The sequence below is a fragment of the Phalangium opilio genome, unplaced genomic scaffold (assembly GCF_054372755.1).
Source record: "Phalangium opilio isolate 3A_F unplaced genomic scaffold, DU_Popi_V2 ptg000209l_1, whole genome shotgun sequence".
Lineage (NCBI taxonomy): Eukaryota > Metazoa > Arthropoda > Arachnida > Opiliones > Phalangiidae > Phalangium > Phalangium opilio.
In genome coordinates, this window is record NW_028324217.1 from 13,990,010 (window position 1) to 14,134,188 (window position 144,179).

The 144,179-nt window shown below is 37.6% G+C and overlaps 4 protein-coding genes, 2 long non-coding RNA genes and 1 other non-coding gene across 12 annotated transcripts; 4 read left to right on the forward strand and 3 right to left on the reverse strand.

The window, feature by feature from the left end:
• Positions 1-2,384: 2,384 nt before the first annotated feature.
• LOC149620757 (uncharacterized) lies at positions 2,385-3,965 on the reverse strand. The gene is made up of 3 exons (XR_016375199.1): positions 3,820-3,965; positions 2,941-3,082; positions 2,385-2,856 (listed from the first exon to the last, which is right to left on the reverse strand). It is a non-coding gene; the product is annotated as an uncharacterized LOC149620757 (long non-coding RNA).
• Positions 3,966-4,059: 94 nt separating this feature from the next.
• Positions 4,060-57,856, forward strand: LOC149620758 (uncharacterized). Of its 4 annotated transcripts, none has more exons than XR_016375197.1 (3): positions 4,060-4,588; positions 7,299-7,427; positions 7,498-11,034. XR_016375197.1 is itself a non-coding variant. In XM_089854183.1 (3 exons), exons 2-3 carry the CDS (start codon positions 49,799-49,801, stop codon positions 56,991-56,993), a joined length of 660 nt encoding a protein of 219 aa, XP_089710309.1. In that variant the 5' UTR covers positions 4,462-4,588; positions 49,421-49,798; the 3' UTR covers positions 56,994-57,856. The 4 variants fall into 4 exon arrangements, 3 of the variants coding, with proteins under 3 accessions (XP_089710310.1, XP_089710311.1, XP_089710309.1); XM_089854183.1 differs by lacking the exons at positions 7,299-7,427; positions 7,498-11,034 and adding exons at positions 49,421-50,341; positions 56,877-57,856 and having other exon boundaries at positions 4,462-4,588; XM_089854184.1 differs by having other exon boundaries at positions 7,299-11,034.
• TRNAV-UAC (transfer RNA valine (anticodon UAC)) lies at positions 43,178-43,250 on the reverse strand. The gene has a single exon. It is a non-coding gene; the product is annotated as a tRNA-Val (tRNA).
• A 148-nt stretch (positions 57,857-58,004) lies between the features above and the next one.
• LOC149620760 (uncharacterized) lies at positions 58,005-60,601 on the forward strand. Of its 2 annotated transcripts, XM_089854187.1 has the most exons (3): positions 58,005-59,318; positions 59,380-59,486; positions 59,547-60,601. In XM_089854187.1, exons 1-3 carry the CDS (start codon positions 59,276-59,278, stop codon positions 59,925-59,927), a joined length of 531 nt encoding a protein of 176 aa, XP_089710313.1. In that variant the 5' UTR covers positions 58,005-59,275; the 3' UTR covers positions 59,928-60,601. The 2 variants fall into 2 exon arrangements, with proteins under 2 accessions (XP_089710313.1, XP_089710312.1); XM_089854186.1 differs by having other exon boundaries at positions 59,380-60,601.
• Positions 60,602-69,536: 8,935 nt separating this feature from the next.
• LOC149620761 (protein Wnt-5b-like) lies at positions 69,537-86,650 on the forward strand. The gene is made up of 4 exons (XM_089854595.1): positions 69,537-69,726; positions 79,616-79,908; positions 85,034-85,412; positions 86,550-86,650. Exons 1-4 carry the CDS (start codon positions 69,537-69,539, stop codon positions 86,648-86,650), a joined length of 963 nt encoding a protein of 320 aa, XP_089710721.1.
• A 19,952-nt stretch (positions 86,651-106,602) lies between these two features.
• LOC149620762 (uncharacterized) lies at positions 106,603-115,903 on the forward strand. 2 transcript variants are annotated; one of them, XR_016375376.1, is made up of 7 exons: positions 106,603-106,843; positions 109,038-109,209; positions 109,467-109,537; positions 109,620-109,727; positions 114,484-114,531; positions 114,607-114,642; positions 115,703-115,903. It is a non-coding gene; the product is annotated as an uncharacterized LOC149620762 (long non-coding RNA). The 2 variants fall into 2 exon arrangements; XR_016375377.1 differs by lacking the exon at positions 109,038-109,209.
• Positions 115,904-127,596: 11,693 nt separating this feature from the next.
• LOC149620763 (uncharacterized) lies at positions 127,597-128,543 on the reverse strand. The gene is made up of 3 exons (XM_089854596.1): positions 128,091-128,543; positions 127,799-128,023; positions 127,597-127,737 (listed from the first exon to the last, which is right to left on the reverse strand). The coding sequence occupies exons 1-3, from the start codon at positions 128,415-128,417 to the stop codon at positions 127,597-127,599; spliced, it is 693 nt and encodes a 230-aa protein (XP_089710722.1). The 5' UTR covers positions 128,418-128,543.
• Positions 128,544-144,179: the final 15,636 nt, after the last annotated feature.

Genomic DNA, 144,179 nt, shown 5'->3' on the forward strand with positions numbered 1-144,179 from the left:
CCATACTGGTTACGGCAACATTACCATCAAATTCGATGGAAGATAAATGTTTGGTGTGGCATTCTGGGGAACAAAATCATCGGACTTTTCTTCTTCAAGGACAACATTACTGGTGACAGGTATTTGCACTTCCTGCGCCACGAGTTTAGTGATGCGATAGACGCATTACCATTAGCAGTGATGCGGGACCTATGGTTCCAGCAGGATGGTGTGCCACCACATTGGGCGGTCAATGTTCGCCAATGGCTAACTGAGCACTTTCCAAAACGTTGGATCGGTAGAGGTGGACCAATTCCGTGGCCAGCAAGATCCCCTGACGTAACCCCACTTGATTTCTTCTTATGGGGCTATGTTAAGGGGAAGGTGTTTGCAACAGAACCTTTAAATGTAGACGACTTGAAGGCCAGAATTCGAAGCGCAATTGAACGAATCACTCCTCAAATGCTAGAAAACGTAATACAAGGCATGGACAATCGTCTTGAAGAGTGCCTACACCACGACGGTAGGCATATCGAACATTTACGCTGATGGGTTTACCAAACAGCCCTTTAATTTGTAGTATGATGCCTTAGTTCCTAAGCTTAATCGTAGGTATCATTAAACGATATTCACTATGATACTTGTTGCACGTTCTCATTTGCATACAATGACACATATCACATCCTGTATACGAGCTCGAAAAAAATACTGCAGTGAAGTAGTCCGTCAGGGGTTTTGGGGGTTTTCCACAAAGGTAGGTGTTGCTCTGATCTCTTCCACACTGTATATGTGGTTTACTACCGTTCCTGGCTAAAGAATAACAATGCTATTGTCTGGCGATTAGCACAACCATTCGGATCAATGAGATTAGTACATTGATTCAATTCCTCTATTAATACTTGAGTGCATTTACTCAACTTAGGTCTAGAGACGCATAATTCGGTTTTGGATTTTTAAGTGGCGCATTTTACACTACATTAAAAAAGTGGAAAGCTCTCATATAAGCAGTTCCCGTATGAGTGGATCCCATAATAGCGGTTCTCAAAACCACGTTTCCCCAAATAGCGGTTTTCCAAAAACGCAGTTTACCCGTTACGTCAGTTTCCTATACAGCGGTTCTCGTAAAAGTGGCGTACCGTTACAGCAGTTACCAAAAGAGCAGTAAAATCGAGAAGTGAAAAACCATAGTCGTTTGTGATGGTGGGTCTTTGGTTATTTGAACTTAATTACGTCAGGTTTAACTTGGTTACTTGTATCAAAGAAGTCTTCGATGAGGTTAGTTTAAGTTTGGATATATGAACCCCAGTAGTATAGGTTCAGTTTAGGTATTGTTATGTCAAGCCGAATAGTATTAAGTCGGGTAAGGTTAGGTTAGGTTAGGTAGGGTAAACTGTATAGGGTTAAGAACTGTTCAAAACTCCTATTTCCCAAAATAGCAGTCACTATTTATAAAACAGCAGTTTTGAACAACCCTGCTTTTTTATGGAATCGCGGTTGCTGCTTCGGAAACTGCTCATACAAGGTACCACCAAAAAGTGTTGATAGGTGATACTCATAAAATAGTGAATATTTTGGTTACTTAAAGGGGGTCTACACCCAATGATGGCGAAAATTAATATTTTTGTTGTTGCTCTATTGTTTGCTGCCAAGCTTAAACGTATAAATACCATCATTTAATTAAGTTACTTGAGAAAGTGGGGGAGAACGGATGAAGGTTTTACTTCCCTCTACTCGATCCCAGCAGCTTTTCGAAAGCAATTATCTTCACAGGTCTCCTAATTTTCCTCAGGCACTATGAAATTCAAATTTTCTTAAGGAATTTCAGATTTGGTACAAAATGTAACGGACCAGTATACCAGTGCAGGTCCCGTAGTCGGTAGAGGAAAACACAGCCGTGCTAGACTTCTGGAATTTTCATTAATATGCTGGTTATACGCGCAAATCCATTTTAATAATGAAAATATTTTTTTGGGTGCAATAAAAATCTTTACATTGTCAGACAAAGAAAACTGTTTATTAGCTGTATAAAAGAATCGATTTTGCTTTGTTTGACCCTCAACAATGTTGGTGTAAGCAAAGTGGGCAAAAGATCTTACGAGTTGTTATTTGAATAGGCACACCGCGTCCAACAACGGTGAAGAGATAATCACGACCAACCAAAAATTCCCTATGTCACGCAAAAGCACGCAGAATACAGACCGATCTGCTTTAATTCCAAATTGAAAAGATCTTAATAGTTGACACTGGGTCCTTTTTGTTCCCTAATGACGTGATTATTGACGTAAACCAAGGTTTCTAATTAATATTTTTAAGGCTTTAATTATTGTGGTAAATCGTAAATAATGATAGGCTTAAAAAGGCCTAAATAATATTTGATAAATCATATTTTTTAATTATTTATTCGTTCAATATTACTGATTTTCCCAAAAATTGTAAAGTGATACGCTGTAAAATGCCAACGAATGTGAAGTTATAAATATAATATTTTTAGTTCTGCATGACGACACCGGTAGGCAGTTAAAAATTAGACTATAACTCGGCCATAATGCTATTATTTTACCAATATTATTTGGCAATACGTTGATTCAGACTGGGTAGAGGAATTTACTCAAAGCTTCATTATCATTCATTTAATAACTTTATAACTTATCTAAAAGGAATGATTGAATTCGGTGATGAAGTATTTTTAAGTATAGGCTTGCGCCTCAAAATGGGCATTATCAACCTCCTGAACACTTGTGTACAGTCTCTCTGAAGGACTAATCTGGAACACATTCCTCCATGTTTAGCTTGAATATCACGTTCAAAACTAGCCGTTAAATTTGTAGGCCCCTCCATAGTGCGGAACAAGTTTTATCTGTTCGTAGCGAGTCTTAACTGGTGAATGAGTTATATCATAAATTTATAAGATATGTTACATAAGTATGACATTGCCTATACTTCGTAATGCTAGAAACTTACTGAGAACGACTCGAGAATTGAGTACGCTCGGTTTTACAGTCCATCTTCCTATTTAGTCTGTACCAAGCCTTTGACAGCGCCTCACCAGGCGTCGCTTTACTAGAATCTGACCAACGTCACTCCTTGACAAGCTCTCAGTAAACTGTGAATATGGTTACAGAAGTAAAAATAAGAATCTAGTTGATAATTTACATTTGTTTAAGGATTTTTCGGTTCGTTTCTAATGAATGTTAATTACAAACAGATATTTCCGAAAAACGTTAGGTAAATGGGATCGGTATCGGCCCATCTCTACAACCTATATTATAGCATCTATTTTCTTATTTATTTTATTATTGATATCGGTTACTATATCGGTATCGGTTTAATATCGATTTATTCGAAGGATCGGGTAAAATATCGGTATCGGTACGTATCGGTAATGGTTAAAACTGGTATCGGCCCATCTCTAGATGTTTCCTGGTGATTTAACAAATCAAATGGTTCCGAGGATAACGAGGGTTGTTTTACCATGAAGATAAACACTGAAAGCTAATAGATATTTGATTTCAGCCTAAATCACAATATTTTCAAAATTTTAATTTCCATTATGGGAACCGATGAAGTTCTTTGTAAAAAGAGTGTAACTTTAATCTTCATAAATATGAAGATAATAAAATAATGAGCAATATGCAAAAATTGAAGATTAGTTGAAAAAATACATATGTTGTCTATATATTTATAATCTTAATTTTATTTAATTTAGTCAATAAAGATGTAACAACGTCCCCAGAGCAAATTGTCCTGTTTGCCGAATTACGTTTGAAGCTTCAGTAGAGGATCCAAGAAATGACCATATAATAAAATTGTACTTAAAAAGAGAATTTTTGATGAAATTACCTCGTCTTACTGTAAAAATGTCTATCCTATTTGGAGATCCATATTCTTTGACTTCACGTTTAAGAGATATTTTACTAAAGAGATAACATAACTATGAAACGTCTCTCCACGTTCATAGCCGCGGGGTGTCGCCCGAACGTTTTTGGCCAATAGAAGTTTTCCAAAAGCGGGATCTCCACTTTGGTCCTTTTCTATCGAGAGAGATACCTTTCTCCCCGTTTCCCCCGCCGACACAACTTCCACCATGGAGTTGAGTGGAGCACACGGACTCAGACGCGCGTTTGGGACGGTATTCGAAACATCAGAGATAAGTATATATTATATACACGAAGCTCAAAAAATTCTATGATCTCTTTTTAAAAACGTGTTAAACAATGAAATAAGTTCATTCTTAAACTTGATAATTACGGCAGTTGTAACTGTTAGTAAAACTATTGTAATGTTTGAGATACTATGATAACGCGAAAAAACCATACGTGCAACGGCCGGTAACGACTAAGTGGTTCCTTTTTTGTAACAACGATATACTCTCGTGAAAAACGGAGCAAGGTATTTTTTCCTAGTTGAACCTCAAGCAGAGTACTTGGTTCGTTTATAAGGAGCAAAACAATATGCAGCGCGCCGCGGGCGGCGCGATTGCCACCGTGAATTTTAAACGGCGATGGACTGTGATGATATCATCGGACTTGTTTAATATTCTATTAACGCGCTACGTTCTCCTGCTACTTACGCTCAGTGTCTCTGGTACATTGTCTTTTGGGACATGGATGTAAGTATTCAGAGTAAATTCAAATTATATAATTATAGACCGAAACTCGTAATTACTTGTCGGAAGATGAAATCTTAACAGAATTAGATTTTTTTGCCTGCAAATATAGCGTCTTCTGAGTTTAAAACAAAACGATTGAAATATTAACTACGCCCATCATCCTAGAAAATGCTTTACATCAATATTTAAATTTTTGGAAATTTAGTAAAATATCACGAGCTTGTATTTCAAAGCGATTCGCTTTGCACCGCTTCCATTATAAGCAATGGAAATGTTTTTTCCATCACGGGTTAATAAGGTTTTTATTTTGACATTTATTTAAAATCTAGGATAAATTGCTTCAGGAGAGTTAAATGACGTTGATTGCTTGCAATTAATGTAATAGATTAGCTTTCAATTTCTTTAATTAGCCTTGGCGCTGTGCTTTTATCTTATAGGACTAACTATTATTAGTTAGGCAATGGTCATAAGGAAGAGATAGTGTTATAGTGCCAACCATGGGAGTCCAGCTTAAAATGTATATTCCTAATAGGTAAAATAGGATTTATTTTTCCAGAATTATAGGATTTTATAGGAAAATATAGGACTAAAAATGCTCATATATAATATAATGTTATTTTGGCTTAAATTATGCAAGAAAGTCTCAAAAAAAATAATTGTAAAAACAAATTGGATTTTACTTTGAAAAGAGAAACTGGATTAAAATATTATATAACAAGTTGGATTTTGCTTTGAAAAGCGGAACTTGGCTAAAATATAACACATGAAAAATCAATTTCGGTGTCTAGTCAAATGTGATCTCGATATAAGAGTTAAATTTTGATAAGTTTGATTCTAAATTATAGTAAAACTTTGTATGAGTGAGAAATTTAGGATATTACAGGACAGGTTCAAAAATATATGATTTTATAGGACCGCTGGTCTCCCAGATATATTTACGTTATGGATGGGTGAATGTTCTGTAGTTATGTATTAGTAAATCATATATTCACTTCCAATGCACGGGATTAAGACCATCTTCACTAATCCCTTGATTTTATCCCTTACATAAAAATTAAACATGGTATTACTACAAAAATATTTCAATTGCTCTTTGTTGGTGAATTATGTAAAGGTTTCAAAAAGTATTTGTAATTGCCCCGTTTAGCACCATCCGTCTCGGGTGCTTTATTGCGAGGAAACAATAGGCTAGACAGCAGAGCAAAAATTATTTTAATAGGCAAGTTCAAAATCAAAAATTTCCATATAAATTTGCTTTTTGCGTGTAATTTTTAAGATACTGCCTCACCTTAAAATAATTAATTAATTATTTTAAGTCCGCGTCGGTCCATCAGAATTGAAAATAATATGAACTATGGGAGTTTTAAGCTGGTTTAATCTACACTGTTGCACATGCCATGTATTAAATCCTACAACGGCTATTCCAAATATGATCATAGTTAAATGACTGTTCGTTAAGCGTAAAACATTGTGTCCCACTTAGCCCATGTCCCAGTTGCCCTACCCCTTTTCCATATTTTAAGTTTAATAAGGTTGTAAGCTTGTAAAGTAAATATGTTTGCTGTATCTATAAGTTTTTCACCCACTTTTTTAAAAGACATTTAGAAATAATTTCTCAATATCAAAACATTATCAGTTAAGAGTAAAACATTTAAAGTCTACTAAAATTGTAAATATGCTTGCTTTTATCTATACGTTAATCTCGTAACGTTTGATATATTTTATAAATTCAGAACAAATTTATCTTTTACCATATATGAAATTGATAAGGATAATGTAATGATGATATTTAAAACGAAACATTAATGTATCACTCTGATAGCAACATAGATACCTACAGCATAGTTTCATTATAATTTGACCTCCCGATTATAATTTAAATTTTTAATTGCAGTTGTGGCCGGACTTAAATGAACTTTAAAAAAGCAATTGCACACTAGAAATAATTGAAGACATCCTTAAAACTCGACCATAATCGTGTTCAATTAAAAGTCGATATTACAAGAAATATACCAAAATTCATTAGTTCAATGAAAACAGCATTCCAAGGAATTTGACCCTTGATTTTTTTTGCGTTTTAATACACTTTTTTTAAGTGCGTTTACCTACCACGAGACAGTTTTGATAATTTTATAGATCGATTGATATAAAGAATATTTTAAATTTTGAAATTTGGTTGAAATTACTTTTAGAAATTAATTGGTGTTTAACGATAATATCGATTTTAGTAATCAATCTCTGGGATATATTGGAATTACATTACACGTTATGTGATATGCATACAGCTTCCAGTGATAACCATCTGTTTTTATTAAACTTTGTGTAGCATAACTCGGGGGCATAATATATAATTTTCAACATGCACGTGGTTGCTTGAGAATTTTGTGACCGGTTTAACTTATGAAAAAAATTTCTTCATGTATTTTTGTAAATATTTAATTCGGTATTTTTTAAACTTGGTTAAGATTACTACTGAATGACTAAAAATTATAATACACATCGACTCTCAACATATCACAGGCAATATAAATGCTCATCCAATAACAATTTATCCCCGTGAAATAAAAATTTTAAATATTATCCTGCATAGTTGCAAACTTTATATTCGAGGATGGTAACCATAAGACCATAAGCGAGATTGGAAGTCAACAAATATGAATATATCATTATGAATTGTAACTTAAAATACTTAAATCTTGTCTTGTTCTAGAAAATCTGAAATATAGAAGATTTGGATCCTATTTGCATTTTATCAAATTAATTGGATCGATATTCTTCTCAATAGCAGAGCTGATACTCTCTGTTTTCGTTGAAATACTAACCAAGTATTTTGAAAATGGTAACTAAGATTGAATACCTTTACCAACGAATTTCAAGTAAATTTCGCATTAAATTATTTTCTTCACGAGGTTTTCGACCAAGAACAGTGATTTGTAAAAATAACTTATTTCCCACCTGAAAATTTAAGACTTGCGCGACTAGCACTTTAAAAGGTAGCATGCGACTGAGCCTTTAAAAAGAGCCCCGTTAGTATTGCTGCTTCTCTTCTCATTTCGTAAAGAGCTCTTAAGTTATTTACCTCAGGACGATCCAACGACCAACGAAAGATGGTTGAGCCGCAACTTCAAAGCCTCTAGTGTGCGCGTAAAAATGTTACTAGTGACGGTCCAGTAGAAACTGAGTGACGGTAACGTGCGGGAGGTCTATGTCGAGCCGACGGGCAACTTCAACGAGAAACCGTGCTATAGTACTTTCAATTTAACTCACCAGAAAACCAAATCCAAACGTTTATTGGAAGTTAATTAAGTGTACTAATGTTAAACTGTCATGTTAGTAATATATTTAATTCAAATCAATGTTAATTATTGCACTAAACAAAACGGCCAAATTTTGATTAACATTAAACTTAAAGCAATGTTTAAAAACTACAAAATAGTGTCGAAGATTGGGTTGTAAATAATGCTGTGACTTCAATGGGATAATGACTTTAGTTACCAAACTTGTGACTTATTATAAGCATATTGTAATAGTTCTTTCTGTCAATTTACACTCGATAACCAGTGGCGTCGCTAGGCCTTTTTTTGGGGGGGGGGCTATAGCCCCCTCAAATTCCAAACTTAGCCCCCCCCCCCCAAAATAATCCGTAAACCCTACCAAAAATTGCTGTTAGCAACCTAAAATTCTGTAGCAATATATAAAAAATTTTCAATATCAAACAGTAAAATTTTGAAGAAAAAAAACAGATGGAAACAAGTAAAATGTTTCATATTCTTTCCCAATAGTGTGGACTAAAAGCTAACCAAAACTAAAAATAAACCTAAGACGAGTGAAAATCCTTCATAATCGGTTCCGTAGTCCTTATCAATAAAAGCTTGTACATCTTTAAAATACGAATAATTTCACGTTGACACAAATTTACGGATAGTTTTAAAGGTCTACACATTTTCCAAAGAACCCATTATGCAATTTTTAGCCACATCGTAGTATTCGATAGGATCTTAGTTTGACCCGAGCCGTAGTAGTACTGGCCGGGGTTTTCGCTTTCGTTATCGTCAGATTTTAGCTTAAATGGAACCAATAGTCGTAGCTGAGCTCAGTTAGAGATTTTATTTTAATTGAACCCGGCTGGCTGGCACAGCAGTAAGACACGCTACCACGGTGGGGTCGGACACTTCTGATTTTTTGCTTAGGGTCTTTGAATTTTTTTCTTTTTATTTATGTGCTAATTAAATAGATAACGATGTGGCTACTATTAAGTCCCAGCCCTTGGGCCATCTTGTTTATATTAAGTTCTTATAATAACTTTAAAATAGTTTGCCCAGATATAGCCCCCCCCCCCCAAATTTCAAACCCTAGCGACGCTACTGTCGATAACTACAGAGAAAAATTTTAACAGGGATTATAATTTCAGTGATATAACCAGTAGTTTTCAAGAACCAAATTTCTAAAATAGCAACTTTTAATTAGTAATCAAGTAACTCTATGAAATTGAATATCATTGACTTTGATTAAATGAACTTGATTCAACTACATCAGATTCCACACACATGCACTAGCTACTATTTGAAGCAAATTTTTTGAATGCTCTATTTTGAGGTCAAACCGAATTCAAAAATTTATTTAAATTCACAATTCCAAGTTGAATTTTTGCGTAAAATACCGAATTTCTGAATTTATCTCAATAAAGGGTTGCAGAAAGTTGGTCATAACGACTGGCATAGTGCTGAAAAAAAAACACCAAATAGTTAAAAATAATAATCACCAGAATAATTACGGTCAATGATTTGCATGGTAGGAAGTTGAAAAAGGTTTAGATACTATAGAAACTGTGGAAAAACCGTTTACAGCTTCAAATGATTTGTATTGAAAAGAGTAAGGTCCAATTCAAAACTTCTCCGTGAACCTAATTCGGTCTGAGTGGTCAGAAGCATCCCAGTGATTAGTACATCATTAAAACATGCGGGTGTATAATTGTTGACGAGGGAAGTGAATCGAGATTAGCTCGAAAATTTACTTATGGTACTTAAAACACAGTTTCATAGGTTAAATAATTAGACCCTGTCATATAATAAAAATCCATTTTATTGGCCCCTTAACTTTTTACTTCGTGTCACTCGTTCTAAAATCTCTTTTACTTAAACTTAAGTAAAATTTCAAAATCAGCTTAAGGGTAGTTTAATGTTCTTCCTGTCTTGGCCAGCGAAAAGCAAAATGTGTTGTAGGTTACATTCTATGTAAGGAACCGAATAATTAGTCTTGTACAATAACACAAAATGAAGGAGTAGGTATACCGCCGAAAAGGCTTGTAAGGTCTAAAAATACTCGCCTTTCGAAATCATTATTTTTGAAAATAGCTCGAAATTAATATGGTATCAATAGAGTAACTAATATACTAAACTTTACTCTCTTCACATTCAAGGTCACAGATTGCATTGGTTCAAATATTCATAGATATATTAATCACGTTTACTGGTGTGTACATTTGTAAAGATTTATATTCATCAGTGTTATACTCTATTCTTTAATCCAATGGATTAAAATTCAATATGTATACTAATGAAATTCCTGAATGATTGATCATCAACGCCCAACCCAACCCTCCAAGCCCAAGAGATAAAGCCAATAGGAGTAGAAGATAAATCATCAATTAGTAACTCTGAGTTTTATGGTTCTAGATCTGGTGAGTCACGTGGTCGTTTAGTAGCCTGCTTAGGCAAAAAAATTCAATTACATTTTCACAAGCTTAAATTGGTTTGCGTTTCAATACAGAAATCAAACCAAATTTAAAACCTTTTCTTGTTACTTAAACGGTTTATACTCGGACTTAAAAGTTATTCATTTTTGGTGAGCCTAATTTGCTGCTAGTGAATAGTAATTTAGAAAAAAAAGCCTGACGTAATGTTGCCAAAGACAAATTTGCCTGTTAACATGAGATTTTAAAATATGCATTTTTATAGATTATTTTTGAAAAGTATGATTCTATATTTTCGCTACGATAATTTCGATGTATTTGCTGGAAAACTAAATATCCCTTTTTGAGCCAACTTTATAATTAAATCTGTTTCCCTGTTCGATATTATTTTCACGAAAACCGTCAAGCCCCTAGGAAATTAATTTAAGCCTCATTTCAAAGGTGCACCCGCGTATTCAGTATAATGAGCAGCACGAAAATGGTATCATTATATCCAAATGAACGAGCCTCAAATTAAACCTCGGGATGAATAGGATATGTTCATCTCAATAGGGAAAGATTTGTGAATTGACAGTTTTGTCCCTGTTGGCTTACTGGGACAAACTTTGCTAAATTGAAACAGCTGTTCATTTGTCAAAGAGTGCCTCTTAATTTTTAAAGTATCCCGAAATAGAACTCTATAAATATATTTGCTTTCCGACTTCTTCATTTTGTGACAATACAGTTTGTAATAAAATTTAATTATATATGTAAATTATTCTATTCTTTGCAATAGATAGGCTTTAACTCATTGTGATGGTGGATTTTGAGTCTGAACGTTTGTTACGCATCTTACCTTTTACAATTCTGCGACACGTTTATATCCATGACACTGATATTATTATAATATAAAAGGACAGGGTTGCCATATTGGGCTGGAAAGCCGCCAATTGGGCTTCTTTTCAAAAATATTGGCTGGAAATAAAAGGGTTGGCTATTGGCTGGAAATTGGGCTTGTCGGGGTTTTTCTTTGGCTTTCTTTACTTAAAATACCGCCAATAGGCAAAGATCATTAGAATGCCCAAAAAACTGACAAATGGTACTGTCAAACCTTTTGAGCGGCTTATAATTCCTCAATTCATGATTAAATGAAATAGTTTCATTTTGTTTTGGGTTTTAAGAATGGTGTCAGTATAAAATATGCATTGAATTTTTTAATAGAAAAAATAATTTAAAATTTTCATGATAAATTTTTGGCTGGTTTTTGGGCTGGATAGCCTAGATCGTAGGCAGTTTTTGGGCTTCTTTTCGAAATACCGATTGGCGGTTTTTTGGGCTTGTTTCCAATTTGATTTTGGCGCGTTCAAGGTTTTCAATCTGGCATCCCTGTAAAAGGATACCGTTATTCGTTCATTCGTTCACTCGAACGTAAGGAGTGGTTAGGGTCCAAAATTAATTATTTCACTTCTGAAGTTCATTACTATTGTGAAATGTAAACATACTTTGTTTTAGTCAGTTTGTTTAGGACAATTTAAATTCGAAATAACGGATAAATGTTTTCTAGCTAAATGTGACTTTTCGTGGATTATACATTTAGAAAAATATGCTAAACAGTAAGATAATACAAGATAAGTTCATAATATATGTTCCACAAGTTTGTCACTGGTTACTGAGAGCTTGTCATGAAGTGACGTAGGTGAAACGTCAGAGATTAACGTAAAGCCACGCCTGGTGAAGTGCTATTTAAGGCTTAGTACAGACTAAATAGGAAGATGGACTGCAAAACCGAGTGTAGTCAATTCTCGCGGCGTTCTAGAACTTGCTTAGTAAGTCCCTGGCATTACGAGGTATTGGAAGTGTCGTACTTCTGGAACATATCTTTAAAACTACTCAAAAAAATCATTCGATAAATTGTCCTTGCTTTTTTGGCCTTAAAACGATACTTGATGTTATCGCCGAGTTTTCCGTTACACATGGCGAAGAAAACTGCACCTAGAATTTCAGAAAAAAAGACTGACTGTTCAGTCTTAAGAAATAAATAGTGGTAACCACCACCAATAAGAAAACCGAGAAGGAGGACACTGTATATATCTGTTTCTCTTTCTTTCTCTCTATTGGCTCTAAATCGTTGAGCAAATTACATTTTAGACTAATAATGAAGGTAAGAGAATGGTAGGAAGTGGATAGTTCATGATTTTTGAGTAAGTTATTTCAGCCAATACGTTGTAGGCATTGGGATAGGTAAGACATAGGAGCTTTCGTAAAGTTGCTGTACCTAAGAGACTATTGCTTTAACGCTGTTGGGTCATTTATATATGTATATAGGATGCATCGACGAGAGGCATTCTTAAGTTTTGGGCTATCTCGGCTGGCGAGACACGAGTTTATAAATAACGTTCTAAATAGTTTCTTAAGTTGTCGTTGACGTATTGCGACGTTCCTTGATGGCTTATCTTTTTAACATGTTTGTTTCTTTTCGCATGGGCGACCACCGGGTATATTATAAGATAGCGTCGGGCGAGTGTTGACAAGATCATAAGTCTAAATTTAGAATTCGCTAGAAATACGTAACTCGCGTATGTTTGCAGACATGGCAGATGCGGCTAAGGAACGAAGAAGGGTTTTTCCACGGTCGAGGCGCTCGTCCAACTTCTGTATGAAATTTGAAATGTTTCAATTTTTAAACACATTCCCTGTACAAAGATTACGAATTGCGCATAATAATTTAAAAACTTTCAATATTGTAGAACTTGACACACCTACTACAATGAGTGACTGTCCCTCAAAATTCTGGCTCAGATTCGAACATGTGTGAGAATTTTAGAATTCGACTTGGGATTCGAATAATATCGGCTGAAATACGTCAATAAAATAAAAACATTTTTTTTTTAATTTAAATACGTAAAAATGCTTGATAATTGTAAAATTTAAAAATTAAATTTTAATGAATAAAGGTCGTAGTACCACAACATTTGAAGTTTGATTCGAATCGCTTCTCACACGATACGATGTTTACAATCAATTCACTTGAAAGCGAATAGCAAGTAAAATATATTTCGACTCTGATCCTTACTTCATTAAGTATTTACATTATCATGAATTTCTACTGGAATTTCATTCTTAAATGGAGCTTACTCATTATTCGTTAACGTGGCAAGGAAGATATAATTAAAAAAATGCACGCCTTCCTGAAAGACTGCCTCTAATCAAGCGTAGCCGAAAGTTTAAAATCTGTTGTCTTTGAGCTCCTTGGTTTCCCCGGAATTAGGAATTGAACAGAGGTTAGATTGGGGTGAAAGAATTATAGGTTTGAAAATAGCATTTAAATATTTATGATCGTAATCGGGTATATTAATTATACATACATGCAAATAATAAATAAATCTCGTTTTATTTGCTCTTACTTTCTCTTGCTAAAGACGTAAAGGACAAATAGTCGATAATCCTGACGTTAATAAAATTAGTAGAATTTCAAACTTTTGTCGTCCATAGCGCTTTCTTAATTATAAATCGAATACTATATTTTATTCATGATGAGAAAAAAATCCAATTAAGAATATTTTCTAAATTTTAACTTAGCTTTCCTACTCAGCAGAAAGCTATTTGCCTGTGTGAGGGCCTAAACTTCCTTAAATCTAAGACGATTAAACGCAGATGCACTAGAATGGAGATACAGCGCTGCCTCAGCGCCTCGCTAGCGCCACACCGCGACGAACATTGAAACGTTCAACCAATTTATATTTGTGTTTGCCGCGAACAAGTTTTTGGTATATAAATGCCAAAAACTTAACTCGAAAACCTACTAACTTTTGAAAATAAGTTCTATCATCATTAAGAAATACTGCAAATTGGACAGAAAATTCCTGTTATAGAAAACCACGAATCGGACGATAATTATGGTTGAAACTTTCTCTTGCAAGTTCCATATCATCAAAACATTTCGTAGAACTTGATGAAGCTATTTAACTTTGCACATCATTCAGACCTCAAGCCTATTTTCAGAGATGTTGAATTGCCTTTCCTATGATTCATATTAAGAAAAACTGTTGTTATAGACAAATTCGTTCAGTACAAACAGAGAAACCATCACGCACCGCCAAGAAGCAACGCCAGACGGAGACCAAGTTCACCATACGCAGGAGACTAAAAAACTCGCACTGCCTCTAGCGTTTCTTCTTGGTAAGAGAGAGGATACCCCAATGTCGGCCTCTCCCCTGTATATTGCTTTCTCTGTTTGTAATAAATTAATTTGTTTATTTGAATACTGTTAATAATGAAAACATGTTAACACTGACTTACTTCTTTTCATTATATTATTCACCTAATTGATTAAATTTGGGTAAGTATTTTCGTATCCCACAGCAAAACAAAAATTTCGAAAAAATATATAGATTGAAATACTTCCCAAAATAGGTCTCAAACATCAGCTTTTTTTAGTTACTTGAAAATACTACTCAAAAAAATGTTTTCTTACTTGATCGATATACGTTTTAGGGTCAAAAGTCGAAAATCGATTTTTATATAAATATCTAATATAACGTAAGGAAAAGTTGTAAACCTTCCATTCTTTATGATAAAATATATTGGACTAATATAACGTTAGAGACAGTGAATTTTATCTATAATTATGTTTAGTAGTAGTTTGATAGTTTTCGAAACTGAATATTTAAAGTAATTTCCGAACGTTGCATAACTAATATTATAGACCGAAAATTTTTCAATCCAGTTTTGAAGTTATGAAGATAAAATGTTTCGAAGTGTGTGCTTTTCTAAATTATTCCTGAAGTCCCTCAGAAAACTTGCTTTTGAGAGAAACATCGACTTGTTCATGTTTTCATTGATGTTTGCTATCCACTTCATTGTTGCAATCTCAAATAGCTTCAAAAACTTATATTTGTTGACTAACTTGAAGTCCTCTTGGTCTACAAGAGTACGTACGTTATGGCCTTCGTATATTCCGCCAGATCAAACATTTATGCCCGAGGTATGTTCCAGATTTGCTTTTTTAACTCTGTTCATACAAATCAGTGATACATTTAATTGGAATGATGAAAGCGGAGCCTCCGAAATGATCTAGGCCCGTGTGTGTTGATCCAGTTTCATAGAGGAAATATTTTCACCCTATTTGTGTACTAGATGGCGCTTTTATTACCGTTGCGACCGGCGTCTTCCACAAATTATGGGTGATATTTTAGGGGCCAATTATTAAAAAATTGTGAAAGGGAAAGGTTTCACCCTTAAATTAACGTAATTGTTTTAGGGGCTATTTACTTTTTATTGAATCATTTGGTTCGATTGTATGGACAACAAAATTAATTATGAGATTTTAACATTGTTGTTTTTTTAGTAAAACGAAACTTCTTCAAGTTGCTAATCCACAGTTTTATTATACCATAAGAGGGACCTTTTAACCCCTTCATAACCTTTAATTCTTTTAACCTTAACTTTTTTATCCTTTACTTCTTTGTCATAATCTATATCTATATAAATCAAAGTCCTGACTGACTGACTGACTGACTGACTGACTGACAGACAATCAACGCCCAGCCCAAACCGCTTGCCCTAGAGGGCCGAAAAATTGCAGGAACGTTACTCATAAGTAGTAGGCGCGTACTAAGAAAGATTTTTCCAATCCGCCGCCATCTTAAAAAATGGCGACCAGAAATGTCGAATCTGAACTTTTTTTTATTTTACGGCACTAAAAGCGCCACCAAGCGCGTAAACACGGCGAACTAAATTAGTCAAAAAATATTCTCGCTTCGCGATAGGCACGGGCCAAGATAATTTCGGAGGCTCTGATGAAAGTGAAGTGTAGGGCTAAAACGAAAAACTTGGCTCGTTGAGCAAAAATTCTTTGGATCGCATATCATGTTTAATCGAATTGCCTTGAACTTTATCGCGATTTTGGTAGTTTGCTAACTAGAAACTACAGTATACTAAATTCTTTTCAATGATACTTCAAACATAAATTACTTTTACCGTATACGTATTATTTAATTGTAATAATTAAAATGTGATAAATTGAAACCAAATTCTAGAAGATGGCTACCTAACCTCCTTAATAATACACTGAAAAGTGACTTCTTATTGACCCAGGATTTTGGTAGATAAGGGCTAATATTTTGTGAAATGAAGCAATTTAATAGAGCTATTCTTCTGGAAAATATGATACATTTGGCTTTTAAAAAAGGTAACTTGGTAATAGGGTACGTATTTAGGTAACAACTCAATAGGTTCAAACCTTCGATGAAAGTTACAACTTAATATTGAGGCCAATCCATTAAAATATTTAACAGTTTAGGGCTTAACTTAATAGGATTCATTTTTGTGAAATGTTGCAAAAAGTGGAAACAGGTTAGATTGCAGAAAAGAGGAAATTAAACCAGGTAAGTTTTTTGGAGACTTTGGAAAATTAAACCTAAACCGTACACTAGAAGTAGAAAAAAACCGAACAAGCATTATTTTTGAAGAGACTCCAAGTGGTACATTTTGGGAATATTTGGAAGCTTAACAGAGTAAATTTTTCAAAAGATGGAAAGTTTGGAAATAAAAACTACACTAGAGATGCAAGAAACAAACAAACATTTTTTTTAATAAGGAAACCATAAAAAAAATTGTTATCTCCAAACCGAATAATAAACTCACCAAACCTACCCTAATTCGAAATAACCGAGTGTAACCTAACCTGACTAAACCCATCCTAACTTCAGCTGGCCTACCATGACCTTGATTGAGAAGTTATAGAAACTAGTAAATCTATGTAAATTTAGAAAATTGTAGTTATTAGTTAGCATGAGATTGTTAATTCAAGGATTAGATAATTCATACCGTGGTATAGCTTAAGGCCTTCAGTTCAAAAACCAGGGTTCAAACCTCGGAACAGATAATTGTGTCTTATAAAACTTAGGTAATCTGGTATATCGATTGAATTAACATTAAGACAAGTTATATTAGGTTTGTAAACGACAAATATATACATACTAGCTGTTACCCGCGGCGTCGCTCACATGTAATAAGAAGTTCCATCAAAATTATACAGTGTGGAAGAGATCAGAGCAACACCTACCTTTGTGGAAAACCCCCAAAACCCCTGACGGACTACTTCACTGCAGTATTTTTTCGAGCTCGTATACAGGGTGTGACATGTGTCATTGTATGCAAATGAGAACGTGCAACAAGTATCATAGTGAATATCGTTTAATGATACCCACGATTAAGCTTAGGAACTAAGGCATCACACTACAAATTAAAGGGCTGTTTGGTAAACCCATCAGCGTAAATGTTCGATGTGCCTACCGTCGTGGTGTAGGCACTCTTCAAGACGATTGTCCATGCCTTGTATTACGTTTTCTAGCATTTGAGGAGTGATTCGTTCAATTGCGCTTCGAATTCTGGCCTTCAAGTCGTCTACATTTAAAGGTTCTGTTGCAAACACCTTCCCCTTAACATATCCCCATAAGAAGAAATCAAGTGGGGTTACGTCAGGGGATCTTGCTGGCCACGGAATTGGTCCACCTCTACCGATCCAACGTTTTGGAAAGTGCTCAGTTAGCCATTGGCGAACATTGACCGCCCAATGTGGTGGCACACCATCCTGCTGCAACCACAGGTCCCGCATCACTGCTAATGGTAATGCGTCTATCGCATCACTAAACTCGTGACGCAGGAAGTGCAAATACCTGTCACCAGTAATGTTGTCCTCGAAGAGGAAAGGTCCGATGATTCTGTTCCCCAGAATGCCACACCAAACATTTATCTTCCATCGAATTTGATGGTAATGTTGCCGTAACCAGTATGGATTTCGTTGGGTCCAGTAATGTAAGTTATGTCGGTTTACCGTATACCATCCCTGTGAAATGTAGCCTCATCAGAAAAAGAACCTTTCTTAAGATCAATGGATCGGCTTCAATTAGCTCGCGCATGGTAAGACAGAAGTCTTGACGTCTTAGGTAGTTATCGTCCGTTAAGGCTTGATGGAGGTGGATATGATAGGGCCGGTACTGATGCCGATGTAAAATGGCAAGAACGGTTGAATGGCTTAGACCAACCTCTTCTCCGACCGCTCTACTACTAGTATGATGATTGGCTTCAAAACGTGCTAGAATGTCGACTTCCCTATCATGATTACCAATTATACGGTCTCTTCTACGTTGACGGTCTTGTACGACGAAACTCCCGAAATCTCGTAGGTTGTCTCTGATGTTCGTGAAGGTTCTTCGAACCGGCCTTCGTCAGTTTGGGAAGCGTTCGGCATAAAGCAATGCCGCTTGTTGAACGTTACCGCGACATTCACCCAAAATAAACGTCATGCCCAATTTTTCTCGGTTGGAGTAGGCTGCCATTTGTCTACGACACAGGAGTTACAACGTTTATACGAACTAAGCTGCTAGTAACGACGCGTACGTTTGATTGAATAATGTGCCGAATTCTCAGTGCCGCGGAAAATTCTGACCTTCGTAACCTCGTATGGATTCCTTATCTTAGTAGGCAAAAAGCCACGAGTTTAGTGATGCGATAGACGCATTACCATTAGCAGTGATGCGGGACCTGTGGTTCCAGCAGGATGGTGCGCCACCACATTGGGCGGTCAATGTTCGCCAATGGCTAACTGAGCACTTTCCAAACCGTTGGATCGGTAGAGGTGGACCAATTCCGTGGCCAGCAAGATCTCCTGACCTAACCCCACTTGATTTCTTCTTATGGGGATATGTTAAGGGGAAGGTGTTTGCAACAGAACCTTTAAATGTAGAAGACTTGAAGGCCAGAATTCGAAGCGCAATTGAAGGAATCACTCCTCAAATGCTAGAAAACGTAATACATGGACAATCGTCTTGAAGAGTGCCTACACCACGACGGTAGGCACATCGAACAATTACGCTGATGGGTTTACCAAACAGCCCTTTAATTTGTAGTGTGATGCCTTAGTTCCTAAGCTTAATCGTAGGTATCATTAAACGATATTCACTATGATACTTGTTGCACGTTCTCATTTGCATACAATGACACATGTCACACCCTGTATACGAGCTCGAAAATGTACTGCAGTGAAGTAGTCCGTCAGGGGTTTTGGGGGTTTTCCACAAAGGTAGGTGTTGCTCTTATCTCTTCCACACTGTATAACGGCCGTTAAAGAAATTTTCCCAACTATAGGGAGATTTGTGATACTAACTTATGATCGGTGTAGTTCTGACGAAAAAGTCAACCAAGCAAGAAAAACCTTATTCACACAAAAAAATCGTGACATTGAAAATATACCACCTTCGGCAGACGCGTTGCAACAACACATGCTTCGAGTGGCTTTTCAGGGTGGGCACACTTGGGGCAGACATTGGAAAAACAGCCGGATCTACCGGACCCGTCTAATTTTGGGTGGACCAAACTGGTTCAACCAGATAATACCATAGAATGGCAACCAACATGGTTGACAATTCCACCAGCCGCAGAAGCTTGTCGCGAAATGATAAAATGTGGGTGCCTAAAAGGTTGTCATGGCAAGTGCAAATGCGTCAAAGCAAATTTACCTTGCACCGCACTTTGTAAATGTGGCGGATGTGAAAAAGAATTTAAAAAAAATAAATAAATGAAAAAGAAAAATATTGAAAGAGGGCTACTTAAAATGCATTTAAATTTGTCTCTTTTAAGTTTTAAAAATCAAAATTTTGTACATTCTCGATATTTTAAATAATTCCATTGCTTTAAGAAAATATTATATATCTATCCGTTAAGGCTGCATAAATTGCGTATGTTTTCGCTTTAGAGACGGCCCCTATGGAAATGCCTCTAGCCAGTCCCGGCGAAGCGCCTTTCGCTCTGCATCGAAGTTTGGGGAATTTCATAAATTTCAGAATTCAAATATATATGTCATTATGGGGACTTTTGAAAGCTTGTCACAAATGTCACGGATGAGTAAGAGGTGGGCTCTAATCTCGAATTAATTAGGAATACCCTTATTTATCATTGTGCAAAGTTTCATGCTTTCTTCACAAAGTGCATGATTTCATATAAATTTGTCGTTTATCCACTAGACTATATGCACAACCTCAGAAGGAGTATTTCAAGTGAAGGACTAAATCTTTCTCCATGTGTTCTTGAATTATTTTGACGGCAATTGTTGTAAAAATTCGAGAAAAGGATTTTGAAAAAAAAAGTCTTCGAACTAAATTATTATTATTATTATTATTATTATAAAAAATAGTCTTCGAACTAAATTATTATTATTATTATTATTATTATTATTATTATTATTATTATAAAAAATAGTCTTCGAACTAAATTATTATTATTTGTATTTAATGTTACTGCGTATAAATATGTACCATAATCCTTCCAAACTACTCACCACAGATACAAACAGTTCATATTTCAGTTTACAAAAGCGATTAAAGGGATAAAAAGTACATCTGTCGTAAGATTACCAGAGTACTAAACATAAAGCGTTTACTCGAATAAAACGTAAAAAAATTTAATATTAGCGCTATATACGATAGAGAATTTGAATGATTTCCAAAGGAGGCGAATTGGGCATTATAGGAAGCTGGGATATAAAGGCTCCTAAGAACCAGATTGCGAAACGCGATGAATGCTATTATTGCTGTAAGGTAAGATGGATGTTTTTATATCGAGGTCAGCGGCTACGGAACCACGGCGGGTAGGCCCCTCTACTCCCCCATGTTGAGAACGGGTCTGGAAAGGACCCCTGAATGCCATCGCGGTAGTTCTATTTCAGGTTTACCCAAAATGTTTATAGAAGAAAGTATTCCATTCGTATTTTTCGTTGTTAGCAAAAGAAAGTGAGTTAATGAAATAATAGTGACTTTGATATTTTTTTATTTTGAATATAATTTACCAAAATAAATCAATATATGTATACATCGTCAAATTTCTCCTTGTTTGAAGCGTATGCGTTCCTATAACACTCATACGATAGCAATGAAACTAGGGTGAGTTGTTGTTCGAACACCCGTAAAAGATGTACAAGTTCTTTGGCGAGTTGATTAAGTTGGGTCTACGAGCCCCTAGCCATTAAGATTTGTAAATATCGTTCTATTCCAGATGCATAATATTTTAGCTTTATGTTTGATCTCTGAAAAATCATGGTTTTAGTAAATTTGAAAATTTAGAAATTAGTTTCTGAAAAGTTTCTGAAAAACAACACCATGCATATATTTCATAGGGGTGGGTTCAAAGAGTATTTATTCTTTTGCATCAACATAGACTAGAAAATTTTCCCGGTTTCTACTCCCTTAAATTTTCTGGTAACGCCGGGTATCAATTTTTAGCCATATCGTAGTATACGATAGGCTCTTAGTTTGACCCGAGCCGTCCGTAGTAGTAGTAGTAGTAGTAGTGGCCGGGGTTGTCGCTTCGTTATCGTCAGATTTTAGCTTAAAAGGAACTTTATATTACCACAACCCACCCATGGGGGTTACTGGGCTCGGTTAGAGATTTAATTTTAATTAAAATCTTTTCAGGTCAGACCCGGGAATCGAACCCGGGTCGCTGGCGTAGTAGACAAACATTCTACCACTGAGCTATAGAGAATTGATAGAAACCCCGAGTTTTTTATTATTTATTTTTATCTCTAAAATGTCGGGGTGATGTGGGGTGGAGTACCTCTTAATCTGTGGGATCGGATACTTTTGAATTTTTATCTGTGGGGTCGGATACTTATGAATTTGTATGTTTGGGGTTTTTATATTTATTTTCTTTTTATGTATGTGCTAATTAAATAGATAACGATTTTCCCCGTTATGTTCGTTTTGGCGGTTAATTCAAAGGTGGGTTTAGATAGAGCTAACATAGTGTTAAATGAGCGTTATGCGTTTGATCATTTTAGCATTGCTAAAGGTAATTCGAGAGGATAATCACTAAAATGCGTAATCACTATAACTAAACTTTCTCTTTCAAAAGTTTCTGGGCATAAGTCCTTGTTAGAAATTTATAAGATGCGATAAGTGTGCATCTGCATAAGTCTATGTTGTAAACTCATCGAGGGGATTATCACTAAAAACTATCTGTTCTTCGATTCGCCGGAATATTAGAATTACAGCATAAGTAAATTTATACGGTCATAATTTAATCACTGTTTAGAGTAGGGAATCGAGGGCTATTCACTCTGATTTTATGCACGGTAAATCCTTTAAGCATTGTATCAGATAGCGCTATTCACTCAATAGGGTAAGGTATAGAGGGGTTATTCACTCATTAGGGTAGGGTATAGAGGGGCTATTCACTCGTACGATATGGCTACTATTACGAGCCCTTGGGCCGTCTTGTTATAAATGGTATATATTTGAACTTACACACACAACTATGCTTTTTTGTGTAAATTCCAAATCAGCCATGTTTCACACAAAGGTTTTGGTGATTTGGATGGTGAAAAAGGCTATAATAAAATGGCGATTTGCAAGTCTATAAGAACAGTACTTGTTTTAACAAAAAATAAACGTGATCATAGTTGTTTGTTGTATTTTAATCGTAAAGTCAAATTTTTTCTTGTAAGTAATCGAAATTTCCTACATCAAAACTTTTGACCAGTGGAAAAATAAGTCCTTTCATGAGAAATGAATGATTAAAGAAATTGCATCTAGCTGGTAGGGTGCCACATCTTGGCGAGGCGGTGAAAAAACCCTTAATATATCTAAACCATCTTATTTCAACGATGAGGTAAAAGCTTTTTCTGCGCTTGGCTTCATACATTGAAAGGTCAACAACAGGTAATTACTGTCACTCTGTCAATGGTTTTGCGTACGGAGATCACGAACAGAATTTTCTGTCGAGCTACTCGAGAGTACACGAGTATACAAGTCGACGAATATATCCATAATAGGTGTAGGGAATCCCTTTAGAAATGTTTGGGATTTGAGACACACTTAGTGTTTGGCTTCTAATATTTTTTCTCAATATTGAAAATGTAAATTATTGATAAATGCCTGCCGGCTATGCAATAGGTTGTGCTCAAAACTATATTAAAGGAAATTACGCATTTAATTATATTGAGACGAAGTTCTACACTATAAGAAATTACCTTAACCAAGCTGAAAGAACATTGTAAAATTTACAGCCATACGAATGTAACAACTTTTGCCGTAAATATAACCGTTGCCTACGTTAAACAAGGCGCATGCGCGGTAGTTTCAAAGGGGATGACTCTTAAGAAACGCGAATTCTTATTTTCTCCCTATTTTTCCGCGAGATTTCATTGATAGCTGGACCGAAACGCAACTTAAATTGCCAAACGAAAATAGAAATCGATGCCGCGCACAGGCCTTAATTAACGTAGGCAACGATAAAACAGTCAATTTAGAGTTTTCCTCGATCAGGTTAACTTGCCGTTATAATTAACGGCCAAACCACAGTAGTCATCATGACTGTTAAAACAAGACGACCCAAGGGCTGGGCTCGTAATAGTAGCCACATCGTTCCGTACTAAACAGGCGTACAGAAAATTTAAGTGAATAGCCCCACGATGCGCTACCATAACAGTGCTAAAATGATTACCCGTAATCCTTACTACGATAATTATAATAACTTGAGTGAGTAGGCCCACAATGTGCAGCCTTTAGCTGCACTAAATCGATTAGTCGTAACGCATCCTAACCCTTAATAGAAGCCCAGAAAATCAGAGTGATTGACCTCTCGATGCGCTATCATTTACAGTGCTAAAATGCTACCCCAATGAGTTCCTAACCCTTAATAGAAGTCCAGAAAATCAGAGTGATTAGTTTTTCGATGCGCTATCATTTACAGTGCTCCGCTATCATTTACAGTGCTTAAATACTACCCCAATGAGTGATTAGCCTCTCGATGCGCTTGAACGCGTAACATACTTGCTTTGGCTTTTAAAATTCCCTAAACAGTTCAAAAATTATTACCAGTAATCGTTACTTCAAGAAATTCGTTACACAGTGGTAGAATGATTGATTGTCTACCATTGGGTCGAATCCCATTGGATCGAATGTCTCGTTCGACCGAATCCCATTAGACCGAATACCGCAATTTGGGCGGTTTTCCAATCATGAATTTTCCTTTCAATCCTATTTTTCTATTGATTTTCCTATTAAACTTCTTGTTATTGCAGAAAATACTAAACCAAACGTAACCTAATATAACAGTAATGTTTTGGAAAAGGCATATTTTTGGAGAAGTCAATGAAGCTAAATTTCAATATTTTGGAAAAGGCGTAACATTGTTAAATGATTTATAAATTATTACTAACCTAATTTAACCAAACCTAACCTAACATAAAAGTAATGTTTTGGAAAAGGCATATTATTTGAGAAGTCAATGAAGCTAAACATAAATATTTTGGAAAAGGCGTAACATTGTTAAATGTATTATAAAATATTACTAACCTAACCTAACCTAACCAAACCAAACCAAACCAAACCTAACCTAACATAACAGTAGTGTTTTGGAAAAGGCATATTATTTGAGAAGTCAATGAAGCTAAATTTCAATATTTTGGAAAAGGCGTAACATTGTTAAATGATTTATAAAATATTACTAACCTAACCTAACCAAACCTAACCTAACCTAACCTAACCTAACCAAACCTAACCAAACCTAACCCAACCTAACCTAACCTAACCAAACCTAACCTAACCTAACCAAACCTAACCAAACCTAACCTAACCTAACCTAACCTAACCTAACCTAACCTAACCAAACCAAACCTAACCTAACCTAACCTAACCTAACCTAACCTAACCTAACCAAACCTAACCTAACCTAAACTAACCTGACCTAACCTAACCTAACCAAACCTAACCAAACCTAACCAAACCTAACCAAACCTAACCAAACCTAACCTAACCAAACCCAACCAAACCCAACCAAACCTAACCTAAACTAACCTTACCTAACCTAACCTAACCTAACCTAACCTGACCAAACCTAACCTAACCTAACCTAACCTAACCTAACCTAAAAATAAAATTGATTTTCTTATTAAACTTCTTGATACTGCAGCAAATAATATGTGTTCACCAATAACATTCTTCAATAAATTTCAGTAAATAACTTCCATTTTTGGAAATTGTCTAACCCTAACCTAACCATACCTAACGTAATCTAACCTTACCATTAAGAGATCTCCCTCCCAAGTACTGACGGCGCTCGATGCTGCTTAACTTCTTCGATCATCCAAATCACTTTATCCATTGCGCTACTGGAGCCCGGCAACTCAAGGAAAACGCTATGATTTTATATGTGTAAACCCATCCCATTCAGTCGAAAGCTCTTCCATTTAAATATTCCCATTCAGTAGAAAACCGCTCTTTGGGCTATAAATTGTTTTAAATTTGGCTATAATTTTAGAAATTTGAATTCGATCCAACGGGATTCTATCCAATAGGATATTACCGAATGATTGGCCGTATTCATCACTTCAATAAATTTACTTGCGTTTTAATTGTAGTATCCCGGGGCCACAAGGTAGTACATATTTTCCTTAGCAATTACAATTTTTCTCGATTACTGGAGAAATAGACGTAACTTCCAACAATAAACACCGCCTTAAGAGTCTTAAGGCGGTGTTTATTATTGGTCTTAAGTTAAGGCCATTCTAATAAATACACTTGCTTTTGCTTTTAAAATTCCCCTCTATTACTTTGAATATTGAAATAGGGGAGAGGAATTGAAAGCGTGAAATCCTTTTTGTCGACGGGCGACAGAAATTTTAAAGGGAGTAGGAAAACTCCCATTTAAATTAAGGCAATAACATAATCCTCTCGCTCTCGCTTTAAATATACCGAGCAAACGTAAAACATAATTCACAATGCTTAACCTTACTCGTACAATTAGATGCTATGCTTAAACATACCATTATAATCCCCTTCCATTTTAAAGGAAAACATAACCTCACCTCAATTCTCTCCCATTCACTCTCCCTTCAATGACCAATGAAAAACTATATACTGCCAAACCGGTTCTCTTTCACGACGCCACTAATGACACCGCCAACAACAGGGCAGGTGAAACTAAGACCCACATCGTAGATGTTCATCATACGATGTGGCTAACAACAGTCAAAATGCAATAATTTCTGTTTCTTAGGTAACCGGCGCGTTGTTAAATTTAAGTCCGGAGACTTAACGAAATCCGCGGAGTGGCCCGGCAGGACTCTGTCCTAAATACCACTGAGGATGTTTTGAAGTAGTCATAAGTGCATTTAAGTCCTCCTTGCCTCCAATGGAATTTTCTCCAAGAGTATTATGCCACATGGAATTTATTTTATATTTCTAAACGGAAAGCCTATTTATTCATCATGAAGTAGAGCAGCATGGAGGGGTTAGAAAATAGCCATTGTAGAAAATCGCGGACTAAAAACGACACATCTCAGTTCTAATACAAATGAAGATGCAGTACACCATGGTTTTAGTAAAAAACATCCCCGAAAAAGTTTCCAAAAGAAGCTGAAATAAAAATAAAGGCAAGTTATAGTTTTGGACAATGGAAAGGTTAGACTGCTTCACTCCAGTTAATGAGATTTTAAAGACCCACCTACTATTAACAAATGAACCAAAATTTTAATATATATAATATTTCTAGGATAGTATATTTACAATTCTTCAACTGAAAAATAAATCCTTATATATACATATCCCCATACATTTAGGAACTATATACGTTGAGGGAATTTTGTTAATTCCATCAAAGGGAACACCATGGAATGAAGTTGGACTCCACCAGCAGTGAGTTACTTATATTCAATTTTGCTCTGTTTGGATTAGGTAGACGGAGAGCTTAGTAATCCACGCCCAGACCAATATCATTTGTTACAATCCTCTATGGATCGATATTCTATCCAATAGAATAAAAAATAGATACCGGATTCAAGCATCCATTTTGGAAGTGAGGAATTTTAATCTCACTTCCGGTTTTTACTTTCGCGAAAATTTATTTTTTCCTATTAGCTTCTTTTCGCTTTCACGCTTATCGCCTTTACTGTTTAAATCAGCATATTTAATCATAAGATCCCTTGTGACTGAGTGGTTGGTTTGCAGGTGACCCAAGATTTTCCATTTTAAATAAAGCTACTTCTTTTATCGAATTTTCAATTTAGTTGACGTGGCACATTGTAGGACAATCTGGGGTTAGCGGTGATGTCCGGATTAAGTGGTTTGATTAAGAATCATCAAGTTATGTTGTTTTATTAGGAGTTAAATTACAATTAAATGGCTATACTCGTTTAAAGTAAAATAATTAATATCGCTATAGTAATATAATTATTTTCTTTTAATAGAGTTCGATTAAATAATACAACATATTATCTAATTAATAATATTTTTTCAAATGGGTGCAAGGCAACGTGAATCACATGTCGCCAACGACCTACTTCTTCATTTCAGTAATTTGTTTAATTATTGCTACTACCACTCGTGTAAAACCATTAGTTACAGCGATACATTGTAGTTAAAAAGAAACCAATAGATCTATGGACAAAATTGCCAAAGCGTGCGTCTATAGAATCCTCACTTATCAAGCCTGGACCGCTCCTTTCGTTCTCTCTTGGAGGCGGGCTTTTTAAATAAGCGACTCTCAATAAACAAGCAATTGCAGGCGAGGCTGTATAGTATCAGGCTGGCTATCCGAAGAACCCGATTTGATTACCGGTGGTGGTGGTGGTGGTGGTGGAGATGAGAATAAATTATGAATCTAAAATCGTTGATCAAAAACCTTTTCCAGCAAAGAACATTGAAAAAAAAAAATATATCATCAACACCATCGTCATCCTCTTCTTCTACACACTACGTGAAACTAATAGCCCATCGTATTTATATACGATATGGTTAAAAACAGTGTCTACAGTTATCTGTAGGCTAAGATTTCCGAACCGAGAAAAAAAAAATTGTGCTCACATATGCATTTCAAACCCCGAAAAAATAAGTCCGCTTGTTTGGCCGATTTCGTTCAATCTCGGTCTTAAATTTTTCCTTTTCCATTATTTTTCATGTTTTGTACCTCGCAAAACATTTTAATTATATTATATATATAAATATATATTATACAACTTAGCTTCGAAATTTGGGTTTGCGTCTACGGAAAGTCGTAACGTGACGGGAATGCACGTTGATACCACCAAAACTCGATTATATTATTCAGTACTCCAAGCAAAAGATATCTTGAATGACTTCTGATCTCTGGAAACTATCAGACAGTCGGAAGTGAGTAGCGCGTCTGAGAGACATTTTGAGAGAATCAGAGATTTGTCAGCGGTATGACTACCACATGTTTACAGGTGGTGGGTTAACAAATCCATTGACAGACACCACCGCTGTGAACCTCAAACATTTATCTGATTAAAAGCAAAATTAAACTTTGATTAGTGACATCCGGAACACGAATCAACAAAAATTAAACCCCTCTTAATTAAAAAGGACTTGCGTAACTCGTTTAGATAAGACTTTATACCTGTTTCAATGTATAATGATGGTTTGTTTAATTGGATGTATCTTTTCATGCAATGCATTAAACGGTTTTAAAAAATTTCCACTGAACTAAAATCAGGGCTCCAAATGTGTCCTTTTAAATTCAAAAAGATCCTGCCAATAATTTATTTTATAAAGAGAAGTTACTTAACATAGTTGTCAACTTTTCATTAGTATAAAATTAGTCAGTGTTATGAAGAAATATCATGGAAAATGCTTCTAGAAATAAACATTTTATTACCGGCGATACGAAATAACTCTACGGTTTTTAGATTTCAAAACAGGTATAAATATAAGGTACAATATTTATCTTGGCGATTAGCGATTTTCACCACCAATTATAAAGTATTTATTTTGATAACTTTTACGACATACCTCGATCTGCCATATTTTACCATGGATCCAATCATTCCAATGTTCTACTAAAAAATGTCAGCGCAATGCAAACTGGCCTTTGTTATCGTTTAGTTGTCACATTATAATTGGAGCGAGTTTAGTCGATTCCTTGTGGTTGAAATGGCCCATTGAAGGGAAATAAGCTTGAAACAACGCTCTGTTAGCCATAGTCGATAAGCTCGGTTCAAACCTCATTTATTTACTTTTAGAAGAAAGAGGTGGGTAATTGGGAGTCATTTTCCTATTTTTCGTTTCAACTTAATATAAAACACTTTAAATGTAGAATTTATCAAATTATTTCCGTTAATCGATTTTGTTAAGCCTTGGTCAAAATTCCCATGAGGCCTTGGACCGCCGCCCCAACTTTCCAAGTAGCTTCTGACCTTTTTTTCCACTGTTTTTCGTATTTCCCTGTGGGCTTTGCATTATGCTATAATTTAGATACATCACGGTTGTGGCCTGATAGGTAAAATTAGTGCTAGTTAAACCAGGAAATTGTCTGTGTAGGTGATCTAAATTACTGAAATCATGGTAGGTGTGTTAATAGAGGAACAGACTCTCACTTAAATATACAGTGCTAACAATGATGTCGTGTTCTTTAGTGCAAATGCGCTTTCATCGTTACTGCTATTTCGATATCTCCTTAGTATCAATTAAAACATGGCAATTCTGCCCATCGTATCTAAGAGAAAGCTGAACGATAGCCAATCAGTTGAGTATCGTACGCACTAAATAAAATCTTAAACCGTTCTCCATGTTAAAAACTTAATTTAGTCCAAATCAAATTCCACCTATACGGATGCACTCTAGCGTGAAACAATGCTCAGTTATAAAGTGTTAATCAAGACTATAAGAAATTTCAATTTTAAAGACTTATTACAGTATAAAACAGAGCAGACTCCATTATCTTGACTTAATCTTGTCTAAATCAAGGTTCAATTGTAAAGAGACTCAATCTAGTCTAAATCTAAAGACTTAAATTTATACCAAAATCAATCTCAAAGAATAACAATAATAACCTAGAAGAAAACGTATTGCACAGGTCTTTTTTTATTGTAAATAAGCATTGAATTTAAGTAAGTAATTTGATTTATAGCGAAATAGACCTATAGGGGTAATTTTTAGGCACATCGAGCATGAGGCTTATAGTTCGAATTTTTTCCGGTCGGAGTTGGGATTTGAACTCGGATACGATACTGACTGAGAAGATTCGATACCAGATTATAAATTATCGTCTTTAAATTCGTGGTAGTCATATTTTGAATTGAGGTTCTAAAATTTTGTCCATTCAAAGCGACGTCATGCATTCCATTTAAAAATATTGCAATCGCATTGAAAAATTAGAAAAATATGACCAAAACATCTAGATCTAATAAAAACAAAGGTTAAAGCTTTTGAAATCAAGAAGAACCGGAAAATTGCGATATTTTAAATCCCGATTCCCTAGTATGCCAGAAGTTTCTTGATATGTATTTAATTCAACGGAAAAAAATGTAACAAGAAAAAGAAAACTAAAGCTTGGAACTCCTCCCTCACAATGTTTCTCTTTACTGACCAGGGTTTTTTAGGAAAATTGCAAATTACGCCGTAATTTACCGCGTAAATTACCGTTCATGGTAATTTACGAAAATTTCAAAATAAATTATATTGATCGTTTTAAGCTAAATAATGAAAAATATCACTTGAACACAGTTATACTTTTTATAGCATAGTATCGTACATTATTTAAACACTGAGTTTTGATGTGTTGCAGCTCAAAAAAATCTGCTATCGGGCTTGATCTATTGCCTCGCTTGCAGGCATACCTGTCCACCATCGCTTGGGCTCAGCTCAGCTCACGTTACTTATAGAAATTCACAACGAGGTCACCTGAAGCTCAAAATTGAAACGTTTCCTTAGAGCTCAGTGTGTGCTCAAGATCAGTTAGTTATTATAAATGAGCTCACCTCGAGCTCGGGTTCAGTTACATAAATTTTATGGGCTAAGATAGAGCTCCAGTTCTCTCTAATATCTTTCGCGGCTCACCTCGGGCTCAAAATCGATAGAATTTAAGGCTCACCTCGAGCTCGGGCGCATTCAGTTTAGTAAGCTCAAGCTTGGTATCATATTTCCAGAGAATATTTCTTCCAAGCAGTGTAGATGTTGAAACGAACAATTTTGCAGGTATTTTTCGCGATAAATGAAAACTACAATATATATTTACTATTAAATGACTTGCACTACTTTTGTATTTAAAAAACTTCAAAACTTCATCTACCAATGAGTTATAATTATACCAAGAAGGAATTTACTATAAGAAGAAATAAGTTGCGAGATTTTACGCGTCTACTCTTGCGCCGGTGTTAGTGGACAAGTTGCTCTGCGCTTTCCCATTGCATCCCGTGGAAATAGGTCATATAGACGCGAATGACGCATTCCGACTAGAGAAAAGAAATCTCGAGCAAGGTAACAGAAAATGGAAGGCGGAGGTTGCTCGCGGTGCTGAAGCGGATCGCGAATGGTTTTTTATTGCCATTAATAAGTAAGTTAAAGGTTTTGAACCTAACTTAATGGATTTTGAATATGTGTCTCTACGTGAAAATCGTTCGTTCTATAATTATTTCTAAATCGAATCAAGTGTACTATACTGATGATTTCGTGAGTTCCAAAAACCAAACCAAGGCTTAACGAAAAGGTAAAAGAGATAGATGGTGAAAAACATAGTAAGATTATGTCTCGCCTCCGTTTTCATCCTCCCCCACCCATGAGGGGGGAATTTCGACTATCACGCGAGCATCGGACGCTCTTTTAGGTCGTTTTATAGTAAATTCCTTCTTGGTTATACTAGTTTCTGTTGGCACTGAATGAGGCGCTGAGCCAAGCTGAGCGCGGTCTCATAACAGTGAGCACCCTTTCAAAATGAGCAGGCTCATAGTTTTGAATTGGCCGCTCTCGGGCTCAAGAGAGAATTGTGGCGGGGTGACATTTTTCGTTCGTGTATTTTAAAAGGAAGGGAATTATAACAGTAAGTTTAAGAATTGGATTTATTTGTACTATTAAGTTAAACATTGAGAATTGTGTTTTACGTTTGCTCGATATATTTAAAGCGAGAGAGAGAGGATTATAGTATTGCCTTAATTTAAATGGACAGTTTAGTACTCCCTTTAAAATTCCTGTCACCCGTCGACAATAAGGGTTTCACGCTTTTTGTCCCGCTCCGCGGCTCCCCTATTGCAAAATTCAAAGAAATCCAGGGGAATTTTTAAGAAGCAAAAGGAATTATATACCGACGTTATATTTAGAATGGTTTTAAGGCGGTGTTTATTATTGGAAGTTACGTCTATTTCTCCAAAAATCGAGAATAGTTTTAAAAGAAGGTACTATCTTGGGGCCTCAGATATTACAATTATAACGTAAGTAAAGGATTTAAGAGTTATAATTTTTTGTTGGGGCATCTTCAGTAGTTATTTTAATTTGTTTTTCTGGTATATCGTTTTACCACTGTTAAAGGATGCGCATCGTGGGGGTACTCACTCACGTTTTCCGTTCGTGTCACACTATTATAAGTATAACAGAAGTAAAAAAAATTAAGTAATAATTTTACAACAGTTAAAGGTAGCGCATCGAGGGGCTATTCACTGAAATTTTTTTCTGTACGCCGTCGCCTGTTAAGTACGGTACGATGTGGCTACTATTACAAGCCCTTGGGTCGCCTTGTTATTATCAAGTTGAGACCCAATACTCTTTGCGTTCGCATAACCAAAACCAACCTTTCCTAATACTATTGGGGTTCAAATAACCTAACGTAAACTGACCTATTAGTATTTAGATTCAAATAGCCAGGAAGCCCCTAAATAGCGGTTTCCCTAAAATGTACTTTACCCTTTAAGGCATTTCCCTATACAGCGGTTATCGTAAACGCGGCGTGCAGTTACAGTTATCTGATGATAATAATTCAAATATAACAAGTCGGGAAAACCAAAATATTACCTCTCCGTGTCGAGAAGATTATATAACCTTAAGTATCCAATGAAAACGTCGACCTTTTTGCCCTCATCCTTTCCCGCGCTTTGCGCTTCCGCATTTCATCCTTACTCTCAACATTATCTTCCTCCATTTTACATATAACAAGACGGCCCAAGGGCTCGTAATAGTAGCCATATCGTACGAGTGAATAGCCCCTCTATACCCTACCCTAATGAGTGGATAACCCCTCTATACCTTACCCTAATGAGTGAATAGCGCTATCTTTTTCAATGCTTAAATGATTTACCGTGCATAAAATCAGAGTGAATAGCCCCTCGATTCCCCACTCTAAACAGTGATTAAATTATAACCGTATAAATTTACTTATGCTGTAATTCTATTATTCCGGCGAATCGAAGAACAGATAGTTTTTAGTGATAATCCCCTCGATGAGTTTACAACATAGACTTATGCCGATGCACACTTATCGCATCTTATAAATTTCTAACAAGGGCTTATGCCCAGAAACTTTTGAAAGAGAAAGTTTAGTTATAGTGATTACGCATTTTAGTGATTATCCCCTCGAATTACCTTTAGCAATGCTAAAATGATCAAACGCATAACGCTCATTTAACACTATGTTAGCTCTATCTAAACCCACATTTGAATTAACCGCCAAAACGTTCCAGTCAAACATAACATAGATGACGATAGCTACCGAACGAGAACGAAACACATGAGGAGCGCGGTAGAAAAATCGTTATCTATTTAATTAGCACATACATAAAAAGAAAATAAATATAAAAACCCCAAACATACAAATTCATAAGTATCTGACCCCACAGATAAAAATTCAAAAGTTTCCGACCCCACAGATTAAGAGGTACCCCACCCCATATCACCCCGACATTTTAGAGATAAAAATAAATAATAAAAAACTCGGAGTTTCTATCAAGTCTCTATGGTTTAGTGGTTAGAACGTTTGTCTACTACGTCAGAGACCCGGGTTCGATTCCCGGGTCTGACCTGAAAAAATTTTAATTATAATTAAATCTCTAACCGAGCCCAGTAACCCCTATGGGTGGGTTGTGGTAATATAAAGTTCCTTTTAAGCTAAAATCTGACGATAACGAAGCGACAACCCCGGCCACTACTACGACGACGGGTCAAACTAAGAGCCTATCGTATACTACGATATGGCTAAAAATCAAATACTCACAAAAAGAAGTGGCAAAAACCTGCTGGCTCTTTACAACCACTTAATTTGACTTAATATCCAATTTCCAACAACAATAATATACCGGTAGTTTAAGAATGGCTCCCGCGGTAAAAAAACGGCAATTTTCAACTAGGTGGGCGTTATCTCATTAGATTTGAAAAATATCATTTGTCTTTTTTACCAATGCCTAACCGTTTGGATTTTTTAAAGCAATCTTGGCACCAAAAATATTTTTGAATGAGGATAAAAAAGGTCTATCCTCTCGTAATTTTTAAAGCTTTTCTCATGATTACTCTATACAACAGTAACAAGGAGTATAAACCCATTAGTGGAAGCAGTATTTTTTTCCCAAAACAATCTCGCTTATGTTTATGCAATGAATGAAATATATCACAATGCACGGGCCTTGATAGATATAGGAGGCAATGAAGGAAATATATCGCATGCACGGGCCTTGGTAGATATAGGAGGCAATGATAATCTCTCTCTTTGCACGAGAGGTTTATCTTTAATATTTAAATAAATATAATTATTTTTAATTATTTTAATCTTCAATAATTAACATTAATAATAGTTAAATCGTTTAAAATAAAGTTATACCTATTATCTTCTCAAACTTTGCTAATATTGACGTTTAAAGTGAAGGGTACCCCTCTTCCCGCTTTCTTCAAATTTTGGGGTTCCATTATAATAGTAAGGAAAAACCGCAAATGCGAAAACCTTTGGTAGCGATCCTACCTTAGGGAGCGGCTAGACGTTTCTCGTAACCCTAGCTGATCGCCGCGTATATCCTAAAACCAAACGATGATAATGGAGTAGAAGCCAATGATACAGATTGGTGTCTATGTGGAATAGACGGAAGACCAGTGGATGGTGGTGTTAGTAGGCAGTGTAAGTGCATACGGGTGTCAATGTGGGATTGACAAAGAACAGAAGATGGTGGTGATTAGAAGCCAGTATGTACAGACTGGTGTCCACGTGGAATGGACGAAGACCAGAAGATGGCGGTGTTAGAAGCCAGTAAGAACAGACTGGTGTCCATGTGGGATGGACAAAGACCAGAAGATGGTGGTGTGAGAACTCAAGTAGAGGAGCCATTTCCGTGACTGTGAAAGCAGTTAGGAAATGGCGAACACGTTTGCTCCGATACGCAAACTGCGAACGCGGTCACGTGGGTGTAACAACAGACAGACACACAGACACACAGACAGACACACAGACACGGCCGTTACAGAACCTCTCCTGGACTACGTCACACGGAGAGGTAAAAATAACCAACATGACAAAAAAATATTCGCCTATCAGTAGTTTTTACCGTAATACACCGTCTCGAGAGGCTCAAAAGTGTGGTCCTTCAAAATTGGTCAGAATATGTGAGCAAACTTATTTTATACTAATAACGCTATGACTAGTCGGCCGTCAAAAAGTCAAAAACAGCGTGTTGCCACTTGCCAGATGTTTTTCAACGTTTTCCGATCAGGCATAAGGAAAGAAAGTTTAAAGTATTTTTTCTGGATGAAGCAGACAGGTCACGACTCTTCTTGTAGTATTATAATATACTCGTATGACGTGCAGAGCTGTACGCCGGTGTGTCCGAGGCTAAGCCTCTATTTTGAAACTAATAATTACCAACTTCAATAACAATATAAAAGGTGCTAAGCTTTAACTGCGTTGTTGATAACAACAAGGACTTGTAGCAGACAACTAAATATACTAAAATTAAAACTTTGTAGTACAAGGATTTCAAGTAGAATCGAGAATAATATGAACCGAACCGAACTGGTTTCAATTACAAAATCCAGTACTACTGAGGGAAAACAACTCAGGCTATTAGCTTATCGGATCTTGAAAGGCACCACTCAAGCGGGTGCCGCCGCTCAAAAGAGGTGCTTATTGTTATTTAACTCTATTTTTTTTCGTTCAGCTGTTTACACAAGGCCATGCTTCAGGTGTTACACCCGGAGGCCTGACTCACTAATTGTGTCTGAAGCCGGGCCTCCTTGTGAAAATGGTATGAATTCTAGTAGGCTGTAAACTATGTAGAGGCATTTTGCCATAGCCTCTAGTTATGAAAGTTGTGACGATGAGCTTCTTTGCGTTCCCAACGGAGTTCGCGTGAATAGAGAGAAAAAATTCTAAAACCTTGGCCACGACTGAGAACGAGCTTTTGGAGCAGCGTGCCACGCTTCTGTAGCATTGCGCTGAACCCCTATCAGCCGAACTCAATCGCATTCGACCGAAAAAACCGCACTTTGGCGGATTTACGATTCTGTCCAATGGGACAATCCCATTGCACCTAAAAACCCGCACTTTGGCGGATTTACGATTCTGTTCAATGGGACAATCCATTGCACCGAAAAACCGCTCTTCGGCTTTTTTCCCTATGGAATTTAAATAAATAAAACCCCGGGAACGGCAAGATTTCATCTTTGCTAGCAAAAATTATTTTAACTTGAAACGGAAAATGAACACTAGATCCAAACATTTTGTAAATTATTATTTTAAAACTAAGGATTATAAGATAAAAATAGTAATAAATCAGCAAAATATGACATAACAAAACAAATTGCTAATATTGATTTATTTTTCTATGTTATATTCATCATGAAAATACTTTAAAGGGATAGAATCAATCTTTTGACTTTTAATGAAAAGCTTTCATTTTTTTAAAATCAGATAGAACCTAAAATTATGTTTTCAAAAATATATAGATATTGATAGTTTTAATAACTTAACTATTTTTAATTAATTTTTAAAAGTATTGGTTTTCGGCGCCGCTCCGATCACTGCCCCCTCTACAGGCGTTTGCAAAAACACGAGCGAAATAACTAAATTACTCCCGCGACTTTCCTCTCGCTCGGAGGTACAGTAGATTTACTCCTAAAAGTAGTTTTCATACTATTCTGCATTTTCGCCAAATTAATACAGGGATAAGGGAGTCAGATGGATTGGAAATGATGATGGGCGACCTGCGGCACCATATCTCTCCCAGTGTACCTCGCGCACGCCCCTACCCTTCCGTAGGCGATTGCTAAGTGCTGCCGCGTAGCGCCATTTTTTTTGAATGAGAACTAGCTTCTAATTTTGAGATAGAGGGAGCGTCCTTTACAATTTCGTCCGGCACGACCCTACCTAACTGCTGGGGAAGATGGGAGGACTATGGTGCCGTAGTTGGGGGTACAAAGGCAACGCTTAAGGTATGGGGGTTTCCACTCCATTACTCTCTCCTTCAAGATTAATATAACTCATTTCGATACGGGGATGCTTTGAAAGTTATAAAGGAATGTAAATAGTTTCACTGTAATTTTGGTGTTCAAAGTAATAGTTTTACAATGTTTAATTACAATTAAAAATATGTTAAAGCTTAGATTAGGGCCATTAGGCTAAAATATGGCCATACCATTATTATACATGGAAGCTAAGCCTTTGCCAAAATAGCGAAAAAATGTGGTGTTTTGGACATTACCTGTAACAATTTTGACAAATCTCTATCATCCTTACTCTACAACGTAACCGAGAGTTAAGAGAACAAGGGATAATAAACATGAAAAATCAGAATTGTGTTTACAAAGGTCCTCTCAAATATGCGCCGCTACCCCAGTGATAGTGACGGTGAAAAGCTACTATACAGTGGTCTAGAGCTCCATTCATTCTCCTATTTCCAAACAACCAATGAATCAAGAGACATTTGCAACGTCATTGTGTGAAAAACAAGTTGGGCGATATTTCGCGGTTAGTTTGAGTTTCAAAATATCTAACGTACTTTTCTTAATTTTAAACGTTTTAATTCGAATTTTTTTTGGCACACATAATTTTAGGCACATTTTTTTACCTAAAACTGCCCTCATCTTGTACTAGTCGGAAAACATTGATTCTATCCCTTTAAGGCAGCCGTTTTACTGTACTTGAATTATACACAGCCGCTCCAAAGAGGAAGAGACGTCCTCCTAACCAAACCAAATCTAACCTTACCTACCCTAACCTACCCTACCCTACCCAACCCTAACCTATCTACCACACCCTAACCTACCTACCCTAACCTAACCTACCCTAACCTAACCTACCTGCCCTACCCTATCCTAAGGCAGTAAAAATTTATTTAAAACTCTTTCATTAAAAAACGACATTAATAGAAATTAAACTACATAGCATTTTTGGGGTCGCTTAATTCGACAAATTGTAAATACCTGTTGAATATTTTTAGACTTTAATCAAATTTTATGAAAACCAATCCAAGTTAATCTGTAAAAAACTTATGTTTTATTGGAACTATTTAAAAACAGTATGAACGAAATAACTTTTTAACCTCATGAAAATTTTGTAAGACTATAGACTACGTCATTTCGTCTAACTGTACCCGCGGCTCCTTATCTATAGTTAATCGTAAAAAACTCAAAACACCTTACGATTCGAATAGTAAACCAAAATTAAATCACTTTTCAACTAGAGCTCAGACCCAAATGGTCAATTTTAAACTTAAGAAATATTTGTCGAATTGTCGCGGACGCTCCAAAAGAGAAAGATTTTAAACTGTAATTGTCATCGTTGAATTGTGCTATAAAATAGTAAAATTTATTGTTAATATTAATCCTCGTGAAATCCTTTTAAAACAAACTTAAGATCACTATTTACGGATTTTTCAGTCGGTTCGTAAGGAGTCCGTGAGATCATGGAAGAAGAAGGGTGTAATGGAATGGTGAGGTGAATAGGCAGACGGCTACGCGAAATGTAGGGTCACGTGGGAAAACTCTCCTCTCCTCTCGGCACTAGCTGTAACTCGATTACTGCTCTGCGCAATATTGGCGAGCAAGCTACCTCCTTAATACCGTACAGAGAGAGGGATACACTGTTTAGATCCGCTCTCTACCGCCTCTACTACTGCGCAGAAGCTTTCAACGTTGGTGATAAACTCGGGAAGGAGGGGATGAAAAGGGGGAAGTTACGATTTTTCAACGCGCTCTCTTTAACACCTATAGGACCATTCCATACACCCTTTTTCTTCCATGGTGAGATATAAAAACCCTAGCTCTCCCAGAACTATTCCACAATACCAAACCCGCGGTAAGGCTAAATTCATTTTAAATATTGGCGGGATTCGGTCTAATGGAATTCTGCGCAATGAGAAGATACTGCGCGGCACAGCGGTGGAAAGTGAAGTAAAATAGGTGTTGAACAAAGCCTCTTTTCGTATGGAATCGCAGTTGCTATTTCGGGAACTGCTGATACAAGGTACAGCCAAATAAAATAACCTAGCCTAACCTGACCTAAATCAAATCGGGTTTAAATAACCAAATACAACCTAACCTAATCAAATTAGGGTTCATAATTCAAATAACCCTCCGTAACCTTTATTGACCTAGTACTATTTCAGTTCAAATAACCCAACAAAGACCATCATAAACAACTACCGCTTTTTACATCTTAGCTGTATTGTTCGTTAGGAAACTGCTGTATCGAGGTTACCTTGTTTATTGTAACGGGTAAACTGCGTTTTAGACATACCTCTATTTAGGGAAACACGCTTGTGACCGCTATTATGGGGGCGTCCTGTGATAAAATAGTCCATTTGATTATATAAGACAGTGACAAAATACTGAGACTACGTTCAGTAACTGGAAATCCGAAAAAGCCGTTACCGCTACCGATGTCATTTTATCCGAGCGCTACATCAGAGTGACGTCAGACGTCACTGAACCATGGAAGAAGAAGTGTATGGAATGGTGAGGTGAATAGGCAGACGGCTACGCGAAATGTAGGGTCACATGGGAAAACTCTCCTCTCCTCTCGGCATTAGCTGTAACACGATTACAGCTCTGCGCAACATTGGCGCGCAAGCCACCTCCTTCTACCGGAATCGCACATTTTTGTGTTTCTAAAATTCTAACACGATAGGCCGAGGCTTAGCAGAAAAAAGTGATCGTAGACAACGTAGAGATGGTTAATTACAAAAAGTGTTGCTATCGGGGCTGTAGAATGTAGCGCGGCTTTAGGTGCGTGAAACGTTTGGGGACGTATAGCGATCGCGCGTACAAAATAACATAACTTTTCTTAAGTTTAATAAAATAAAAAGTTAAAGTTTAATTCAGAAATGATATTGGTTTACATTATAGAGATAGAGCTAAAGGGAGTCAACCTCTCCTTTGCTCGTTCCAACATAGAGACTATAAACCCCAAGGAGTGGCAGGTCCCCCGCTCTACAAGCGCAAATAATGATGTTGCTCCTAAATTGGTACATGAGAGCTTCCGGCCCGTTTAATTTTGCTTAGCGGAAGTCGCCTTGTACCAGGAAAAACCGGGAGTAAGGGGCAACAAGTTGAGGCATTCCTTCCACTCCTTGGGGTTTATAGTCTCTATGGTTCCAAACAAATCTCATCTTCTCGGGTCTCTTATTCTTTCCACCCCGAGAAGATTTTACAAAAACAACCCTTTGTGGGTCTTGGGTAGCGGATTTGCAGGTGTCCACAGGTATCCGCGTGGTCTTTGGGTTTTTCTATTTTCGCTCACTGCTTCGAAAATAGAAAGCGGGTTTTCTTCGAGGGGAAGGATAGTTATTATTTGGGGGTAGGACAGTTGCCTAAATCCGGTGTTTTATCTCCCCCCCGGCTAAGGGTGCCGATATACATTTTTAGGAACCCATTATAAGAATATTAGTACAATCGGATTTGGTACGCCTTAAGAGCATACGATAAACAAGTTGGGAAAACCAAAATATTACCTCTTGAGACAAGATTACCCATATATGGAAATGTTTCTTTTTAATGAACAAATGCTGAAGTTAATTTTATGAAATATTAAAGAAGTATACAAAGCATAGCGAATATACTGTAAATCAGACAACTTTTTACATCCAATAAGGATATACTTGTACACATTAAAATCATCCGATGGGAAAAAAACGGGAAATAAAGAGATAAAACTTTAGAGGGATATTACCTTTACGTGTTTGTAAATGCCCCATTTTCTACTATTCAACTGTATACCCTCTATGTTCAAAGCCAGATCACAACAGGGTTGCCGTGTAAACACTATCCTCGTTTCACCTCGACGATTTTCTTAATTTGTCAACATGACTGTTAACGTTACATAACACCAAATCTTATTTGTGGCTACACGCACTGAAAGTAATTGCGCACCATATAACGCATGAAAACACGAAGCTAGAACCCAATAACGATCAGACCTTTCACTGATCTGCGCTGCCTTCAGCAGAGCTCGCCAAAAAAGACAGCGGATTTTGGAAAACGTTAACCGGTGAGCTCTGTCGTCATAGCTTTGCTGAACGCTTTTCTCCGGTCATCGGTGTTTTAAAAATTACGCTAGTGCAATAAACCAAGGCTTAACAAAAATTGTATGATAACATATTTATATTATATAAAAACGTCTTGGTTTGGACCAAGGCCGAAAAAACAAACGATATGTGTGAGGTTTATCAATTGACTGAAGTTTCAGATATTGAAATTTTTTCTAGTTATTTTTATACACTCAATCCTTAATCAATATTTAATTCAATCAACTGATTTTACTGTTAATCGACCTAGTCCCTCTAAATTAATTTAAAAAATTACATATCTACGCTTTTTCAAGAACAATTACATTTTCCGAAAACATTCTATCGTGAAATTAATTTATCATGTTGAGGATACAGTATTGAATATTTGAAATGTTCTACTGGATGTCTAAAACAAGCAAGCGAACTTTGGCATAACTCGAATGGAAAATGTAAATATTTGATCGTGGATGCCAAACAAGGGTGTTGCGCGAATTTATACATTTAATTTCGTATATCGAAATGCTACATTTCTATTGTCGCCTCTTTGATGGTAAAGTTGCACTGGAACTTCCTTTTCCGTACTTAAGAATTTCTTGGTCATAACTCAGTCTATGGTAATATTGGCTGAGTGTGTTGCGACGGCTCAGATGACCCATACACTGAAACCACTGGTGATTATAAAATGCCATATATTGGGAAAATAGAGGAAGGGAGGGGGTGTCGGAGTTAAATGTGACCTTCTTGGCATAACTAGTAATGAATGATTTTTTTAACCATATTATTTCCGCGGGAAATGAATATAACAAGTCTGAGAAGTATTTCTGTTTATGTGATCTTTACCCTTTACCACACAGGATAAACTTTGTTGCTTTGTCTTAAGTAGACGACATTCACTCTAAACGACAGACTTAAAACAGATTTAAACTTCTTTTGGTGCAAACTTGAAAATTTGTCAAGCCAGCAACAATTAAAACTATGTCGGTCAAGATGCTCACAAGTTAGTGAGTATCGACACGAAATCCCTTCAAAATAATTAATTTTATGATAAAATGTTTTCGGAAAATGTAATTGTTCTTGAAAAAGCGTAGATATGTAATTTTTTCAATTAATTTAGAGGGACTAGGTCGATTAACAGTAAAATCAGTTGATTGAATTAAATATTGATTAAGGATTGAGTGTATAAAAATAACTAGAAAAAATTTCAACATCTGAAATTTCAGTCAATTGATAAACCTCACACATATCGTTTGTTTTTTCGGCCTTGGTCCAAACCAAGACGTTTTTATATAATATCTGTCGCTTCAGTCTTAATGTAATTAAATTTTGAGTAATTATGTTTTCTTTACCGCTTATTATTATGTCCATTACGATGGTCAAAACATGTATCTAGCAGGGCCCAAACGTTGCACCTTCCGCGTGTTAGGCGGACGAGATAACCACTACACTACACATACCTGGTAATACTGAGATTCCTAAGAGATCTAGCTTATTATTATGTCCAATCACGATGGTCAAAACATGTATCTACCAGGGCTCGAACCCGGGACCTTCCGCGTGTAAAGCGGACGTGATAACCACTACACAATGAATACTTGGTTATTCTGAGTTTTCGAAGAGATCTAGCTTATTATTGTGTCCAATAACGATAGTCAAGTCATGTATCTACCAGGGCTCGAACCTGGGGCCTTCCGAGTGTAAAGCGGACGTGATAACCACTACACCATAGATACTTGGTTATTTTGAGTTTTCGAAGAGCTCTAGCATTATTATTATGTCCAATCACGATGGTCGAAACAAGTACTTCTGTAATTAACTAAAATTAACATACTTAGACTTAATTGTTTCTGATTAGACTAGCCGATCGCACACCCTGAATACTTAATTGTTAAATTAAGAGTATTCCGAAAAGTAACTTCGCTCTAGTTTTTCAGTTAGAGGTGGTTAAATATCACGAAAAACCCCATGTTAATCTCCATAGGAAAATTGGTAAAAGCATGTGAATTTTGATTTAACCGGCCCTGTAGAATAGATAGATAAAAACAACTTTTATAATTAAAATTAGAAAGACTAACATGTCTCTTAAAATTCTCGCGTGATCAACTGGTTTCACGCCAATTAAATAGGTATAGTCCCATCAGAATCAGCAAGAGCTATTTGTAATACCTCCATGTTTTTACCGCCAAGCTGAGAACTACGCGTTTTACGTCACATTATCCAAAAACCCGACTATTTTCTTTGGTGACCGCGCTGGCTCAGCGCTGAGCACCGTGACGTCAAAATTCAAAAACAAAATCCCTTTCTGTATAACATTGCTAACAGCGCTGAGCTCTGCTGAACGCGGCCTAGATTTTCACCATGATGCTTTATTCAATTGTATAATCTAAGCTTGATTATTTAAAAGTGTATTTAGCTTTCGGCCCACTCTGAACCGTTAATGTCTCTGCATTACAGAAACGAAAACCAAACCCAAGCATTTACTTTTCGGTTCACTAGGCCTATTGCAACATAAAAGTTCATTTGACCGACATAGTAGCGTTCTTCTTGTTATCAATAACGGAAGGATTGTGCTATAAACAGATGTAGTATAGCTTAAGTAATACATAAACATCCATTTCAAATAATAATTATAAAAAATATTCCTGGGATATCAAAATGAAACAGAGCTTTAAAGCTACAAAACTACTAAAGGCGTCAAAATTACGAAAAATATTTCCATATATTAATTTTACATTATGAGAAAACCAAATATTAAGGTTTTGTAGAATTTCTTTCCACACCAACACAAGGCGAACTGCTAACGCGAAGCACTAGTGTAACAACGGACGGACACACACAGACAAACACATAGACTGCTATTTTACCCTTTCCGTATTAATTTTGTTTTGAGAGACAAGATTACTTTAAATACTAAAATAAATATAATAAATATAATTATTATAATATATTTTCTTCGTTATTTGTTCGCCTTATTGAACGTTACATCGTTTTGATAAAGAACAATTAAACATTCTTGAGAGCCTTGACTAATATTGGCGTTTGAAATGAAGCATACGCCGTTTGCTTCGCCTTACTCAAATAGGTAGTATCATAAGTTTATAAGATATGTTCCATAAGTGTGTCACTCGTTAATGAGAGCTTGTCATGAAGTGACGTAGGTGAAACGTCATAGATTCTCGTAAAGCGACGCCTAGTGAGGCACTGTCAAAGGCTTAGTACAGACTAAAGAGGAGGATGGACTGCAAAACCGAGTGTAGTCAATTCTCACGTCGTTCTTGAACTAGCTCTCATTAAGCCTCGAACATTACGAAGTATGGGTAGTGACATACTTATGGAACATATCTTATAAACTTATGGTAGTATATAAGGGTGTCGAATCGCAGCTATGGATAAGAACATCGCAATGCGTGAACCTTGGCGGAAGACCCCGTCAATGGAAGGCTAGACGTTTCTCGTAACCCTAGCCGATCGCCGCGTATGTCTTAACCTTAAGGATGATGGTGGTGTTAGAAGCCAGGTGTGCAGACTGGTTTTCATGTGGGATGGACAAAGAATAGAAGGTGGTGGTGTTTAGAAGCCAGTAAGTACAGACTGGTGTCCATGTGGGGTGGACAAATGAACAGAGTTGTTAAACAGGCAATGGAGTAATAGCCTGTAAGTCGAATACAATTTCCGGGACTGTAAATGCGGTACGGAAATTGAATACACGTTTGCTCCGATTTGCAAACTGCGAACGCGGTCACGTGGGTGTAACAAAGGAACAAACAGACAGACAGACAGACACGTCGAAATTAGAACCTCTCCGTGACATACGTCACTCGGAGAGGTAAAAAATTTACATTAACACAAAACAAATTACTAATTCATTAATAACAATCACTATAACTTAAATGAACAAAACATTGGGAACAAGTTGGGAAAACCATAATATAACCTCTCCGTGTCGAGAAGATTATATAAACTTAAGTATCCAATGAAAACGTCGACCTTTTTGCCCTCATCCTTTCCCGCGCGTTGCGCTTCCGCATTTCATCCTTACTCTCAACATTATCTTCCTCCATTTTACATACAGAAATCAAATACTCACAAAAAGAAGTGGCAAAAACTTGCTGGCTCTTCACAACCACTTAATTTGACTTAATATCCAATTTCCAACAACAATAATATACCGGTAGTTTAATTGACAACCTACTAGCATCGAAATTCTCATTAAGAATGGCTTCCGCGGATAAAAAAGGGCAATTTTCAACTAGGTGGGCGTTATCTCATTAGATTTGAAAAATATCATCATGCCTAACCGTTTGGATTTTTTTAAAGCAATCTTAGCACCAAAAAATATTTTTTGATACAAAATAAATGTTTTGTATTCTTATTAAGAATAAATCAAGAGGATAAAAAAGGTCTGTCCTCTCGTAGTTTTTTAAGCTTTTATCATGATTACTCTATACAACAGTAACAAGGAGTATCAACCCATTAGTGGAAGCAGTATTTTTTTTCCGATGTTTATCCTCTCTAGACTTCGCTAAAAACGTATTACTCCCACGTAAAATATTAATAGACAGGCAAGGATTCATACCATTAAAGGAGCGCAATATTATCCATATTTTCATTTCATATACAGAGAAAAGAAATTATTATGTTTCTGAGAGGAGCTTCCCATTTTTGTTGCTGTTTTGAAAAATATATCGCAATGCACGGGCCTTGAAAGATATAGGAGGCAATGAATGAAATATATCACAATGCTCAGGCCTTGATAGATATAGGAGGCAATGAAGGAAATATATTGCATGCACGGGCCTTGGTAGATATAGGAGGTAATGATAATCTCTCTCTTTGCACGAGAGGTTTATCTTTAATATTTAAATAAATATAATTATTTTAATCTTCAATAATTAACATTAATAATAGTTAAATCGTTTAAAATAAAGTTATACCTATTATCTTCTCAAACTTTGCTAATATTGACGTTTAAAGTGAAGTGTACCCCTCTTGCCCGCTTTCTTAAAAAACACACAGACAGACAGACACGGCCGTTACAGAACCTCTCCTGGACTACGTCACACGGAGAGGTAAAAAGTTAATTTTATACAATACTAGGGAAACTTAGCAAGATTTTGATCGTGAGTTATTGAAACCAAAGCCGGATATCGAGAGATAGGTTTAGTGTTTCGTTTTGGTTTTGTGGTCGCAATGCAATCTACATCGCTAGTGTCGCTGTCCCGTCTATGCCTAACCAAAGTTTTTGCTTTGCTGGGTTCTGAGGGGGAATCACGACACTGGTAAGGCTTAAGATTCTGAACATGGTGAGTACCTTTGGGGATGACTTTGGTACCTCGCCGTTTTATTACGACGTAATTTACATCCGATAATTTACTTTCAATTTCGAATGGGCCGTGATATCGGTGTGCCATTTTCTTAGTGATACGAGCGCTTTTGTTGGACAATGTGTGGGCTTTTACCAGCACTTGTTGACCAATGACGTATTCTACATGACGATGTGACTTGACGTTATAGGCCTTTTGTTTTTCGTGAGCCAGTTCCCTGGCAGCCAGGACATTCTCCTGGATAATCTTATTGTGCTCCGTTATTCTATTGACATAAGAGGCTGTGGAGCTATCATCTACCTGACCCACCCTAGCTAGTACCAATAACGGATTTATGTATTAAGAACGTGGGATCATAGCTTTAGCCTCTGGTACCATCCTCGCATACTTTATTGAGAAACTTCGTCTGCTTATATTTTGACTCCACCCACAAATTCTGTATATAGCGACTTCTAGAGATCGAAAATGTCATTCTTATCTCTATTTTCGTGGTTAAATATTTTTTTCCGAAATTGCGCCAGTGGTAAAAAAGCAAAGTGGACAACAATGCTATATAACTCCCGATTTAGTGGAATTAAGTTTTAAAGTTAAGTATATGAATAATTGATGTTTCTTTTTTAAGCATCTAGTTTTTCTTTCTTTGTATATTTAACCACGATAATAGAGATATACAGGATTTGTGGGTGGAGTCAAAATATAAGCAGACGACGTTTCTCAACAAAGTATGCGAGGATGGGTAGTGAATTTGCTACCTTCAACGTTCTTCTCACATAAATCCGTTTTTGCTAGTACCTTTTGTAAAGGCAATTTCATCTCGCGGCCTGTGAGAATAAAGTAGGGGCTATACCCCGTAGAGTAATTAACCGCGGAGCGCATCGCCAGTGCTAGGTTAGGGAGCTGTTCGTCCCACTTTTCGTGGTGACCTTCCACGTAAGAGGCGATCATTGGTTTGATTGTTCTGTTTTCGCGTTCCGTGGCGTTTGCTTGAGCGTAGTAGGTGGTGGTATTTCGGACTTTTTCCCCCCAATCGTAACAAACTTCGAGAAAGTAGTCCGAATTGAGATTAGAGCCATTGTCTACAATGAGTGCGCGAGGCACGCTGTAACGTGGAAAAACCTCTTCCGTGAGGCGTTTTGCTATCGCGGCGGAAGTTGAAGCTCGGAGGGGAAAGCGTTCGACATATTTTGAAAAATTATCTACCACAACGAGGAGGTAGGTATTTTTTCGAGGACTTAAGGGAAAGGGTCCCATCAAATCGGCTGAGATTACTTCCCATGGTTCAGTAGGCTTAATGGTATTGAGTAGGCGCGCTGGTTTTTGATTGTCGCTTTTTAGTTTCTGACAGACATCACATGAACTAATGTAACGCGCACAGTCGGTACCCATCGTGTCCCAATAAGCCGTACTTTTTAAACGCCAGAGTGTCCTTTGGACACAAAAATGACTCGCCGTCGGGTGGTCGTGCAGCTCGCGTAATACGCTGGTTCTCAAGGAGACCGGAATTACTGGGCGCCACGCGATGGGGTTTATAAGATTGGCTTCATGCCTGCAATGGCGAGTTTCTACCAGGCGATAGAGAACGTCTGTAGTAACACAATAGTGTTGACCTTTGCGCTTGATTTTACGCGCGACTTTTGAATTTGGCGGGAGTTTGCCAGTCGAAACGTAATCCTTAAGGGTCTTTACAGTAGGGTCCTGATTTTGGGCTTTAGCTAGGATACCAATTTCCCTAATGGAATCTAATTCATTGTCCTTAGTGACTGTTGCACTGATTGCGTCGATGTTAGGGGTAGCTGGGTCGCGTCCTAACGTAGGGGTACAAATTTCCTCGAATCGCGTGGACTCGGTTAATTCATTATCGTCAGAATCAATCGGACTTCGGGACAGAGCGTCGGCTACGACGTTGTCTTTGCCCTTCCGATGTTCTATCTTGAAATTGAACTCCTGGAGCTCTACGGCCCAGCGTGTCAATTTGGCTGCACGTTCTTCATTTTTGAAAGCCATTGTAAGGCGCTATTGTCCGTTATGAGGGTGAAGGGAACGCAATCTAGGTAGTGACGATATTTGTTTACGCTCAAAATTACCGCTAACAATTCCCGCTCGGTGGCGTGGTAACGGGTTTCCGCGTCTTTGAGCTTTTGCTTGCAAAGGAGATAACCCTTTCTTTATTGTTATTGTCCACCTGGTACAGAATCGCGCCTAACCCTACGACGCTCGCGTCAGTTCTTAGAAAGAACGGGAGTTCATAGTTAGGGTAACTAAGAATAGGGGTTGCAATGAGTTTGGATTTTAGAGAGTGAAAACTGGTTTCACACTCGGGGGTCCATTTCAATTTCGTCGAGGTCACTGCCGTGGTCAAATTAGTCAGGGGTAAAGCTAAATCGGAGAAATTTTCTATGAATTCGCGATACCAACCTACCATACCGAGAAATGATCCCACTTCTTTTATGTTGGTATGCCTTGGGTAATTTTGAATCGCTATTAATTTGGATTCGTCCGTTTCTATACCCTTTGCGCTGACTTTGAAGCCATGGTACAACACCTGTAATTGCATGAATTTGCATTTTTCACGTTTGCAGGTTAACCCTGTTTCTCGCAGTCGTTCTAAAACTTTTCCGACGTGTTCTACGTGGGACTGAACTGTCTGAGACCTAATTAACAAATCGTCGAAGTATAACTCCGTGGTTATTGTTAAGGTAGCCTCAAAAATAAGCTCCATGCACTTTTGAAATGTGGAGGGTGCGTTAATCAGGCCGAAAGGAAGCACAGCTCTCCCAATAGAAAAAATCGGAACAACAACCTCACTCCAATTAACACCGGGACAAACAAATTTAGAGTGGCCGAAATCAAAAAGACGGCCACAGTTTGGTGCCGAAACCCGGGAACTGTTAATCGCGTAGTGTAACTTTCGGATTCGACTTTAGTTAGAACGAAATACGTGAATCAAGTAGAAGAAGATGCCTTCCGAAGACGACCAGTTCGAGGATACCATGAATGGACTAGACAATAATGAAGAAAACTTAGCCGCCGCGAAAGGAACTAGAAAAGGTGTTAGAACGGCCACAACCAAATTAATCAGTCATGTGATTGACATACTAGCCACAGGAACCGCCACTGCTGAGGACTTAGAAGATCAACTAGAGCTACTGCAAATGCGAGAGGATTCATTGAAGGAATTAGACAAGGATGTAAGACGATACTCCACTGACGCAGACGATCTTGAAGCAGACATAGACCGAGTAATGAAGTATAGAGACGAAATCACGCTCATGAAGAAGAAGCTAGATAGAAAAATCAAGCAACTTAGACCATTGACGGAGAGGACACCATCGCGTTCTTCGACTTCATGTTGCAGTACGAACAATTCAAACTCTCGCGGAAACAGTGCAGTGACTAAATTACCAAAACTTGAAATGCCAACATTTAGTGGTGAATTCACAGAGTTTCAACCATTCTGGAGTAGATTTAAGGTCGCCGTTCATGACACGGATATATCAAAGGTAGAAAAACTGAATTATCTACTTTCCTATTTAAAAGGTGACGCCAAGGCGTCAGTAGCTAGCTAAAACGCGACAGATGAGGCATACGACGAGGTGGTAAAAGATTTGACAGACCGCTTCGGTAGAAAGGATTTGATAATACATTCACACATTATGAAAATTTTAGAAGTAGAACCTGTACCAAATTCTCGCGAGTTAAAAGCTATGCGAAAGTTATTAGAAACTTGCGATATTAGTTTGCGTAGTTTAAAGTCCTTAGACATAGACGTAGCTTCCCCCGCTACTTGTATTTGCCCTGTCATTCTTAAATGCCTACCGGCAGACATACGCTTAGAATATAGTAGAACGCGCGAGAGGGACTCCAGCTGGAATGCTGAATTATTGCTAAACTTCCTACGAAAGGAGATTGAATGTAGAGAACGATCTTATCTACAAATAGAGAAAGAGTAGATAAATTCGAACCTTATGCAAAATCAAGAAATTCGAAATTCGACAACCAAAGCGCCGAATTTAAGCCTCGTAGACCTTCAACGCAAACACTAGCGACTCAAATAACACAAAGAAATACTCATTGCATCTTCTGCGACAATGAAACCCACGCATCTATAGACTGTAGAAATTTCACACTAGAAGAAAAACGAAACAAAATCACAGAAGCTAACCGGTGTTACAATTGCGTAAAAAGGGGTCACTCGGGCTCTGAATGCTTATCTAGATTTAAATCCTGCAAGCTCTGCAAGGGGAAACATAACCAAGTAGTTTGCGTGAAAAACCCAGCAAATAGAAGAGAGAAACCCAATTAACTAGTACCTACAGGGGAAACCAATGTTGAAAGAACAGTCAACTCATCGTTTGTAACCATAGAACCAAATGTACTCCTTCAAACTGCCCAAGCAATAGCGAAAAACCCAAATTTCGAATCATATCCAGAAAAACTACGTGTTCGATGCTTTCTCGATGGGGGTAGTGACGCCACATTTATCCACGAAGATATATCGCGAAGGTTGCAACTTCCAATCGTTGGAGAAACAATTTTGGAAATAAGAATCCTACTGAAGCCAGGCGAAGGAAGGTCAGACTTACGTTAGAAAACATCAAAACCGGAGGTCATAGAATAGAAGTTATAGCCATAGAAGTTCCTTTCTTGTGTCAAGCGGTTACAACAGTCAATTCAATCGAAATCGAACAATTCACGAGGATTAGAAATCAACAACTCGCAGACGACCCCCAGGACTCGAACGAGAGAAGTACAAGTATTTTAGTTTTGATCGGAAGCGATTACTATTGGGACTTCGCCAACACCGAATTTCATAGAATAACGTCATCCCTGGTAGCACAAAATACACTATTTGGGTGGTCGTTACAAGGTCCCACAGACTCGGAAAGACTGTTAGTACACGCTTGCCAAGTAACGACACTTCGCGTCGGAGTAGAAGAAAAGAAAATAGACGAAATCCTCAAATCCTTTTGGGAACTTGAATCCATTGGGATTGATTTAAAGGCTGACACAATCCAAGCTCCAAATACAATAGTAGAAGACTGCAAAGCGAGCACGAAGTTTAATGGCGAGAGATACCAAGTCAATCTGCCTTGGACCACCGACAAGTCATTGCTGCCAGACAATTTTGAAGTGGCAGTGAAGAGGTTTAAAGGACTCGTAAGGAGATTCAAACAAGATCCCATCTTCTTGGAAGATTATCAGAAAATCATAAACGATCAACTTGAGCAAGGGATTGCGGAAGAAGTTGAAAACTCGGCACCTCCGGGGTCATTTTATATACCTCATCAAGGAGTTAGAAGAGAAGCGAGTACGACCACAAAACTCAGAGTCGTCTTTGACGCGTCAGCCCACGCAAGAGGAAAACCGTCCCTAAATGACTCTTTGTCAAGCGGAATCAACTTGAACGCCGAATTGATGGCTCTCCTATTGAGGTTCCGAAACCACCAAATAGCCATCACCGCCGATTTGGAAAAGGCCTTCTTAAAGATAGAATTGTCACCCGAAGATCGAGATTCAGTCCGTTTTCTTTGGGTGAAGATCAATAACAACAATCAAATTATCGAAGATGAATTTAGAATACTACGCATGACTAGAGTAGCGTTTGGCTTAACTTGCAGTCCATATCTACTGGCACAGACGATCAAGGTTCACTTAGAAAAGTATGACGCATCGAAACCAGAAATCAGAGCGCTTTCAAGGGATCTATACGTGGATGACTTAGTCACTGGAAGGGACAATGTCAGAGAAGCATTTGACTTATCCAATAACACAAGGGTAGTTATGGATGAAGCCGGGATGTGTATGAGAAAATTTAATTCTAACTCAAGAGAACTCAGAGCACTATAGGGTGAAGACCCGGACCAGTCAACCAAACCAGTCACGATTGAATGAGAAGTCGGTTCCAACGCTACCAAGGTTCTGGGGATAGAATGGGATCCAGATAAAGACGTAGTTCAATTTCATCTCACCAAATTGAGCGAAATTCTGATCAACTTAGAGAAAACGAAGCGTCGTGTCCTGAGTGCTGTAAGCCAAATTTTCGATCCTATGGGACTTTTATCACCATACACCTTACGCGCGAAGTTTATGTTCCAAAAGCTATGGACCTTGAAGTCAGGATGGGATGAACCTTTACCTGAGGAAATCAGAATAGAAATCACCAAATGGTACGAAGAAATGCCCCAGCTTAGAAAATTCGAATTGCGTCGATGTTACTTCAGCGACTTCAACGAAGAAATCGTAGACAAGACCTTGCACTGCTTTTGCGATGCCAGTCAAGCTGCATACGCCTGCGTTATTTATTTTAGATTCACAACAATCACGGGCAAAGTTGGCGTGTCTTTAGTAACCTCTAAAGCAAGAGTTGCTCCATTAAAACAAGGACCAACGGGAAGAGATGATCAAAAATCACCTAAACTAGTACTCACGCTTCCAAGGCTGGAACTAATGGCCTGCCTCTTAGGTGCACGCTTAGTTAATCACATCAAAAATGAATTTGGGTTAGAAAACATTAAGAGACACATGTGGACGGATAGCACAATCGTGCTACATTGGATCAAGGGATCATTAGATGGGTGGAAGCAGTTCGTGTCAAACCGAGTAGCGGAGATTAAGGAACTTACGGATGAAAAAACATGGTCACATTGTCCAGGGATATGTAATCCGGCAGACATTCCCTCACGAGGTAGCTCTGTTAAAGAACTGATTGCTGGGAATTGTTGGTTTAGCGGACCCGAATGGTTAAAGATGCAAGAATCAGCTTGGCCAAAAGACCCAACAGAAACCCCAAAATTGGAAGAAGTCGAGATAGAAAGAAAGAAGAATGTTCAAGTATTAACTCTCCATTGCTCAAGACCCCTCTGTCTTCAAACCCTCATAGACTTGAAAAATTACAGTAACCTGACCAAGATAGTTCGAATTACCGCCTGGATTTTTCGATTTTGCGACCGCACGCGTACGAAAACTAGAAAAAGAGGTCCTCTTCACGCTGAGGAAATTAATCGAGCGGAGAACAAATGGATCCAGTCAGTCCAGTTTGAAGATTTCCAAGAAGAAATAACGTCGTTGAAGAAAGGTCACGAAATAAGCCCGAGGTCAACAATTGCAAGTTTACGACCGATCTTGAACGAAGACAACCTACTATGTGTTGGGGGACGATTGAGCAAATCGTGCCTTTCATTTGAAGAAAGACATCCCGTCATAATTAGCAAGAAACATAGATTAGCCGAACTACTCGTTCAAAGAAGTCACTGGGAGGTAGCCCATAGCGGCATACAAAGCACGTTCACCCAACTAAGAGGGAGGTACTGGATACCCGCTGGAAAACAACTCGCTAAGAAAATAGTGAAGGACTGCATAGTTTGCAAGAAGTACAACGCCAAGCCTGGGCAAATGGTAACAGCACCGTTACCGAAAACTAGAACAGATTCCGTCCCGCCCTTCACTGTTATCGGTCTCGACTTCGCAGGGCCTCTCATGGTCAGAACGAAAACCGGAAGCGAAAAGGCGTACATTTGCCTTATCACCTGTGCCATAACCAGGTCCATACACTTAGAACTAGTACATTCGTTAAGCACTCCGGATTTCTTGATGGCATTTCGCCGTATGGTCTCACGACGAGGCCTTCCCAGCGTCATCTACAGCGATAACGCCAAAACCTTTCGAAAGGCTGACCGCGACCTAAAAACCCTCTGGAAGAATATCGACAACCAAGAAGTTAGAGAATATTTCGGAAACAAAGGCATTTCTTGGAACTTCATAGTAGAACGCGGAGAGTGGTGGGGCGGATTCTGGGAGAGGATGGTCCGTTCAACCAAGACCATCTTACGCAAAACATTAGGACTAGCCTCTTTATCCCACCAAGAGTTGGAAACAGTGCTTACGGAGGCCGAAGCGGTCATAAATTCAAGACCGATCACCTACAGTTTCTCCGAAGCAAACGAGCCCGAACCAATCACTCCTGCTCTTTATCTTACTGGCAAAAGGATCATAAGACTACTAAGACAAAAGGTCAAATTTGACCCCAAAGAACCCCAAACTAGGGAACATATGAACAAGCGCTTAAAACATAGATTAGCAGTAATGGACAGACTTTGGGTTCGTTGGAATCATGAGTATCTCATAGAATTGAGGTCAGCTCACCACAGTAAGCTGGTTCGAAAGGAAACATCAGTAAAAGTCGGAGCATAGATATATATACGGGTCTAGATACCCTACTGAATCGGGGAAAATACGGAGATGACAGCTAGCAGTCGACGCGATTTTCCCGGGGGAAGATACCTAGTGCGCCATCTATCGCTGAACTTTGAAAGCTAAAAAATTGGATAAATAACTTTTGCCAGCGGGCGTGCTGATGCTTTGCAATAACAGCTGATATTTAAAGAGATTTAAGCGAACGTTTGTTCAAAGTAAAACTATTTCCTAATCTGAAGGGGAGGTCCTCTTATTCTGTTCGTAAGTAAATCATTTTGTAAATAAAAATCTGTTGCTTCAAACCAAAATAGTTGATTTTTTTATCAAAGGCTTAAAATCATTGTTCTAGTGAATCAAGTCTTCTTCATCTTAGTTTGTTATATTTATTTAATTAATTAGACTATAGTCTGTCAAACGAAAGAAGAGCCCTGAGAAATTTGTCCAAATTGGTGTCGCCACCATCGACCCCATAGTACTTTATCAACTTGTTTTGTTTTGTCAATAGTCGTCTGTAATATAGTCTGCCATAAACAGATAGGCTTAATCGCAATAGAACCAATAAATTTTGCTATATATATTTAAAATGTTTATGTTTCATGATTTTGTACGATCATCGAGTATTAAAGAATAAAAAACAAAATTAACGACAAGACACCAGTTTTATCTTTGTTGAACTAGCATTGCAATATATTTTAATGGCATAAGTTAAAGTATTTGTCCATAAGTAGTTCAGCATCAAAGCGTCTTCAGTCCACGTTTTCATCAGAGTCTTCGCTGTCTTCTTGCATATTATTTTTAAGAGGTTCAATTGTGGTTTCGATGATGGGATCTTTTTCCCAATACTCATGCATTATATTCTCGGCGTGCTCTATTGCCTTACGCCAATTGGTGTCACACGTTCAATGGCCCTCAATGTTGCATCTTTGACCGTCGAGAGTTTGAAACCAGAATTCTGCTTCGCAACGTCGTTCTTCACTTGTGCCTATATTAGTTCAATCGGGTTAAACTGGCAATGGTACGGTGGAATCCTCACTACCATGTGACCTCTACTTTTAGCAACCTCGTCAATTTCGTACTTCAGGGTTCTGGACTTGTGACGCTTTATTATTTCATAAAAATCACGTCGAGAATATAATGCATGAGTATTGGGAAAAAGATTCCATCATCGAAACCACAATTGAACCTCTTATAATTAATATGCAAGAAGACAGCGAAGACTCTGATGAAGACGTGGACTGAAGACGCTTTGATGCTGAACTACTTAGACTTATGGACAAGTACTTTAACTTATGTCATTAAGATATATTGCAATGCTTGTTCAACAAAGATAAAACTGGTGTCTTGTCGTTAATTTTCTTTTTTATCGTAAAACATCATGAAACATAAACATATTAAATATATATAGCAAAATTTATTGGTTCTATTGCGATTAAGCCTATCTGTTTATAGCAGACTATATTACAGACGACTATTGACAAAACTAAACAAGTTGATAAAGTACTATGGGGTCGATGGTGGCGACACCAATTTGGACAAATTTCTCAGGGCTCTTCTTTCGTTTGACAGACTATAGTTAACAAGGTTATGTAGTTTTTATTGCCCTTGAAATAAAGCCAGTTTTGAAAGTTTGTGTGTGCCTGTCCTTTCAACTGAAGATTCTTATCTTTCGCCAGTTTGAACCATAGATATATAAAAACTATTTATTTCACTTAAGAACATAATTACACGTATAAAGGAGATCAAAAATATGTAAAGCTATTTGAAAAATTAAGCCTAATTTGAATTTCCCGCGCTTTCCATATTCGAATTTTTCGTTTTTTTGTTTCTTGAAACTCTCAATAGATGGCGTTTGGATCTAATTCCCCCGCCGTAAAGCGTCGACTGCTAGTTCTCACCTCCGCATTTTTTAAAGGGCCTAACAGAGGGGAAGTGTATCTAGACCCGTATATATATCTGTGAGTCGGAGACGTTGTATTGATTCACGATGAGAAAGCACCTAAACACCTATGGAGGATGGGTGTGATAACTTGTTGGGTTCCCCGCGGGGCTTATGAACTGATTAGATTAGCGGAGTTGTGTAAATGAGAATTCGAGTTTTTTACTTAAAACATAACATTTATTATTTCCTTATCGTCATATAATTATACATCGTCATTTGGTTACATGATAGTTCTGCCCCGTAGCTAGTGAGTGACTCCCCCTTATTACCGGCAGGGCCTCGCTATTTATAGTGGTAAGTTAAGGTGGTGTTCTCTATCATTACAAACTGAATCAATTAATCAAATAATTTCATGGTTACAACATAACTGAAACCCAAATGGGCAGGGATGACAAAATTAGGTCTTGCTTAGTGCGAACCCCCAATCATAATATTATCCGTAGGCCTATACAATTGTTATATCCTCTAGAAATTACTGATTAAATATTCTAAAGCGTTAAATTAAATTTATCTTAAATAAAACTTTGGATAAACCAAATTGTATTTCGGGGGGAGTGTAAAAACCCTAACGCTTTAGCCTATAATAAAAAATTAAGACCTAAAATAATAATAAAAAATCTAAAAAAAGTGTAATAATAAAACTGAAATAAATGTCATTCGCGATTAAAAAACGAAACTGTAAAAAATGAACATTAACAGTTGTATATTGATAAGATTTAAAAATTGGCAACAAAAAAAAACAATTTAATACCTACGGAGAAGGGGGCGTTCTCTTGCTCACGAAGGAAAAATGATTTGTAAAATCAGTCATTTTTTAGAAGCCGCGCAATCAACAACTACCATTTAGAATTTTAGAATAAATAAAGACAAATTTTTGTTAAAACGACTCGTAATCATTTTTAGTTCGCGAAATACGACGATCATAGTTAGCCGAAACCACTCGAATCCGCGGTGTTTCAGTCCGCCGAAATAGCTCTCCCAATAGAAAAAAACGGAACAACAACCTCACTCCAATTAACACCGGGACAAACAAATTAAGAGTGGCCGAAATCAAAAAGACGGCCACAGTACTTAAGGTTTTTTTTTTGGGTGATTGTTCTTCGATCCGTCCGGATAATTGGCACAAAGTTCATACACAAATATAGTTCGCTTTCGAGATTCCTGGATGAGCGTCAGGTCTGTTGCAAGTTTAGATTTGTCCTTTGTTCCTGGTCGTCGGCTTGGAGTCGGTGAGGTTGCAAAGCGTGATGGGGTCCTCGTTGATTTTTGGTTTTCTCCTGGCGAAAAGCACTGTGAGTCCTGGTTTAGGGTTCTTCAGCTCCGAAGGGACTGGTTGGTGCAGGTTCTCTGGTTTTTCGTCTTACGGTTGATTTTCTCAACGTGGTCAGCTTTAGCGGTTTCCTTCTAGTCGATCGGGGTTTTGTTTTACGGGTTCATCGGCAGCTCTCGTACTTGAATCATCCGAAGGCTTGCCCGGCGCCTCCACCAATTTTGTAGCGCGGCTTTAGGTGCGTGAAACGTTTGGGGACGTATAGCGATCGCGCGTACAAAATAACATAACTTTTCTTAAGTTTAATAAAATAAAAAGTTATTGGTTTACATTATAGAGATAGAGCTAAAGGGAGTCAACCTCTCCTTTGCTCGTTGCAAACAAATCTCATCTTCTCGGGTCTCTTTTTCTTTCCACCCCGAGAAGATTTTACAAAAACAACCCTTTGTGGGTCTTGGGTAGCGGGTTTGCACGTGTCCACAGGTATCCGCGTGGTCTTTGGGTTTTTCTATTTTCGTTCACTGCTTCGAAAATAGAAAGCGGGTTTTCTTCGAGGGGAAGGATAGTTATTATTTGGGGGTAGGGCAGTTGCCTAAATCCGGTGCTACAAGAAGTAATAGCAGGTTCAGTGATGACCCCTTTATGAAGAATTTTTATTTCATTATATACGTTTCCGAAACCAAAAAGTAAATATGAAAAATGTAAAAAATGGATAATCGCGTGTGGAAGATCAGATTTAACTACGGATTCTATTAAAAGTAAACATTATGTATGTTCGATACATTTTCCGGGAGGTCTGGGGCCAACTGACGGGTTTCCTGATCCAGATGAATTTAATGATTCTGGTGCTAGTGTTTTGAATGTGAGTATTAATTTTCGCTTCAAAATAAAATGGCAGTAGTTAAATGCAATAACTCATCATAGGTTAAGTCAGTGAATTTGGTCAAGCAAAAAGATAACCCTCTGGATCTCTCTTTACTAAAACCAAATGATGTCATAGCGTCAAGACCAGCCCTAGCCACATTACCGAAAATGAAGTATAATTTGCATTCTGTCCAAAACTCAAATCAGAATGGTAGGTGTATAAAATACAAAGTAAATTTTAGAGGGACTTTTCTTATACCTTTTTCTATTAGATTTCAACGAAAATTTTCTACTAACACACATGAAGGAGTTGGTACGAAGGACCTCCAAATGTATGGATTCTTGCAAAATGGATGATCCTGGGGACAATGTCAAAGATGTAATTACCTTCATTAGTAGCAACCCTGATGAAATAAAGATAAACAATGATTTTATAAAGATCTTGACCATTTTAAACGAGCATCGTGTACGTGACAAATATGAATTCCTCATTAACACTCAAGAGCTTCGTGAAAAGATTGAATTGAAGGATGAGACTATAAGATCATTTCATTTAGTTACGGGATTCAAAGAATTGCCCATTGAGAAACAATACCTGATTGTAAACAATTGGCTAAGAAGATTTTTTGTTGTACTTCAAATCAAATGGGTTGAGCTAAAGCCAGCCTCTAGTCAGCCTGATACTAAGGTTTTAAATGAGGGAAGAAGTTCTTTGTGTGATAAACAAATAAAGAACAAAGAGGATAAAGTAGTGCACCATTTAGGAGGATATATTTTGAAAAAGATTTCCCTTCACCCAATTTTTAGAAAACTGCATTGATAAAGATGGGGATAAATCTATGGCTTTTTCTAGTTGGAGTGAACGGTTAACCAGGTGTGGGTTACTGATTTTGAAACCAAAAGCTTTTGAGCTTTTCAAAGTCATGAGTCAATTAGTAGCTCCAATTTTTGAAAAATCCATATTGATTGATAACAAAATAAGAAAGGAAAATGTTTTAAATGCCTTGAAATCAAAGCTAGTAACAGACAGGTGGGATGCTTTATGGGGAGAAAAATACTACGATAATAAGGAAAAGTGTTTTAAACTAGTCATTGATACATTATGTAATTGTAGAGGCAAGGCCATGAAAGACTTTTATAAAAGGGAACTTAGCAAGTCAAAAAGTGATATTCTCGGGTTGAGAAAAACTCTTAAAGAGAACAGCGAAAACTTAAAATAATTCCCAATGTATTCCTAAATTTACTTAAATATGATCTCAAATAAGTTAAAAGCTTGTCATTTTTAATCAAAAACTAATTCTGTGATAAAATATGATCTGAAATAAGTTCAAAGTTTGTCATTTTTAATCAAAAACTAATTCTGTGATAAAATATGATCTGAAATAAGTTCAAAGTTTGTCATTTTTAATCAGAAACTAAAAATTTATTAGGCAAGTTTAACCTTTTTTCTCTTAAGGCTACAATTTCCATTATTCGGTTTATTAATAAGAACACGCATAATTTAAAATTTTCTTTCGCTGTAGCTATAAGCCAATAGAGATGGATTTTCGTGACTGTCAACAGCCCTTCGATGCTTTCCGAAATGTCTTTCTAGAGGATCCTGATTAAATTTGTCTGTTAAGACAAACTTAGCTCCTTTGGTTAACAAAAATTTTACAGCCTCAACCATCGAGCATACTAAATAAATTTTCATTATTATTCAACAACGCAATAATGGATAACTTGTATTCTTGTAAAGGCCTTTACCTGTTGTATGAATTCCTTCAATTGTTTCCCTGCTTAGTTGCATCATATTCTTTCCCTCTTCTGGTACATCAGCTTCATTGGCTTCTTTCTCTCAATCTCGCAAGTATCCCAAAAATGAGTCCAGTAGCCACTAATAAATAAACAAATAAATAATTAAATAAATGCATATCCTTGAAATAAATTTTATGTTTTAACTTACAGTAAATCTCCAATCATTACAGCCTCTGAATGGCTCAATATCAGGATTTCTTGTGAATTTTCCTTGAGATATATTTCGTGAATTCATCATATCAAAGAATCTATTGAAAATCTTTATAAAATTCACGGTTTCTGATGCTTTTTCACCTACTAATTCATTTATTGCCTCTGCAACAGTGTTACTCAGTACTTGAGTTGCAACTCTGACAGCGTTGATTCATTTTATTTTCAACAAGACCACCACAGTTTCTCGAATAGAGGGTCCTAGTGTATATATTTATGAAACCAAGTTTTTCATTATAGTTAGTTTCCCCTGAATGAAAACTAGTACCATTACAAATAGTCAATAAATTGATATGATCCAGGAAGTTAATTAAATCGCTAAGCTTTGAGATAGTCTTGGGTATTATTTCTAATCTCAATATTGAAGAATCTTTAGAAATTGGTTTTCCATAAACATAAATCTCAAGTTCTAATTTTAAATTGATTTTGATTTCAATAGCACATACATGTGGGCTGTTCATTTTAAAAATGCTCAAGCTTGAGTCTTCATTCCGAGAAATAGTCCATTTTAGTTCTTCCACTCTGATAAATGCTAAATTTTCAATAAATTTCTTCAATAGATCTGTTGCATCGGTTATAACCGATGACAAAAGTTCTTTATGCAAAACATCAAGGTTTGCAATTGGGGAGACATACAAAGACGGTGCATAATCTCCAACTTCACATTCATCATTGCTTAAATTAGGATTATTAATGACAAAGCTGAGTTCACCAAGACTTATGCTGTGATCGTTGACACCATTCAAGCTGGGGTCATCAAAATGGTGGCTGCAGGTTTCATTAACACTGGAACTGCGGGATTCAATGACGCTTAGGCTAGTTTCGTCCGTTCTCAAAATGTGATCATTAAGGCTGCGTTCACTAACACTTAAAATGGGTTCTAAAACACTAAAGACCGTTTCAGTGGCACCCAAACTAGGTTTTTCAATGGTTGTAATGTTTCTTCGCTATTTAACCTTGAATCACTGGCATTACTTTCTATAACCAGTTCGTCAGTTTTACAGGATAAATGTGTGTCATCAAAACAGAAGTCATGATATGGTATTGGGTCAGGATTTGTATCAGTTGGACCAGCGCCACCAAGAAAATGAAAGGAACAATTTATTTACAAAATTAATGTGTTTAATTGAAATATATTAGTTTTATACTTTATATTAATTCGGACTCACCTGTTGCTGTTTATTTTTTCTAGTGTTAGGAGCTGGGGTCTAGAACATGCCGCAATCCAGCGTTTACATTTACTTAGCTGAGTCTTGGGTTTTGGAAATGGAAGATAAATAGTCCTTCCATATAAGCTTTATGTTTATATCTGTTGTCATTTTTGCAGCCTTTATAAGAACAATTCTTTCCACCCATCACAGTCAAAAGAGTTAAAACTTAAAACTAGAAAAGACGGTTAAAAGCGTCTGCATTTAAGGCTCATCCAAAGCGCGTACAGAGACAGAGATACGCTGTTTAGATCCGCCTCTACTACTGCGGCGCCCCAGTGGCGCCTTAAGTCAAGTGGAGGCCTCAAGCGGTAACCATTTTGGGGCCCCCAAACTCAAGATATTAAAATTAAATAGTAGTTGTAAGAAGGAATTTATATAAGAAGGCCTAAAATAGCGTCCGGTGCGCGCATGGTAGTCGACAATCCCCCCTTAATGGGTGGGGGGTGGAAAAGGAGCCGGGACTTAAAATTTTATCTTATATCGTTTTTTTGGGTTGCCTGAGAGCGCTCCGAGATAGCTTCAAATTTACGTGTTACGTCATCGCTCTAGCTCGGATGACCGAATGTAGTTGCTCCGATTGAAAGACAAAAGTTTTTTCAGAGAGGTTTTGTGACGTCTTCAGGCGCTCCGTCTCTAGACTCGAAGCGGTTGGGATCAATCCGGGAGTTAGCGACTGGGTCATTGTAAAACGCGCCTGTTGTAATATTAGTTCCGAAATAATCACGAATACTCTTCTTTAAGTTTAAAAATGAAAATTTTAATGTTTCGTGAGGAAGTACACTGTAAAAAATAAGCGTACTTTGGGCATTCAAAAATGATAGTGGCCGTTTAATTTTGAACAAGCCTCTATTGACGCGTTCACATTTAACCAGAGACATTCAATTTTGAACAAGGAGTGTTTTAGGCATTCAAAACCAACCATGAGCATTCATTTTTGAACAAACTACCGTCATATCGATCAAAACTTAACTCTAGCATTAATTTTTTGACAGCTTATATATTACCATCCAAAAATGAATCCTTATCCCATTCAATTTTGAATAACCGCCTTGCGCTAATGAAGTGTTCAGATTTAGTCGTTTTGGCGTTCTAATAAGATTGAAATAGTATTAGTATTAGTATTAAATCAAGAGCGTTTTAAACGTTCAGATAAGGACTTTTTGGCTTTCAAACGAGTGCATTGTGGTTGTTCAAACGAATGCGATATGGGCATTCAAACGAGTGCGATATGGGCATTCAAACGAGTGCGATATGGGCATTCAAACGAGTGCATTATGGGCGTTCAAACAAATGCGATATGGGCGTTCAAACGAGAGCGATATGGGCGTTCACACGAGAGCGTTATGGGCGTTCAAATGGAATTTTTTTGGCTTTAAAACAACACTCTAAGAAAAAAGCGTTTAATGGGTATTCAAATGTGAACGAAATTGTTCAATCGCAAAAGGTGTGCAAAACAAAATTAATTCTGCCCTAAAATTACTTGATTCCACTGCTCTAAATTTGTACTACAAATAAATCTTTCATTAAAAATACAATAACTTCTCAACAATTTACTATAACTTGTTTATTTACTGTGAATTAAATATATATTTGTCTGTATAAACATAATTATACAATAATATCAAAGGAAATGTTACGGATTATTGCGTATTTCACCTTTACCTTATGTTTACATAGGCCTTCAAATAGTTTGATAATGTAATTTATTGCAACGTTTTAATCGGAAAGAACTTGATAATGAACACTTTCCTTAAGTGCAGACTTTCTTCATATAACTGAATTATTATTTAACACAACGATTGATGTGTTTCAAATTTACCAGCCCTCAGAAGATGTACAAGCTTTAAACGCATTAGATTTCTTACTTGTCAGTATATTTAATATAGTATGCCTTACCATAACGCATTCAGCGATGAAATTTGAAATCATATTTCAAATTTCAATGCTTCATCAAACGCTTGTCCACCATATATTATTAAATGGTGAACTGCTCAATTTTGAACGTAAGCAATTGAAGATGAACGCTTGATCAAACTCTCCGATGTTGCTCAGTAATGAATGCATAAATATTCAATATTAAACGTTTAATTTTCCAATTAAATTTGAGCGGTTTTGTGCTTAAATTTACAAGATATACTTACCTCTTACGCACCGTTCAAATATGAATGCGTGAGCGTATAATTTTGAACAATAGAGTTCTGTTCAAATTTGAACGCAAAGAAATTATTCAAATTTGAATGTTAAAGCGTACCACCACAGTGTCGGGGCTACGCACGCCTAAGCATTCAAAGATGAACCTCACTTTTTTTACAGTGTACATCCTTCCACTCGCGCTCTTCTTTTTCTTCAACCTTTCTTTCTAGAAAAAAACTAGCTTCAATACAAAAAAGGGGTATGGAGAGAGTGTGACTCAGAAAATTTTCCAGTCCATAAGAGAGAACGTTTTCTCTCCCAAAACCCCGCGACCTCCGTAAAGTGGGGTTTTTTGTCCTTTCGACCACCCTACACGTTATTCAGGAGTCTTAATATCCATCTACACTCATATGGTTGCAACAGCGCCGCCGTCTCGGAGCAGCTCGTTTTAACCGCAAAGAAAAACGCTACATGTTTTCCACGAGTCTTAGACTCCATCTACACTCTTATGGTTGTAACAGCGCCGCCGTCTCGGAGCAGCTCGTTTTTAACGCAAAGAAAAACGCTACATGTTTTTCACCATCTATTTCTTTTACCTTTTCGTTAAGCCTTGGTTTGGTTTTTGGAACTCACGAAATCATTGGTGTATAGTCCACTCGATTCGATTTAGAAACAATTACAGAACGAACGATTTTCACATAGAGACACATATTCAAAATCCATCAAGATAAGTTCAAAACCTTTAACTAACTTGTACGTGACAATTTAAGGCAACCGTCGTAAAGTTACAGCAAAGAGGAGAGAAAGACGGAGAGAGAATCGGTATAGGCAGCCGTGATCCATGCGTGGTGAAAACGGGGTTAAATATACGGTACACCGCGGCACCTGAGCGCAGCTTTCTCGCGCATATTTAACGTAGGGGATGACAGAGATAAGGCGAGGCGGTCAATCCCCCATGCGCAAAGGATGTGCGTCCTAAAACTAAACGTACCGAAAAATGTTTTTACTACCCCCCTATTTTCCCATTTTTCGGCGGATTTTATAAAGCGCGATTCTATCTCTCTCTCTCTCTCCTCTTTGGTTTCGGCACCGCAGGCAGCCTCCATTTTCTGTTTTCTTTCCTCGAGGTTTGCTTTTTCTCTAGTCGGAATCATTCGCGTCCGTATAACCTATCCCCATGGGATCCAATGGGAAAGCGCAGAGCAATGACGGGCATGAAAGGGGTGGGGCTTACTTGCCCACTGACACCGGTGTAAGAGCAGAAGCGTAAAATCTCTCGACTTGGGTCTTCTTATATAAATAAATCCCTTCTTGGTAAAATACTGAAAGGGAAAATATTCGTCATTTAGTTCCTTTTAAAACTATAAGTCTCTTCCATTTTTTACTTTGAAAAAAAAAATTGTTAATGGAAGAAAATTAATTCTGCTCAATTCGGGGCCCCATGGCATCCCGGGGCCCCAAAGCGGCCGCTTAGTCCGCTTACCGTTAAACCCGCCACTGCGGCGCCCAAAGGGGATAGGTTATACGGACGCGAATGATTCCGACTAGAGAAAAAGCAAACCTCGAGGAACGAAAACAGAAAATGGAGGCTGCCTGCGGTGCCGAAACCAAAGAGGAGAGAGAGAGATAGAATAGCGCTTTATAAAATCCGCCGAAAAATGGGAAAATAGGGGGGTAGTAAAAACATTTTTCGGTACGTTTAGTTTTAGGACGCACATCCTTTGCGCATGGGGGATTGACCTCCTCGCCTTATCTCTGTCATCCCCTACGTTAAATATAAGCGAGAAAGCTGCGCTCAGGTGCCGCGGTGTACCGTATATTTAACCCCGTTTTCACCACGCATGGATCACGGCTGCCTATACCGATTCTCTCTCCGTCTTTCTCTCCTCTTTGCTGTAACTTTACGACGGTTGCCTTAAATTGTCATGTACAAGTTAGTTAAAGGTTTTAAACTTATCTTGATGGATTTTGAATATGTGTCTCTATGTGAAAATCGTTCGTTCTGTAATTGTTTCTAAATCGAATCAAGTGGACAATACACCAATGATTTCGTGAGTTCCAAAAACCAAACCAAGGCTTAACGAAAAGGTAAAAGAAATAGATGGTGGAAAACATGTAGCGTTTTTCTTTGCGGTAAAAACGAGCTGCTCCGAGACGGCGGCGCTGTTGCAACCATATGAGTGTAGATGGTTATTAAGACTCCTGAATAACGTGTAGGGTGGTCGAAAGGACAAAAAACCCCACTTCACGGAGGTCGCGGGGTTTTGGGAGAGAAAAACGTTCTCTCTTATGGACTGGAAAATTTTCTGAGTCACACTCTCTCCATACCCCTTTTTTGTATTGAAGCTAGTTTTTTTTCTAGAAAGAAAGGTTGAAGAAAAAGAAGAGCGCGAGTGGAAGGATGTACTTCCTCACGAAACATTAAAATTTTCATTTTTAAACTTAAAGAAGAGTATTCGTGATTATTTCGGAACTAATATTATAACAGGCGCGTCTTACAATGACCCAGTCGCTAACTCCCGGATTGATCCCAACCGCTTCGAGTCTAGAGACGGAGCGCCTGAAGACGTCACAAAACCTCTTTGAAAAAACTTTTGTCTTTCAATCGGAGCAACTACATTCGGTCGTCCGAGCTAGAGCGATGACGTAACACGTAAATTTGAAGCTATCTCGGAGCGCTCTCAGGCGACCCAAAAAAACGATATAAGATAAAATTTTAAGGCCCGGCTCCTTTTCCACCCCCACCCATTAAGGGGCGATTGTCGACTACCATGCGCGCACCGGACGCTATTTTAGGCCTTCTTATATAAATTCCTTCTTACAACTACTATTTAATTTTAATATCTTGAGTTTGGGGGCCCCAAAATGGTTACCGCTTGAGGCCTCCACTTGACTTAAGCCGCCACTGGCCCAAAGAACTTGGAGGCTTATATGTTCCAAGTTCTTTGGCGGCGCCTGCGCCGAAGCTTTCAACGTTGGTGATAAACTCGGGAAGGAGGGGATGAAAAGGGGGAAGTTAGGATTTTTCAACGCGCGCTCTCTTTAACACTATAGGACCCTTCCATACACTTCTTCTTCCATGACTGAACGTTTATTTCTCTCTGTATTGCGTTTGATGATAGTTTCCATGATGGCGTCTGCTACATATCGTGGATTGAGTCGAAAACGAAAACTTAACTGTTGTTTTTGTTATTAAATGAACTATCTAACGATGATGAAACGGAATTTACCTTAATTCCAGTTGATTCGAAAAGATTTAAAAAGAAAAATGTGTTATTGTTTAAAACCTTGCGCAAATTGCTTTACCCAAGTAGTTTAAAATTAGCTAAAGTAGTAGCACGCAATAAGAAAGCTTTTACCAATCCTGGGCCATTTTGAAAAATTGTGGCCAGAAATGTAAAAAACCATCTTTTTTCAATGACGTCCGGGCGTTTCAACCGATTTCACTAATATTAAGTACACTGGTTCCCAATATCTTATAGATGAAAGTGATAGATTTTGGCCTTCGATTTGATGCCACCGTTGAAAATGGCGCCATGTGTCTTTGTTGCTAGTAGTGTAATAATGATTGGGACTACGTTGCAAACCCTTTTCGATAGTAGCGGTATGGTTAACGTAATTGTTTTGGCTCTCCCCAATGAACCAAAATTCCATCCAACCAATCCCTCAACTTAAAAACTGTAGGTAGTGACGAGCGAGGGGTCCGACACTTAGATCTTTGAAGAAATCACGAAATTACGAAATCAAAGATGAAGTTCCGAAATCTTTGTTGAAATCGCGAAATCAAAGATGAAGTTCCGAAATCTTTGTTGAAATCGCGAAATCAACGAAGAAATCACGAAATCATTGGCAAAATCGAGAAATCAACGAAGAAATCACGAAATCATTGGCGAAATCCAAGAAGAAATCTTTGGCGAAATCACGAAATTCCGTACGCTTTTTTGGGAATTTCGGACCCATCGGTGACGAGTGCATGAACTAAGCAGTTGAACTTTGTTAGATATCCCTGAATGAATTCAGAATTGTTTAATATCCCGTAGACGCATTTATTTGAGATTAATCTTAAGTGATTAATAAGACGAAGAAAGTATACTTTTAAAGGGGAATATTGGCATACTACAAATAAATTTTTTAAATATATATTTTTTTTCACTTCAATACTGTCAAAAATCGTTTCTTTGTTACTGGTCAGAATGTTTGTTGTTTTTGTATTAACAGGAGTTCATAATAACCCGAAGTACGAAACTGGTTAAAAAGCCCGTAACAACAAAGTTTCGCCGTAAAGCTCAGCGGATTCATACACCGCGTAACTCCCAAAGAAATAGTTACCCCGTTTTTTTAGCGCCAACGCGCATTAACTTATACACTTCCGGTTTAGCACTATTTTTATCTTGTGCTTTTTGGGATTGGGAGTGAAAATTGCTCACCGTCTGCTTCTGTCGGAACGGTGTAAATTAAGCCTTGGCTAAGAAGTTGGCTTTTAGTTGGGATTTCTAGTTTTCTACAAAACATTTAAACGACCATCAATGATGTGTTGTTGTGATATGTGCGAGTGAGAATTCCGTGGTTAAATTAAAACGGTTTGGACAAATTTATTCCCAGTATCTTTAATATAAGAATTGCAACGTGCTTCTACGTCCACCGTATCGCCATTTTTCTTTTCGACGGAGATCCTAGCCAACGGAAGTTTTGGAACGAAAACCAAGGAGCATAGATACCACTAAGATATACTGTATGGTTGTATGTCCATAAACAGGCTAATCCTTTCTATGCGCAACGACAGAATCTTGTTGTTCGCGATTTTTACCATTAGCTCTATGGCCAGTTTCATACTTCCCCCCCCCCGAAGGGGGGTTATTATGAACTCCTGGTATTAAGTATATTTTATTGGCAGAAAAAAAATTCACGAGGTAACTAACACTATTTTCTCTTCCAGAAAATAGTTACTAGACGAATAAAGGGTTGTTCAATACTCTTGTAGGTGCTTATCAAGTTTTTTTTCATTAAATAGGAATCTCGGAGTTCAAGGAATCACCGTACTAAAGAATCCCGAATCATATCTACTGGGAGCCAGACCAATGTGTACTCAATTGCGGGGCTTATCCAGAGGTCAAATAAAGCTGTGTTATTTGTACCAGGACCATATGCCTCACGTTGGACGAGGAGCGAGGCTCGGAATACACGAATGCCAATGGCAATTCAGGCAGAGACGCTGGAATTGTTCAACAGTCGGAGATTCGTCGGTTTTCGGATCTGTTCTCTCAACTGGTATGTTAATGCATATTCATAAAACATCCATCACTTCCTCTTTATGGGTTTCTCATCATACAAGAGTATACTTATCTCTAGTATATCAATTAAATAACACTTCCTTTCGGTACACAAGAACCAATTGATTTCGATACGAACGGTGCCACTCTACAGAGTTATCATCATTTCCTTTGGAATGTTTTATTTGTAGAAGAATACCGTGATTGACACTATCAATGTCTTTGGATAGGTCAAGGAACGCGACTGATACATATTTGCCTACTTACCCTACTACTTAGTTACTGGTGATACGTTCACGTAGATTTAGTATACTTGTCAATGCGAAGTAGGAACCCAGTGCTATAATTAATTAATCAAAAATGTCTTGATTGGAATCAAGACCTAAAAAGTATCGATAAGACTGAGGTTATCACTTGTCTGAATGATCAGATATTAATTTTTCTTTTTAATTGAAACTTAAATGCATGCTTAAGAAAAAACAACGTTCCATTACCGTTTTCCGTTGAAATAAATTATTTTACTGGTAATCAATTTCAAAAATTTACTTATCTCGGCTTTTCGACCACAATTCCATTCCCCGAAAACATTTTATCATTACATTAATTACTTTTGGGAGAGTACGTGTATGGTTTTGCGTTTTAAAAGGTTCCTAAAGACGTTACATCCCCATTTGTGACCGGCACGCTTCGCAGTGGAACATTTTAATTATTCTAAAACCAATGGCGCCAAATTGAATAGGGACAGTAAGATTTTTACTCGCGGTTTTGCAAAATGATGTAATATCAAGTGTACTTTAGTCAACCGTCGTATTGTTCTTTCTCATAGTTCAGGGCATGATCAGTGTTACTGCCCAATTTCTATCTCTAGTTTCTAACAATGGTTAGAGACTATTTGATATGGCACGGCACAACATTATATACATTTGAAAATTCTAAGTAGCACAAAAGGAAAAAGAATCCATTTTTTTTATATTTTGGTTTGAAATAAATAAATTCATGATAGTAGTTATAACGAACAGAAAGTCAAGGGAATGGCACCGGTAATGAGCAGCAGAAAGAGAGGAAAGTTTGCTTCAAGTTAGCAGAGGGACATAGTAGTGAAAATAGTAATCTAAAATTTTGTTCATTCAAACCTTATTATATCATGAAAAATTCAAGTGAGCAGGCGGTACTATCTAGAAAGATTGATTTTGGCAGATAACAGCGAAAAAATTATGTTCTACACACATTGGGACTATAGGAGAGTTTCAGGGCCGCAGGTCGCACATGATGAAATTTCAACTCCAGATTACATCAATTCTCTCTGGTCGTACTAGTAGCAGGTTAAGCTATAGTTTGCTCAGGTCCAGTTAGTCTCGAAAGGGTTATATAGTGCTTGCAACTTTTAAAAGGTTGTTATCATGGCTATACAGACCGCTATTACAGTTTTTTCTTCTTTTATAGGCTATTTTGACACGTTATCTCCCAAAAGTAATTAATGTAATGATAAAATGTTTTCGGGGAATGGAATTGTGGTCGAAAAGCCGAGATAAGTAAATTTTTGAAATTGATTACCAGTAAAATAATTTATTTCAACGGAAAACGGTAATGGAACGTTGTTTTTTCTTAAGCATGCATTTAAGTTTCAATTAAAAAGAAAAATTAATATCTGATCATTCAGACAAGTGATAACCTCAGTCTTATCGATACTTTTTAGGTCTTGATTCCAATCAAGACATTTTTGATTAATATCTGTTCCTTCAGTCTTCATTTTAATTAAGAATGTTAAGAAACTGTTTTACATTTTCAAAATCTGCACTAAGCAGAAACATATATAAAGGGGACCATAACTTTAGCTCAATCAGACATTTATTTATAATGATACTTCGAAAATAAAACGTAAATCATTAAAAGTTTGTATTCTTATTGTAATTAGAATAATACATTTTTTACAATCATTTAATGAAACGCGAGGCGCCCCCCTAAAAATTCCACCTACCCACAAGCACCCGGGCAAAGCATCTACCCAAAAGTACCCACAAGTACCTACAAGCACCCACAAGTACCTACTAGTACCCACAAGTACCTACAAGCACCCACAAGTACCTACAAGCACCCACAAGTACCTACAGGCACCCACAAGTACCTACAAGCACCCACAGGTACCTACAAGCACCCACAAGTACCTACAAGCACCCACAAGTACCTACAAGCACCCACGAGTACCTACAAATACCTTCAAATACCCACAATACCTACAAGCACCCACAAAACCTACAAGCACCCACAAGCACTCAGAAGTACCTACAAGCACCCACAAGTACCCAGAAGTACCTACAAGCACCCACAAGTACCTACAAGCACCCACAAGTACCTACAAGTACTCGGGGCAAGCACCCACAAGTACCCGGGGTAAGGCCCCACAAGTACCCGGGGCAAGCCCCCACAAGTACCCGGGGTAAGCACCCACAAGTACCCGGAGCAAGCACCCACAAGTACTCGGGGCAAGCACCCACAAGTACCCGGAGCAAGCACCCTCAAGTACCCGGGGCAAGCACCCACAAGTACCCGGAGCAAGCACCCACAAGTACTCGGGGCAAGAACCCACAAGTACCTACAAGCACCCACAAGTACGTACGAGTACCTACAAGTACTTACAAACACCCACAAGTACCTACATGAACCCACAAGTACCCGGGGCAAGAACCCACAAGTACCTACAAGCACCCACAAGTACCTACGAGTACCTACAAGTACTTACAAACACCCAGAAGTATCTACGAGTACCTACAAGTACTTACAAACACCCACAAGTACCTACGAGTACCTACAAGCACTCACAAGTACCTACAAGCACTCACAAGTACCTACAAACACCCACAAGCACCTACAAACACCCACAAGCACCTACAAACACCCACAAGCACCTAAAAACAGCCACAAGCACCTACAAGCACCCACAAGTACCTACAAGCACCCACAAGTACCTACAAGCACTCACAAGTACCTACAAGTACCTACAAGCACTCACAAGTACCCACAAGTACCTACAAGAACCTACAAGCACTCACAAGTACCCACAAGTACCTTCAAGTACCTACAAGCACTCACAAGTACCCACAAGTACCTACATGAACCCACAAGTACCTACATGCACCCACAAGTACCTACAAGCACTCACAAGTACCTACAAGCACCCACAAGTACCTACAAGCACCCACAAGTACCCACAAGCACTCACAAGTACCCACAAGTACCTACAAGCACCCACAAGCACCCACAAGTACCTACAAGCACCCACAAGCACTCACAAGTACCCACAAGCACACACAAGTACCTACAAGCACTCACAAGTACCTACAAGCACTTGCAAGTACCTACAAGCACTCGCAAGTACCTACAAGCACTCACAAGTACCCACAAATACCTACATGCACCCACAAGTACCTACAAGCACCCACAAGTACCTACAAGCACCCACAAGTACCTACAAGCACCCACAAGTACCTACAAGCACCCACAAGTACCTACAAATACCTACAAATACCCACAATACCTACAAGCACCCACAAAACCTACAAGCACCCACAAGCACTCAGAAGTACCTACAAGCACCCACAAGTACCCAGAAGTACCTACAAGCACCCACAAGTACCTACAAGCACCCACAAGTAACTACAAGTACTCGGGGCAAGCACCCACAAGTACCCGGGGTAAGCCCCCACAAGTACCCGGGGCAAGCCCCCACAAGTACCCGGGGTAAGCACCCACAAGTACCCGGAGCAAGCACCCACAAGTACTCGGGGCAAGCACCCACAAGTACCCGGAGCAAGCACCCTCAAGTACCCGGGGCAAGCACCCACAAGTACCCGGAGCAAGCACCCACAAGTACTCGGGGCAAGAACCCACAAGTACCTACAAGCACCCACAAGTACGTACGAGTACCTACAAGTACTTACAAACACCCACAAGTACCTACATGAACCCACAAGTACCCGGGGCAAGAACCCACAAGTACCTACAAGCACCCACAAGTACCTACGAGTACCTACAAGTACTTACAAACACCCAGAAGTATCTACGAGTACCTACAAGTACTTACAAACACCCACAAGTACCTACGAGTACCTACAAGCACTCACAAGTACCTACAAGCACTCACAAGTACCTACAAACACCCACAAGCACCTACAAACACCCACAAGCACCTACAAACACCCACAAGTACCTACATGCACCCACAAGTACCTACAAGCACTCACAAGTACCTACAAGCACCCACAAGTACCTACAAGCACCCACAAGTACCCACAAGCACTCACAAGTACCCACAAGTACCTACAAGCACCCACAAGCACCCACAAGTACCTACAAGCACCCACAAGCACTCACAAGTACCCACAAGCACTCACAAGTACCTACAAGCACTCACAAGTACCTACAAGCACTTGCAAGTACCTACAAGCACTCGCAAGTACCTACAAGCACTCACAAGTACCCACAAATACCTACATGCACCCACAAGTACCTACAAGCACCCACAAGTACCTACAAGCACCCACAAGTACCTACAAGCACCCACAAGTACCTACAAGCACCCACAAGTACCTACAAATACCTACAAATACCCACAATACCTACAAGCACCCACAAAACCTACAAGCACCCACAAGCACTCAGAAGTACCTACAAGCACCCACAAGTACCCAGAAGTACCTACAAATACCTACAAATACCCACAATACCTACAAGCACCCACAAAACCTACAAGCACCCACAAGCACTCAGAAGTACCTACAAGCACCCACAAGTACCCAGAAGTACCTACAAGCACCCACAAGTACCTACAAGCACCCACAAGTAACTACAAGTACTCGGGGCAAGCACCCACAAGTACCCGGAGCAAGCACCCTCAAGTACCCGGGGCAAGCACCCACAAGTACCCGGAGCAAGCACCCACAAGTACTCGGGGCAAGAACCCACAAGTACCTACAAGCACCCACAAGTACGTACGAGTACCTACAAGTACTTACAAACACCCACAAGTACCTACATGAACCCACAAGTACCCGGGGCAAGAACCCACAAGTACCTACAAGCACCCACAAGTACCTACGAGTACCTACAAGTACTTACAAACACCCAGAAGTATCTACGAGTACCTACAAGTACTTACAAACACCCACAAGTACCTACGAGTACCTACAAGCACTCACAAGTACCTACAAGCACTCACAAGTACCTACAAACACCCACAAGCACCTACAAACACCCACAAGCACCTACAAACACCCACAAGCACCTACAAACACCCACAAGCACCTAAAAACAGCCACAAGCACCTACAAGCACCCACAAGTACCTACAAGCACCCACAAGTACCTACAAGCACTCACAAGTACCTACAAGTACCTACAAGCACTCACAAGTACCCACAAGTACCTACAAGAACCTACAAGCACTCACAAGTACCCACAAGTACCTTCAAGTACCTACAAGCACTCACAAGTACCCACAAGTACCTACATGAACCCACAAGTACCTACATGCACCCACAAGTACCTACAAGCACTCACAAGTACCTACAAGCACCCACAAGTACCTACAAGCTCCCACAAGTACCCACAAGCACTCACAAGTACCCACAAGTACCTACAAGCACCCACAAGCACCCACAAGTACCTACAAGCACCCACAAGCACTCACAAGTACCCACAAGCACTCACAAGTACCTACAAGCACTCACAAGTACCTACAAGCACTTGCAAGTACCTACAAGCACTCGCAAGTACCTACAAGCACTCACAAGTACCCACAAATACCTACATGCACCCACAAGTACCTACATGCACCCACAAGTACCTACATGCACCCACAAGTACCTACATGCACCCACAAGTACCTACATGCACCCACAAGTACCTACAAGCACCCACAAGTACCTACAAGCACCCACAAGTACCTACATGCACCCACAAGTACCTACATGCACCCACAAGTACCCAAATGCACCCACAAGTACCTACAAGCACCCACAAGTACCTACAAGCACCCACAAGTACCTACAAGCACCCACAAGTACCTGCAAACACCCACAAGCACCCACAAGTACCTACAAACACCCACAAGCACCCACAAGTACCTACAAGTACCCACAAGAACCCACAAGTACCTACAAGTACCCACAAGAACCCACAAGTACCTACAAGTACCCACAAGAACCCACAAGTACCTACAAGTACCCACAAGAACCCACAAGTACCTACAAGCACCCACAAGTACCCACAAGCACCTACAAGTACCCACAAGCACCTACAAGTACCCACAAGTACCCTTAAGCACCAACAAGTACCGACAAGCACCCACAAGTACCTACATGCACCCACAAGTACCCACAAGTACCTACAAGCACCCACAAGTACCTACAAGCACCCACAAGGTAATCAAGTTTAAATAGCTTTAACCTAAACAGAGAAAAGATAAAATGTCCATTAAGCTAGCTATTTGTTCCAAGAATTTGACTATAACCGCGGTAAAACGACCAAACTCGCTTCATACACTACATTACTCATGCTAAAATGTCGCAGGTTCCATAGTTTCAGGGTAAACCACGTAAGTCGGAGCATGTAATTAAAACTATGAAAAACAGTACTTAAACTTAATTTTTCTTGATGAAAAAAAATAGGCGCCAACTATGGATATGGGGCTTTCATTTAAGACCGTTTTCAAATCTATCTAACGTATAGTTATTTTTGTAAGGGTATGGACAAAATTTGTAACTTTGGAAAATTTCCCATGTTATTTCTATGGGAAATTTCCAGTTTTTCGTCAAAATCTGTGATTAATTTTATGGAAATGAAAACCACCCTTAGCAACTTTATTTTTTATAAAATAAACTAATTAATGGATCTCTTTGAAATTTTAACCACATATTAAGGGTCCGAATTGTAGTTCAGTGGATTTTTTTTGAACCAATTAGTACAATACAAAAAAAACTACATCCAAACAAAAAACCCTCCTTATACATTAAGAGCAGTATGAAGTCTTATCTAAGAGAGCTACCGCTCTCATAGAATATTTCAGACTATTCTACGCGCTGAGCATGAGAACATTTTTTTTGGAACTCTGAACAAAGATGGCTGAATAGAAATGCCTCAGTAGTTTCCCAGGTATTTCTGGTCAACAGATTATAATATTGATGCCATTTTCGCTCCCTTTCAAACAATAGGAAAAATGCCCGTTTTAAATGATTTATTTATAATCGTCTGTATGTTTTTCCGAATATTATTGCCTTCTATTAGTAGACAGCGATTTTAGGTGCTGAAAATCATTTTGTGTATTCACTTCTTGGAAGCTGAACTAATTGTGATCAATACCTTCCGTGGATAGTATTATTCCGTTGTAAATAGAATTTTTCCTATATTTTGATGCTGCAAGGTTGCCAACGTGAAAAATAGCCAAGTTATTAATAGATTATTGTAATCGACATAATTTTTAGCGTATTGCTCAACGTTGAAGAATTGCTTGCTATATTGTAAAACAAGTATTTATTGTGCTGTATGATAAATACTAAAGTAATTGTTCTCAATGGAATCCTTCCACATAAAGACTCACTTTGAGTCTTTATGTGAGACTAGCCGTTAGGGACCGTCCATAAACTACGTCACGCAAAAAATTGCATTTTCTGACCCCCCGCCCCCCCTGATCACACTTGGTCACGTTTTCCAAGACCCCTCCCCTGAAAACCACGTCACATTTCTTTAACCCCCCCCCCTCGACGGACTATTATTTGTCTTAATTTACCTATTTAATTTGATTAATTTAAAAAGAGATTCTTTCTTCTTTTTCATTCAGAAATTTTTTGCTCGACTTGAAAGTCAAAGTTCATTACCGTTTTTAGTTTTTACGAATATCGTTTGCCCCTAATTTCGCTTTAGAACTTTAATGTCTGGATGTGCTTTTTTATAACCATCCAAAATATTTCCGAAAAGCTTAGTTCAAGGGCACACTTAATAGTTTTCGACATTAATTGTCACTTGGAAACCTTAGGCTAATCGAGCTCGGGGTTCAGATTTTAAAAATGTGCAAAAAAACGAAACCATTTAAATCGGATGGAGGATCCGATTCTTCATCGCTAATGCTAGTGGCGAATATACAGTGACATTAGAGTTTAAGCTGACACTACATTTAACAGTCCTTATGCGTACGTGTAGCTAGTTCTACAGAGAACGGGTCTCTTTATTTTAAATGCGCTGTATAAATTGGCTACACGTACGAGAAGTTTCTACTATTTAGGCGATGATGGAATAAAAATTTTGTTAAATTATTGTAGAGGTCGTCTCACGGTGGACTTTGAAACGTTCTGTTTTTTCTCCTATAACAAAAGGGTCAATCGACCTCTTACTGACTTCGTTATAAAATTAATTTCAAATGTGACGTCACACATCGAAGGACCCCTCCCTCCCTCCCTCCTCGTCACGGACCGTCACAAACTTACAAACCGCCTCCCCCCATAAGAGTGTGACGTAGTTTATGGACGGTCCCTTACCCGCGGCGTCGCTCGCGTGTAATAAGAACTTCCGTCTAAAATGATATAAAGAATGTGTAGATTTTACTGATGACTAATATTTTTGTAGCACCCTAGGAGCGAAGGCACTCGGCACAGTCCGTCAGCCCGTCGGGATATTTTTCATTACTTTTCACCCGGACATTATTCCATGAAGAAGGGTTTTTAAGTTTTGGCCGCCATTTAAAAAGATGGCAACAAATCGAACCCAAAATACCATTCAGCCCGTCTATAGGTTAAAGGAAACCATTGTACTAAATATTTGTGAAATAGGTTGAAACGCGCGGACTTTATTGCATAGAGAATATTTTCTTACATTTCTGGGCGCCATTTTAAAAGATGGCGAAAAATCGAACGCCAAAGACCATTCAGCCCGTCTTAAGGTTAAACCAAACCAGTGTACTAAATATTTGTGAAATCGGTTGAAACGCGAGTACTTAATTGCATAGAGAATATTTTTTACATTTCTGGGCGCCTTTTTTTAACATGGCGGCGGATTGGAAAAATCTTTCATAGTACGCGCCTACTACTTATGAGTAATGTTCCTGCAAATTTTCAGCCTTCTAGGGCAAGCGGTTTGGGCTGGGCGTTGATTATCAGTCAGTCAGTCAGGACTTTGATTTATATAGATATAGATTCTCGCGAAAGACGCAGCTATTTTTTCACCAACCGCGCGTCTTATTCTACATTTTACATCCTCTGTGAGCTGGCTCAGTCTCTTAGACTCGGGCTTTCATATGGCCTCATAAGAACAAATCCATTTGCGTTAAACCTGGTGATCTCTACTCGCACAAGTACCCCGATAGTCAGTATTCAAGTTGGATTATTTTCCCCATGATCTAGACAAACCGTACGACGGGTTCAGACAACGCGATCGTCAATCGCGTGCTGATAGAATAGTGGGGAAAAGAGACGAATAGCAATAAACTGAGGCGGTTCTTGTACTTCATGATAAACCTCGTACAAGTAGTCCATCTGTAGCGTCTGAAATTGGTTGTAGCTATAATACGGTTTTAAAGATTTGCCATGCTCATCACTATCACCAGTTCAAGCTGCATCTGGACCAGGAACTAAATGATGATGACGATTTAAATCTAATTTATTTTTGCGTGTTTCTACGAGAATGCAATTTTGTTTGTATTAGCACTGGTATTAATGCATGAGCACTTTTCCTTCAAAAATCTTTACCTCAATTTGACACCCCCTACGAATAGTGACATAGTTACTCCAAATTCGTTATAATTGTTGACATGTTTCAAAATAAGAACGTGTTGTTTTTGTTGAGGTTAACTCTTTGTGATTTAATTATGAGCTTTTATATTTATATTTTAAAACCCTTTAGCGACAAGAGAGGCTGGATTCGCCCACGCCATCACAGCAGCTGGAGTTGTTCATTCAGTAGCACGTGCTTGTCGAGATGGTTTGCTTTCAAACTGCGGCTGCAGCAAGGCAACTCGTCCTAAAACACTGCAGCAAGACTGGATCTGGGGTGGTTGTGGAGACAATATAGAATACGGGTACAAGTTTGCCGAAAGTTTCATCGACGTAAGAGAGAGGGAAAAAAATTTTCGCAAGGCTTCCAAAGAGCAAGGACACAAGCTCATGAACCTGCATAACAACGAAGCCGGACGCAGGGTAAATGTTTCTTTTGTTACGGCTTTAAAGAACCAGATTAAGTGTGCATGTGGCAACTAATTTTATTCCATATAAGACTTCTACAGAATTAAGTGATATACTGATTTAAGAATGTGTCCCTTTGGTACTTAATTTGTTTTAATTGCATTCATGTTTTAGCAAAGGTAACATAATTGCCTCCAGGTATGATTTTTGAACAAATTAGATGGATAACTCCTTCCCTTATTCAGTATGGATTGCGCTATAAGTCTCTGTCAGTTCTAGAAGTTCAAGAGGATAATTTCTTTAATTTTGCTATGGCTGTTAATCCCCATAACTCTTTTTTCTATCCGAAGGCTTAAGCCAACTAATACAGTACAAGAATTTTAAAATTTCTCAATATTAATGTGCCATTTATAAATTTGTGATACTTTGATTACATTTCTCGAAACTAAAGAAGCAGAAATACATTTGTTATACTTTTTTATTTATATTTGTATATATTAATCAATACTTAGAAAGTTTTTTACTGACTTTCGAACACTGGGTTTTCACTGGGCGTTTTTCGTTGCGCAAAAATATCGCAAAATAACGCAAAACGTAAAATTCGCGGCAGTGGTTTTTTTTGACGCCTGTCGGTTTTCATTGGATGAAAAGCGAAAAAATAAACCCGCAAAGTATGAGAACATTGCGGCGATTGAAGTTCTTCTGTTATCTTTTATCCCAAAAGATATGGATACTTCATAACTTTTCCTATTAGTAATTTCGTATTGAATTTCGACATATAAATATCACAAAGCCACGTGGTTCTAATTTCCATAATTTCTAAATCACAAGCAAGTACCATCCAAGGCTTACCACATACGCTCAGCGAGTGTAGAATATAAAATGGCGTCACAAATCAAAACATTTACCCATGTGTTCAATGACGTCAATCCAAGAAAGCCTATGATAGGTCGGTTAGTGCGTAAGAAAAAACGCAAAGGAAGAAATAACGAAAAATAGAAATAGAGCCTTCGACGGCAAAACGCGTATTTCGCCAAAAATATGGTACACTTTTTTACATTTACGCAAAATTTTGCGAAAAACGCACGAAAAACGCCCAGTGAAAACCGAGTGTAAAGGAACATATAACAAAAACAGTTATTCTAACTGAAAAAAACATTTTAGCGTCCACACGTGGTGATAGACAGTCAGACACGTCCAGTGTAATACCTCTCCGGAGAGGTAAAATATGATAATAACAAAAGTGGATGAGGGGAAATGTATGAAAATGGCCATAGAGACAGTGCTAAAAAGCGCGGACATCAAAGTTTCGACAATAACTATTTAGTTTACTAGTGACTGATGGACTTGCAAACTCGCGATTGAAAGAAGTAAGACATTTATACTCCTTGGTTTAACCTTCGGCGTTGAAGCGATTACAAAACAAAATGGAGGCGATAGTAACGTCGTTTGATTTCTCATCACAATATGCACCAGAAACATAAAAAATTGGCGAAAACAATTGTGAAATACAATGCATTACTGTAAAGAGGACATTTATGCATTTTCCAGGAAATAAGTAACTACAATGATAAAGTTAAAAAGAGATAATTTGAAGAGAATCCAGATAAAATGTCAATCCTTTGTCAAAATAAACCAAACGAGCCTTTAATAATAAATATAGAACCAATTCTCTCTTAATCCTGGAAAAGAGTCCTCTGTAGAAATCAGGGATAACTGTTTTTCTACAACCAACCTTACTTAAAACCATATTATAATAGCGATTTCCACTGACTGCTCCAAAGAGTGCTCTCAGGGTTAGGATGACGTAACTGCCCTGAGCGAGTTTTGGAGAGAATAGTTTCGACAGTGGAACACGATCGAGAGGTCCGAGCGCGCTCTGAATAATCAAAATTGGCGCCGTGCCGAGACGAAATTGTAATAAAGTGTGTATATCTTGACGCAAATGGGCTGAAACCAATTAATAAACTTAACATTTCAATTAATTTACAAAAAATCTTTTTTGAGTAATGATCGACAACGTCTCTGATATAATTATTGGTTTTAGGATGAGGCGTAATATCTTTAAAGTAATGATAAAACCTCGTATTCTTCATCTTCAGAACTTTCAGAAGATGATTCCAGAAATAAATAAGCATAAGCGAGAGCCTGTCTTCTATGAGATACCGCTTGGTCCGCCATTTTAATTTTATTACGTCATACTCGAGCACCGTCGCTCCGTCGAATTTTTCAGAGCACGAAAGAGCAATTCTCGGGCAGTTTTTGGGGTCAGTGGAAAACGCGATTCTGGGCAAGTGTTGCACTCGAGTTCCCAGTGGCGGACGAAAACGCGCCGAGAGTGCACTTAGAGTGCTCCAGTGCAGTCAGTGGAAATCGCTATATCTTTAAATATTTTAAAACCTTTCCAGTTACCAACTCTGTCCAGACTACAAACACATTCGAGGAAGCTCTAGCATACACAATAGCAGACGACGGTAACCGCGTAACCGAACATTAACACAAGACCTACTTTTAGGGAGTGAATAAGCCTAATATAGCTACGCCGTTTCAACGGCCAACTACGGCGAAACTCTGATGCCTGGCGACTTTTGGTCATTTTCATACTTTCCCCTCATCCACTTTTGATAATAATAAAACAAACAGCAAAGATAAAGAAGTAGATTTTTATAAGTTCGAAGTTAAACAGTTCATTGGGTATACCCGATTTTACTGCCCGTGAAATAGGTGGAATTTTAGTTGGCTAATTGATTCTCTAATGACTCCCGCTGAAATTTCATTGATCATAATAATTCGTAGGTTGAATCCATGAACGAAGTCCGTGACAAAGTTTGCGATAACTCCCATTGATCCGATGTGGAGGCCGATGGTCTTCCATTCCTGAACATTGGGATCCAGAGTATTTGTTTCACTGCATCCCTAATGAACCTGATGTTATGATTTTGGTTCGGGTTCAACAGTGGACTAGCGACTAAACAGTCCAAAGTGTCCCCAACAGACTGAATCACTTTTACTTTATCCAAAACTATTTCATGTTCAAAGTCAATGATCATGTACTTCACTTCAGGTTTAAGGATGGGTATGCTCTCCCCATCTCGTCTGTGGAATGGTTTAAGCTTCCCTGTCTTATGATAATTGCTTTACATTTCGCGCAATTGATCGTAAGGCCTATTTTGTCGAACTCAATCCATGACGAGAACCTCCATCGATTCCTTCGATTTACCCACAATCCAAAAAAGGGTTTCTGCCTTTCCACAATTAGCTTAATAGCAATGTGATTTGGCTACCGTTTTGTCCGTTAATTCCTTCAGAATAAAGACAATATCAATATTTAAGAGCGTAAGAGATAGTCGAGCATCTTGAGGTACCCTCTATTCAATTTAATTTATCCTATTTCTTAGGGTCAGCTTTTATTTGGACCTCTTTTTCAGATATCATGTCGCGTTGCCTTTCCGAAATAGGAAGGGTGTTCAGCGTATTTGCAATATGTTTATGACTGATGTTGTCGAATGCTTCAGCGACGTCTTAAAAGATAATAGCACAGTTTGATTTGTTTGCCTTTACCGAAATTTGGTTCGATTCGTTTGCGTCTCGATCAACTCATGTCATGATTGTTTATCCTCTGTGAAATTCCACTTGTTTGGCTTTCTCGCCTGTGAGCGGGTGATAATTGTTCGCTCTTTAACCAAATGCTGGCGCCTTGTGTTCCGCAACTTTATCTTCTCATCAGAATGGGGTGTTTCTTGACATAACGGGGGTGATTTCGGGTCGAAAGGTCCATCGAAATGTTTTTGATAACTTTCGAAATTTCAGTCCCTGGGGCCAAAATTACAGAGGAGCACCGCAAAGAAGCCACACACACACAAAATTACTATGCCGTCCTCACCGAATGGAAAACCGTGGAACAATTTCTTTTCGTCGCCAAAATGTGCAAGCCGCCATTGTGGTAGTGGTTAAACGGTTTATAACAGAATAATATAATTCATTTGTTATTCTCTGAATGTGTTTAAATGACTAATAGTGAAGTAAAGGTGAAATTCATCACATGTAGGGGGAATGACAGAAAATTGATTGCTATGCAGTTTCAAATCAACTATATTGATATTTGTAACTTTAAGGCTTTAACAGTTGGGGACCGTAAAAGGTTTTTCAGTTCAAAGAACTGTTTTTGTTATAATTACATAAAACATTTACAATTAAAATACCTTTTTCAGGGGTACGTAAAAGGTAAACCAGATTTTGGATCATTTGTTGCTCAAGTGACGTGATGACGCTATAATCCACTAACGTGTTAAGTTACCGGTCCTGGATTAGCGAACTCTCTATAGATCTTATTAGTTTCCACTAAATTTCGACGAACAAAATTGCAACTTGCAAACTTACACTGATTATGTTACTCGCGGATTTAATTATGTTTTAAAATACATGGTCAGGAAAAGCATCGAGCGCTTTTAAATATTAATAGGTTCAGCGCAGAACATCTTTTAAAGTACATTGAATAATTAACTCGACTGATCATGTAAATTTTAAAGACCCGCTAAAACATTTGCAATTCTCATACCAGGATCTGGGAGCACTGCCGTGGTTTTTCGGTGCATTGGGATTGTCCCATTGGAGAGAATCGTAAATCCGCCAAAGTGAGGTTTTTTCGGTCGAATGCGATTGGGATTCGGCGCAATGCTACTGAAGCGAAGCCTCAGGTGTTTTAGATAATATTAATATCGTATGTTTAACGACTTTTGATATTATGTAGGGCGACTTGGGACTTTGTCAAGAGAGTGGGGGATTTTGTACTCTTACCTAGGATGGGGGGGAAAATGATCCGGGAGATTTTGTCTTGAGAGAGGGGGATTTTGTACGTTTTCAAAAATGCGGGATTATGACCAGGGTCTTTTGTCTTTGGGGGTATTTAGTACGTATACCGTATTGAATACGTGGTAATGTCTCTTGTGATGTCTTCTGAGAAATGAATGTTTTTTACGTTGATGAAAATAAGAAAAGGAAATAAAATCGCTAGTATGTTTAATGACCTTTTTCCTAATAGGCCATTGCAGTTTTGGCTATTTTAAATTTCTATATGATAATACGGGGTTTGTGGGGGTTTTTTTTTGTATTTGACTTACGATTTTCTTTTTAATTCTAGGCCATAATCAGAAAGACAAGGGTGACTTGCAAGTGTCACGGAGTTTCAGGTTCGTGTTCCTTGGTGACATGCTGGCAACAGCTAGTTTCATTTCGCGAAGTTGGCGACTACTTAAAGGACAAATACGATGGTGCGACGGAAGTGAAAATTAATAAAAGGGGCAAGCTACAGATAAGAAACCCAAAATTTAGTTTACCAACGGCTGAAGACTTAATATACATGGTCGAATCACCAGATTATTGTGCGCGTAACGAAAGCACAGGTGCCACCGGTACTCAGGGTCGGTATTGCAACAAAACCTCGCCAGCTACCGATGGTTGCAAACTCATGTGTTGTGGACGCGGCTACAACACTTTCAAAGTAACTGTAAAAGAAAGGTGTAAGTGCAAATTTCATTGGTGTTGTTACGTGGACTGTAAAACTTGCACAGCATTAATAGATATACATACCTGTAAGTAAGTACTTGATAACTACTTTCAAGTGCTTAGATTTTGATGTGGATTTTCTTCTTAATTTAAAATTATACAATAAGAATATCCAAACTCAACATCCTAAAAATTAACCTATCCAAACTTGGTTTGCCCGAAATGGAGATTATTTCATTCGTTTTTAATTTAGTCCAACATTTTAACTTTAAAAAAATACTGGGCTTCATTACTTTCTTGCTGCACTCAAAAATCTGCAGGAAGAAAGTGTTTTACATCGCAGCAAGAATAAGATCCAGCAGCCTAGCAAAATGAAATATATTAATTGCGTTCTTCACAATTGTCAAATGTATTATAAATAAAAAGATTTACAGAAATAGAGTTTATACACGTTTTAACTACTTAAATATGACACATAAATTAACATTTTCAATCCATAATTTATGATTATTGAACCAAAAGAATAGTACAATGATATCTAGCTAATTTTCATTCGAAATTAATTTAATTCTCTTGTATTTCTTGAAAAGGAAATAACTTTAGCAGCTTATTTGTTGAATAACAAGTCAAAAATAAGAATTAATCTTGTAACTGAAAAGTATTATTCTAAAAAACATCTCAATAAAAATGTTTGATGCGACTTTTGTCTTTTTTTAAAGTCTGTTAACATGTATTGCAATATTATTGGAAAGGGTTCTAAGCTATTCGAGGTCAACAGCGTCCATTGTAATAATGAAGTTTAGTCAATCTTGAAAAAATTTGTAAGTTGTAAAACTAGCGAGTAGCGCCTGGTGAGTCATTTTGGCTCACAGAAATAGTAAACACAGAAATAGTTGATCATTTAAGTGTAAAATGAACTTTAAATGCGTAATAAAAATGTTTGGTAATTTACCACGGTAATTTACCCGTAAATTACCATTGTAAAATTACGGAAAGATATAAAACGGTAATTTACGCGATATTTGGTAAATTGCCGGTAAATTTATGGACGGTAAATTACTGACTCACATCTCTAATGGTAGTTAAAAAATATGTACACGTTAACATTTTCATTCTCATCTTCTTCGCCGTGATCCGCCATTTTTAAATAGCAAAGAGGAACCTGCAAACCGGAAATTCGGTACCCCTAAAGGTTTCCTCAGTTTACCGCAAATTCCAGGAAGAGCATCTACATGTTACTTCAATACAGTAGCGATAAGCTTAAAACATATTCTTTCTAGCCTTTTCATGAGTTCTGATTCTCTTTGATTATCACTCTCTCTTGGCTTATCCTGAGATACATCATCCTTTTGGTTTAAATGGGAATCCGATGATGTTGTACCCGGTTTTGTTAAAAAAAAATAAGATTAATTTCGGTATTTTGGAAGAATTTTCCATCTCCCGGAGCACAATTTTTCTCTTTTTAGCTTCACTTTCATATTTGTGACTCATAGTTTATACTCGTCTAAAACTCACTCACCATTGCGATGATTGATGATATTTTTAAGTTTCGAAAATATAGGACTAGTACATCCATGCCTGCTCAAACAGACCGACTAGTTTAAGAGAGCAAAGCCCAAAGGTTCATAACTGAAGTTTGCCCTATCACACCCACTTACATCGCTGCACAGCCATCGAGGGACAATGCGTCACGCTATCTGATAGCGTTAGGAAAGGTGAACAAGAAAAGCCGTTTAGTGAGGTTTATTGAAAATTCAAAATGAGTGTATAAATAATTGAATTTGATAATCAGACTGTATTTGATGTATGTTTTATATTATGTATATTTTTCGTACGTAAATTTTTTTAAGAATCAGGAGTAACGCGCTGCCGCAAATACTCATATTTTAAAGAATTGTATTCAGTAATATCCATAGTAAAAATATCGTTAACTGCCCTGCTAGGGGGATGTGAGTAATCAGGACAATAAAAACAGAATCCTTGACCGAAGGGATTGGTTTCCACGAGAATAAAACTATGAAAACTCGTAAGCATGTCGATATCGGAGAAAATTAGGGTATTACATTGCACCCACTTTCAGTGTTTGAAAAAAAAACGGATAAATAGAGGCTAGATTATTTAGCAAAATTACTGTTATGCATGTAAATAATAAATTGATGGCGGCCAGTATTTTAAATTTGTGGCTGCCACAGTCTCTGAACCTGTGCTCCATTAAATATTCAGTTCACTGTTCGTACATACGAAGGTTTAATTTTAGAGGGTAGATGGCAATGAAAGGCCAAAAAACATAATTCCACGTTTTTCATAGGTTAGTTTAAAATTGGTGTGGCCTTTGGAGACAATCGTCTCGACTGGGAAATGTATTATTTTGGTTTTCTTATCCTGTACTTTCTACGTAGAATATGGAGTGAAACTAATTTTTTTCATTTACATATCCCCATTTAAGAAACCATTTCTTGAAATAATTAAAACAAAATACAATTATTATTTTCCAAATAATTTTTTAATTCCTCAGGGTCTACTGCATGTGATTTTTTTTCATCTAGCACAAGATCACAACAATAATTCAGTATATAAGTGTAATAATGGAAATAACACACGAAGCAAGATAGTTCCGTCTCCATTTATTTTTCCCCTTACTCAACCTAGCGAAATTATTCCTTCTTTCTATTTTAAGCTTCTATTAGACTCCATAAATTACAATTTACTTTCACCATATTCATTTGCAAAATTTGCATTTAGATATTAACCGGGACTTAGAGCGCGACGAGATGTGAGTCCGAGAGGCGGGAGTGGAAAAGATGGATTCTTCCGCAATTCATTGGCTTGATTTAGGTCATTTTGCTCGAGAAACACGGAGTCTTTCATCCCTATTTTTGAATTTAAATAATTGAAGGAAGCCGATGTCCCGCAAGGAATAGCCTCGTTTGGGTGTACACAAGTCAAGGTTAGCTGACTAAAGATGGTTTGGTTGCCGCAAACAAAACTGTACTGTCGAATATATGAGCCAGCACCGTTACAAACGTGAAATATTTGGCAATTATTATCCACATCAGCGAAGTATCCATTTTCCTGGCATCTGAAGTTGGTGCTATATCCGGCTACTAGTAGTTCTGATCCAGCAGGAAGAAGATAAGCTTGCCGTTTCGTCTATAGGAAAATGAATGAACATGATAGATTAACCCACATTTACATTACTAGAGTGTATTTAGTTTTCTTCGTTTTGTGTATTAATGTTGCACCCCATTCTATCAGAAAAGTGTTACATTTCTCATGGAAAAAACTAAACGAGATGCCACAGATTTTAACCCATTGAGAGTTTGACAAAGTTTATGAACGGTCCCTTTTACTAATTATTAGTAAAAGAAAACCGGCGTTGCCAGGTTTTTTAATATGGCGGTGTATTAAGGAAGTGGAAAGCGGGAAGGGTTTCCCTTTCCATGTTGATACTAAACACTAAATTGTCTTAATATCTGAATGTTTTTTTTTATATAAAATTTAAATTTTTACTCCACGTGGTTATGTAATCCAGTTATTAGCTAGTTTATTACTTAACTAGTTATTTACAGTGATTCACTAAATAATGAAAGGCAGTACAAGCGATTCCATGGATATTACAATCGTAAAGGGGACTGGTAAAAGTGACAGCTTTCATAGTTGAAAAATCGAGGACGGTTTTGAAATTCAGTATAAAGCTCGGGCTCTAAATGAAATTGTGAAACGTATCTTATAAGAGTTTGTAAAAGTGTAGAATCATTTTTAAACTCGCACTGAGAAAGAAGAATAGGCAGATATCTACCGGATTTATGGATAGGGGTATCTAACCACATTTTGATTAACTCAACAAAACTACATTTTGATTAACTAAACAATATCACATGAAAAACATTCGCGGGCTTGCACAAAAAACTCGGCAAAGTTTCATCGCAATCCGATTATAACACAGGAAGTCAGGAACGCATGCGGGTTAAACACACATATATTAAGATATTTCCATGGATATCAATTATGTCATAGTATTTCGAGCAAATATTAATGCTTACCCTTTTAAGAGGTACAGTGGAAACAAGAGCAATTAAAAGAAGCCCTAAAAACAAAAAATATATCATATTTGAAATACAACAGTTACTGTTCTTCAAAGAAACCCGTTGAATTCCGGACATCGAATAACACGTAATTAAGTACTTTTTCATAGCAAGAAGTTATGAATGCTGGCTAGGTTACAGAGAAGAATTTACTCATAAAGAGCGCGATTATTAATTACACATGTGTAAGGAAAAAAAGATCGTTCTATCGATAAAGTATAAGAACCACTTAAACGCTATAGATACCAGCGTGAAACCAAAATGGAACTGATACGTAAAGTAAGCGTGTATTATTTAGGAACTTAAAACTACCCTCGAAATAATATACTTTACGGACATAAATATGAGCGTAGAGAAAAATTTTTTTTAGCTTGTCGTAATTTTGTTAGTTTTTAATATTTAGCATCTGTAAATAGCATAAAATAGGAAACCCTATTTCAAAATAAATATTTTTACCTATTGAAAAATGAGCAACTTTCATGATTTAACGTGAGACGTCGAGACTGCAAGAATTAAAAAAATATCTCAAAGAATAGTTTCAAAGCTGCATGTAAATTAAAGAATAGTTTCATAGCTGCATGTAAATTAAAAGTTACTTAAAATAATACGAGATTTTGGTGTTGTTATCAAACTATGATATATTTCCTAATAATTTACTTAAAAACACAACTTCGATATAAACAGAACTAAAAACGTTTACAACAATTACAAGTAACTTACCAAATTCTTCTGTTTCTCAAGTATATTTCTAAACGTATAATTTTCTTTGGGATTCGCACGAGACTATTTAAACACGCAGTAGAAAGTTCGTTTTATACATCACCATAGAAAAGGCTCGGGATGGTTCAAATTGGGGTCACGAATTTACTTTTTATTTCATTACATCACGCAAGGATAGTAACCGCTGAGCAGGAAGCTACATTTGTAAAAAACGAGAATGATGAGCAGACTGGTTTTGAATTTTTCTCTTCAAAGTTATATTGACCAGGTTTTTCTTTAGTGTCTGTATAGAAGAATCTCTTTTATGCAAAATTAAGTTAAAGCGCCACTAGAACTTTCATTAGGTAGTTTTACATTGTTAAGAATCACGACAGTTCGGGGCTATATATTCAAGTTGTATTTAGGAGTGTTTACTCCTTAAATACAAGTAAATTTCATTCTTATTTTTTTTTAAATTTTACTTTATATAAAAATCACAATTAAGGCCGTACCCTTTCGTTCCAAATATGAATATTTTCACATTTTTTCGCAACATATTTTATATATATTGACACTCGATAAATTTTTAAACTGATCAATGCATATATTTTTAATTTAGACATTATAATAAATTATAACTTGTGAACATATTCAACGTTGCTCAATTAGGGAAATCATGGTAATAATGAGTTGTTCTTGTACAATTACATGAATAGTAAAATCCTTAAATATAAATAAATTGGCTATTTAAAAAAACCAAAACAATAGAAGTAAGTTTCGAGTGATTCCTATATTCCCCCTAAACTTATTCCCTCCGTGCTTTTCCCCCGCTCAAAGATAATTTGTTTAAAGAGTCCGTTTCTTTGTTTACACAAATTTAAGTTCATCTACAAGCTCAATGTTTTGCACCAATTAAATGACGGACATCTATGAAATTTATCATAAAATAGATTATCCTAAGGGCTTTCCTTTAATTGTGAAAATCAAAATTCTAGAGGGCCGGTAGGCCCTTCTAGATAAGAACCCACACCCTCCCGTAATGTTAAAGAAATAATTCACAGATTTTAGGCTTAGCGTCCCATAGAAAAAGCATGGGGGTTTTTGGTGGTCCACTCCATCGAATAACTCAAACTACTGCGAAGTTAAGGTTCGGAACACTTTTGAATTATCAAACAATTATGGAATGTTGAACTTTTGAAGTTTGATTAAGAACAATTAAGTCTAAGTATTTTATTTTAATTAATTTATAAATCATGGTAAAACCGTTACATATATTGCACTGTTGCATAACATTTTGATCAGCCTCCAACGGGTTTGTGGCGCATAGGATAACGCGTCTGCCTACGGAGCAGAATATTGAAGGTTCGAGTCCTGGCAAGCTCGGTGTTTATTTTAAAGATCTTTTATACATCATAAAAGAAATAATCCTAAAAATACAAATGTTTGGATAATTTTTTTTTGTTGCAAAGCATATCGGGCATGTGGCGTAATGGATAACGCGTTTGCATTCGAGGCAAAACATTTCAGGTTCGAGTCTTGGAAAGCTCGTCTGTTTTTGATGAAGATTCTTAGCATATAGAAGGGAAAATTCTTAAATAACAAACTTTCAATGAAATGTGCGCGTGCTGGCGCATGGTTTAGAAATAACTTTTTTTAACCTATACAATAAGGTCAACTAAACTTTACACTGAGAGATGTGCCTTTGCTAGTGTTCTAAAGTTGTGCCGTGAAAAGAATGCACTCCCTTGGTTGTGAAACCTTGGGTCTAACACTGAAAATTATTTTCACGTCGTAATGTTAAGCTCTGTAGAGATTAACTTTAAGTGTTAGGATTGAGTATAAATAGAAAATCCCTGACGCGATTTTCTAAATTATGGGTCATTTGAAAATTTTATTGGACAAAGTTCAGTGTGCTGTTTTTATTTCCAACCCAGGTCAGGATAGGTGAAACTATCTTAGGGCCGTAAATAAGCACAGGACACTGGACATTGTCCAATAAATATTTAAAATGTTCCATAATTTTTATTTAAAACTAAAGGGGTCACCGGACGGTTGACCAGTAAATTTTTCCAAAGTTTTGATGGCTTGACCATTGACAAAGGACGCGTGAAAAACATTCGTCGCTCTATAGGATGTGCAACTCCCCATACTAAAAAATAGGCATGTAGATATTAGCGCCACCTGGCTACCAGCGCTGGAAAGCATCGCGTGAATATAAAATGTACTGGACACAAGAAAAAACCCGCGCTACGGTCCATAGCGGCAAATCTATAGACCTTGGCTTCGGTCGAGTTTTTCCTTTGTGTCGTCTGCTAGAAGCAAAACGGTGGGTTTTCTTTTCTTATGTCCAGTAATTTTTATTTTTCATGCAAGGCTTTCCAGCGCTGGTAGCCAGACGGCGCTAGTATCTACTTGTCTGAAAATTGAAATTTACCACTCCCCTACTAAATTATTTAAACTTTCCCATAAAATAATGAGAGGCACTTGGTTAGTTTTTTGTTTTTCAAATGGAAAGTTTATTTACAAAAAAGGGGCACAAATGATGAAATTCGTAGTTACAATGAATCAGGTACGAGTTAGGATATTACAAAATAATCAGGTACTACTACTAGTTAGGATATTACAAAATTAATCAGGTACGAGCATAAGTAACATAATAAACATAAGTATGACTCTTCCTATTGTAATAATGCAAATTTCAAAATGAAACCTATAATCAACACTGACACTCTCACTTACATCAGGCCAGGACTTGCAACCCCGTCGAGTACTTCATGCTGGTCTTTGGCGAATGACATAGTTCTACAATATTAGCCAATCACAATAAACCTTCTCCTTGAACGTATTTGTGTCGGAAATAGCTCGTCTGCTATTTCTTGTACAAACTCGCGGGGTCGCGGTGTTTGTATGTTTCACTTTGAAAGTCGGATATTTCAGCACCAAAAATGATAAGCCTTTTGAAGTCTAAATATTCGGTAACTAAACCTACCCAGTGCAATTTTCAACTTCGTAATGTGGTCGCGCTAAACTCGGTAAAACTAAAAAGTCAATACAAATCAACTATATAACCAAGGCTTAGGACCGTCGACTCAAATTTCAATGGCGTCTCTTTAAAACTCTGAACCGGATTTTCAATATGAGGCGGAAGTCGCTTCATTTTCCACCGCTAGGGGTCTCTGTGCTGGGCGCGAACTTATGATGACGTAAAAGGTCCGAAAATAGGTTTTTAGTTAGTTTTGGCTAATTGTCATACTTATGGTTATTATGTTACTTATGGTACGAGTTAGGATATTACAAAATTAAGTATGTACGAGTTAGGATATTACAAAATTAAGTATGTACGAGTTAGGATATTACAAAATTAAGTATGTACGAGTTAGGATAGTATAAATTAATTAGGTACAAGTTAGGATATTCTTAGTAACAAAAAAATAAATGAATGAGGAAACGCATTAAAGATATGGATAACTATATACATAAAAAGTAGCACAAGAATATATCAATGTTCAGAAACTCAAAACAAAAAAAAGGAAACAAAGCCAAATTAAGGAAACCATACGGGTTCCCTACGAATCCCCCAACGGTTAAACAACCTGTCGAGGAGGACGGGGTTTGTGGCTCGCGAACGCTCTACCCGAAAACGAGCAGCAACGCGATTAACGACTACTTTAGCGGTGGATGACACATGGGTTGTGAAACCATCGGCCATCAGAGACAGGGAGGCAACTGATTTGTAAAGGTCAGCGAGGACGACTAAAACTATGGTAAATGTAAAATTGCATAGATTGCGTTGCGCGTTTGGGGGGCTAACTAGGCTCCAGGATTCAGCGTGAGAGTGTTTGTGGCCAACCCATCGTTCGAGACTTTGGGTGATGCAATCAAAAACAGCCTCAACAAATGGGCACTCATAATAGCAGTGGGCGAAGGTCCCGACCGCGGGGCAAAACGGGCAGGCTGACGAGGGGAGGCTTTCGACTATATGGAATAGACGGGCAGGGGCCGGTAAAGAGGCATGGAGGGCGCGCCAACGGACGCAAAGCTCAGCGCGAGTGTTCAAGGGGGAAAGTTTTGAGACTGACCACCACCAAGTAGATGGGACCAAGTCTGTTGACGGCGGAGCAAAGGGCGGTGTTGGTGGGAAACGGCTATGAATAACGGAATCGTAAATGGTTTTAGTGGGGGGTGACGCGGACAGTCGATAACGGCGTGAAAAGCCAGCGATTACCTGTTCGGTGACGATACATAGACCGCCACCGAAGCTAAAGGAAAAAGCGGGATTAAGGCCACGCTCTGTAAAACAACCGGGGAACGAATGAATCAGGGCATTAACCGTCATGCGGTGCTGGGAGACAATTAAACGGGAAACGGGGCGGCCACGGAAGAGGGACCCTTGGGGGAGCCAACGACCGCGACCGTCAAGGAGGTGACCAATTGAGGTAACGCCGACGGAGTGAAGTCCGTCAACGGTAGCATGGGTAAGAGCCAGTCCCGTGACTGTTTTTAAAAATGGGGAATTAGCAATCGGAAGGCCTAGAATCGCTTCTTTAGAGGAGAAACCGGCCTCAATTTTCATGGGGATGTGGAACCACGCGTTCAACGCTTCAGAATAAAAGGGGATGGCGGAATTTACGCTGGAAGTGTCGAGAAGGGCCTGAGTAACCGTAGGAAACCGGGGGATGTGGTGTTTAAATAGAGAGAGGACGTGATGTGGCGGGGGTTGTGTCAAAAATCGCGATATTGTGTGTATCCGGAAAGAGGCAATTTTCGCGGATAAATTAACTAAGCCTAAACCGCCAAGAAGGCGTGGGGGTACAGTGACGGGGCGGAGACCCAATGTATACCCGCCCATAAAAAATTGAGCTGATTCTGCCAATCCTTGACAAACGTGGACGGAGGGGTAAGCACTTTGAGCCTATGCCAAAGTACGGATGCCGCGAGTTGATTAATTAGAAGAATTCGACCGGGGAGCGAGCAAAGGTGACGTAGGCGTAGCCAACGCCCAAAAACCTTTGTCATGCGAGATGAGAGTTCCGGCCAGTTCTGGTGTTCATATTGGGGAGAGTTCCCCAGGTAAACCCCAAGGAACTTACCACCTGGAGGGAATGGGGGGACGGATTGCTGGAGGTGAGGTGGCCCAGCTTCCACACCAGAGGACGAACGATTTATCGTAATTTACCGACGCTCCCGTCATTCGACAGTAAGCCTGGAGGCTGTCGTCAAGGATGGCGAACTCAGATTGACAACGGATGAGGGCCGTTAAGTCATCGGCGAAAACGGCCGTGATCGCGTTGTGATGGGGTAGGTGTATGGCACGGGGAACCGATCGGCGCAAGGTATGTAGCAGAGGTTCGAGGGCTAACGAACATCTTACTGGAACATCAAATTAATTACGTTTCACAAGCATATAATTATTTTTATAATAGATTATTACAAATTAAGGCTGAAGGAAGTGATATTATATAAAAAATACTTGGTTTGCCCAAGCCTTAAAAACAAAAGGATAAGAGTTTTTCCAGTTGACTGAAGCACGGATATTATTTTTTCTATACAGTGTGGAAGAGATCAGAGCAACACCTACCTTTGTGGAAAACCCCCAAAACCCCTGACGGACTACTTCACTGCAGTATTTTTTCGAGCTCGTATACAGGGTGTGACATGTGTCATTGTATGCAAATGAGAACGTGCAACAAGTATCATAGTGAATATCGTTTAATGATACCTACGATTAAGCTTAGGAACTAAGGCATCACACTACAAATTAAAGGGCTGTTTGGTAAACCCATCAGCGTAAATGTTCGATGTGCCTACCGTCGTGGTGTAGGCACTCTTCAAGACGATTGTCCATGCCTTGTATTACGTTTTCTAGCATTTGAGGAGTGATTCGTTCAATTGCGCTTCGAATTCTGGCCTTCAAGTCGTCTACATTTAAAGGTTCTGTTGCAAACACCTTCCCCTTAACATATCCCCATAAGAAGAAATCAAGTGGGGTTACGTCAGGGGATCTTGCTGGCCACGAAATTGGTCCACCTCTACCGATCCAACGTTTTGGAAAGTGCTCAGTTAGCCATTGGCGAACATTGACCGCCCAATGTGGTGGCACACCATCCTGCTGCAACCACAGGTCCCGCATCACTGCTAATGGTAATGCGTCTATCGCATCACTAAACTCGTGACGCAGGAAGTGCAAATACCTGTCACCAGTAATGTTGTCCTCGAAGAGGAAAGGTCCGATGATTCTGTTCCCCAGAATGCCACACCAAACATTTATCTTCCATCGAATTTGATGGTAATGTTGCCGTAACCAGTATGGATTTCGTTGGGTCCAGTAATGTAAGTTATGTCGGTTTACCGTATACCATCCCTGTGAAATGTAGCCTCATCAGAAAAAGAACCTTTCTTAAGATCAATGGATCGGCTTCAATTAGCTCGCGCATGGTAAGACAGAAGTCTTGACGTCTTAGGTAGTTATCGTCCGTTAAGGCTTGATGGAGGTGGATATGATAGGGCCGGTACTGATGCCGATGTAAAATGGCAAGAACGGTTGAATGGCTTAGACCAACCTCTTCTCCGACCGCTCTACTACTAGTATGAGGATTGGCTTCAAAACGTGCTAGAATGTCGACTTCCCTATCATGATTACCAATTATACGGTCTCTTCTACGTTGACGGTCTTGTACGACGAAACTCCCGAAATCTCGTAGGTTGTCTCTGATGTTCGTGAAGGTTCTTCGAACCGGCCTTCGTCAGTTTGGGAAGCGTTCGGCATAAAGCAATGCCGCTTGTTGAACGTTACCGCGACATTCACCCAAAATAAACGTCATGCCCAATTTTTCTCGGTTGGAGTAGGCTGCCATTTGTCTACGACACAGGAGTTACAACGTTTATACGAACTAAGCTGCTAGTAACGACGCGTACGTTTGATTGAATAATGTGCCGAATTCTCAGTGCCGCGGAAAATTCTGACCTTCGTAACCTCGTATGGATTCCTTATCTTAGTAGGCAAAAAGCCACGAGTTTAGTGATGCGATAGACGCATTACCATTAGCAGTGATGCGGGACCTGTGGTTCCAGCAGGATGGTGCGCCACCACATTGGGCGGTCAATGTTCGCCAATGGCTAACTAAGCACTTTCCAAACCGTTGGATCGGTAGAGGTGGACCAATTCCGTGGCCAGCAAGATCTCCTGACCTAACCCCACTTGATTTCTTTTTATGGGGATATGTTAAGGGGAAGGTGTTTGCAACAGCACCTTTAAATGTAGACGACTTGAAGGCCAGAATTCGAAGCGCAATTGAACGAATCACTCCTCAAATGCTAGAAAACGTAATACATGGACAATCGTCTTGAAGAGTGCCTACACCACGACGGTAGGCACATCGAACATTTACGCTGATGGGTTTACCAAACAGCCCTTTAATTTGTAGTGTGATGCCTTAGTTCCTAAGCTTAATCGTAGGTATCATTAAACGATATTCACTATGATACTTGTTGCACGTTCTCATTTGCATACAATGACACATGTCACACCCTGTATACGAGCTCGAAAATGTACTGCAGTGAAGTAGTCCGTCAGGGGTTTTGGGGGTTTTCCACAAAGGTAGGTGTTGCTCTTATCTCTTCCACACTGTATAATTTTAAAGACAATTTGATTAAATTTACACGATATCTCTCAAAATAATAAATTTATGATAAAATGTTTCGGGAAAATGGAATTGTTGTTGAAAAATCTGAGATAAGTAACTTTTTATTTCAATTAATTTATTGGAAATTAATCCATTAGCAGAAAAATCAGGTGATTGAATTAAATTCTAAGGAGTAGTAAAATACGGATTGTCTGTAAAATTCAATAGAAAAAATTAATATTCGTGCTTCAGTCAACTGGAAAAACTCTTATCCTTTTGTTTTTAAGGCTTGGGCAAACCTAGTCTTTTTTATATATTTTCAGAAGTTGCAATCCTCGGAGAAAGAAATATCATTTTGAATTCGTGTTGTTACTGACCGTCATTAAACACTGGAGTTGCATTGTATGATTCCTTGATAAGCTTTATCCAGGGTGTTCGTGATAATTTGAAATATTTTAATTAACTAGCTGTTACCCGCGGCGTCGCTCGCGTGTAATAAGAACTTCCATAAAAATGATATAAAGAATGGGTAGATTTTACTGATGACTGATATTTTTGTAGCACCAAAGAGGAGAGAGAGGGGTTACAGAAAATTCCTCCCCTCTCTTAACTACCTTAACCTTCAATGCAGTGTTGCCAGGCCCTACTATGTGAGTAAAGTTGGTCAAGTACTGATTCAAACTGAACTGCTAGCCTTTCTTTCTTCAATCTCTTGAATCACCAATGGCCTGGCAACACTGAGTAAACCTTTAGTTTAAAATTTGTGGGGAAGGGATACATTTTATTATATAAGTGTTAGCAAACCTGCCTGATTAATTCAACATACAAACACAACACTTTGGTTACGAAATTAATTTTATTATTATTACTTTCAATAAAGTTATTATTATTAATGAGGATGAAAGAAGTCGGCCAACTGTGTGTGTGTGGCGAGGGGGGGGGGTAGGACATTATGACTCCACACCGGCCATACACATGTAATAGTCGTTGGAATGTGGGGTAAACTGCCAGCCGTCTACTTGGCCCGTATTCCTTTCACTTTAGAGGTTTACGTACTTAATCTACCTCTACCCCCAAATTACAAATTTGTACAAGTTTTATATAAAAAAAATTGAAATAATTAGTTTACATAAAACATATCCTCACTTGGCTATCGCTCAGCAAAAATTTAAATAATAATAAAATTAACTATGAACGTAACTACTTACCTACCATAGCTAAGAGATGATATGATAACAAGTTGGGAAAACCAAAATATTACCTCTCCGTGTCGAGAAGATCATATAAACAAAATTATCCAATGAAAACACTTTTGCCCTCATCCTTTATATATATAGGAGGCAATGAATGAAATATATCACAATTCACGGGCCTTGATAGATATAGGAGGCAATGAAGGAAATATATCGCATGCACGGGCCTTGGTAGATATAGGAGGCAATGAAGGAAATATATCGCATGCACGGGCCTTGGTTGATACAGGAGGCAGTGATAATCTCTCTTTGTACGAGAGGTTTATCTTTAATATTTAAATAAATATAATTATTTTTAATTATTTTAATCTTCAATAATTAACATTAATAATAGTTAAATCGTTTAAAATAAAGTTATACCTATTATCTTCTCAAACTTTGCTAATATTGACGTTTAAAGTGAAGGGTACCCCTCTTCCCGCTTTCTTCAAATTTTGGGGTATATATACGATTCGTTTCCATTATAATAGTAAGGAAAAAGCGCAATTGCGAAAACCTTCGGTGGTCGATCCCACCTTAGGGAGGCTAGACGTTTCTCGTAACCTTAGCTGATCGCCGCGTATATTCTAAAACCAAACGATGATAATGGAGTAGAAGCCAATGATACAGATTGGTGTCTATGTGGAATAGACGGAAGACCAGTGGATGGTGGTGTTAGAAGCCAGTATGTACAGACTGGTGTCCAAGTGGAATGGACGAAGACCAGAAGATGGTGGTGATTAGAAGCCAGTAAGAACAGACTAGTGTCCGTGTGGGATGAACAAAGACCAGAAGATGGTGGTGTGAGAACTCAAGTGGAGGAGCCATTTCCGTGACTGTGAAAGCAGTTCGGAAATGGCGAACACGTTTGCTCCGATACGCAAACTGCGAACGCGGTCACGTGGGTGTAACAACAGACAGACACACAGACACGGCCGTTACAGAACCTCTCCTGGACTACGTCACACGGAGAGGTAAAAATTCTTTATATAAGCAAGGATAGATTTCATTTTAGAAGTAGGAATGGAGAACGGTTATTATTATTATTAAAGAGTAGGGGGCTCGCGCCCTAGCACCGATGCCATAGGCATATTGTGCACCCTCGTATTCAGGCCTTGAATAGGGTCTTTGCGCGAGAGTAAAAAGGGAGAAGAAATAGGGGGCGAAAACCGTTTCTCAGGGGATGTCAACATGGCGTCCTAACGTGGCCAGAGCGGGCAGCCGACAAGGGGAGAGGAAAGGGGGAAGGTAACTTGACGTCACGCGCAAAGACCCTATAGACCCGTAGCCACAGCGTAGCGAAGAATTCGCTCCGCCGTAATAGAGGAGACCCGCGAGGGTTCCACAGTGTGTGAATCAAAATATTCTAGTCTAAGCGAGGCGAAGCAGTCGGACTCGCAAAGTACGTGAGCGGATGTTTCTTCCTTCTCCCGGCGCGACCTGCAGAGAGGGTCGTCGGCAAAACCCATCAGATGGAGGTGCCTATTTAGCCGACAGAACGGTTTGTATTTGCTTCAGTACAACTCATAGTCTGGTAAAGAGCCCCTCCCTCCAAACGTAACGAAAAGTTTAAATTATTTTATTGGCTAACTTAAACTACATTTTGATGACGTTGGTGACGGAGACTGCAAAAAATACGTAATTACTTTTAACCTTCGTCGCTATGACCCGCTTCTTCTTTCATTTCCCCCGTCCCGTGGAAGGGGGTCCGGGACTTTGAAGCGCGCCCAGATTACTCAGTTCTCCATTCCTACTTCTCAAATTAAATCTATCCCTGATATAAGATTGGCTGTACCTAAGATATCAGAACTTTTAGGGTGTACCAGTTTCATAGCAAATGTTTATGTTTCTGTTTCTTTACGATAGAATTTTTCTCTCATCATGACCGCTGGTTCTAGTGTTAGTAGCTACCGGGAAAGCTACATTTATGACGTATATTGAGAGGATCTTACTTGCAAAACTACTAATATTTATTTGAAACGAAGCAAGTCTTCAAACTAGTAACCGAAGCTAGTATTCGTTATTAACTCTTAATAATAATCGTATTTAAAACATTTAATTGTTTCCGTCGCTCTAATCGCAGCTTCGATGATTTCCTTTAATTAAAATGTTAGTTTTTTATCAAACGTTATCACGTTTAAAATAATTGCCTTTTCCGGATAGAAATTCTAATTAAATTCTCTAAACTCAAAATTATGATAATTCATTTATATTCTTTCATGTCAAACAGTCTCGAAATAAAGTACATATCATTTTCGCTAGCTCTAATGTTAGTGGCTACCTTGAGAAATTTCTTCATAACGTAAATAGGGAGGGTCTCGCTTCCATAACTACTAATATTTGTTTGTAACGATGCGATTCTTAAAACTAATAACTAAATATCGTACTCATTATTGACTTACTCTTAATAATTATATTGTTTAAAGAATTTATTTGTTTCCGTCGCTCTAATCGCTTATTCAACGATTTTTGATTTCCCTTAATTAAAACGTTAGTTTTTTTAACGTTATCACGTTGAAACTAATTGCCTTTTCCGGATAGAAACTTTATTTAAATGCTCTACCCTCAAAGTTATGATAATTTATATTCTTTTATGTCAAACAATATCGAGATGAAGTCAACTTTATCGTTATTCTTCATTCTTTGCGTAGGGATTTGGAGCTGCCATTGCGGACCATATTGCAGTGAGTAAATTCAGTTGGGTTACTATTCGAATAAGATTAGAATATGAGGCCTTATCATCGATTCAATATAGTTCTACCTTCTATAAGTGCTTCACTGAAGCTATTGTTAAGACTTGTTTCTTGGCTTTTATTACAGTCGCTCACTCCTCACTAATATCAGCTTCTTAACTTGCCCGAATGGTCTAAATCATTTACAACGGTTAAAAATAAGTCTAGAGGAATTATTTTAAAGTGAAGGTGCTTTTATTTAAAGCTTTATTGAATTTATGTGGTGTTTCTTGCCTTTTACGCGTTTAAGACAATATATATCGTACTGCAATAGGGTTGTAAGTCGGAAATTTCCCACGAAATTTACCAAGTCATATATTTCCGGAATATTCCCCGTACTTATCCGCTACCGATTTATTTTACTTTAAACTGGTTTTTATTCGAAATTATTTTGTATTTTGTGAACTCCATCACGCCAGTTACTTCTTTTAGGGTCAGGCCCATTTTAAATAACAGTAAAAGCGAGGTGGGAGGGTCGTAGAAAACGGCGTTCGCTTGGAATTCAGGGACTGAGAAACTGTTTCACTTCTACTTCAGGCTTCAGTAGGAGTTGAATCCATAGAGAATAAAATTCGATCAATTAAATTAAAATATTATTATATAGAGTAAAGTCTAAAAAATATTTTACATCACTGAATTTTTTTTTAAGTCCTTGACTCGAAGAAGTCCTTGGTATTTTATTTTTACGATATGTGCAAAATTTCCCTTTTTTTCCTGGAAAATTAACAACCCTATTCTGCAACGTAATTAGTCATCTTCAAATAGGATGAGTGCGTTTGCGTAATTGGTCGAAGTTTTTTTTAAAGAAAAAAGGGGTATTAATTTCGGTATATAAATCAATTTTTAGGTACATTACCTTGTTAACCCTTGTAGTTCATGAGCCCGACACCTAAATAAAATATTCGGGTACCAACTTGGCGGGGAAAATACCACTGATATTTTCGGTTAAATAGGCCCTTCAAATGCAAGACCCAGGGGCAAGCCATGAAGTCAATTATGCCTCTAGTTCAAAATATCTGAAACCCACGATCGTTTTTTTTATTGCTTTGATCTCTATTAGATCAACAAACAATAATATATGCTGATTTTAGATATCTTCTACTCTCTGTTGGCTAATAGGACAAAAGTGATTTTTCGCATAAATGATCAAGACAAATACAAGTTTTTATCCAAAATAGTTGAAAATACGGATCGGTTATTTTCAATTCAATTTTCATATCACTCTATAAAGAATTACCTTGAATTGAATGTCAATTATAGTCGATGCGTTATAAATAAATGAAGAGAGAGAACTGCAGCGATTTGATTTATATATTAAAAAGTCCATATAAGCATGCCAGGATTCTGAATTGAGAGACGGTTCTAGCTAGCTCCATTATTTTTCTCAAGGCGACGTGCACGTGATAAGCTAGGAGTTTAGTTTCGGTTTTTATTTGCAAATTAACCCTTGCACAAATAACAAAAAAGAGACTTTATAAGCCTTTATCTACCTTCTTCATTTGTTGTTTATGGGGGTGGGGTGGGGGTGTTTGACGTCTTACGAGAGGGGTTAAGATGCACGACAAACACCTACCTCTTTTCACTTATGATTCAACCTCGCTAACGCTAGACAAGATGTTAGAATGCGGTCAGTTGGCCTTTTAACGGGAACGAGGTGCTTAAAAAATTTCTGAATCAAAAGTGACCGCGTTTGATGGTATGTGTCAATTGAGAGTCAAAATAGATTCTAATCCAATTTTTATTATTCAACATGATATTCAATCTTGTTCATAAAATTTCACAAACTTTAATAGGGGTCAAAATAAAAAAATATACAAAAAAATCAAACTTATATCTAAGGGAGGTTTGTAATTTATAACCTCTATGGAATGTCTCCTTTAAGTTTCAATTTAAGATTTTAGGGTGTTTAGGTTAAAATTTTATAGTTATGCACTAAAATAATAATGTTCAAAAATAGAAAGTTAAGAATTTTAAAATTCAATCAATCCGTCAATCATAATCACAAGTTCTAACCATAGTTTGAAGTTTTTAATTTCTTACGACAAGTTGCTCATCTTCCATATTCTTCTTAAGGGTTCAGGTTTTTCTTTTTTTTTCTTACACGATTTAAGGGTTGATTATATTTTCTCTTAATATTTCGCGCACTAGCGCTCCTTCTCTCCTTAAAATTGGGGGTTAAAGAAAATGTCTCCGAGTTTTTCTCCGAAAAATTAAGGATTCAAATTGATTAAAAATAAAGGTATCTAAATGAATAAAATAAAAGTTTCGATTTAAAATTTACTCCGTACGTCAAAGGATTTCTTAAGGATGAGCCGACAGGGTTTCGTTAATGAGTTCAGGCATCGACTGAGGGTGGGACAGGAGGGACTTCGCATATATAACTTCTAGTTTCTCGCAAGGATCTTTGGGACAATGACGTTTGTTGATTGACTTTGGTTTGGCGAATAGAAGACCATATTCATGACGTAGCCGGGCGGATTCATGTTATCAACGAAGAGGCAAAACTTTTAAATCTGGGACCAAATTGGGATTGGTCAGTATAAGGGTTAAAAAAAAGGTTCTAGAAGTTTCTCGGGCCAGGTACCAGGATAGTGACTCAACGTCTTGTTGCTTGGGGTCTAAATAAGCGAGACATTTCTCTGGGTTCTTGGAAAATACTTTCGTGGCTAGGTATTTCATTTTGCACTGTGGATATAGGGGTATAGGATAGTTCTGTGTCAATTTTGATGGGCTAGTTCCTCTTCTATTGTACGAAACCGTGAATTCCTTTTCAGTTTATTTTAAAGGGCTAGTAATATCTTTATAGTGTTAATTTAGGGTATTTTGTTATTAATTATTGATTAATTGTAAATTTAATTTGATTTTTGAGTTAAGATGGTTAAACCTTGCGTTGGACCAACGCCGAAAAAACATACGATATGAAAGAGGTTTACCAACTGAAGTTCAGATATTGCAATTTTTCAATAATTATTTTTATTAATTTAATGCTTAATCACTACTTAACTCAATCACCTGATTTTACTTTCAATCGATTTACTTCCTCTAAATCAATTTAAAAAAAATGCCATATCGGAGATTAGTGTTACCTCCTTCGTAACTTGTTATGAACGAAGTGTTTTTACATAGTAATTCCGTAGGAAAAAAATATAACATGTCATTGCATAGTACTGAGAAGTATTTATTTTTATGCTTTCTTTACATAACGTTTGGTTATAGTTATGGCTATATCACATTTTTCGTCCATGAAAGCAGATCTACCTACTAAAAAGATGCTAAAAAGAAACCACATAGGTTAGGCGTTGTTGCTTTGTCTGAAGTAGATGACATTTTATTAATTAGTCCGAGCAAAATAAGTTATTCTTTAACGTCTTTTTGGAACACCAATGTTCTCAGCAACTTAAACCCGGCGGGAACTTTTTAAAAATATGTCCGCCAAGGGGCTTACAAATATGATGTTTTCTGAAAATGGAACTATTCTTGAAAATGCGTAGATATGTGATTTTTAAAATTAGTTTAGAGGGAATGAATCGATTAACAGTAAAATCAGTTGATTGAATTAAACAGTGATTAAGAATCAAATTAGTAGAAAAATTAAAGAAAAGTTGCAATATCTGAACTTCAATCAATTGAATAACCTCGCTCATACCGTTTTTTCAGTCTTAATGTTGCTCAAATTTAAGAAATGTTATGTTTGTTGAACCGTCATTTATTTGGGGTTTAATTAAACTCTACGGCTTAAAGAAAATAGAACTTTTAGTTTCAATGTCATTATTATAGAACATCAATTATTTAAAAAACGTACTTTTCTTTTTTTTCACCAGAATTTCATTTAAAGAGTAAGTAAAGACATTTTGACTACTTCTTAAATTTCTATAAAAATCATACATTTCTATAGATTTCAACGTCCTCGTTCAGAATAAAATAAATTTTCACCAAAAATCCACCGTTAAATATTTAAAAATTAACTTCAAATATTGATAAAAAAAAGGTGCTAAAATTGCCGCCAAATATAATTGAATTTGTCTCTGCTGTCTGAGGTCATAGCTCAGGGATTTAGACCGCTCTGACAGTAGTAAAATTGGTACTTTTATTTCCATATTTTCCACCAGTTAGTATCTCGGCTCCTACTGATAGTGCTAGACTGCCAGTGCAGCCAGTCTCCTTTGAGGATTAGTAGGAAACCGAAGCGGTCTGGGAGTTTTTAGCCACATCGTATATATACGATGAGGCTATTAGTTTGTCCCGCGAGCCTGTGGGTGTGGGTGTGGTGGTCGTAGTAGTTTTTCGCGATTTGGAATGTGGTCAGAGTTACCCAAAGAAATAGTTAGTCAGAGCTAACCGAAGAAATGGTTATTTTATTGCTTTGGCAGTATAAAACGTCTCGTTCGACATTGAAGGGAGAGTGAATGTGAGAGAATTGTGGTGAGGTGATATTTTTCGTTCGTGTATTTTAAAAGGATGGGGATTATAATAGTAAGTGCAAGCATACATTTAATTGTACAGGTAAGGTTAAGCTTTGTGAAATGTGGTTTACGTTTGCTCCATATATTTAAAGCTAGAGAGAGAGAGAGAGAGGAATTTAGTATTGGCTTAATTTAAATGGAAGGTTTAATACTCCCTTTAAAATTCCTGTCACCCGTCAACAATAAGGGTTTCACGCTTTTCATCTCACCCCCCGATTTCAAAATTCAAAGAAATCGAGGGGGATTTTTAAAAAGCAAAAGGAACTATCTACCGACGTTATATTTGGAAAGGTGGTGTTTATTACTAGAAGTTACGTCGTTTCTCCATAAATCGAGAAGACTTTTAAAAGAAGGTACTAGCTTGGGGCAGCATTCCTTTCCATTCATTCTTGTAAAAGCTTCAAAACGAAGAGACGTTTATTTTTTTGGTGCTAAGATATTGCGGAATATTTTTTTAACTTCTTTTAACAATTATTTAGTAATTTCTTATTATAATTAATAATTTTTTGTTGTTGTTGACGTTCGTTTAAATTGTCGTGTGTGCGCAGTACATTTTTATCGTTTCCTAGTTCGAATTGAGGAGTAAAGGATTGAACAATCACAGTAGGTTAGGTAAGGTATAGAGGGGTTATCCACTCATTAGGGTAGGTGTAGAGGGGCTATTCACTCGTACGATGTGGCTACTATTACGAGCCCTTGGGTCGCCTTGTTTCACTAGCCGCGGTAGTATTTGGTAGTATCCAGTCAGAAATATTATCTTAGAGGGACAGAATTAGACACGCCTTCCCATATCAAACCAATGCATTATACCAGCCAATAACGGAGCCACCTCTCTTGACGTCAGATCTATATTGCACGTGTTCAATGTTTACAAAAGGTGCCTTTTCTAAATCTCGTTTTGTTTTCATTATAATTCAATAACCGCTCGTCAGATTTTTATAAAACTTTAGAAATGAACATTTATCACTTCATATTTACCAAAATGAAGGAATTAACCTTTCCAGGAAAATGTCTTTACTTACTCTTTAACGAAAATATTTTTCATTATATTCAAAAGTACCATGATTTTTGTACTTCTGATAATAATGTAGTTCTGAAATGTAGGGTAATATCCTATTGGATAGAATCCCGTTGGATCGAATTCAAATTTCTAAAATTGTAGCCAAATTTAAAACAATTTATAGCCCAAAGAGCGATTTTCTACTGAATGGGAATATTTAAATGGAAGAGCTTTCGATACATATAAAATCATAGCGTTTTCCTTGAGTTGCCGGGCTCCAGTAGCGCAATGGATAAAGTGATTTGGATGATCGAAGAAGTTAAGCAGCATCGAGCGCCGTCAGTACTTGGGAGGGAGATCTCTTAATGGTAAGGTTAGATTACGTTAGGTATGGTTAGGTTAGGGTTAGACAATTTCCAAAAATGGAAGTTATTTTCTGAAATTTATTGAAGAATGTTATTGGTGAACACATATTATTTGCTGCAGTATCAAGAAGTTTAATAAGAAAATCAATTTTATTTTTAGGTTAGGTTAGGTTTGGTCAGGTTAGGTTAGGTTAGGTTAGGTTAAGTTAGGTAAGGTTAGGTTAGGTTAGGTTAGGTTAGTTTAGGTTAGGTTAGTTTAGGTTAGGTTTGGTTAGGTTTGGTTAGGTTTGGTTAGGTTTGGTTAGGTCAGGTTAGGTTAGGTTTGGTCAGGTTAGGTAAGGTTAGGTTAGTTTAGGTTTGGTTAGGTTAGGTTAGGTTTGGTTAGGTTAGGTTTGGTTAGGTTTGGTTAGGTTAGGTTAGGTTTGGTTTAGTTTGGTTAGGTTAGGTTTGGTTAGGTTTGGTTAGGTTTGGTTAGGTTAGGTTTGGTTTCGTTAGGTTTGGTTAGGTTAGGTTTGGTTAGGTTAGGTTAGGTTAGGTTTTGTTAGGTTTGGTTAGGTTTGGTTAGGTTAGGTTAGGTTAGTAATATTTTACAAATCATTTAACAATGTTACGCCTTTTCCAAAATATTGAAATTTAGCTTCATTGACTTCTCAAATAATATGCCTTTTCCAAAACATTACTGTTATGTTAGGTTAGGTTTGGTTTGGTTAGGTTAGGTTAGGTTAGTAATATTTTACAATTCATTTAACAATGTTACGCCTTTTCCAAAATATTGATGTTTAGCTTCATTGACTTTTTAAATAATATGCCTTTTCCAAAACATTACTTCTATGTTAGGTTAGGTTTGGTTAAATTAGGTCAGTAATAATTTATAAATCATTTAACAATGTTACGCCTTTTCCAAAATATTGAAATTTAGCTTCATTGACTTCTCCAAAAATATGCCTTTTCCAAAACATTACTGTTATATTAGGTTACGTTTGGTTTAGTATTTTCTGCAATAACAAGAAGTTTAATAGGAAAATCAATAGAAAAATAGGATTGAAAGGAAAATTCATGATTGGAAAACCGCCCAAATTGCGGTATTCGGTCTAATGGGATTCGGTCGAACGAGACATTCGATCCAATGGGATTCGACCCAATGGTAGACAATCAAATGTAGTTCTTGGAATAAAATGGGATTTTCGTGGACAGCGATGAACTATAGGTTTTAATAGATTTTAAAAATATTATTTACGAAAAATTGAGCTCCAAGATTTACATCTTATTTTAATGTTGAAAATAATTTGAAAGCTCAAAACAAAATAGGCCTTGACGTTATAAAAGTCGAAAAGATCTGTCGCCCGATTGTGCTATTATGAGCGCTTAGGTTAACACGTGAAATGCATTCATTATAGGCATATATTCTCTTAATTGTATAACACAACTTTATTTACACTAGAGAGCACCGATTGAAATTCTATTTAAAGTTCTTGATCCAGTAGAAGAGAAATGACCTTTGCCCGTTTCTGTCTACATATGGTGCTAGATATCGATAATTAGCACACACTGATATTTGTAGACGTAATACAGACCAGTCCATAAAGGATAGTGGGATTTGCATATCTATTGATGTAAGGAATTTTATGTCAACCATTTTGAGATAGCTAGGCGATAGATAATGCCATCATTCCTATTCTAACATTAGAAACGCCCATTTAACTGAAAATATTAGCGGTATTTTTCCCGCTAAGTTGGTACTCGAATATGCACCCGTGTGACGGACTATAGCTATCACCATAATGCCCTTATGCTTAACTTACAAACACAAGATGTGCCATGGCTGTAGGCTTTCCGTAGTAGAATAATAATATATTGCCTGACTTTACAGGCTATGATTTGGAAAATGATGAGACACTGAAAATTGTGTCTTCGTGCTTTAGGAATCAACTTCCCGAAAGAGTAACTATATTTATCTGTTTCTTCTTGGTACAAATCTGATTTGTTCCAAATATTATACAGTATTAAAAATATATTTATACAGTTTCTCAAAATTGGACTAAGTTGTATGGAATTGTCCAATGGACGCGCTATTTCATTGGAGGAGTATCTTCTGGACACGTGCAATAAGGAGAATTCCCAAATAGAAATGGTACGTCCGGAACATTCTAGGGGCATTTGAAAAATATAGTCGGCATCTATACATTCTAAATTTTGTACTCGGAATCTTAACATTAGATACAGTTCCTCTAAAACATTATCCCAAACAATTTACTTAAAAACAAAACTTTTAAAGTTTTAATTGAAAGTTAAACAAAGATTAGCTTCCTTTTCTTCAATAGTTATTGTAACAGCTGATGAAGGAACACGCTTCGAAAACACCTGAAATTTTAAATATAGTTTTAAACTAAAATCCTTTGAAGTAGCAGTATATTTAAAAAAAGGTTCCTAATAAGGTAATTACCCGTACAAAAATTTACGGCTGCATTTTGCTGTTAAGTAGATTTTTTTATAATCTGCAATATATTGCAAATAAACTGGAATATTCTGGAATAATACTGGAGTATACCTGAAAAACGTTCAACTTCAGACACAATTAAGATGCATTCCAGAGAGCAATGCAGAAAATTTTAGACGTTTTGCAGAAAAAATATCTTCCGTTGGAAAACTCGATCAGTATATACAAAATTTAGCTACTCTAGAGTCATAAAATAGCTACCTTACAGCTAGAAAACGGAGGGGAAATAGTAACTCCCGTAAGAAATAAGGATGTTTGTAGGCTCATTACAGGTACCTTCCAGATATTTTGTATGCATTTACAGTCAGAAAGAGGTATGTTTGTAGGATCATTGCAGGTGCATTTCCGATACTTTGTAGGATAATTGCAGGTGCGTTTCAGATACTTTGTAGGATAATTGCAGGCACGTTTCAGATACTTTGTAGGATAATTGCAGGTGCGTTTCAGATACTTTGCAAGATCATTGCTGGTGTATTTCAAATACTTTGCAAGATCATTGCAGGTGTATTTCAGATACTTTGTAGGGTAATTTCAGACGCGTTTCAGATACTCTGTAGGATATTTGCAGGTGAGTTTCAGATACTTTGTAGGATAATTGCAGGCGAGTTTCAGATACTTTGTAGGATAATTGCAGGCGTGTTTCAGATACTTTGTAGGATAATTGCAGGCGAGTTTCAGATACTTTGTAGGATAATTGCAGGCGCGTTTCAGACACTCTGTAGGATAATTGCAGGTGCATTTCAGATACTTTGCAGCATCATTGCAGGTGAATTTCAGATACTATGTGGGATAATTGCAGTCGCGTTTCAGATACTTTGTAGGATAAATGCAGATGCGTTTCAGATACTTCGCAGGATAAATGGGGAAGCCCTCAGTTGAGCGGTTCCCGTATGAGCGGATTCCATAATAGCGGTCCTCATATCAGCAGTTCCCTAAATAGCGGTTTCCCGAAATGGCAGTTTACCCGTTACAACAGTTACCGATACAGCGGTTCTCGTAAACGCGGCGTACCATTACAGCAGTTCTCTAAAGAGCAGAAAAACAGGAATACGAAAAACGACTCTTCTTTATTATGGTGTACGCTGTGTTATATGAACTTAAATAGAACTAGGTCAGATATGGTTAGCTTCAAGTTGATTATTTGAACCCCCAATAGTGTTTGGTTAGGTTAGGTTAGGTTAGGTTTTGTTAGGTTTTGTTAGGTTTTGTTAGGTCAGGTCAGGTTAGGTTAGGTTGGGTTAGGTTTTGTTAGGTCAGGTAAGGTTAGGTTAGGTTGGGTTAGGTTTTGTTAGGTCAGGTCAGGTTAGATTAGGTTAGGTTGGGTTGGGTTAGGTTAGGTTAGGTTGGGTTCGGTTGGGTTTTTTAGGTTTTGTTTTTATTGGTTAGACTTAGGTTAGTAATATTTTGGAAATGGTGTAACAATGTTACGCCTTTTCTAAAATATTGTTGTTTGTCTTCTTTCACTTCCCAAATAATAATATGCCTTTTCCAAAAAATTACTCTTTACAATTATCTACTTCCGAAATAAAATAAGCTTTCTTGAAATATTTTCTATTCTGGTATTAGAATTGTTAACTGAAGAATAGTGTAATATTTTAGTGTACTTTAAAAACACGATCCGTTAGTAGGTCATATTACAGACTAAATGATCACTGAAAAAGGTAGTTTTCGAAAACAACGAATTAAACTGTATTGTTAAGAAATACTCGAAACTAAAGACAAACACTGCTATTTCCCAAAATAGCAGCCGCTATTTCTAAAACAGCGGCCGCTATTTCTAAAACAGCAGCCGCTATTTGTAAAACAGCTGTTTTGAAGAACGCCGCTGTTTTTTTGGAATCGCGGCTGCTGTTTCGAGAACTGCTCTACCGGGAACTGCTCATACGAGGTACACCCGGATAATTGCAGGTGCATTTCAGATACTTTGTAGGATCATTGCAGCCGCGTTTCAGATACTTTGTAGGGTCATTGCAGGCGCGTTTCAGATACTTTGTTGGATAATTGCAGAAGCGTTTCAGATACTTTGTTGGATAATTGCAGACGCGTTTCAGATACTTTGTAGGGTAGTTGCAGGCGCGTTTCAGATACTTTGTAGGATAATTGCAGACGCGTTTCAGATACTTTGTAGGGTAGTTGCAGGCGCGTTTCAGATACTATGTGGGATAATTGCAGTCGCGTTTCAGATACTTTGCAGGATCATTGCAGGCGCGTTTCAGATACTTTGTAGGATAATTGCAGATGTGTTTCAGATACTTTGCAGGATCATTGCAGGTGCGTTTGAGATACTTTGTAGGATCATTGCAGGTGCGTTTGAGATACTTTGTAGGATCATTGCAAGTTCGTTTCAGATACTTTGTAGGGTCATTGCAGGCGCGTTTCAGATACTTTGTAGGATAATTGCAGGCGCGTTTCAGATACTTTGTAGGATAATTGCAGGCACGATTTAGATACTTTGTAGGATAATTGTATATGCGTTTCAGATACGTCGCAGGATCATTGCAGGTGCATTTCAGATACTTTGCAGGGCCATTACAGTCGCGTTTCAGATACTTTGCAGGATCATTGCAGGCGCGTTTTAGATGCTTTGCAGGGTCATTGCTGGTTTTCTTATCAATTTTTGTGAATCAGTCGCCTTATATACCCTAAATTTCCAAAAATTGTTAAAGAGGCTTACGCTTGAGTTCAAACTTCAACAATAGCTATGTTTAAAATGATTTTAGGAATAAAGTTTCTTAAAACGATTTAACTAGAATTAAGGTAAATTAATGACGATTAAATTAATAAATATCAATTATATTTATTTAAATATTTAAAAATAGCCTCTAAATTGCGTCTCGACTTGGAGAGGTTTATTTTGAATTCCCAACATGTACTCATCCCTTACAAAAATATTAAGCTGTAATTCATCTGCATACACGCTTTTTTTATCGCTACCACGCTGTAATATGTATACATTAAGGCTAAAGTTTCTGCAGCTCAAAAAACGGGAAAAATTCACAGCATTTCTAGAACTGCAAATTGACTGCCGTATTTACATTTTCTGTTTGTTAACTGCTAACTGTCTAGCCTGGCAGAAATATGCAGCGCAATTCTGCAAACGCTATGCAAAATTAGAAATACCAGCTGCTAGTTTAAAACTGTATTTGGACCATTTTTATAGACATGTTACAGGTCTGCAAAAGTGATAGAAAAGTAGAAATCCAGCTGCTAATTTAAAACTGCAATTTGACTACATTTATAGATATGTTACAGGTCTGCAAAAGTGATGGAAAAGTAGAAATTCAGCTGCCAATTTAAAACTGTAATTTGACCACATTTAGAGCCATATTGCAGGTATTCAAAAGTAGGACATTTTACTTGAATTGAATACCTGCAATATGTCTATAAATGTGGAATAGTTACAGTTTTAAATTTTAAGCTAGATTTCAACTTTTCCATCACTTTTGCAGACCTGTAACATGTCTATAAAAATGGTCAAATTACAGTTTTAAATTGGCAGCTGGATTTCTACTTTTCCATCACTTTTTCAGACTTGTAATGTTCATGTCAATAAATATGGTCAAATTACAGTTTTAAATTGGCAGCTGGAATTCTACTTTTGCATCACTTTTTCAGACTTGTAACATGTCTATAAATGTAGTCAAATTACAGTTTTAAACTAGCATCTGGTATTTCTACTTATCCATAAGTTTTGCAGACCTGTAACATGTCTATAAATATGGTCAAATTACAGTTTTATATTGGCAGCTGGATTTCTACTTTTGCATCACTTTTTCAGACTTGTAACATGTCTATAAATGTAGTCAAATTACAGTTTTAAACTAGCATCTGGATTTTTACTATTCCATCACATTTGCAGGCCTGTACCATGTATATAAATGTTGTCAAGTTGCAGTTTTAAACTAGCAGCTGCTATTTCAACTTTTCCATTACTTTTGCAGACCTGTAACATGTCTATAAAAATGGTCAAATTACAGTTTGAAATTGGCAGCTGGATTTCTACTTTTTCATCACTTTTGCAGATCTGTAACATGTCTATAACTGTGGTCAAATTACAGTTTTAAACTAGCAGCTGTTATTTCTACTTTTGCATCGCGTTTGCAGAATCGCGCTGCATGTTTCTGCCAGTACAGACAAGTTCTGGAATTGCTGTGAAATTTTCGCGTTTTTTCGAGCTGCAGAAAATGTAGCCTTAATGTATACATATTACAGCGTGGTAGCGATAAAAAAGCGCGTATGCAGATGAATTACAGCTTAAAATTTTTGTACGGGTAACCATAGACAATGTTTTTAGCACTTAAGATCAATAGAACCCAAATATTTGAAAAAACGAATGCATTTTACCTTAACATTATGAAAATATTGATGACACTGTTATTTGATTTTACAGCCTCATAGAGAATGTATGAATTCTGAAAAAGAGTACATAGAACAGAATGTAAGTATCACTTTTTACTAAAATAGCCGAAGATTTTATGGTTATTCACTAAAAAAACTTCATTTTTAACCACAGTCAGAATCACTTAATGCTGCTGTGCGTGCAGTTGATGTAAGTTAATTTATAACCACTTTTTTGCACAAACATTAAAAAGTAATCGTTGGAAAAACAGCTTAAGTAAAGAATGCATAGAATTGATAAAAGCAATTCTGCAAAATAGAGATGTCTAAAATAAGCATTGCAGTTTCCTAAAACATACAGTTATTCAAATGATCTTAAAAATTGTGAATTTAAAGCAATTTTAAAACGTTCTAAGAAGACCTATTTACAATGCTGCGTTCTAAGAACTAGTTTAACAGTTTGTATTAATTTGGGTCAATCAAAAATATTAAAATAATATTAGGAAGCTTTCCGAGTTATAGATCTAACTCTTTTAATTAACGGGAAGTATTAGTATGATCATAAGTAACATAATAACCATAAGTATGACAATTAGCCAAAACTAACTAAAAACCTATTTTCGGACCTTTTACGTCATCATAAGTTCGCGCCCAGCACAGAGACCCCTAGCGGTGGAAAATGAAGCGACTTCCGCCTCATATTGAAAATCCGGTTCAGAGTTTTAAAGAGACGCCATTGAAATTTGAGTCGACGGTCCTAAGCCTTGGTTATATAGTTGATTTGTATTGACTTTTTAGTTTTACCGAGTTTAGCGCGACCACATTACGAAGTTGAAAATTGCACTGGGTAGGTTTAGTTACCGAATATTTAGACTTCAAAAGGCTTATCATTTTTGGTGCTGAAATATCCGACTTTCAAAGTGAAACATACAAACACCGCGACCCCGCGAGTTTGTACAAGAAATAGCAGACGAGCTATTTCCGACACAAATACGTTCAAGGAGAAGGTTTATTGTGATTGGCTAATATTGTAGAACTATGTCATTCGCCAAAGACCAGCATGAAGTACTCGACGGGGTTGCAAGTCCTGGCCTGATGTAAGTGAGAGTGTCAGTGTTGATTATAGGTTTCATTTTGAAATTTGCATTATTACAATAGGAAGAGTCATACTTATGTTTATTATGTTACTTATGGTATGATGTGTTTAAAACCCTAAATATTGGCGTCCATAAAAGAAAATAACATCTTCAGTTCATTATTGCCTTTTTTAGAACTGTATTGTACAAGCCCTTGGAAGACCCGCTGTCCCTGATTATGAAAAATCCGGTGAAGATAATGCCACGGAACGTCGTAGAGCAGTGAGAAAACGCAGTGTCTCGTTAAATATTTTCTAACAATTTAAGTTAAAATCTATATACGTGTGTGCATTTCTAATATGTTGCCACTTAAATAAAGAAATTTTCACAATTGAAAGTTAAAGACATAACAAAATAAAGAAATTTTCACAATTGAAAGTTAAAGACATAACAAAAGAAATGAACGAATTGATTTTTTATTATAAAAATACATAGTTCACAAAGATTACGATGAAATTGTATTTTTAGCCTGGAATATTGGGGATTGACATAGAAAATTAGTACATACATACATGTGCAAATTAGTAAAAAGGTAATTTTTCCCCAAAACATTTAAGATTCCTGCTCTACTGCGAGAGCTTTCACCGCCAACCTGGAAAATGGCCGCCGAGAATAACAGCTTCAAGGTATATCACAGTCTTCTTCTTCAAAAAAAAATTACTTAATATTACGATTGCAATCACATCAACGTAGTAATCAAACATAATATCCCCGCATTTGGAAATTTGGCCGCATTATTGGAAAATGGCCGCCGGTTATTCCCGATTAAGTTTATTCCACCATGTTGTTAGAAAATTGTGCAAATTGGTACATATTTAAATTAGAACTGCATCAATATTATACTTCCATATTGAAGCCTTAATTGCATCTAATAGTTTTTCAACCCTCTTGGAAAATGGCCTCCGAGAAAATGTATGATATTTGGTACATATTTTGATTTGGATCGTATGAACCTCATACTACAGTGTTACTGGGCTGCAACGTATAGTATGGGTGCCATATTGCATAAGTTTTTCATTTTAAATACTAAAGTAACGCGCTAAATTATTCTACAATTGTTTTCAAATTTACAAACCATTTTGGTGTGCTCTGAATTCTCTCAATCCTAGGGTACGTTTAGTAACGAAATTCTCAAAGAAATCGCTGTTTTCTTGATGTTAGGTTGATGGGCTCGAGATGTCATAGTGACGTTAAAGGTTGTTGAACAGAAAAGTGACATTTTGAAGTTAGCGATGTTGTCGAAAATGGAGTTGGGGAAACGTCTCACTAGCCCTCAAATCATTACGAAGCGCAAGTGGCTCTTTGCAATTATGAATTAGCTTGCAAATAATGAAATTGTTTAAGAAAATTATGTCCATTTAATTGGTAGAAGTAGTTTTGGAAGAAAACGAATACAATTACTGTAGGAATAGAATTATTGGAATTTAATTTTTAAATCCCGCGCCAACTTTTCGTCTGTCAAGCGCTACGTCACGCCATCAAAAAAACCATATCGATTAGATGGTTTTTTTGATGGGCAAGCGCTGAACATCACGACGTCAAAACCGGAAACGCGAAAAAGCGTACAGTAGGGAGTAAGCGCTGTCATCAAAGAGGGTTACTGAACGTACCCTTAGTAGGCCAGGACAGAGAGGCTAAAAAAGGACTTGACCTTGAACATTTGAATATAAAGATGAAAATTGGTACATGGGTTGTTTTAGACCCAACCAAATATACCCTTAAAGTCCACTGCTGCAGAGCGCGAGCCGACGGGAATGCCAGCTACAATGTGTTCCACATAGAGATGGCCGATACCAGGCTTAACCCGATACCGATCGATACCGATACAAACATGAACCGATACCGATCGATACCGATATGGTATCGGTTCATCCCTACAGGCGCGTACTAAGAAAGATTTTCGCTTATTAGTTGTTAGATAAACTGAATTCAGGTACTTTTTATATAAATGAGAACTCGTCACGATTGTAATTCATAGAAATGAGATATTATCACCATAATTACGTTACGAAAACACCTAAAAATGTCATGTAGCGTCATATAACGCATTTTAAACGAGTAACGGTTTAGTATCGGTATCGAACCAACCGATCCGATACTATCGGGAAACCCTGAGTATCGGTGCCGATACCGATATGGTATCGGTACCGGTTCATCCCTAGTTCCACACTCTTCTTCAAAAATTATGAAAAATGGTGCATATTATGAATGGAACCACATGAACATCATAGTAAGATTTAACATTTCTGTGTTTGATGGTATGGTCACCATATTGGAAAAATGGCCGCCGTGAATGCTACGTTCAGTATATTTCACCATGTTGTTAGAAAATTATGAAAATTGATAGATATTATAATAAGAGCTGTGTGAACCTCAGTAAAATATTAAAGTCATTCATCATATAGTTTGGCCACCATTTTGGAAAAATGGCCGCCGGTAATACATATAGACATAGTATATTCTTCAAAAATTATAAATTGGTAAATATGTTTAAGACCGTCTGAACATCAATCTAAAATATTGAAGACGTGCTAGAGAGTATAGACCACCGTATACCGACGGATACGGTGGTACTTCGTGTAGCTGGGAGGAGGGGGTTCATTTATTCCCCCTTTTCGTTCTTCTCTCTAGATGGTACCGTGCCAGAGGGGGAAAAATAATGGAAAATATGGTTCGGGGGATTGTCGACACGTATCACGTGATGTTGTTGGCGGGAAATTTGAATTTATAGGAGATTTTTTTCGTGTATTGGTATGACGTCACGTGACTTGTCGATGGTGACTACATTCAGTGTCACTTAACTCTACTGGTACTGTAGGATATTGTGTACATTTAGGGCATGATTTATTGGTAATTCTATAGGTTCTGTAGGCTCTTTCTACACCCACCCTTCCCGTAATGTTGTTCTGTGTACGATTTTAAGGTATCTCCAAGTCAAAGAAGATAAACAATAATTTGGAAAAGGCATATTATTTTGGGAAGTCAATGAAGATGAACAACAATATTTTGGAAAAGGCATATTATTTTGGGAAGGCAATGAAGATAAAGAACAATATCTTGGAAAAGGCATATTATTTTGGGAAGTCAAGGAAGATAAACAATAATTTGGAAAAGGCATATTATTTTGGGAAGTCAATGAAGATAAACAACATTATTTTGGAAAAGGCATATTATTCTGGGAAGTGAATGATGATAATAAATAATATCTTGGAAAAGTCATATTATTTTGGGAAGTCAAAGAAGATAAACAATAATTTGGAAAAGGCATATTATTTTGGGAAGTCAATGAAGATAAACAACAATATCTTGGAAAAGGCATATTATTTTGGGAAGTCAAAGAAGATAAACAATAATTTGGAAAGGCATATTATTTTGCGAAGTCAATGAAGATAAACAACAATATTTTGGAAAAGGCATATTATTTTGGTAAGTCAATGAAGATAAACAACAATATCTTGGAAAGGCATATTATTTTGCGAAGTCAATGAAGATAAACAACAATATTTTGCTAAAGGCATATTATTTTGCGAAGTCAATGAAGATAAACAACAATATTTTGCTAAAGGCATATTATTTTGGGAAATCAATGAAGATAAACAACAATATTTTGGAAAAGGCATATTATTCTGGAAAGTCAATGATGATTAACAACAATAATTTGGAAAAGGCATATTATTTTGGGAAATCAATGAAGATAAACAACAATATTTTGGAAAAAGCATATTATTCTGGGAAGTCAATGAAGATAATAAACAACATGGTTGAACTCGGATGTCAGTTGAATAAAAAAAATATAAGCCTAAAAGTACTTGTCATGTTCCTTTATTAAATATCTCAAATCTTTCACGAAAATTTTACGGCAATGTCGCGGCGCCTAAATGTCTCGGTGCCAAATTTTCGCGGAGCCTAAATGTCTCGGTACCAAATTGTCGCGGAGCCAAAATGTCTCGGTGCCAAATTGTCGCGGAGCCTAAATGTCGCGGCGCCTAACTGTCCCGGCGCCTTAGTGGCGGTGCCTAAATGACCGGCGCCTAAATGTCGAAGCCCAAATGTCCCGTTCCGATTTGGCGAATAAATACAATACTAATTGACTAAAATACAAAGGCTATTGCTATTGTAGATCCTGAAAAATATAGGTTTATGCCATTGTAGGCTTATTCTATGGTAGATCGTGGTAGGTTTATGCTATATTAGATCTTGCAAGATAGGTTTATGCTATTGCAGGCTTATTCTATGTTACTGGTAGGTTTATGCTATATTAGGTCTTGAAAGATAGGTTTATGCTATTGTAAGCTTATTATGTTAGATCCTGAAAAAGATAGCCTTATGCTAGGTTATTCTATGGTAGATCCTGAAAGGCAGGCTTATGCTAGGTTATTCTAGTTGAATAGGCGGAAGAATCAGAGTTTGTATTGGGTTTAGAACATTGAATACTACCAGAAGTGAGATGAGACTAGAAGTGAAGGGCTCTAGCATTGATAGTAGATCCTGGCAATAGTGAACAAATTTGAGGATTTTATGTCGCTTCCCACGCGCTAAAACTAGAGAGAAAAAAATTGGTCGAGTTCCAAAAACATTTCCTACCCCCTTTCCCTCAACCTAAAGCCGCGGAACTCTGACGCGGCTGCTTGGATCTAGTTCGGCAGTCTACCACCGAGAGCGTCTCACGTTTAGGAGGAAAAATTCTGGTGGTTGGTGTGTTATCAAGAATATTCACTTTCGCCGAGTGAAGAATTTGGTTAGCTCAGTACTTCTGGTCTCATCTCACTTCTGATACTACTAAAATACACATGAATATTGATTAAAATACTGGCATTTATATAATACTACCTAAAAAATCAGCAATTTTACCATGCACAAATGGCTTATTATAAACTAATGTTGAAATTCATACGAATAATGCTAAATTACACGGGATTTATATAAAATACATGCATAAGTTACAACTTCATCCTAAAATACACATACTGGTATTAAAAAAATACCAGCATTTACATAATAATATCTAAAAAACATCATTTTTACCTTGCACAAGTGGCTTATTAGAAATTAATACCGAATTTCATACGAATAATACTAAATAACACGGGATTTATATAAAATACATGCAAAAGTTATAGCTGAATACTGCTTAAAATACACATGAATATTGATTAAAATAATAGCATTTATTTAATACTACCTAAACAAGATGGCCCCGGCCAGATTATGCTTTTGCGGCGGCCTCTAGCGGCTAAAACTGGTATTACTCCGGCAATTTTATTTTGCGATATTATTTTTTTATCAAATTTCTTTCCGATCATGGACAAAATTAATTTAGTATGATTTTGATTTAATTAGTGATTATTTTGACCTTAAAATAGAACTTATCACAGTTATTGGCTTTTATATTCGCAATAAAATATTTTACTGCCGTTTGATTAACTTAATGATAATTTCAACAAAGCACTTTCTAAGGTTATTTTCAGTTACAATTTTTGATAAACAAAAAACTTTTTTATTGCAAACCTAACATTTGTAGGATAATATACATAACTGGGAACTAAATTTATTCAATGAATGTACGTTTAAACCAATATACAACCATCGCATATAGTAAGCCCCCAGTCATGTTGTATTGAAACTTGATGCTAAAGAAAAAATAACCCAAAGTGTAAGAATCATACATCAGCAGGTTTCTTTATCAAAATTGTTAGATTATTTTCTTACTGATTGAAATGAATTGAAAATTAGTAGTTCTACAGTTTTAAAATGCTTCCCTCGTTGGAGGTCCTTGATTCTCTAATTTATAAAAAATGTATTTGCAGTGTTGGCTCTACTACAAGTATACAGTGTGGAAGAGATCAGAGCAACACCTACCTTTGTGGAAAACCCCCAAAACCCCTGACGGACTACTTCACTGCAGTACATTTTCGAGCTCGTATACAGGGTGTGACATGTGTCATTGTATGCAAATGAGAACGTGCAACAAGTATCATAGTGAATATGGTTTAATGATACGCACTTTGAAACGTTAAAGACCTACGATTAAGCTTAGGAACTAAGGTATCACACTACAAATTAAAGAGCTGTTTGGTAAACCCATCAGCGTAAATGTTCGATGTGCCTACCGTCGTGGTGTAGGCACTCTTCAAGACGATTTCCATGCCTTGTATTACGTTTTCTAGCATTTGAGGAGTGATTCGTTCAATTGCGCTTTGAATTCTGGCCTTCAAGTCGTCTACATTTAAAGGTTCCTCATAAGAACATATCCCCATAAGAAGAAATCAAGTGGGGTTAGGTCAGGGGATCTTGCTGGCCACGGAATTGGTCCACCTCTACCGATCCATCGGTTTGGAAAGTGCTCAGTTAGCCATTGGCGAACATTGACCGCCCAATGTGGTGGCGCACCTACCTGCTGGAACCACAGGTCCCGCATCACTGCTAATGGTAATGCGTCTATCGCATCACTAAACTCGTAGCGCAGGAAGTGCAAATACCTGTCACCAGTAATGTTGTCCTCGAAGAAGAAAGGTCCGATGATTCTGTTCCCCAGAATGCCACACCAAACATTTATCTTCCATCGAATTTGATGGTAATGTTGCCGTAACCAGTATGGATTTCGTTGGGTCCAGTAATGTAAGTTAAGTCGGTTTACCGTACCATCCCTGTGAAATGTCGCCTCATCAGAAAAAAAGAACCTTTCTTAAGAACAATGGATCGACTTCAATTAGCTCGCGCATGGTAAGACAGAAGTCTTGACGTCTTAGGTAGTCATCGTCCGTTAAGGCTTGATGGAGGTGGATATGATAGGGCCGGTAGTGATGCCGATGTAAAATGGCAAGAACGGTTGAATGGCTTAGACCAACCTCTTCTCCAACCGCTCTACTACTAGTATGAGGATTGGCTTCAAAACGTGCTAGAATGTCGACTTCCCTACCATCATTACCAATTATACGGTCTCTTCTACGTTGACGGTCTTGCACGACGAAACTCCCAAAATCTCGTAGGTTGTCTCTAATGTTCGTGAAGGTTCTTCGAACCGGCCTTCGTCGGTTTGGGAAGCGTTCGGCATAAAGCAATGCCGCTTGTTGAACGTTACCGCGACATTCACCCAAAATAAACGTCATGTCCAATTTTTCTCGGTTGGACTAGGCTGCCATTCGTCTACGACACAGGACTTACAACGTTTATACGAAGTAAGCTGCTAGTAACGACGCGTACGTTTGATTGAATAATGTGCCGAATTCTCAGTGCCGCGGAAAATTCTGACCTTCGTAACCTCGTATGGATTCCTTATCTAAGTAGGCCAAAGCCACGAGTTTAGTGATGCGATAGACGCATTACCACTAGCACTGATGCGGGACCTATGGTTCCAGCAGGATGGTGCGCCACCACATTGGGCGGTCAATGTGAACTGAGCACTTTCCAAACCGTTGGCCAGCAAGATCCCCTGACCTAACCCCACTTGATTTCTTCTTATGGGGATATGTTAAGGGGAAGGTGTTTGCAACAGAACCTTTAAATGTAGACGATTTGACGGCCAGAATGCGAAGCGCAATTGAACGAATCACTCCTCAAATGCTAGAAAACGTAATACAAGGCATGGACAATCGTCTTGAAGAGTGCCTACACCACGACGGTAGTCACATCGAACATTTACGCTGATGGATTTACCAAACAGCCCTTTAATTTGTAGTGTGATGCCTTAGTTCCTAAGCTTAATCGTAGGTCTTTAATGTTGCAAAGTGCGTATCATTAAACGATATTCACTATGATACTTGTTGCACGTTCTCATTTGCATACAATGACTCATGTCACACCCTGTATACGAGCTCGAAAATGTACTGCAGTGAAGTAGTCCGTCAGGGATTTTGGGGGTTTTCCACAAAGGTACGTGTTGCTCTGATCTCTTCCACACTGTATGGTTGATCAGGTAGTTTTACTTACTGTTTATTTTTAACTTCAATCTGGAACAGTGCTGATTTCGAAGTTTTATCTGGATTAATGTTGATGTTCCAGAATAAACGGGACTTACGAGGTTACCGCCCACTTTTCGGAGAGTTGTTCTGCCAAGGCTACGGAGCGCGTTCGACGACAGGCAATGTCAGCCACTAACTAAAGGCTGCCAGGTTATGGCAGCGCCCACAGAAAACATCTCGTAAATCCCGTATACGTGGGCCTCTTTTTTCTAGTATCTGAAACTTAAAAGGGTGTCTTTCTCAAGGATCCCAAGCCTTATTTGGGTTTCTTACTCTAGGTTCCCAAGCCTTATATGGGTTTCTTACTATAGGTTCCCAAGCCTTATATGGGTTTCTTTTACTGGGTTCCCAAGCCCACTGTTGATCTTGACAGATGTACGTAGTTCAATCTGGATATTGTATATCAAGTACTAAGTAGTTCGATCTCATTCATCATGTAGTATATATGTAGGATCCTTATTTGGGTTTCTACTCTAAGTTCCCAAACCCACCATTGACCATGTAGTTGAAGTTTCATCTGGATACTATAGAACTCGCAGTTTCGTCCGGATATCGTAGATCTCGCACTTTCGCAGTGGCGGCTTAAGTCAAGTGGAGGCCTCAAGCGGTAACCATTTTGGGGCCCCCAAACTCAAGATAATAAAATTAAATAGTAGTTGTAAGAAGGAATTTATATAAGAAGGCCTAAAATAGCGTCCGGTGCGCGCAAGGTAGTCGACAATCCCCCCTTAATGGGTGGGGGGTGGAAAAGGAGCCGGGACTTAAAATTTTATCTTATATCGTTTTTTTGGGTCGCCTGAGAGCGCTCCGAGATAGCTTCAAATTTACGTGTTACGTCATCGCTCTAGTCAGTTACCAGTACATCTGAACAAACAAGTAACCGATATCTGAGCTACTTTCCTTACCTTTAATTACAATCATTAATAAAAACAAAGGGATTTACGGTTTTGGCCGTTTAACACGTTCATTGTCTTCCACTAGGTTTGAACTTATTTCGTTCATTGCCTTATGCTCAATAATCGAAAACAATTGGGTCAAAACCACAATTCTAGTCCTATAATTCTGCAAAATCTCCTTGTTTTTCGGCTTACTTTTGAGAGCCCATAACGTCGCAACGGAGCGCTTTACCCCAAAGCGTCATAGGACCTTTCGGTCTCCTTTTGACCCAAGGAACATGCCTGTTAATTTGTGCCAGACTTTCCAGAAACACCCTGTATAGTAGATCTCGTAGATTTGGAGATCTCGCAGTTTCGTCTGGATATCGTAAATCTATCAGGTTTGGTATAATTTGGATATTGTAGAACTTGTAGTTTCATCTTGTTACTGTAGATCTTGAAGTTCTAAGTTGCACTTGTAGGTTCATCTGGAATTCTGTTAATTACTTAAAAAATATATGATTATAACCTGAAATCATGTTTTAGCGCGAGGGCCTCTTTCTCTAGGCTAATATCATAAGTGGATAAAGAGATATGTGTCAGACCAAGCCATTTGTTAATGATAGTTTGTCGCAGAGCAATTGCGTAATCGCTAATCTCGGAATCGGAAACACGTCAGTTAAGAAAACGGAAATAATAGTATCCTTCCGCGCTATCCGTTTATAGCCCCGCCTACTAGATTGACAGTTCAGGCATATGTTTTGATCCTAAACAAGGCTTAAGAAGTTTCGGTAACGGTGATATACAGGAGTTGCGGAATTAATGAATTTATTATGGATTTAAAAAGTGATAATTTTAATTCAATTGTGATAAATACTTTTGGAGAGGGAACAAAAAAACTAATCTCCACAGTGAAATAATATCAGCAGGCCTTTTAGATACTATAGTAGGTGTTTTAAGTTCAAAGTTTGAGAAAATAATAAAGAAAAACCTACCAAGGAGAGACTGTAACACCAAAGATTCCAAATTTCAAAACACGCAAACAACGTTCGAATGGTATCAAAGTGTTCGAGAGAATTTCGCAAATTTTCAAGAAATTTTAAAGGACTTGACGTATAACGAGGATGATTATTTTGCACTAATTCACACCTACGCAGAGGAAATGTTTAAATTTTGGTGTTTAAAAAAGAATAATAGTAAAGATCTTCCTGTTACGGAACTAAAAGAAACCACCGTAAGCTTGTTAATCAAATATCTAGGTTCGCGGTTTGACACGGTTTATGTTTAGTTGCAGGAAGAGGAAGATTAAGCGAGATCACTTTTGACACTTGGTGGAGGGTGTATTGGTGAAGTATGGCGAACCAGCAAGAGGCGAGTCATGTCCTGAAAGGTTCAAAACCTATCTGATGGCCAAGTGGAGGAATCGAACAAATTATACCAAGCCGCACTAAATATACGGCAAACATCTGCGGAAAAAAGCGAAATAACTTTCGAGGGGATAAAAATTAGAGATAGAGGAGGCCTCTTCATTCCAAAAGCTCAACTAAATCCATATTTCATATTATTGAACAGAGTAGTAAGGACCGAGTTGTGTGAAGCGGGTGTTAAACGCCACGGACACAAAATTGTACAAGTAATGTCATAATAGTGGATGCACTTATTATTTATTTGTAAGTACACAAATTTTCTAAGGTTAGGGTTAAACCAGTGTTCTTGTTAATGAATAGGCTGTTAAACATTTTGTGTCAAGCAATGATGGAATATTAACGAAAAAATATTTGGGTTGCGCTGAGAATCTGCTTTCTGGAGAAGAAGCTCTTTTGATTAAGAAAGAACTGCAAAGAAAATTTACGCACGCGCTTTGCAATGCATTTTTAACAGCTAGGGATTACAATTTCAAAGGTGCAAACAGATTAAGAGACGAGCTTTTTGTCATAGTTAAAAATAGGATGAAAAATAATGAAAAGAAAGTTCCTAAAAACTCCTCAACCACAAAACGTGTTCCTAAAAAAAGCTTTAAGCAAGTAGTTTCGAAAAATAATCACAATAAACTTCCTAAAAACTTCTCAACCACATATGTACCTGAAAGACATGTTCCTAAACAAAGCTGTAAGAAAGCAGTTTCTAAAAACTCCTCAACTAGAAATGCTCCAGATAAAAACCCAACTGGTACCAATAGCTTAGTCACCCACAAAACTAGTCCAATACAAAAGTCTGAAAGTACTCTAGAAAAAAGGAAGGAAGAGCTCCAGCTCACTTATCTAATTACGTGCAATTTTAAAGAAAAGATGTCTAAAATCTGTATTCATTTAAACAAGTGATCATTTAAAAGTGATATTTCAAAGAATGTGATATTCCAAAAAATTGTGATAATTCATTTTAATGATACAGTGAAATAAATTCCACCTCATTTATTTGTTTGTCTTAAATTTTTGGTCAAAAGCCTCTCATACATATAAAGGAACATCGCGATAACCCTTTCCACTGTGATGTCCTTTGACATCTCGAGTTGTTAAAACATTTTTTCGGGATGTATTAAAGTTAACGCTAGTTAATTTACCTCCTGCGCTATGTTTATGAAAATAACGTCTCTACCGCACTTCCATTGATTCTTAGTGGGCACAAATGATAGTTTCCATCCGTATATGTTTTGAAAAACTCTTCAGCCAAGCTTTTAAATCCCAAAAACCATTATTCTTAAGAGAGCCCAAGTCTAAAAACATTGTACAATGTTTATGTCGAAATGAAGCCAAAAACTAAGAAAAGTAATTGAAAAAATAAATCTTCCATCTCTAAAACAACTAACCAAACTATCACACACCTGCCAAGAAAGAAATTTCTTTTGACGAGGGTTACTCGGATTATACTCTGGGTCATCATCTACCAAAACAAAAAAACCGAACATTACGATAATTATGTTGAATCGCACCCCCCAATCTTACTGACAATCTGTTTGAGCCATTCAGTAAAGAAATTCAATCCTTTGTCTAGATTTTCGAGAGTATAGGGCTAGTAATATTTTTATCTTTCATCCTGGATAGCATTCCATCTTCAACAAAAAACCGAACATTACGATAATTATGTTGAATCGCACCCCCCAATCTTACTGACAATCTGTTTGAGCCATTCAGTAAAGAAATTCAATCCTTTGTCTAGATTTTCGAGAGTATAGGGCTAGTAATATTTTTAACTTTCATCCTGGATAGCATTCCATCTTCAAATAAATATTGGCAGCTTTCAAATATGTGTAGGTGCACATAACTTCGGGACCGTCATCAGGTTTCCCTTCCTTCGGATTGGCATATTCATATAGCTCTGATAGAACATCATTTTGCTGGATCAAAGGAAATGGAGATGGTAACCAAGAGCTACATTCTAGACTTAGAAATCCTCACCTGTAAAATCCGGGCTGGTTTGACATTAAGTTTTGTCCAAGCATCTCGGTCGATATAGCTTTGAAGCAATTTTGGAACAAATCTTGGGATACTTTTGGCACTACGCTGATCGTCTCGTTTTTTTAAATCAATAATTTGTTGCCAACCAAACTCTGTGCCATCAATGATAAATTCTTTTGCACGATCAGAATGGGATGCAAACAATGCGTTGACCAAATTTTTAAGCTGAAAATATAAAATAAATACCCATGATTAGTTCAATTGTTTTAGCGTTTAGTAATAACAATATTACTTGGTGAGATGGGCAAATGATGAAATGAATGCTTCGTCCAAGTTTGAAGGGGTTCGAGAAACCAGCGTTGACGTTTATGTTGAATTCTTCAGTGTTTTTGTAACTAAAAGTTCCTTGCAACCCAACAAATTGTTTTATGACTGCGAGATTGGCTGACGATCCATCACATACGACTCCAGAAACATTGAAGCCGTGAATTTGGAACGCTTTCAGCGCTTGAAAAAGACAACCAAAGGTTGTGTGGGCATCAGCAGTTGAAGATAAAGAAAAATAGGGTCCAATAATATCATAATTTGAAGTAAGGTCTCGCCAAATGAATTGCATCATGTAATTAGCTTTTGAAATCTTCTTCTCATCCGTAAGCTCTTTGTATAAATCATCCAGAAACGCTTATTCATCCGGTGGCATTGACAAACCAATTAGGCGGTTATTTTTACTATTCCAGATGAGTTTCCCGCAAACCTTTACTTCGTCAAAAACTAAGACACCGTCACATTTAGATTCAGCATATCCAAGCAAAATTTGTTCCTTCACAAATATGTCGTAAGTTTCTTTTTGTTCGCGCAAACTTTGTTGGGCAAGTGTGAGATGGTTGCATTCGTTTCAATCGAGCTGGAGATTGTATAGCTTCTTGCCGTCGCTTTCCACACACCCTAAGATATCTTCGAAGATATTTACAATTTGTACACAAGTTTCGGACACTCTTCAATCGGCTGGTTTTCGGGTTTAACAAACTACCCTTCACAAGCGCTAGACGCAAGATGAGGGTAGGGGTATTCAATTGTCCTGAATTGTTTTGGTGTAGTCACTAAACTTTTTATTATTTCTCTTGAATCGTTTCCAAGACCAACACAAAAGATATGATTTGAGTTTGCTAATTTTGATAACGTCTCTTTGACAATGTTAGTCAAAAACACACCATTCTTCAAGATGGGAAATTATTCCTTAATACCGTGAGACGCGAGAAACAGTTTCATAACACCTTGGTTAGAGATGATATATTTGAAGGGTTCACTGCAAAATATTTCTTAGTATGACCCATTTCTCGTGATCTCATAAATAATCTATATGTTTATTTAAATACTTTGAATTAAATTGAAAATAGGCGGATAGTATAAACCAACATACCCCTTTATTAGCTGTTTCCTTTTCTGTAATCCTTAGGTTACTAAACTCATAAACTAACGCTTGTAATGGAACAGCGATGTTATCTTTGACGCGCTCTAGGTTTTCCGTTTCCTTAAAGGGCTCCTTCGGACCCTTACATGGCCCCGCGGATTTCCGAACCCTCCCTACCTAGCCAGAGGGAGGGAGTGAAAGAAGGGGGTTATGAACAAGGAGGGAACTACTTTTTATGGGAAACGACACAGATTTTTGTAGGCGTGAGTTGGCCGCTGGGAGCGCCTTCTATCGAATTAGAAAAGTGTCACATAAACAGGGTAACAGCGAGGTACAGGCTCGCAGCCACCTGAAAGTAACGTGTTTTTTAAGCCTCGGCTTTTTTGTTACTGAGTCTGATTCTGATAATCGAAACGCCGTGTTTCTGCAAAACCAACTGTTTGAGCGCCAGAAACAGAAACATTTGTACATGTAGAACTGGAAACCTGAAATGCTCAATTTTGTGCAAATGCGGAAAACATTTAGAATGTGCCAATGGCAAAGAGGATAATGGTAAAGGCCGCGTCGTAAACAAAACAAGTACCCACCCAAAGAAGAGGGCCATAAAGAGCGTAGCTCAGCCTCTAGCTACGTTCCAAGAGGTTGAACGAAGCGAAACACCATCCCTAATAGTTTCCAATGAGGCATTGATCGTTTATGGTAAAGAGGAGGACAATGATAAGCGTAAGCAAAACTAGCATCCCCCAAAGGAAAGGGCCCGAAAGAACGTAGCTCAGCCTGTTGAATTTAACGCGCCAAACTTTGAACTTTACCAACTTGTTTTTTAATTTATCTTTGTTTAATTTACTTTATTTTGTAATTTCTGATTATTATCTCTTTTTGTATAAATATATTTAAATCTGTAATTTGTAACATTTTAAAAAATTAATGAAAACTTATATGTAACCAATCTGAAATCCTATGTGAATCTCTATACTTTGTAATACCTTGTTACTTATGATAAAGGTAAAGTAGCGAAAAACGCCCGTGTAAGCTGGGGTAAAAACACCTCAAAAACCAAAAATACGAAGCGGGAATGAGTCAGCGTTTTTCTCGAAACTTTCCATCCCGTACCGTGCTAGGGGTTACACCCGTCTCTTTATCTGTTCTTCGCTCCCAGCTTACACCGAAAATTTACCTTACAAAAAAATACTAGTTTAGACCGAGAGCTCCTGTAGTAAGAACAAAATTCTCAACCTCTTTAGTTAGGCCCCAAATGGGCAAATTCTTGAAACTTTAGTTAGGCCCAAAATGGGCAAATTCCTTTAATTTAGCCAGCTCCAAATGAGCCAATTTAACTTTAACTTGTTTCTTAAATAAAGTGTTCGATTTATGTTTTATCCAAACGTCGTTGAAAAGACTTTGTTTTCTGTGTAGTCTTTTCCGTAGCTTTGGAAGAGCTAGTTTTTGTTTTAGTGCAAAGAACCGACTGAAAAATCCTTTACATCTATATTAATTTTAAGTTTTAAATAAGAAGACTGATTTTGCTTCCGTAACGATTTTATTTTATTAGACCTTGGCTTCTGGTCTAAGGGCAGGAGCGCAGTTTTTAGCTCCTTACATTTCAAGAGTTTTTTAGAAAGTGAATTTTTCTGTATGCTATGGATTTAATCCCTACCTGGAAGTAACAAAGGGGGCGCGAATGGCACCACTAAAACCAAGATAGCATCGCTCTTTTCCGCCATCGCCACGCCAGACACACTTTACAACCCTTTTTGCGGGAGAGGGTGCATTGTTGTCACCCGACACGAAGTCTCAACTTTGACCATTTACCTCCCAGGTAGTAATGCCATCCAAAGCACACAGGATTTACTTTAGAAAGTGTAGGAAATTATATTTTTAGTTGCTTAATGGTAGAAGAAAATAAACTGAAGTACATAAGAGTTTTAAAGGTTAGAGATGCCTAGATATTTAGCACTCCCCCCGGTGACACTGGAAGAGTGTCACCTTCAAGATTTTTTTTTACACTTTATATATAGTTACAGTAGTTAATATTTATTATTACATTTGTTAAACTCATTTACCTTGTTAACTCCTAATTTCTAAGTTACACAGGTGTTGTACTGATCTCCTAATTGTTGTGCCGCTTGAGGTTCTTACTACACATGCTCTAATCTTTTTATCTCGGCCTAAAATTTGTTCTGAAACGATACCTAACTTCCACATCTGCCTTGGTTTGCTATCCTCTTTAATTAAAACCACATCACCAATTTTAATTTCTGTTATTGTTTTTGGATTTTTACCACATTATTTCTGACCTTTCTAGCTCCTCAGCTGTTATAGCTCCCTTTATTTTGTCTCGAGGTTTTCCTTGAGCTATAGCTATAAATCTGAGCACATAGGCTGTTATTCTAAGAATTTTGTTTAGGGACGTATGCCTATTCATATCAATTATTTTCTGAAGTTTTAGCTCAGGTTTCTCGTTTACGTTTAAAGCTAAAGTTAGTTTACGACGCTCTTGCTCCAGTGTTTCATAATTCATTTTTGGATTTGAATGTTTTGGCCAATTTTCTTCTGGCTTTCTTAACCAATTTGGTCCATGCCACCATATTTCGCTGCGCCCTAGCCCCTTCGCGGTGAAGCCTCTGGTGTGTATGTCTGAGGGATTATCTACTCCCGGACAGTGATTCCAATCGTTTACGTTTGTTAAGTTTTGAATTTCTTTGGCGCGATTTGAGACGAACTGTTTCCAGTTGTCTGGGTTTGATTTTACCCACCCCAGTGCTATGGTTGAATCTGTCCAGTAGTAGATCTTATCAATTTTCTCGAAGGTGTTTTTATGAAGCTAGTTAACCTAGTCCCCAAAAGACATCCCGCTAGCTCCAGCCTGGGAAGAGTTAGTCCAACGTTTTCTTTGGGTGTATTTGTTTTAATGCTAAGAGACCCATCTTTGGATTTCTTGCTTTTCGATTTCCCGAATTTCAGAGGTGCTACCCTAGATTTAGCTGTGACCAGTGCAGTCTCTATTTTATGTTCCTCAGTTATAAACCTAACATATACTGCGGTGGCATAAGCCTTTGGGGAAGCGTCACAAAAGCAATGCAATTCTATAGTTTTCACTTTGCCAATTGCTTGACAAAAGTAATAGCGGTTTATTTTTATCTCATGCAAAGAGGGTAATTCTAGGACCCAGGCCTTAAACTCATTTTGTAGCTCAATGGGAAGATTTTCATCCCATCCTACGTTGGACTCCCAAACCTTTTGCAGGAGCATCTTAGCACGTATAGGATCAAAAATTTGAGAAACCAAGCTCAAGGCGTGTCGTTTTGTTTGCTTTAGGTCACCTGCCGCTTTTATTAAGTTTGTCAAGTCGTAAGAAAAAGTGTCAGACTTTGGATCCCATTTCTTACCGAGCACTTTTGACTCGCTATCACTTGATTGGGTTTGAAATTTTTCCGCTTCGTTGTGTTTTGAGTAATCCTCCCATAACTTTCTTAAATTCTCAGAGTTTGTATTCCATTTACGGAACTCCATGCCTGCTCTTTTGATTGTGTTTGCCGCGCCCAGCGAGAGGTCAAAAGCTCCTTTTACGGTACCCTCTCCAGTTGTGAGATCATCGACGTACAAGTCGTTGTTCAATTTTTCTGCAACTAACTGGTTAACCTGACTATCAGTTTGCAAGTGGTGCTTTATTGTGCAGGTAGGTTATCGATTGGGCGTGTTATCAAAACAGCATTGTCCAAAACGGCTTTTTCATAAACGCGTTTGCCATTATAGCCATTTCTCGTTTTAGCGCATTTTGATTACAGCGTTTATATCTTGAGCGTACGAAAGTACGCCTTTTCCAAAATATTGTTATTTATCTTCATTGACTTCCCAAAATAATGCCTTTTCCAAAAAATTTTATTTTATAGTTACTTCCGATATAAAATTACTCCCTTTTGCATAATATTGTTCTTTGTCCTATGTACTTAATATAATAGATATTTCCCTCCCTATCAATCACAGTTTGGGCGGAAACAGCAACCGCTGTTTTGGGAAATAGCGCTGTATTGAGAAACGCGGAAACAGCAACCGCGGTTTTGCTTGTACGCGGTTTGGCAAACCGCTTTATCCAAAACGCTTTTTTGAAAACCGCTCAACTACCCGTGAACCTATTGTGCACGCTAAAAGGAAGGGGGAGCTTGTCACCCCAAAGGGTACTCTTGTCATTCTAAGTGTAACGTGTTCTCTTGGCTCTATAACCGCGTTCTTCTCTTTCACCCACAAGAATCTTACAGCGTCTTTGTCATTTTTGTTTAAGGAAACTTGCAAATATGCTTGCTTAATATTCGCGACAATCGCAATTTCATTTTTTCGAAATCTCAGTAGTAAGAGAAGAAGATCGGGATTTTGGTTTGTTTACTCGTAGTATGTTCGTGTCGCGTACTTGAATTAAAACACCGTTATTCTCGATTAATAATTGTCATTTATTTATTCATAAATAAAGTCCGTTACTGTGCTTCTAAAATCATGGTTAAAACATTTAACTCGTTATCACGATCACGACTCCCCGCTCTAATCTGCCTAACTCGGCTTCTCGTTCCCCCAGAAATCAACAATGCCTAAGGTCACATGGTTACAATTTCTTAGCGCCATCTATACAACTTACGATTGGCGGTATATTCAATCTTTATACATAACAATCGGGATTGAGGTTTGGCCCGGGCGCTAGACAATCGTTTTGCGAAGGGCAGTTTGTAGCATGGGAGGATCCATCTAGTACCACTCTTAGTTTGGTGGTAGAGACGTTTTCTCTTACCACCCCTTGATGGGGCATGTAAAAGGTTCCAGGTTTCTTTAACTCTTTCTCTTTTTCTGGGACAATTTCTACAATATGATTTTCTAATTGGTCGTTTATGACGTTTTTGTATTCCTTATAGTACACGGGATCTTTCTGAAATTTTCTTATTAGCCCTATTAATCTTTTATGGGCAACGTTTTTGTTGTCATGGAGCCGTTCTTTATCCACCTTCCATGGAAATTTTACCTCATACCTTCCATTTTTGAACTCTATATCTTTCAGAAAGGTTTCTACAGTGGCGTCATCCAAATTTTCTGTGACTTCCTTACTGTTTATGCCTATTCCTTCTAGTTCCCAGAATTTTTTTACTGTCGCGTTTAATTCTTTTATCCCAGCGAACATTACTACCCTTGAAGTCACTTCTTTTTTTTCCTGATTTCGTGGGTCCCTGCAATGCCCATCCAAACGTGGTTTCCATAGCGACCAAAGAGGGATTTAATCTTTCTAGGTTGGTGGTACAAATTGTCCAATACAAATCCCCCCTATCAAAATGTCTATTTCTGAATTTTCATTTTTCCATCCCGTAGAATCATCTGCTAGCTGGAGACCTTTGCTTTTCATGGCTCTAATCAGCTCTTCGCTTTTAATTGTTGTAACCGCATTACATAAAAAGGGGATCTCGGTTAATATCACCTCTGATTTCTTGGTGTTGCATTTTTGATTTTCTAAAATAACCTTGACCCTACGGCATTTTTTCTCTAAGGGCTTTTGATTTCCAAAACTATAGAGCTCTAGTGTTTGCTCACTCACCACGGGTAACTCCAATTTTCTGGACAAGCTTTCTTTTATGAAACTTTGTTGACTCCCCCCATAAGGAGGATTCTAGCTAAACCTTGATCTTTGTTGGACGGATTTTTTGTTATGGCCAATGCGGTTTGCAATAATACTACATTTCCCCCGTCATTAATTTAAACAACATTAGTTAGGGTTGCCACCTGTTTTACCACTGTGTTTTCGTTGACGTTTGAGTTTGGATCTATGTTAGCATCGTTTAATTCACAAATCGCAAAGTTAGGGCGTTTCTGACATTTTTTACACTTTTTGAAAGGCGATCTACAATTTTTTGCATCATGATACATACGTAAACAGACACTGCACCTTTCGCTATTGTTCAAAATATTTTCCTTATTTTCCAAATCGAACTTTCTACAATGTATACTTTTGTGATCAGAGTCGAACTTTCTACAATGTATACTTTTGTGATCAGAGTCGTCGCAAAAAAACAATAGATATTTCCGCTGTCTCTATATCTTGCACCCACCGCTAACATGGCTGTAGAGTGTTTATTTTCTCTAAACCTTTGCCTTGATCTTTCGCTTTGGTGTTTATCAAACTTGGGTTTTTCGTGATTTGCGCTTTCGCTTTTACTTCCCATAGCACCAGATCCTCCCCCCAACATTACTGACATTTCCCTGCTCTCTACTTGAGTCTTAATGAATTTAACTAAAAACTCCGCGTTCCAGTTGCCTTCTTTCGGCATGTGATGGATTCAAAATTCTGTCCTAATGTCGTTAGGGAGACTTCTCAACAGGGCCGGGCATAGAACTGACGCCTTTTCATTTGTATTAAACTTGAGGGCTTTTAAGCTTCTCAAGTTAGTTTCGCAAGTATTTAGTAATTTTCTAAGGGCTACAATATTTTTTGAATCTGTGACAGGCTGAATTTCCTGTAAGTTTCTGATGTGGAAGTTAACAGCTAACTCATCATTATCAAATCTATTTCTTAATAGCTCTATAGCTTCATCATAAGACTCATCTGAGTCTACTAAACCGTCAATTGTTTGATAGGCTTCTCCTTCTAAAAATGAGTTTAGGTAAATGAGTTTTTCTACCTTTGTTAACCTAGAGTTATCATGCACCGTTGCTTTGAATCGGCTCCAAAATTGTTTCCATAGGCGATGATCACCGTAGTATTTTTCAATGGTAATATCCTATTGGATAGAATCCCGTTGGATCGAATTCAAATTTCTAAAATTGTAGCCAAATTTAAAACAATTTATAGCCCAAAGAGCGATTTTCTACTGAATGGGAATATTTAAATGGAAGAGCTTTCGACTGAATGGGATGGGTTTACACATATAAAATCATAGCGTTTTCCTTGAGTTGCCGGGCTCCAGTAGCGCAATGGATATAGTGATTTGGATGATCGAAGAAGTTAAGCAGCATCGAGCGCCGTCAGTACTTGGGAGGGAGATCTCTTAATGGTAAGGTTAGATTACGTTAGGTATGGTTAGGTTAGGGTTAGACAATTTCCAAAAATGGAAGTTATTTTCTGAAATTTATTGAAGAATGTTATTGGTGAACACATATTATTTGCTGCAGAATCAAGAAGTTTAATAAGAAAATCAATTTTATTTTTAGGTTAGGTTAGGTTTGGTCAGGTTAGGTTAGGTTAGGTTAGGTTAGGTTAGTTTAGTTTAGGTTAGGTTAGGTTTGGTTAGGTTTGGTTAGGTTAGGTTAGGTTAGGTTTGGTTAGGTTTGGTTAGGTTAGGTTAGGTTAGGTTAGGTTAGGTTAGGTTAGGTTTGGTTTGGTTAGGTTAGGTTTGGTTAGGTTAGGTTAGGTTAGGTTAGGTTTGGTTAGGTTAGGTTAGGTTTGGTTAGGTTTGGTTAGGTTAGGTCAGGTTTGGTTTGGTTTGGTTTGGTTTGGTTAGGTTGGTTTGGTTAGGTTAGGTTTGGTTAGGTTAGGTTAGGTTAGGTTAGGTTTGGTTAGGTTAGGTTAGGTTTGGTTAGGTTTGGTTAGGATAGGTTAGTAATATTTTATAAATCATTTAACAATGTTACGCCTTTTCCAAAATATTGAAATTTAGCTTCATTGACTTCTCAAATAATATGCCTTTTCCAAAACATTACTGTTATGTTAGGTTAGGTTTGGTTTGGTTTGGTTAGGTTAGGTTAGTTTAGTAATATTTTATAATTCATTTAACAATGTTACGCCTTTTCCAAAAGATTGATGTTTAGCTTGATTGACTTCTCAAATAATATGCCTTTTCCAAAACATTACTTCTATGTTAGGTTAGGTTTGGTTAAATTAGGTTAGTAATAATTTATAAATCATTTAACAATGTTACGTCTTTTCCAAAATATTGAAATTTAGCTTCATTGACTTCTCCAAAAATATGCCTTTTCCAAAACATTACTGTTATATTAGGTTACGTTTGGTTTAGTATTTTCTGCAATAACAAGAAGTTTAATAGGAAAATCAATAGAAAAATAGGATTGAAAGGAAAATTCATGATTGGAAAACCGCCCAAATTGCGGTATTCGGTCTAATGGGATTCGGTCGAACGAGACATTCGATCCAATGGGATTCGACCCAATGGTAGACAATCTTTTTCAATTGTTACAGCTGGAAGCCGGACCTCCGCCTTTTGTTGATTTTCGACGTAGTTGGCGAGATGATCTATGCCGTTAGAACCTGTCGGCACCCCAGGATGGGTGATGATAGTTGACCCGCTGTATGTAGATGAGGGTCCCCGTACCTTGTTGATGAACCTGTTTAGTTTCGTTTTGAGTTCTACGAGTTCTTCCCTCCATTGGCTCGCTCCTTCCGTCTCCGCTTCCATTTCTGCCGGGTCTTCTATTGGCGATTCAACTTTTGCATCTGCTTTGATTAACTCCTCTTCCTTTTGTACAAGGATGGCCAACTCATTTTCTAAGTCGTCTACGTCTGGTGGCAGAGTTTGTTTTAACAACTTTTTAATGTCCTTGAATCTCCTGGAGCACGCATTTCTCACTCCGCTTTGAGATCCTTTTGCTAATTGGAGATGATAATCTGGAGCTCTTGTAGCTTGACTTCTTGTAGTCACGCCGGTGGTATCAATCGGATCGGCCATTCTTCATGCACGATTCAGTTTTAATGTTTTTCTTGATTAGTGCTGATTTTGACTAATTCAGTTGAGGTTCAGGCACTGCTTTTTTGCATACCTTTCGGGTTTTATTGTTTCCTACGGTTGATCCCGGGTTTCGGCACCATGAAAAGACTTTCCCTTACCAAAATGAGAGTCTTATTTTAGTATAAAGTAAGTCTAAAATAAGGATCAAGGATATTTGGGTACCAAACTTGTCTCAAAAATTGTTAAAAAATATAATGGTTTCATATTGGACTCCTTTGAGACTAAATTTAGTCTTACATAAAAGGGCTCAGTTTTAGAGACTGTAAAAGGATTGCTTCTAGACTTGATTGAGAACACAAATCTGCGACTTATTATAGGACTCCTATAAGACACATTTTAATCTCACCAAATTAGGCTTAGTTTTTGAGATTAGAAAGAGATTCTTTCTACACTTGATTGAGAACACAAATATGCGACTTATTATAGGACTCCTATAAGACACATTTTAATCTCACTAAATAGGGCTTAGATTTTGAGATTGGAAAACGATTCTTTCTAGACTTGATTGAGAACACAAATCTGCGACTTACTATAGGACTCCTATAAGACACATTTTAATCTCACCAAATAAGGCTTAGTTTTTGAGATTGGAAAGCGATTCTTTCTAGACTTGATTGAGAACACAAATCTGCGACTTATTATAGGACTCCTATAAGACACATTTTAATCTCACCAAATAAGGCTTAGTTTTTGAGATTGGAAAGCGATTCTTTCTAGGCTTGATTGAGAACACAAATCTGAGACTTATTATAGGACTCCTATAAGACACATTTTAATCTCACCAAATAAGGCTTAGTTTTGAGATTGGAAAGCGATTCTTTCTAGACTTGATTGAGAACACAAATCTGCGACTTATTATAGGACTCCTATAAGACACATTTTAATCTCACCAAATAAGGCTTAGTTTTTGAGATTGGAAAGCGATTCTTTCTAGATTTGATTGAGAACACAAATCTGCGACTTATTGTAGGACTCCTATGAGACACAATTTAATCTCACTAAATAGGGCTTAGTTTTTACCTCTCCGAGTGACGTATCTCACGGAGAGGTTCTGTAACGATCGTGTGTGTCTGTCTGTGTGTCTGTGTGTGTGTCTGTTGTTACACCCACGTGACCGCGTTCGCAGTTTCCAAATCGGAGCAAACGTGTTCGCCATTTCCGAACTGCTTTCACAGTCACGGAAATGGCTCCTCTAATTGAGTTCTCACACCACCATCTTCTGGTCTTTGTCCATCCCACACGGACACCAGTCTGTACTTACTGGCTTCTAATCACCACCATCTTATGGCCTTCGTCCATCCCACTTGGACACCAGTCTGTACACACTGGCTTCTAACACCACCATCTTCTGGTCTTTGTTTTTGTCCATCCTACATGGACGCCAGCCTACACCTGGCTTCTACACCACCATCTTCTGGTCTTTGTTTATGTCCATCCCACATGGACACCAGTCTGTTCACCTGGCTTCTACACCACCATCTTCTGGTCTTTGTTTATGTCCATCCCACATGGGCACCAGTCTGTTCACCTGGCTTCTACACCACCATCTTCTGGTCTTTGTTTTTGTCCATCCCACATGGACACCAGTCTGCACACCTGGCTTCTACTCCACCGTCATCGTTTGGTTTAAGACATTCGCGGCGATCAGGTAGGGTTACGAGAAACGTCTAGCCTCCCTAAGGTGGGATCGGCCACCAAAGGTTTTCGCAATTGCGGTTGTTCTTGCTTTTAACTGTAGTTCGACACCCTTATATACTACCTATTTCAGTAAGGCGAAGCAACCGGCGTATGCTTCATTTCAAACGCCAATATTAGTCAAGTCTCTCAAGAATGTTTAATTGTTCTTTATCAACACGATGTAACGCTCAATAAGGCGAACAACTAACGAAGAAAATATTTAATATTAATTATATTAATTATATTTATTCAATTATTTAAGAAAAATCTGTGCTAACTAAAACCATATAGTCAAAGTTTATATAGGACGAGTAATGAAGATTGCGTATGAAGTCGATACACTGTACACATTTCATAGTTAATATAGAGCGAGTATTTAAGCATTTAGCCCACTGTATTACTAATCATGGAAACTCTAGAAAGTTAAAATAGGTCGAGTATTGATGTTAATAGAGACGGAGTAGAGGAGTTGAATTAGGGTAAATAACAAATGCAGTTTGTTGTGTCATTGTCTCAGTTAGAGAGGTAACGGTTGGTAAGTGCGAAACTATTCTAAATGTGATAGGTTGTGTTTCTCTGTTTTGGGCACATTCGCGTTGTTGGTACACAATTAGAAAGATGTTTTCAATCCGCGGCCATCTTTGAAACTTCCACACCTCTGTTTATACTCCTTGGGTGTTTTCAATTTCTTTTCTTAAAGAATTAAGAAGTTGAAACTATATATTTTATTAGCGGCGTATTTAAATATTTTTTACCGTCGCAAAACACCACAATGATAAGGAAAAATATTTTTAAAACATAATCAGATGAATTTGAGTTATAAAGGACTTAAATCCTGTGCTTACCTAGGAGTAATGGAGTGAATTTTTACCAATGTCCAGAGATGATAAACATAAGCGGGACTGTTTCATATTTGAATAAAAATACTGTTTCCACTAATGTGTTTATACTCCTTGTTTGTGTAAGAGTAGTGTAGCTGTAGAGTGTAATCAATATAAAAGCTTAAATTAAACTGACATTTTTTAATCCTCTTGATTTATTATCAATAAGAATATTAAACATTTATTCTTTGTTAAAAAACATTTTATGAGCTTTGATTCTAAGATTGCTTTAGAAAAATCCAAACTGTTGGGCAGGGTTAAAAAATACATTTTTAAGCAAATTGTAGAGATTAAAATTGATATTTATGTTTTGAATAAGACTAAAGCTTCCACTATTGTGTTTACACTCCTTGTTTGTTTGACTTAACAGTCCGAAAAAAAAAATAAAAAATTATATTTTTTAAATCTAATGAGATAACGCCCACCTAGTTGAAAATTGACCTTTTTTATCCGCGGGAGCCATTCTTAATGAGAATTTCGATGCTAGTAGGTTGTCAATTAAACTACCGGTATATTATTGTTGTTGAAAGTTGGAGATTAAGTGAAATTAAGTGGTTGTAAAGAGCCAGCAGGTTTTTGCCGCTTCTTTTTGTGAGTATATGACTTTTTGTATGTAAAATGGAGGAAGATAATGTTGAGAGTAAGGAGGAAATGCGAAAGCGTAAAGCTAGGGAAAGGATGAGGGCAAAAAGGTCGGATCCAGAGTTTAAAAAGAGAGAAAATGAAAGGAGACGAGTTTTAGGAGCTCAGAAAAAAGCTAAGGGTGAAGGTAGCGGTGCTGGAACGTCCAGTCCTAATATGTTTGATAGTTCTATGGCGTCGCCAGTCGGCCACGGTAGTTCTGGTTCAGATCGCTCTTTTGTAAATCCAGAGCTGGTTACTGACGATGAACCTATGAATTTAGTTAGTAATAATGCAAATAGTTCGACAATGGTAGCGAACGATGAACAATTACCTTGTACGTCTCATGGTAATGTGTATCCGTTAGAGAGAATGAGAATTTTGAGACAGAATGAAGAGTATAGAATGAAAGAGGCGCGATCAATGGCCAAAAAGCGGGAGAATGAGTCATATCGTGAAAGGGAACACCAAGTTGGTATACTGACCAAGAGAGTTAAAAGGCTGGATGAATGGTATAGAGCAAGCGAAAGAGTTAAGAACCAGTTAAGTATGGCTAATAAACGGCAAGATTTAGAGTACGTTGAAACTGAACGTGTTAGAAATCAGTTGGCTATGGCTAGTAAACGCCAAGATTTAGAGTACGTTGAAACTGAACGTGTTAGAAATCAGTTGAGTAAGGCTAGTAAACGCCAAGATTTAGAGTACGTTGAAACTGAACGTGTTAAAAATCAGTTGGCTATGGCTAATAAACGCCAAGATTTAGAGTACGTTGAAACTGAACGTGTTAGAAATCAGTTCAGTAAGGCTAGTAAACGCCAAGATTTAGAGTACGTTGAAACTGAACGTGTTAAAAATCAGTTGGCTATGGCTAGTAAACGTCAAGATTTAGAGCACTTTGAAACTGAACGTGTTAAAAATCAGTTGAGTAAGGCTAGTAAACGCCAAGATTTGGAGTACGTTGAAACTGAGCGTGTTAAAAATCAGTTGAGTAAGGCTGCCAGGCGTGAAAATGTAAATGTTAGAAACCCAGAGCGTTCTAGAAATAGATTGTCTATGGCTGAAAGGAGGACAAATCCTTTGTTTATAGAGCAGACTTATTTTGAAAGTATTAAAGAAGGTCCAACGTGGCCATGTGAAGGGTGTTCAGGTCTTTTTTTTAAAGCATCAGGTAGCTTTGTTAAGTCTACAGTGCTTTTGGCTGTTCCTGGGATTCACGGTCGTGAATTAGGTGACAAAGAATTTTTATGTAGTACTTGTAATAAAACTGTGAAAAAGAACGAAATCCCCAAGTTTTCCAGAGAAAATGGATTTGAATTCCCTGAAATCCCGGCAGAACTAGTTAATTTGTCTAATTTGGAGGAAAGAATGATTTCACCAAGAATACCTTTTATGCAAATAAGAAGGTTAGGTTGTGATCAACAAAGAGGGATTAAGGGAAACGTGGTCAACGTTCCTATAAATGTAGAGTCTACAGTGTCAGTGTTACCACGGTTACCTCGTGAAACAGATACTATTCAAATTGAGTTTATGAGGAGAATGCAATATAACACACCTTATTTGTATGAAACTGTTAGGCCGAAAAAAATGCACGAAGCTCTTAAGGTTTTGGTGAAAACACCGTTGTATATTAAGCATGGGATAACCGTTAGGAGCGATATATTAGATCCAATTCCAGAAGAACTTGAATTTATTGTTGACGAAAATGACCGTCAGTTAAACCATGGTGATACATTAAGTGAAAACCCACAAGGGTCAATGAATGTAGAGAATGAGAATGATAGCGATGAAATTTGGAATGAATCTAACGAAGTTAATTCATTCCCAGTTGGGAATCAAGACACGTTGTTAGTGTCATTGTCTGATTTCCTACCCACTAATACCATGCATGTTAAGTTTGCTCCTGGTGAAGGTCAAACGCCAATGTCTTTACTCTATGACGAGGACGCGGAGGAATTGTCATTCCCCTGTATTTATGTGGGTCAGAAGAGAGACCTTAAGGTTAAAGGTAGTTTTGGGGACATTGCTAAGTGGGAGATTCGTAATATTGATAGGCGTTGTGCTAAAAATCCGTCTAAATTGTTTTACACTTTTGTTAAGTTGGAAACTATGAAAGTTAGAGATTCCATACAAGTTTGTATGAGAAAAACCAAGAGAAAAGATGGCTCAAACTACACTGCTGGGTTTTTATCGTCTGCTGGTGCACTCGATTCAATTGTTAAGCAGGATGATGGTTTTAGAGTATTAGAAAATTTGCAGTCCTCGCCTTCATATTGGCAGCATAGGCAGAAAGAGTTAATGGCTATGATTAGACAGCTTGGTACGGCTACCTTTTTTATAACGTTTTCAGCTGCGGAAGGCAAATGGCCTGAGCTTTTGAACATATTGAGGGTGACTTCGGGTCAGGATCGCTTAGCGAATGATGATATTGGCAATTTAAGTTTTTCGGAAAAGGCAAAGTTGATACAGGATGATCCTGTTACTTGTGCTAGATATTTTGACCATCGTTTTCGGGCTCTTCTTAAAGCTCTGCAAAAGCTAGGCCCTCTTGGTGTTATTGAAGATTATTACTTCAGGGTTGAAATACAGCAAAGAGGCTCTCCTCATCAACATGGGTTGATTTGGATTAAAGATGCGCCGAAGCTTAAAGGTGACTTGTCAAATGTTAAAGAGGTAGAGGAATATATTGATAAAGTTATTTCTTGCGCTGGTAAATTGAACGATGATAATGGGGATTTGTTAACGTCATTGCAAATGCATAAACACACGACAACGTGTAGGAAGAAGGTTAATGATAGTTCAGTTTGTCGTTTTGGAATTCCATTTCCTCCCATGCCTAGAACTATTATTTATGATCCGAGTTTAAGAGAACCCGGTACTCTTGACGAAGAACTTAAGTGTAAGAACAATTCAAAGAAATTGCGTGAGCTTTTGCAATCGAAAGAAAAAGAATTGTGGGTAGATAGTTTTGAGGAGTTGTTGGAAAAGTTTCGTATAACTGAAGATGATTATATTAAAGCCATTACGTATGATCTCAAAAGGAAAGTGGTTTTATTGAAAAGACACCCTAAAGATACTAG

Coding starts and splice junctions, on each gene's coding strand:
- LOC149620761 (XM_089854595.1), top strand. CDS start 69,537: ATGTGTACTCAATTGCGGGGCTTATCCAGAGGTCAAATAAAGCTGTGT. Junction 79,909..85,033: donor ACAACGAAGCCGGACGCAGG/GTAAATGTTTCT, acceptor TTTTAATTCTAG/GCCATAATCAGAAAGACAAG. Junction 85,413..86,549: donor AGTAACTGTAAAAGAAAGGT/GTAAGTGCAAAT, acceptor ATTTTTAAATAG/CAAAGAGGAACCTGCAAACC.
- LOC149620758 (XM_089854183.1), top strand. CDS start 49,799: ATGCCTTCCGAAGACGACCAGTTCGAGGATACCATGAATGGACTAGAC. Junction 50,342..56,876: donor ATGACACGGATATATCAAAG/GTAGAAAAACTG, acceptor AACTCTCAATAG/ATGGCGTTTGGATCTAATTC.
- LOC149620763 (XM_089854596.1), bottom strand. CDS start 128,417: ATGATGCAATTCATTTGGCGAGACCTTACTTCAAATTATGATATTATT. Junction 128,024..128,090: donor TCATTTGCCCATCTCACCAA/GTAATATTGTTA, acceptor TTATATTTTCAG/CTTAAAAATTTGGTCAACGC. Junction 127,738..127,798: donor AACCAGCCCGGATTTTACAG/GTGAGGATTTCT, acceptor CCTTTGATCCAG/CAAAATGATGTTCTATCAGA.
- LOC149620760 (XM_089854186.1), top strand. CDS start 59,276: ATGAAGTATAATTTGCATTCTGTCCAAAACTCAAATCAGAATG. Junction 59,319..59,379: donor CCAAAACTCAAATCAGAATG/GTAGGTGTATAA, acceptor TTTTTCTATTAG/ATTTCAACGAAAATTTTCTA.